This window comes from Perognathus longimembris, chromosome 28 (assembly GCF_023159225.1).
Source record: "Perognathus longimembris pacificus isolate PPM17 chromosome 28, ASM2315922v1, whole genome shotgun sequence".
In the NCBI taxonomy this organism is placed as follows: Eukaryota; Metazoa; Chordata; class Mammalia; order Rodentia; family Heteromyidae; genus Perognathus; species Perognathus longimembris.
In genome coordinates, this window is record NC_063188.1 from 77,457,262 (window position 1) to 77,596,560 (window position 139,299).

Sequence of the window (139,299 nt, forward strand, 5' to 3'; positions counted from 1 at the left end):
ATACATTTATTTACAAACATAGAGATGTATGAACTGTCACTAGTAATAAAAAAAACTTACCTTATCAATATTAACAACTATGGAAATTGTAGACAGGAAACTAGATAGATGATTGATTATAGATACATAGTGTTGGATAGGAGCCAGAACCTACAGATGGACTCAGACTATCTCCAATATTTTCTTTTTATTTATTTTTATTTATTTATATATTTTTTGCCAGTCCTGGGGCTTGGACTTGGGGCCTGAGCACTGTCCCTGGCTTCTTTTTGCTCAAGGCTGGTGTTGTAGGAAGTAGAGCTGACTCCATCTTGATTAGGAAACATGGTAACAATTGTTAAAATGAAGTTAAATATTAGGTCAATCTGACTGCAAAATTCTGCTTCTGTAAATGACTTACTTGTTTGTTGCTTGCTCTATCCCCTGTGTCAAGCCCCTACATCTGTGCTATGCTTTTGCCTTTATAAACCCCAGATCAAGGACTGTTAGGGGTCACAGTTTCAGCTCCAGAGTCTGTGCTGCATCCCTGGCCGGTCAATTTGCTTTTTGCTTCCCCAATAAATCCATCTATTTGCTTGAGACTGTCTCAAGTGGTGGACTCTTGGAGGAATGTGGAATCTCCTCCCTCGAACCCAGTGACATTTCTGGTGCATTAGCCAGGAAGAGTCCTTAACCACCTTCCTTTTTGGGGGGAAGATGCCCGGGTGAAGAAAAGAAATCTCTGGAGGTGTGTCTGAGCTTAGTCGACCAATCTGTTTCTGTTTCTGTTTCTGTTTCTGTAGAGGAAAAGTGCACTGTCTGTGGTCCTGAGACAGAGAAGCTGGATGCAGCGGAGCTCTCTAAGGCTGGGGTGGTCAAGGGACACCTTGGCCCCCTTCTGAAGATCCTCATAGGGAAGGACACATATGAATTTTATCAAAAGAATAGGAATTTTGATTTTGTTCATCTTTCTGTGTATGGTCGTGTCTGTGTCTGTTCTCACTTCTGTTTTGCTTGCTATTGTTGTGACTGGATTTACTTTACAGGAAGGCATGGGACAAGTGGCATCCACTGAGGAACTTCTCTTCTGTCTGTGCCTGTTCTGGAGTCTTCTTTTGTTAGCTATTCTTTTTCTGACTCATCGACCCACCCGGGCCAATGTCCAGCAATTCCCAGACATTCTCTTCACCACTGAAGAGAAAGACCAGATTCTTTGGGAAGCCAAGAAGCTGGTCCCGGGACACAACGGCTGGTCATCAAGACCCCCTTGAGATAGAGGAAGCCCTCCTGTCATGGAATCCAGACTGGGACCCAAATTTGCCAGCAGGTAGGGAGCAGCTAAAGTTTTATCGCCAGACTCTTCTGGGGGGTCTCCAGGCCACTGGAAAGCACCCAATCAATTTGTCTAAGGTAGGGGAAGTTAAACAGACAATGGATGAGTCCCCAGCAGCCTTTCTAGAAAGGCTGTGTGTGTGTGTGTTGTTTTGCCAGTCCTGGGGCTTGAACTCGGGGTCTGAGCACTGTTCCTGGCTTCTTTTTGCTCAAGGTTAGCTCTGCCAACTTGAGCCACAGTGCCACTTCTGGCCTTTTCTTTATATGTGGTGCTGAGGAATCGAACCCAGGACTTCATGTATACGAGGCAAGCGCTCTTGCCACTAGGCCATATTCCCAGCCCCTAGAAAGGCTTCTTGATGCTTACTGTACTTATACTCCTATAGATCCACAGGCTGAAGAAATAGAAAAGCAATTAGTGTAGCATTTGTGGGGCAACTCTGGACATTAGAAAGAAAATTCAGAAAATTAAAGGGTTTGAAGGAAAGAATTTGTCAGAGTTAGTGGAGATCGCATCCCAAGTTTTTTACAACAGGGATTCTACAGAAGAGAGACAGGTTAGGAGATTGGCTAAGATTTTTGTTCTCTCTCAAGAATAACAGAGACGGAATGGGGGGCTTTGAGCCCCGTGAGAGGAGGCCAGAGGAGGAAAGAGGAAGTAGCAGAAAAGGAACATGGAAGTTAGAGAAGGATCACTGTGCCTACTGTAAGGAGAGAGGGCATTGGAAAGAAAAATGACCAAAGAAAAGGGAAGCCAAAGTACTGGCCTTGGATGATTGATGGGGTCAGGGCTCTCCCCTCCCAGAGCCCAGGATAACTCTAAAAGTGGAGGAAAAACCAATCAAATTCTTAGTGGGCACCAGAGCACAAATGTCAGTCTTTTTCTTTTCCTTTTTTTCTTTTTTTGCCAGTCGTGGGCCTTGGACTCAGGGCCTGAGCACTGTCCCTGGCTTCTTCCCGCTCAAGGCTAGTACTCTGCCACCTGAGCCACAGCGCCCCTTCTAGCCATTTTCCATATATGTGGTGCTGGGGAATCGAACCGAGAGCTTCATGTGTAGGAGGCAAGCACTCTTGCCACTAGGCCATATTCCCAGCCCCCAAATGTCAGTCTTAAAACCGGCCTTAGGACTGATGGCCAAAGAAAAAAACAGAAGTACAAGTGGCCACAGGATCTAAAACTTGTCAATGGACTACAAATCAGACAGTGGACTTGGGCAGAGGAACTGTGACCCATTCCGTTTTAGTAATACCCAAGTGACCATACCCCCTGTTGGGGAGAGACTTATTACACAAATTGGGAGCACAAATTCAGTTTGAGGCAGCACAGATTAAAGTTGACTTAGTCCCCCATGGGAGAACCAGACCCTAAAGCTATCACTGCTCATAGCCCAGGAATATGTTCTGCACCAGACCAATGAAAACAGTCGCCCTCTCAAATTCCTCCAGGAGCTCCAGGAGAGATTTCCCCAAGTGTGGGCAGAAACCAACCCCCCCCAGGCCTACCTGTCCACCAGAGTCCAGTGTTGGTCAAGCTGAGGGCTTCTGCTAAACCCGTGAGAGTGAGACAGTACCCCATGGCCTCAGAAGCAAGAGAGGGGATCAGGGTCCATATCAACCACCTCTGACAAGCGGGGATACTGGTCCTGTGCCAGTCTCCTTGGAATACACCACTTCTTCCTGTAAAGAAGGCAGAAACAGGTGACTATAGGCCGGGGCAAGACTTGAGAGAAGGCTGGGAATATGGCCTAGTGGCAAGAGAGCCTGCCTCGTATACATGAAGCCGTGGGTTCAATTCCCCAGTACCACATATATGGAAAACGGCCAGAAGTGGTGCTGTAGCTCAAGTGGCAGAGTGCTAGCCTTGAGCAAAAGGAAGCCAGGGACAGTGCTCAGGACCTGAGTCCAAGGCCCAGGACTGGCAAAAAAAAAAAAAAGAAGAAGAAGAAGAAGAAGAAGTCATTTCTTCTATGTACTTCTGGGCTGGGAATGTGGCCTAGTGGTAGAGTGCTTGCCTCGTATACATGAAGCCCTGGGTTGGATTCCCCAGCACCACATACACAGAAAAGGCCAGAGGTGGCGCTGTGGCTCAAGTGGCAGAGTGCTAGCCTTGAGCAAAAAGAAGCCAGGGACAGTGCTCAGGCCCTGAGTTCAAGGCCCAGGACTGGCAAAAAAAAAAAAAGACTTGAGAGAAGTAAACAAGAGGGTTGAAGACACCCAACTGTACCTAACCCAAATACTCTCCTCAGCATGCTTGACACCAAGAAACAGGTTTATACAGTCCTAGATCTGAAGGACACCTTCAGCATCCCGCTGGTGAAGGCCAGTCAGCCCTTATTTGCCTTCGAGTGGGCAGATTTGGAGGATGGTTATCAAGGACAATTGACCTGGACCTGGCTGCCTCAAGGGTTCAAGAGCTCCCCCACCATCTTTGACAAGGCACTGCACACTGACCTCCGTGAGTTACCAACTCTCCTTCCCTGAGGTTTCCTTGTTACAATATGTGGATTACAGGTAACAAACAGTACAAGAAATGTATCCAATGCCTAACGTATGAAACTGTAACCTCTCTGTACATCAGTTTGATAATAAAAATTTGGAAAAAAAAAAAAAACAATATGTGGATTACTTGTCGATAGCTGCAGAAACAGAGGAGACCTGCTTGCGGGCGACTAAAGGACTCCTCAAAGCACTACCGGTTCTCGGTGAAGAAGGCCCAGCTGTGCACCAAGAGAGCCACAGAACTTGGGTATGACCTCAAACGGGGACTCCGGGCCTTGTCGAGTTCCAGGAAGCAAGCAATCATGCAAATTCCCACTCCCAAGAGGCAAGTAAGGGAATTCTGTTCTTTTTTTTTTTTTTTTTTTTTTGCCAGTCCTGGAGCTTGGACTTTTTTTTGCTCAAGGCTAGCACTCTCCTACTTGAGCCACAGTGCCACTTCTGGCCTTTTCTATATATGTGGTGCTGAGGAATCGAACCCAGGGCTTCATGTATACGAGGCAAGCACTCTTGCCACTAGGCCATATTCCCAGCCCCATTCTGTCCATTTCAATGGCTTGCATGTCTAGGGGATGATATAAAGGTAAGGCATTGGCCAGTAGGGCCCAAAGTAGTAACCAAAAATAACTCTGGTCCCTCGGTTTTAAAGGGGGGCTGATGGGTGAAGATCATCCATCTTCTGTAACTTCTTCAGGCTGACTCAGGGGCGTTGACCTTACCTAGCCAGGAACCTATAACCTTAGTCTACTTTACCAAGGGACTGCACACATCAAACTGGACAGGACTCCTGCTCATCACACTTGGGAAGTCGCTTATTCAGGTTCGGGTCCAAGTGATCTGGCACATCCCAGTTGCCTGTGGCCAGATCACATAAGTCAGGCCACCAGGTTCTTAAGGGGGCTTCCTTAGTTGCTAAAATAAGGGGGTCACCCCACTTTGGAGTGAGCTGCCAAAATAATTGGAAAGGCTGGTGAGGGTTAGTGTCAACATTAGCCAGGGTAGCAAGGAAAGAAGGCAAAAAGAAAATTATAACAATATTCAGTCTAACTTTATTTTCTTGAGGCGAAGGCGAAGTGGCTGAGTCTGGTGCTTGGAGACCTCCCATGTTCCACCACGGTAGTCGTCGTCCAGGGCAAAGGGGTCAGCTGGCCTGGCGTGGAAGCAATGAACCCAAATGGCGATGCCATCTAGGGTCCCTTCCACTGTGGTTCTAAGGATTTGAGGTTATGCCTTCGAACGAACACCCAGTCCCCTGGTCTGAATAAATGGGGGGTAGGGACAGAAGCAGAATCATATAAAGCCTTAAGTTGGGGTCACATATTCTGGTGCATGAGCTGCAAATAATCGAGTTTACACAAAAATTCAGCATCATCCAAATCAGCAAGCAATTTAGTCTGAAGGCTAGGGATAATGGGCGGGGGGGTACCCGTACATTATTTCAAAAGGAGTAAAGCCAAGCTGATAGGGAGAATTTCTTACTCTAAGCAGAGCAAAAGGAAGGAGTGACACCCAGTCTGCGCTAGTCTCTAAGGCCAATTTAGTTAGGGTCTCTTTTAGAGTCCAATTCATTCTCTCTACCTGTCCTGAACTCTGGGGTCTATAAGCACAATGCAATTTCCAATCCGTCCCCAGTGCAGCGGCTATTCCCTGACTTACTTTTGAGACAAAGGCCGGTCCACTGTCCGACCCAATGGTGGATGGGAAGCCATACCTGGGTAGGATTTCTTCCAGGATCTTCTTAGCCACCACATTCGCAGTCTCATGCTTTGTTGGACTCTGGATTTGGGGGTTTGCTGAAGTAGCATGGCCCTTATCTGAGATTACCAAATGGCAAGGAGAAAATATTAGATGGACTGAAAAGAGGGACGGGCATTCCAGACCCTTAAAAAACAACTAGTCTCAGTCCTGGCCCTGGCCATTCAGGATATCCACAAGCCTTTTCACTTGTTTGTGGAAAAGGCTGGGGTAGGAAAAGCTGTGCTACCTCAGAAGCTAGGATCCTGGTATCGGCCAGTGGCTTACTCATCTAAGAAATTAGACCCAGCTGCATCAGTTGAGGCCTGCTTGCCTCAGGGTAATTGCAGCAACAGCTCAGCTAGTCAAAGACTCTAACAAGCAAACATTGTGGCAGGACCTAGTGGTAACTACCTCCTATGCAGTGGAGAACTCATTGCGAAGCCCCCACAGACCGGTGGATGTCCAACACCAGGCTAACATAGTACCAGGCTCTGTTGCTCAACCAGCCTAAAGTGACTTTCCGAGCTTCCACAGCCCTCAACCCTGCCACCCTGCTGCCAGACACTGATCAGACAGTGCTGCACGACTGTTCGGAGGTTGTGGCCCATGTCCACAGCATTCAACAAGACCTCACGGACGTCGTGCTACCTGATGCGGAAAAGACCATGTTCACCGACGGGAGCAGCTATGCGATGGACGGAGTGAGGCTAGCGGGAGCAGCGGTCGTGGAAGGGGACCAAGTCATCTGGGCTGAGCCCTTACCAGTGAGCACCTCAGCGCAAAAAGCTGAGCTCATTGCCCTAGCCTAAGCTTTGACCCTGGGAAAGGACAAGAAGGTCAATATCTATACGGACAGCAGGTATGCATTTGCCACTGTACACGAGGCCATTTACAAGGAACGCAGGCTGCTGACAGCAGAAGGAAAAACGGTCAAAAACAAAGAACAGATATTAGGCTTACTTCAGGCCATATGGCTGCTAAAAGCAGTCGCTATAATGCACTGCCGGGGGAATCAGAAGGGAAACTAGGAGGAAGTGAAAGGGAACTAGAGAGCCCACGAGGCTGCACGGGAAGTGGCCACAAGAGATAGGGGCCCGATAGCACTGGCCCTCCCCCCAACACCAGACCCTCCCCCCCAGGAGCTCCAGTATTCTCCTGAGGAGCAAAAGGCTCTCCAGTCTCTTCACGACATAAGTAAAAAGGGAAGCTGGAAGCGGACTCACAATCAAAAAAATTATTCTTCCCCATGTGTTAGGATGGACTCTTATTAAGCAAATACATGAGGAAACTCATCTAAAAAAGAGCAGGCTAGCAGAATTGATCCACCGGTTCTACTATATACCTATATATGGACAAAATGCTAGAAGATATTCCCAGCCGATGTGTGCCATGCCAGAGGACCAATGCAGCTGGCAGAATAGCCATCAAGGGAAAGAGGTAAAGGGGAATGGTGCCAGGAGCCTATTGGGAGGTAGATTTTTACTGAGGTAAAAATAGGCAAGTATGGATATAAATATCTACTAGTTTTTGTAGATACTTTTTCAGGATGGATGGAAGCTTTCCCAACCAAGTGGGAAATAGCACAGACAGTAGTGAAGAAGCTGCTAGAGGAGATAATTCCCAGGTTTGGATTCCCAGTAGCCATAGGGTCAGATAATAGCCCCTCTTAAATCTCTCAGGTAACCCAACTATTAGGTAAGACATTGGGGATTAACTGGAAATTACATTGTGCCTATCACCCCCAAAGTTCAGGTCAGGTAGACAGCATGAATAGGACTCCAAAAGAGACATTAACCAAATGAACCCTTGAGACTGGCAAAAACGGGATGGCCCTCCTATCATTTGCCCTTCTGCAGATATGCTTTACACTATACTTTAAATGCATCAAAACTTATGAGATATTATGCGGGAGGCCTCCTCCCTTATGCCCTAAGCTTGGTTCTTAAGCAATAGCTGAATTGTCTAACCAAAATTTGATACAGTCCTTGCAGGCCCTGCAGAAAGTCCAAAAGGAACTTTACTCCCAGATCAGGGCCACTGACAAGGAATTTCCCAAGGATGCCCCAGCCTTACACCCTTTTCTGCCAGGACAGGTGGTGTGGGTAAAGCGACATAAGACTGAGTCCTTGGAGCCCCACTGGAAAGGCCCCTCCACCACTCCTACTGATGTCAAGGTAAACGGCCTAAAGACCTGGATCCATGCCTGCCACATCAAAGCAGCTAACCTGACCAAGGACAAATGGAAGGCAGTGCAATCCGGCAACGACCCACTAAAATGGACATTTGTTTGTTTTTTTAATTTAATTTATTTATTAATTGAACACAAGTTTTTTGGACAGGGTATTGTGCAAAACGGGTACAGTTACATAGTAGGGGAGTGTACATTTCTTGTGATATCTTATGCCCTGTTTTTCTTTCCCATCTCTAGGTCAGGTTGACATATATACAATATACAATGTATCAAGAACATATACAGTAGCCACGTGGCCGCGCCCAAGAAAATTCGCCTAGGGCTTTAAATGCAATGTCGATATTAGACAATATGTCGACAGTAGTCTTATATGAACATACATACATAGATTTTGAGCTATTGTATTCCACAGAGAGGTCAATTTTTGACCTTTATGTGTTGAGTAATTGTGTGGTTTTAGTTACATACTGTTGGGTCGCTGCCCCAATCCTGTGGGAAATACTATTTGACAAGCAGTTTTTGGTTTCCCAGACTTGGTCTCTACTGTCTCTCCGTCTCCCTTTCTTAACAGTCATATATCAGGGAGATCATGCCCCTTTGTTTTCTGTGTTCTAGGCTTGTCTCGCTCAACATTATTTATTCGAGTACTGACCATTTCCCTGTGAATAACAATATTTCACCATTTCTAATTGCTATGTAGTATTCCATTGTGTATAGGTACCATATTTTTTGGATCCATTCGTCTGTGGAGGGGCATCTGGGTTGTTTCCATATTTTGGCTATTGTGAATTGTGCCGTGATAAACATGGAAGTACAAATGTCTTTTTGATATCTTGGGGTTTGCTGTTTAGGATAGATGCCTAGGAGTGGTATGGCTGGGTCATAGGGTAGGTGTATATTGAGCTTTTTGAGAAATCTCCATACTGTTCTCCAAAGTGGTTGTACTAATTTGCACTCCCACCAACAATGGAGAAGGGTTCCTCTTTCCCCACACCCCCCCAGCATTTGTTGTTGCCTGAGTTCAGAGTATAGGCCATTCTAAGTGGGGTGAGGTGGTATCTCAGGGTTGTATTTATTTGCATTTCCTTTACTACCAGGGATGTTGAACATTTCCTCATATGTTTCTTTGCCATTTTTATTTCTTCTCTTGTGAAGTCTCTCTTTAGCTCCTTTGCCCATTTCCTAATTGGTTTATTGGGCTTGGAGGGGCTTAGTTTTTTGAGTTCTCTGTAGATGACCGATATTAGGCCTTTGTTGCTATGCTGATAAATATCCTTTCCCATATCGTTGGCTGTCTTTCTGTTTTGGTGGCTATGTCCTTAGCTGTGCAGAAACTTTTTAATTTGTAGTAGTCCCATTTGTCAAGTCTTTCCAGCCTCCTGAGTAGCTAGGATTATAGGCATGATTCATCAGTTCCAGACCTTTAAAAATACTTAAATTTTTCTGGAGATGTATCTCATTGCCTAACATACATGCACAAGGTCCAAAAGTCAACTCTCAGCACTTCAAATTATTAAGAGGTGTTTGTCTTTGCCTTTGAAATACCAGAACCTGGTTCTCACAATTTCACTGTTGCAACATATTTTTAAATTTTGTCTATTTTAATAGAGAACATGTTCTTGCAGAATGTTAACTATTAATATAATCAAGGTTAACCACTGTTTTATATATATATGTAATATATATATATAATCTGTTTAAATGTAACTGCTTTTAAAGAGAGCAAGGAAAGTGGAGAGAAGACAGAAAAAAGGGAAGATAAGATAGATGAAGGGAAGAGAAATGAAGTGGAGGAGAGAGGAGGAGAGAAAAAGGAAAAGAGCCGAGAATGAGAGAAGTAGCCGGCCTCTGAGTGGTGCCGCCACCTCTCTGCAATCCGCCTCACTCTCAAGGCCTGTCCGCCTACCCTCCTGCCTGCCCGCCGCCTGGAGCATCCTCCAACATGGCCACCTCGGCAAGTTCCCATTTGAACAAAGGCATCAAGCAGACTTACATGGCCCTGCTTCAGGGCAAAAAAGTCTAAGCCATGTGTATCTGGATTGGTGGTACTGGAGAAGGGCTGTGAACCCTGGACTGTGAGCCCAAGTGTGTAGAAGAGTTACCTGAATGGAACTTTGATGGTTCTAGTACTAACCAGTCTGAAGGCTCCAACAGTGACATGTATCTTCTCCCTACTGCCATGTTTCGGGACCCCTTTCGCAAGGACCCTAACAAGCTGGTGTTGTGTGAAGTATTCAAGTATAATTGGAAGCCTGCAGAGATCAACTTGAGACACACCTGTAAACAGATAATGGACATAGTGGGCAACCAGCACCCCTGGTTCGGGATGGAGCAGGAATACACTCTCATGGGCACGGATGGACAACCCTTTGGTTGGCCTTCCAATATCTTCCCTGGGCCCCAAGGTCCTTATTACTGTGGTATGGGAGCAGACAAAGCCTGTGGCAGGGATATTGTGAAGGCACATTACTGGGCCTGCTTGTATGCTGGAATCAAGATTACGGGGGCAAATGCAGAGGTCATGCCTGCCCAGTGGGAATTCCAGATTGGTCCCTGTGAGGGAATCCACATGGGAGATCATCTCTGGGTGGCCCGTTTCATCTTGCATCTTGTATGTGAAGACTTTGGTGTGATAGCAACCTTTGACCCGAAGCCCATTCCTGGGAACTGGAATGGTGCAGGCTGCTATACCAACTTTAGCACCAAGGCCATGCGGGAGGAGAATGGTTTGAGGTTCATTGAGGAAGCCATTGACAGACTGAGCAAGCAACACCAGTACCATATTCGCGCCTATGATCCCAAGGGTTGGGGGGGCTGTACAAAGCCCATCGTCTAACTGGCTTCCATGAAACCTCCAATATGAACGATTTTTCTGCTGGTGTAGCGAACTGCAGGGCCAGCATCCGCATTCCCTGGACTGGAGAAGAAGGGTTACTTTGAAGATCGTCGCCCTCCTGCCAATTGTGATCCTTACAGTGACAGAAGCCATCGTCCATACATGTCCTCTCAACGAAACTGGCAATGAGCCCTTCCAGTACAAAAACTAAAAGGACCTACCTAGACTTGCAGCCATCTAGCCCCTCCCAGCCCTTCATCCTCCTCCAATGCTCCTCCTCTTAGTTTCCTAATCATCCCCCCTGTAACTCAAGGGTGGAAGATCTAGGTCTTTTTGTTCCTCATGCTCAATTAATATTGCTTTCTTTGGTCAAGGTAGAGGGGTCACGTTCTTAATCTCTTTATACCCATCCCCCCTCCCATTTTTTCCTGTCACTGGAAATTTCTAATGTGGTAGTGGGGGAAGGGGGAGGGGGTAGCCACTGCTCCCAGCTCATCAGGTATGCTTGTCTAGTAGGCATAGGGAATGTATTAGGAGGGCAGACAGGGGAGGACTTTCTTCAGGGTAGAAGACAGGAGAGACCTAACTGGTCAGGTTAGGATTTCCCCTTCTTGGTAGAAAACTATTTCTCAAGATATAACCAACTTTGTATCACAAAGGGGAGCTAGGCAAGGAGGGGGGCTGGGAAGGAGGGGCAATGCCTTCTGTTGCTGTGGTAAGTCCCCTGCCACAGGGCCCCATGCCCTCCCATGAACACAACACTCAAGACTAGAAACTGGAGGACATCTCTACCTTGAAGGATGTCCTCAATTGCATGGCCCTCCATTTATAACACAAAGCAGAGTAGTATTTTTATATTTAAATGTAAAAACAAAAAAATGTTATATATGGGTGGGTGGACCTGTGTGGTTTTTGTTTTTTTCTGAAGGAGAAAAATCATCCTGGTTACCGGGCGCCAAATTGGAGACAAATAGTTGGGTTTTCAAGTGATGATCTCCTTTGCAGTAGGGCTAACGGATGCCGATCTGGAGGAGCTTCTTTTGTGGGGCTCTCAGTCCTCCATTAGCACCAACAGTTTCCTGTCTTCCCTTCTGCAGAAGGTGATAAATACATGCACATTATTCACCATCAGAGTCCAGTGGCAGGGTTTAAATGGCATACATGGACTTGTCCACACGTGGGTTTAGAAGTATGAGTGGCTGGTCAACTTGAACACTGACAAGGGGTGGGGGCTGCGGGTTATTTTCTGGTAGGACTAGCATGTCACTAAAGCAGGCCTTTTGGTATATTAAAAGATTTTCTAAAGCAAAACAAGTAGATTTTAATCACATTTGTAGGCTTTCTAAGTCTAATTTTTTTTTATTGAGCACAAATTTTTTGACAAGGTGTTGTGCAAAAAGGGTACAGTTACATAGTAGGGCAGTGTGTACATTTCTTGTGATATCTTACGTCTAAGTCTAATTTTTGAGAACTGCCTCCTTCCTCTCTGCTCTTCCCAGGACTCAGGGACAGGACCGGAGTGAAAACACTTGTAATTTTTTTGTATCCTGGTGTCTTTTCTCCCAGTGCAAAATATTCCTTTAAGATTCTTTTTTTTTTTTTTTTTTGGCCAGTCCTGGGCCTTGGATTCAGGGCCTGAGCACTGTCCCTGGCTTCTTTTTGCTCAAGGCTACCACTCTACCACCTGAGCCACAGGTCCCCTTCTGGCCATTTTCCATATATGTGGTGTTGGGGAATTGAACCTAGGACCTAATGTATAGGAGGCGAGCACCCTTGCCACTAGGCCATATCCCCAGCCCATTCCTTTAAGATTCTTAAGGTTTGTTTTTTCTTTTACAATAAACACACTCGATTTCCATCTCTACCAAAAAAAAAAAAGAAAAAAAGAAACAAAAAGAAAAGAAGGATCTAGGTGTGGTGACACCAACTTAGCACCAAGTTGTTTTAGGCAGAAGGACTGACAAGTTCAAGTCCAGTAGAGGCCAGTCCATGCTTTGTTCCAGACCATCCTGTCTAAATAGCAAGAACTTGCCTCATGAAGAGAGATGGTGAAGGGGGGGGGTGTTCTGGTATGGAGCTGTAGCTCAGTGGTAGAATGTTTGCCTAGCATGTGAGACCCTGAGTTAATGACTGGCATACAACCTAAAAGTCACTGTTCTGTAGTAGATCATGAGGATCTACTTTGTTTCCTGTCCTGGGGCTTGAACTCAGGGCCTGGGCTTTGTACCTGAGCCTCTTTGTGCTCAAGGCTAGCACTCTACCACTTGAGCCCCAGCTCCACTTCTGGTTTTTTATTGGAGATAAGAGTCTCATGGACTTTTCCTCCCTTGTGGCTTGTCACAACCCACCATATTACCCAGCCATTACCTGGAGCAAGGCAATAATGAAGACTGGACTGTGGAATTGAGGTTTAGGGTACCAGGGGACCTGTAGCCTTGTGCCAGCTTCAGATCCCAAGGTTCCATTTACCAAGGTTTTATTGGCTTTGTACAGGGTAATATGTGCAGAAAGCAAGGTATAAAATCATGATGTGACAATATTTTGTGTGCAAATGGTAAATGACTTATCTTGGGAACTGTAAGGTTCTTCAGAAAGGAAACCTCCACAAGGTTCTGGCATGGTGGGGAGAGCAAACTTCCAGCCTGCACAAGATAGAGCTACATGAAGAGGGAAAGGAAGGAAAGGAAAAGGAGAAAAAGAAGAGAGAACAGGTGTTGGGCCAGATTATATAGGGCAAGGCAGGAGGCGGGACCACAGCAGATGGGGAAGTGACCTCAGAGCTTGGGGAACCACTCCCTGTCTGAGGGAGGTGTGACCAGGGCAGTTCAGGAAATGATCTCAGCAGATGAGGAAGTGGCCTCAGAGTCCAGGGTCCTTTGCTACTCACAGTCAGGTGATTACTGGTTTCGGGCAGGTGTAGAGGATGGGAGCGGAGCTGTTCTCACGAACAGTCCTACCCTATGGGAACTATATCTAAATAGTAAACAGCTTACAATTTTCATAAACGTTAGTTTACCCCCAGGCTCCCAAGCAGTTTCAGGTCGAATTCGCCCATACCTAGGATAGAAAACTGAATTCCTGTTAGGCCAGGACAGATTGACCTTTCCAAGGAAACTCTGTGTTCTGAGACTATATTGGGAGAAAGCCTTCCAGAAACTCCCAAACCTTTTGGGTCTCACAGCTCAGCTTTTCAGGCACTCCACACAGATTGGCTTCAGGCCACAATCCTCACATCTTAGCCTCCTGAATAGCCAGGATTACAGGTGTGAGCCACTGGCACCTGAGTAGGATTTAGTTTATTAATATTTCATTCCACCTATTTGTTTTGTTTGCCAATCCTGGGGCTTGAACTCAGGGCCTGAGCACTGTCCCTGTCTTCTTTTTGCTCTAGGCTAGCACTCTACCACTTGAGCCACAGCACCACTTGTGGCCTTTTCTATATATGTGGTGCTAAGGAATCGAACCCAGGGCTTCATACAAGGCAAGCACTCTACCACTAGGCCATATTCCCAGCCCCCTCATTCCACCTATTCCTTGAAGGTTGGCATCAATAGGCATCATTTAAGTATTATTGTATACAACTAGTGTTTTGTTTTGTTTTTTTGTCAATGCTGGGGTTTAAAGTCAGCACTTTGAGCACTCTTCTCTGAGCTACATCCCCATCCCCGTTCTAATTGTTTATTAGAATTAGAATTATTGTGTGTTATTCATCTGTGGAGCCACAGTGCTATTTCCATCTTTTTCTGTTAAGGTGGTACTGAGGAATTGAACCCAGGGCTTCATGCATGCTAGGCAAGCACTCTACCACTATGCCACATTCCTAGCTTACATTTTTAGTTACATTCCCTAGGTAGAGAACAAGAAAGTGCACAAAGTAGGCACTCAATAAACACTTGTCGGGCTGGGGATATAGCCTAGTGGCAAGCGTGCCTGCCTCGGATACACGAGGCCCTAGGTTCGATTCCCCAGCACCACATATACAGAAAACGGCCAGAAGCGGCGCTGTGGCTCAAGTGGCAGAGTGCTAGCCTTGAGCGGGAAGAAGCCAGGGACAGTGCTCAGGCCCTGAGTCCAAGCCCCAGGACTGGCCAAAAATAAATAAATAAATAAATAAATAAACACTTGTCAAACACAAGAAGAAATGACTGTGGAAAAAGTGAACTGGCCTTCTGCCTATGTTCTAGAAGAACTACATTTCCCAGAATGCTTGTCGCATTTCATTTACGCAATTTTAATGCGCGATCAAAGTTTCCCACGGCCCCGCGTACGCCTGCTCCTGAGAATGCTACAATTCTTTATGGGAAGTGTAGTTCTTGTCATCGGCTGGCCCCTAGCGAAATGAGCTCAAACTACATTTCCCAGCAAGAAGCGCGCCAGCCTGGGAACCAGCGCAAGATGGCGGACCCTGAGGAGGCTGTCTTGCGGCCCTCTGGAATTTCAACTGCTACAGTTTCATTTGGTTTCACTCGTACATCTTCGCGGAGACAGTTCGCGGACTATGGAGCGAGTGCGGAGACCGACCCAGAGGAGAAGGAGTTCCTGAACACAGTACAAGGGAGAGAGTTTAAGAGGTGAAGCACCGGGTCTTTCACCCCTTGGAAATAGGGACGGTGAGCGCTAGTGGGAAGGCAGAATCTGTGTAATTTTTGTCCTGGTGACAGTGACGTGAAAAGCCTGAAACACAGCACGAGGAAATTTATGGAGGCGATAAGGAGGGAGTTTGTATAAGAGGTGGCAAAATTGGGTCTGGTGGCTTAAGAAGAGAGGATATGATACCTTCCTGAGGGGGAGAGTCTTTAGAATTCAGGAACGCTGAGACTATGTGTATTTTGAGGAGGAACGTGGAGAGGATGACAGGATTCCTGCTGTCACAACTGAAATGGCAGGTCTTTGATGAGAACAGGAAGGATGGAGAGGGAAATTCGGGATGAAGGGGGCTGTTGTCAGTTTAATTAGGGAAGGAGAATCCAGTGAGCCCTCTGGAGCTCCTTCCAGAAGAGAATCATCCATCTAGCAGGTTGAGCCTGGAGCTGGAGAGAGTTTGGGCTGATGATGGTGATCGGTGGATTATTGTGGATGAGGGCCTACGAATGATTCCTGGAAGATACTGACATTTAAGAGTTGGGGCAGCAGGGAATGGCTGCCTCACACCTGTAATCCTAGATATTCAGAAGGCTGAGATGTAAGATTTCAGTTCGAAGCTAACCCAGTCAGGAATGTCCTGGGCACTCTCATCTCAAGTTAACCACCAAAAAAGCTGGCAATGGAGCTGTGGCTCCACACAGTGCCCAGGCCCTGAGTTGAAGCCCCAGGACTGGCAAAAAAAAATGGGCAGACCATCCAGACCCATGGCTGGCTCAAGTGATAGAACACTCTCTGGAAAGCCTGAGATACTAAGTTCTGTCATTTGTATTGAAGGGGAGGAGGGGTGCAGAAAGAGAAAGAAAAAATTAGGAAGGAAGTGGGAAATAGTCGAAGGAATGAATCCTCAGACATATTAACAGGAGAGCCAGACAGCAGAAAGTAGGATGTAGTGGATGGGGCTGTTCCTTTCTGTTAGCTCTTCTGTTTTCTGTGAGTGAAGGAGTACAACTCCAACCCACTGACTCATTTACTCTCCCAATCTTACTCCTCTGTGCCCATATCAGTATGAAGCCTCCAGAAACCCCCCAAAAATTAGTCATTCCAGTGATCCAGAATGTCTTGCGAAGACAACCACTGTCCCAAACCCCTCCACTGCCCACTGATTCTAAGGCCTTGATGGATAGTGAGCTGTCCCAGGCTGTGAAGGAGCTGATTGAGGGTGAGTGGCTACTCCCTTGACCCTGCCCCAGTAAAGAAAGAAAGGGAGGAAAGTGGAAGAATAGACTATCACCTCATTACATCTTCTTTTTCTTCCTAAGAATCCAAGAAGTCTCTGGAGGAGAGAGAGAATGCAGGTGTTGATCCCACACTTGCCATCCCTATGATCCAGAAAGGATGTGTCCCCAGTGGGGAAGAGACAGACAACGACGAACCCCAAGCTAAGACAGTGAGCTCTTACTCTTCTCCTGCCTCAGCCTTTCTATCCTGTCTTCCCACTTTTCTCCTTTCACATAGTAGGGAAATTATCTTTTTGTAACCCAGAGGCCTGCTGCCTATTTTTTCCTCCTATCCTTTTCCAGAAGCATATCAGTATGTGAAAATGGTACGTGAATTCTGGATAAGATGGAGAGTAAAGGGAAAGAGAAATGTACAGGCCATAAGGAAACACGTTCCCTGGAGTGGCTTTTGAGAACCAAAGGCACCACTGTGGCTACAATGGAATGAGTGAGGGGGCTGCACCAAGCAGGACCTTGTAGACCACATGGAGGGCTTTGGCTTTTATTGTGCATGAAATGGGAGCCATGGGCAGGGCCTGAGCAGAGAAGGATTGTAATTTCTGATTTGACACAGGATTCCTCTGGCTGATGGGAGCCAACAGACTAAGTGGAGGGGACCGGTAGTCCAGGCTACAGATAAAGATCAAAGTGATAGGATTAAGACCTAGAAGGAAAGGTTGGGTTTGGGGGGCGGGCAGAGTTAAGTACTCCTAATGGTAGCAAGAGCCCAAGCATTCACACTGGTAGGAAATCAGCATTGTAGCATTGTCCCTGTGAGACAACTTGTGTTATATCTGGCACAACTGTAAAGGATTGACAAAATGATTGTAGAAGGTAACCACACATTTCCATGTGTCCATGGAAATGACCATTATCTACCTTTTAAAAGGCATGGAACCAACTTCTCACCTCTTCATTAATTTGGTGCAATATACTTCTTCAGATCCTAGTCATCCTATAAGCCTTAGACCATTCTTTCTTTCTACTAAACTATCATTAACCTTCAGATATGCTCTGGTTTCTTCCTTCTTCCCCACCCCAGCTTTTTGTGCCATTCCGGGGACTTGAACTCAAGGCCTAGGTGCTGTCCTTGAGCTTCTTTTGCTCAAGGCTAGCACTCTACCACTTGAGCACAGCTCCACTTGTGGTTTTTGGTAGTTTATTGGAAATAAGAATTTTACAGACTTTCTTGCCTAGATTGGCTTCAAACTGTGATCCTTAGATCTCAGCTTCTTGAGTAGCTAGGATTACCAGCGTGAGCCACCCACCAGTGCCTGGCATTGCCTTTTCATTTTTAGTATCAGGGATAGAACCCAGAGCTTCCCATAAGCTAGGCAAGCCCTCCCTCTTTATCCAGTTCCAGATTTGGCTTCATTTCTCTAATTTTCTCTTCTACAAGCCCCCTCCCACAACCTTTCTTGTCTCAGTGAATGGATACAGGTGTATCCATCTTTCCTCTCAGCTTTAAAGACTTATTGCCATGTGGAAATAACCAAGAAGTCCATGAAGGCATGGTCTAAGGTGACAAAGGAGTCTTTATTAGCCAGCTGGTGACTGCCTTATCCTGGGCTACAGCGTCTCAGAACTAAGAGCAGCTGTGACCTCCAATGGGGCAGGGTTTATAAAGGCAAAAACCACACACAGAGGGCTGGGAATGTGGCCTAGTGGAAAGAGTGCTTGCCTCCTATACATGAAGCCCTGGGTTTGAGTCCTCAGCACCACATATATACAAAATGGACAGAAGTGGCGCTGTGGCTCAAGTGGCAGAGTGGTAGCCTTGAGCAAAAAAGAAGCCAGAGACAGTGCTCAGGCCCTGAGTGCAAGTCCCAGGACTGGCAAAAAAAAAAAAAAAAAAAAAAACCACACACGGCAGTTTCACAAACAGGCTGATTTACAGAAGCTACATCAAAGATCATTAGGGGGCAATGGGTACTCGCTGGTGGACATTAAAATCATTAGGGTCCTGGGTAAGTCAACAGTTGTGATCAGGAACACATGGACACCATTCTATCGTTGCAGCTGGAGGCTAGAGATAGGTACAGTTTTGGGACTGGGGGTGGGGGTTAACATGAGATGGAAAACTGGGTTCTCACACGTGCTTGACTCTCTTCTTTTTTTTTTTTTTTTTTGGCCAGTCCTGGGGCTTGGACTCAGGGCCTGAGCACTGTCCCTGGCTTCTTTTTGCTCAAGGCTAGCACTCTGCCACTTGAGCCACAGCGCCACTTCTGGCCATTTTCTGTATATGTGGTGCTGGGGAATTGAACCCAGGGCCTCATGTATACGAGGCAAGCACTCTTGCCACTAGGCCATATCCCCAGCCCTTGACTCTCTTCTTTTTTTTTTTTGTAAGTGACATTGTTATTATTATTATCATCATCATTATTAACTGGGTTGGGACAAATGTGAGGGCTTCTCTTTCTCTTCCTCTCCCTCCCTCTTCCTCTTTCTCTGTCTCTTTCTAAGGCTGGTACTCATTCTTGACACACAGGGCTTCGATTGAGTGTTGGGGTTTTCTTGCTCATGGCTAGGAGTCTACCACTGAGCCACATCTCCAGTCCAGCATTTTGCTAATTGGGTGGAGCTTTGACTCTCTTCTTTATCTCATACCCCATATACAATCTGTCAGTTCAATCCTATTCTCCCTTTTTTTTTTTGCCAATCCTGGGGCTTGAACCCAGGGGCTGGGCACTGTCCCTGGCTTCCTTTTGCTCAAGGCTAGCACTCTACCACTTGAACCACAGCACTGCTTCCAGCTTTTTCTGTTTATGTGGTGCTGAGGAATCGAACCCAGGGCTTCATGCATGCTAGGCAAGCATTCTACTGCTAAGCCACATTCCTAGACCCCAGCCATCTTTATTTTTTCCTCATGTAGCAATCACTTCCTGGTGTATCATGTTTTCTTAATTTGTTTTTCAATACCTTGATAACTAGAAAGCAGAAGTTATATTGTTCACTACTTTATTCTCAGCATCTATAACAATGCTTCCCACTGCATAGATGCTTTGTAAATATTTATTAAAAAACTAAATATGTAGGAGCAAAGTGAGGGATTTTAAGAACTTGTCTATGAGCTGATTGGCCAAAGACCAGAAGCATAGACTGTGGGTAACAACAACAAGTGCCCTGCAAACACAGAGCCCAACCTAAGCAACTGACCTCCTTCTCCTGCTTAAACCCATAGGTGCCAAAGGAGGCTGACTACGAGGCAGTCCCTGTGGAGGCCTATGGGCTGGCCATGCTGCGAGGCATGGGCTGGAAACCTGGCAAGGGCATTGGCTGCAAGTTTAATCTGTGAGTTCTGGGACAGGGTGAGATGATGGATACATGGACAGGGACAAGATCCCCATGCTTCCTGCCAACCCATAAGCCATTTGGGTGGCCAAATATAACCTTAGTGTTGAGTATTCGACAGTCTGTTTCTCCTACTTGGCATGACTTTTCATGTGATTTTCTCTGCAAAAAAATAGTATATGTGGTTATAAGAGCTTAACTTAAGACCCTACTATAGATGCTGTGTAATAGACAGCATGTTAACTAGGTTGAATCAAATGAAATTGTTATCTTGGGAGTTGGGGATATTGCTTAGGAGAAGAGAATATGCTTAACATGTGATCTCTAGCACCCTGAAAAGAACAAAAAGGAAGTGTCAATTTTATGGATAAAAACCTTTCTAATAAGAGACTGGGAAGAGCTAGGCACTGGTGGTTTACACCTATAATCCTAGCTAATCCAGAGGCTGAGATCTGAGGATTATCGTTTGAAGCCTACCCAGGCAGGAAAGTCCATGAGACCCTTATCTCCAGTTAAGCACCAAAAAAGTCAGAAGTGGTGTTATGCCAAGTCACGAAACGACCACCAAGAAGACCACCGAGACTCAGACATTCCGAAATGCAAAAGCAAGGCTTTATTCAGGCGGGCTGCAACTCGGGCCTCGTCCTACCCACCGACACAGCGGAGGTTAGGAGGAAGCCTCGAGCTGCGATTACACAGAGCTTATAAAGGCAAAAGACAAAGTTAAAGCAATCAGGTGTTCAAGCAAGCAAGATTACGGGTACAAATCTTATTGGCTCAGGGCTCGAGGCATTCTAGGGGTGGTTAGAGTTAAGCATTCCCAGGCAGTTAGAGTTCTTGACTGGCTGGGCCCTAATAAGCTTGCCTGGGTTTGCTCATAACGGGGGCTGCCTGAAAATGGGGTACTTTAACTCTTCATTTCCCCCTTCAGTGGAGCTGCAGCTCAACTGGTAGAGCACTAGTCTTGAGCAAGATAGCTCCAGGACAGTGTTCAGGCCCTGTGTTCAAGCCCCAGGAATGGCAAAAAAGAGAAAATGTAAATGGGGTACATTTGCCTGGATTGGGGGAGCCTCAGTGCCAGGGTACTGAAGGCTTACATCCTCCACATGTCTGTGTTCCTCTCTACAGAGTCGTGAAACCCAAGATCAACTCAGTGAGGCCCAAGGGGTTAGGGCTAGGCGCCAACCTCACTGAGGCCCAGTGCCTGGCCTCCATTGGCTCCCATAATTCATCAAGGCCAGGTGGGGATCAGCAGAAGGATAAGGACAGTGAGCCTCAAGGACTGGTGATTGGGGGAGCTGTACTGGTCTTGTCTGGCCCTCATCGTGGCTTCTATGGGAAGGTAAGAAACCAAAATATCCTTGGAGCCCTAGACAGGTGGCAGGAAAGATTGATTTGAGGGTCAAAAGTGGGGCGAATTGTGTTTTGGGTAGAAAGGCTATAAGTCAAGCCAAGAGTGCTAACACACTTCTAATCTCATACAAAGGACAGAGAGGCAAGGAGGATCACAAGGTTAAGGCTAACCAGGGCTACATAATGACATAGTATCTAAAGACTCAAAGTGTCAGGTGTGGAGGCTGGAAAATTGGCTTAGTGGCAGAGCACTTGCCTAGCATACATGAGGCCCTGGGTTTGATTCTTCAGTACTATACAAACAAAACAATAATAATAAAATTATATTTAAAAAAATGCAAGGCCCATGGCTTCACTGAGGAGAAGCCTGCAGAATCTGAAGTGCAGAAATTCAATTAAGATGGCAGCTTTTACTCTTGAGGAAAGGGAAGCGGCATTTTTTGGTCATTTTTGCTTTTATTGGCTTATGTCAATTATACAGGGGAGATTTTTGTTGTTGTTTTTGTTGTTGTTGGTTCTGGGGCTTGAACTCAGGGCCTGGGTGCTGTCCCTGAGCTCTTCAGCTCAGGGCTAGTGCTCCGCCACTTGAGCCACAGCGCCACTTCTGGTTTTCTGGTGGTTAATTGGAGATAAGAATCTTATGGACTTTTCCTGCCTAGGCTGACTTTGAATAGCAGTCCTCAGATCTCAGCCTCCTGAGTAGCAAGGATTATAGGCGTGAGCCACTGAAAGCTGGGAGGAGACTTTTTTATTGTTAAATCTCCAGATGTTTGCACTGCACACCAATCAATTTCTCCCCCCCCCTCCTTTTTTTGCCAGTCCTGGGGCTTGAACTCAGGCTCTGAGCACTGTCCCTGGCTTCTTTTTGCTCAAGGATAGCACTCTACCACTTGAACCACAGCACCACTTCTGGCCTTTTCTGTTTATGTGGTACTTTGGAATCAAACCCAGGCTTCGTGCATACAAGGTAACTCTACCGCTAAGCCATCCCAGCAAATTTCTCCCCTTTTTATCATACTACCTGTATCCTTACCTTTAAAAACATCCTCACCAGGCACCAGTGGTTCACGCCTGTAATCCCAGCTATTCAAGGAGGCTGAGATCTGAGGGTTGTGGTTCAAAATCAGCCCAGCAAGAAAGTCCCTGAGACTATTTATCTCCAATTAACCACCAGAAAACCAGAAGTGGCGCTGTGGCTCAACTGGCAGAGCACTAGCCTTGAGCTGAAGAGCCCAGGAAGGAACAGCACCTAGGCCCAGAGTTCAAGTCCCATGACCAACAAAAAAATAATTTAAAAAATTTTAATAACATAAATAGAATTATTTTCCTATTTTCAAAGTGAAAGCAGCATTTCTAAACTGTGATAGCCTTTATCTGATATTCCATTAAAGAAGTTAATTTTGGCCTGGTGCCAGCGCCTAATGCCTTTCATCCTAACTACTCAAGAAGCAGAAATCAAGGACTGCAGTTGGAATCCCTAGCAGGAAAGACCATGAGACTTATTTTTAATCAACTCCCAAAAAATAAAAAAAGGTAGGGCAGGGGCTGGGAATATGGCCTAGTGATAAAGTGCTCACCTCATATACATGAAGCCCTGGGTTCGATTCCTCAGCACCACATATAGAGAAAAAGCTGAAGTGGCGCCATGGCTCAAGTGGTAGAGTGCTAGCCTTGAGCAAAAAGAAAAGCCAGGGACAGTGCTGAGGCCCTGAGTTCAAGCCCCAGGACTGGCAAAAAAACAAAACCAAAACCAAAGAAAGGGAGGGGAGGGGGGAAGTGCAGGATAGAGTAACATTGTCCAAAAAATGAAATGAAGCCAAGCGCTGGTGGCTCATGCCTGTAATCCTAGCAACTCAGGAGGCTGAGATCTGGGAGTTGAGGTTCGAAGCCCAGGCAGGATAGTCCCTGAGATTCTTATCTCCAAGTAACCACCAGAAAACCAGAGTGGCTCAAAGTGGTAGAGCACTAGCCCTCGACTAAAAATCCCAAACTCTGAGTTCAAGGCCCAGAACCAGCAATAAATAAATGAATGAATAAATAAATAAATAAGCATACTTGTCAAAGTAGTGAAAATAGGAAGATCAGATCTAGGTCCTGAATTCAAACCAACACACACACACACACACACACGCACGCACTGTGTGAAAATTATTAACATTTCATAAGCTCAACAAAATCTGTGAGTTATAGACTTTCAGGCATGCTCAGCCCCCAGCCTCAACCAGGTTGACCTAGTACCAGTTTCTGGCCTTTGTGAGCCTTAGTTCCCAGCCAGGAAGAAGAGAATACCATAGGCTACCAGGTGCATGAAGATTCAATGCCTAAAAGATGTCTAAACCTCATGGCCTGCTTGAGAGAGTTAGGTAGGAATCCCACCTAGTCCCAGACTCACACTTTAATACAGGAGACACAGGAAGCAGGCCTGGACCTAGCCCTTGTAGGGTCACAGCCTAGTAGGAGAGACAGGGTCCAGCTTGTTGGAGGGAAGGGGTGGACAGCTTGGTCTAGCCCTTGCCTGACTCCCACCTCCCACCCTCCGCCACTCTAGGTGGAAGGCATTGATCCTGACAATGTGCGGGCCATGATTCGTCTGGCAGAGAACAGCCACATAGTAACTGTTAGTGAGTACTGCCTGCGGCCTGTCTCCCAGTATGAATTTGACAGCAACACCTTGCACAATGGTGAGTGAGCCCTTACATATGTGGGGACTTGGAGAAACATTGTGGGGAGGGTACTATCTCCTAAGCTGGGTTTTTAACCTGCAACCTGGTGTGTGACTTTCAGTCAGAGGTCAGTAGAGGAGAAGTAATAGGAGCCATTTATTCCTCTTTGTTTGACTGTACTGGGATGGAACACAAAGTCTCATGAATGCTAAGTGGGTGCTGTAGTACTCAGCTGTACTTGAAGCCCAGTTTACTCAGATTTATGGAGGTTTTGTTTGTTTGTTTTTTCTAGGCCTGGCAGTTGAACTCAGGGCCTGAGCACTGTCCCTGGCTTCTTTTTGCTCAAGGCTAGCACTCTACTACTTGAGCCACAGCACCACTTCTGGCTTTTTCTGTTTATGTGGTGCTGAGGAATTGAACCCAGGGTTTCATGCATGCTAGGCAAGCACTCTACCACTAAGCCAAATTTCCAGCCCTGATTTATGTATTTTTTAATCTGGGGTTTAAAGGCACTGTCTCAAGCTTGCCAGGCAGGCTCTCTACCACTTGAGCCATCTTCTCAGCCCCCAGTTTACTCAGTTAGATTGAAAAAATGTTGGATATAGCTGGGTGTAGGTGGCTCATGCCTATAATCAATCGTAACTACTCAGGAGGCTGAGATTTAGGAATGAAGGTTCAGAGTCACCTTGTGTAGACAGTGGAGGTGTGGCTAAAGTGGTAGAGCACCAGCTGTAAGTGAAAAAGCTGAGAGTACAAGGTCCTGAGTTTAAGCCCCAGTGCTGGCACGACAAAAACAAGGTTGATCTAGCATCCTGAGTGTTTGACCTCCCTCTACTATGGAAGAAACACTTCTAGAAACCCCTTCCTGCTTTCATTTCAGGAGGTCCTTGTCTATTTGGGGTGATGGCCTTCTCTTTTGATAAAGAGTGAGCTCCTTCAGGGCTAGGGCATGACAGAGGAAGAGGCAAGCAGAGCACTCTGATGAAGCAAGCAAAGTATGATGGAAGGGGCAGCTTGGCAGATGGTTTCAGATAGCTTTGCTGTCCCAGGCTCTGTTGTGTGGCTGCCTCTGGTGAGTGCTCAATGCTTTCTGGGTGGATGAGAGAAACTTCTTAAAAGAGGCAGAAAGGAAGCCGGGTGTTGGTGGCTCAGACCTGTAATCCTAGCTACTCAGGCAGCTGAGATCTGAGGATCGTGGTTCAAAGCCAGCTCAGGCAGGAAAGTCCATAAACTTCTTTTCTTTTTTGTGGGTCCTGGGCCTTAGACTAGGTGTGGATGCTGTCCCTGAGCTCTTCAGCTCTGGGCCTGGATGCTGTTCCTGAGCTCTTCAGCTCAAGGCTAGTGCTCTACCACTTGAGCCACAGTGCCACTTCCAGTTTTCTGGTTAATTGGAGGGAGATGATAAGAGTCTCATGGACTTTTCTGCCTGGGTGGCTTTGAACCACAATCCTCAGATCTCAGCCTCCTGAGTAGCTAGGATTATAGGCCTGAGCCATGACGCCCACCATGAAACTTATGTCCAATTAACCACCAGAAAACCAGAAGTAGAGCTGTGGCTCAAAGTCTTAGAGTGCTAGCCTTGAGTATAAAAGCTCAGGGACAGGGCGCAGGCCCTGAGTTCAAGCCCTATGACTGACAGAAGGAAAGAAGGAAGGAAGGAAAGAAAGAAAGAAACAAAGAAAGAAAGAAAGAAAAAGAAAGAGAGAGAGAAAGAAAAACAAAGAAGCAGAAATGGTGAAAAGGAAAGAAAGAGGTATTCTTGGCAAGGGCAGCCTGGAGAACAGGGGCACTTTGGCAGGAGGAAGATGGCCCTAGGCTAAGGTATGGCTTTGGGAAAATGGCATTGGAACACTAAGGTGCTTGTCTGACTCTCCTTCCACCCACTTAAACAGGCAAAGGGAGAAAAAATGCGCAGCAGCATAATGAAACCTCATCAGTGAAGGCTGCCCAGAACAAAGACCCCTGGGTCCACCATAAGGATTCAGAGAAGAAGCGGAAAAAACCTGCAGACAGGTGACCTTGAGTTAGAGGAGAAAGATGGTGTGGGGGAAGACTCAAGTAAGGGCAAGGCGGGGGCATAGAAGGAACTGAAAATGGCAACATGGTGAGTTTCACAGCCTAGACAAAGATACGGTGGCTGGAACATGCATGTAGAAAAGAGCTAAACACGCCAGGTTCTGGTGGCTCACACCTGTAATCCTAGCTACTCACAAGGCTAAGATCTGAGGATTGTGGTTTGAAGCCAGCCTGGGCAGGAAAGTCTGTGAGATTCATATCTCCAATAAAAAAATCCTATTCAGAAAAAGCCCGAAGTAGAGCTGTGGATCAAGTGGTAGAGCACTAGCCTTGAGCACAAAGGCTTGGGGACAGTGCCTAGGCCCTGAGTTCAAGCCCTAGGACTACAGGAAAAAAAAGAGCTAAACATAAGGCTGGCCCATCTCCACAGACAGGACGGACCTGCAACCAAGAATGAGAAAATGGCTTCCAGACGTCCCCACTGGTTGCACAGGGATCTGCGGGTGCGGTTTGTGGATAAGCTGTACATGGGTGGCCAGTATTACAATACCAAGGTACACACCCCAGAACCAAGTCCCCCTCCTCACTCAAGAACTGGTCCTCTTAACTCTACCATATCACATCCTCCTTACTTACTGGTCTCCCTAGATGATTATTGAAGATGTCCTAAATCCAGATACCTGTGTGTGTCGGACAGATAACGGTCAAATCCTGGAAGGTGAGTGGGTGCCCTGGCAGCTTAGGGAGTTCCCATTGCGAAGACTGATCAAGAAGGCCAAGAGAGGGCTGGGGATATAGCCTAGTGGCAAGAGTGCCTGCCTCGGATACACGAGGCCCTAGGTTTGATTCCCCAGCACCACATATACAGAAAACGGCCAGAGCGGCGCTGTGGCTCAAGTGGCAGAGTGCTAGCCTTGAGCGGGAAGAAGCCAGGGACAGTGCTCAGGCCCTGAGTCCAAGGCCCAGGACTGGCCAAAAAAAAAAAAAAAAAAAAAGAAGGCCAAGAGCCAGGCCCAGCTAAGAGGTTGGGCAGAGCCACAATCTTTGCAACACCCAGAATCCTCTTGAAGAACATTCAATACTTTCTTGAGAGAGATTACTGAGCCCTGTCTTCCATCCTCTTCTGTGGCATGTAAATAAATAACATTCCCTCGAGACTGATTCCTTTACAAGGCTGTAGTGAGCTCCCAGTGCAGAGCAAGGCCAAGAACATGCCCACAGTAACTGTTGTCTGTCATCACCTCCCTGTGTAAATATTTCCCTCTACTACAGGCATTTGACTTCCCTAGGTTTCCTCAGCTAAGAGATGGCTATAGAGGGATTCCATCTGTCAGCAGAGGGGACAGTGGCTCTAGTGAATATGGCAGAGGCCTTGCTGGCAGGTTCTGGCAGGGCTGTCCCCTGCTACAGGCCTCATCTCCCTTTTTCTCATCTTCAGGCTTGAAGGAAAACATGCTAGAGACCTTGGTGCCCAAGGAAGGAGACCCTGTGATGGTGGTGCTAGGAACACAGGCAGGAAAGGTGAGTTCTAGACCTGGAAAATAGGGACGGGGAGGGCATTTAAGGGATGTCCGTGCTGTGAGATGGTGGGTCACACCTGTAATCCTAGCTACTCAGGAGGCTTGAGATCTGAGGATCATGGCTTAAAGCCAGCACAGGAAGGAAAGTTCCTAAGACTCTTTATCTCCAGTAAAAAGCTAGAAGTAGAACTGTGGCTCTAGTGGTAGAGCACCAGCTTTGAGGGAAAAAAAACTAAAGGACCACACCCAGGCCCTGTATTCAAGCCCCAGTATCAGTGCAAAATAAAAGAGGGAGGGGGAATGTCCCAAGGGCCAGGCTAGCCTTGCTAACTCTACCCCACTCCTCCTCCAGTTAGGACAACTGCTGAGCAGAGACCGAGCACGGAGCCGGGCTTTGGTGCAACTGCCAAGCGAAAATGAGGCAGTGGAGCTTCACTATGATGCCATCTGCCAGTACATGGGCCCCAGTCACTTGGATGAAGACTGATGAATGGGCCAATCCCATGGCCCGGGCTCCTTCCACTGTTGGAACAGTTACCTTTGTGAACCTGGGGAAATAACTGTTCCCTCTTCCCTGCAGTGCAAGGATAGGGATTGGATGGACCAAATGGGACAAACCTAGTGCTTAGCAGAATTAAAGGTATAATAAAAAGTACTTAAAAGACTTAGTAGAAGGTTGGAATCACATGTAGTACACCAAGCTGTAAGTTAAGTGAGAACTAAGCTTATTGGGATGGAAGTATTTCCTTGTCAGCCTCACCTCCCTCCACGTGGAGCAGCCAAGTGAAATGACCCATTCAATCATGAACTCACTCTTGGAACAGAGATGCTGTTAACATCTGTGCCCTGCACAGATATGAGGGATTCTGGAATGACACCTCTGGAACAACTTGGATCTTATCCTTTCTTGAAATCCTACCAACCCAATCTTGGTAACTGTCCCCCTGCCAAGAAAAACTCAAAGCTGCCCAGGGAACAGCAATGGATCTTCCCCTTAGCCTTGTAACACACCATGACCTCATCTAGTCATGCCCTTTATTCCTACACAACGGAACACCAAAATCAGCTTCAGTACCCTCTTCAGATTGGTGCCCATCTGGTGAACATTCTGTGCACCCCCCTCCACCCCAGAGGAGGTCTGATCCCTCGTTTCCAGGATAGGACCTGGCTCATTCCGAGAAGTGTGGGCAATGTAAGGAGATTGCCTAATATGCCCTTTGCTGTGCTTATACAGAGCCATATTTCTTTTTTTTTTCTTTTTTTTTTTGCCAGTCCTGGGGCTTGTACTCAGGACGTGGGCACTGTCCCTGAGCTTCTTTTGCTCGAGGCTAGCACTCTACCACTTGAGCCGTAGCACTTCTTCTGGCTTTTTCTGCTTATGTGGTGCTGAGGAATGGAACCCAGGACTATGTGCATGCTAGGCAACTACTCTACTGCTAAGCCATATTCCCAACCCACAAAGCCATGTTTCTAAAGACCCTCTGATGGCACAGTTTGTTTTTGGTGTGCGGCCAGCTAAGCTGGCCAAGGCCATGGTTGCTTCTGCCACAGTGGTCACATCTGCAAGCCAATGAATTCCCCCAGCGGCCACTCACAAGTTGGAAACTATGACAAGTACAGTCTGTCTGGCTTCTTCCAGTTCATAGCCATGTGTGTAAAAAGCACTCCCTCTTCTGCCGAGTCTCCAGACAAACCTAGAGTGCTGCCTCTGTTGTTTTGTTTTGTTTTTAAACAACTGTCCAGGTGTTGGCAGTCACCAGTGGCTCACACCTCTCTCTAATCCTAGCTACTCAACAGCCTGAGATCTAAGGATCACAGTTCAAAGTCAGCCTGGGGAGGAAAGCCCATGAGCCTCTTATCTCTAACAACTATAAAAGATGGAAGTGGAGCTGTGGCTCAAGTGGTAGAGCACCAGCTTTGAGAACAAAAGCTCAGGGACAGTGCCCAGTCCCTGAGTTCAAGCCCCGAGGAGCAGTGGGCATGCGTGTGCACATACACACTGTCCAGATGTGGTATCTCAAAATTCATCCAACAGTGCAAGATGCTATTGGCTCATGCCTATAATCTACTCAGGAGGCTGACTGAGATCTGAGGGTCAAGGTTTAAAACCATCCCCAGCAAACATCCTCAAGAGTATTATCCTCAAGGACTCGGAAAATGGCTTAGTGGTAGAGTGTTTGCCTAGCATACATGAAGCCCTGGGTTTGATTCCTCAGTACCATATAAACAGAAAAGCCAGAAGTAGCACTGTGGCTCAAGTGTCAGAATTCTAGACTTGGCCAAAAACATTATATTGCCATACCATCCTCCCCTTATTTTCCTGCCACTTTTTCCTCCGTACCCAAGTGATGCCTCTTAGAGACAAGATGACCTAAGGAGGTTTCATTTTCCAACCCTCAATCCCAATGCTTCTTTTAAAAACAAGACATTTTAGCCAGGATACTTGGGGTGTAACTGTAATCGCAGCACTTCAAGAGGCAGAAGCTGGAGGACCACAAATTAGAGGTCCACTAGGGCTTCATACTGATACCTTGTCTCAAAAAAAGAAGAACGGAATGGAGAGAGAGGTGTAGAGGGAAGGGGAGAGGAGAAAAGCAAAGAGGGAAGGAAGGAAGGAAGGAAGGAAGGAAGGAAGGAAAAAAAAGCTGCATGCTGGTGGCTCACACCTGTAATCCTAGCTACTCTGGAGACTGAGGATCGTGGTTTAAACCTAGCCCAGGCAGGAAAGTCTATGAGACTCTTTTTTTTTTTTTTTGGCCAGTCCTGGGCCTTGGACTCAGGGCCTGAGCACTGTCCCTGGCTTCCTTTTGCTCAAGGCTAGCACTCTGCCACTTGAGCCACAGCGCCACTTCTGGCCGTTTTCTGTATATGTGGTGCTGGGGAATCGAACCCAGGGCCTCATGTATATGAGGCAAGCTCTCTTGCCACTAGGCCATATCCCCAGCCCCAGTCTATGAGACTCTTAACTGTCAAAAAGCTGTAAGTGGAGCCTTAAGCACAAAAGCTCCGGGATAGTGCCCATTCTCCGAATTCGAGCCCCAGGACTAACATCAAAAAAGAAAGAAAAAGAGAGGAAAGGAAGGAATGGAGAAACAGGAAGGAAGGAAGGAAGGAAAGAAATAGAAAAAAAGGAAAGTGAACATTTGGGGAGACCTTTTACCATCCAGAAATGACACTCAGGAACATAAGTCATAACTCCTGTTTGGTATGGGGCTATCTCTCCCAGTATCAAGCCCTAGCCCATTCAATGTCAAGCATCATCATCATGGAGACAACCCAAATCTTCCTACCAGAAATCCCTGAACACACCCCCAGGGCACGTAGGAACAGGATCCATCTCTGTGGTTTTTACTTCCTTATCCCCACAACCCAGCACATAATCCAGTACAAGATCTTACATGCATTCAGTAGATAATTGCAGAGTGCACATTATCTTTGGTGTGAATTATTGCCCTCATCAAGAAAGGGGGAAGCCAGTCAGAGTGTTCAGGGGCTATGCCCCTACCACACAGGAATCAGACCCCAGATGCTCATCCCACTATGGGCAAATGAGTGCTTTAGGAATCTCCAGTCCTGAGGGGGATGGCTGAGGACTGAGTGAAGGACCCTCCAGCTTCTCAGCTGTGTGCCCTTTGTGACACTCAGAGGGCCTCAATTCCCTCATCCACAAAGCACAGATAATAATAGTAGTTAAAATTGTTGTGATGCTAAATGAGATCATTCCTGTAGAGTGATTAGGACAGGGTCTGACAAGTTATTAATTACTGTTTTCTCTGAAACAGCTGAGTACTATGGATTAAAAGAACCATTATCCCTTTGGTCCAGCATTCCCACCACTCCCCACTCCATCAATACTTTCAAGTTCCATCAGTCACTTTTTTTTTTCAAATTTTTATTATCAAACTGATGCACAGAGAGGTTACAGTTTCATACGTTAAGCACTGGATACATTTCTTGTACTGTTTGTTACCTTGTCCCTCATACCCCCCTCTCTCCTCCCCCTTTCCCTTCCCCCCCCCCCAGGTGTTCAGTTCACTTACACCAAACAGTTTTGCAAGTATTGCTTTTGTAGTTTTTGTCTTTTTTTACCCTGTGTCTCTCAATTTTGGTATTCCCTTTCAATTTCCTGCATCCAATACCAGTATACACGGTTTCCAATATACTCAGATAAGATTACAGAGATAGTGTAGGTACAACCATAGGAAGGTGATACAATAACATCATCAATAATAGAAGCTACATATACACATGGGACGTTGAAAGTAGTTACAACTGTGATATAACAATTGTTTCCATAACATGGAGTTCATTTCACTTAGCATCATCTTATGTGTTCATAAGGGTATAGCTATTGGGCCTTGTGATGCTCTGCTATGACTTGCCTAAACCTGTACTAATTATTCCCAATAAGGGAGACCATAGAGTCCATGTTTCTTTGGGTCTGGCTCACTTCACTTAGTATAACTTTTTCCAAGTCCTTCCATTTCCTTACAAATGGGACAATGTCATTCTTTCTGATAGAGGCATAAAATTCCATTGTGTATATGTACCACATTTTCCTGATCCATTCGTCTACTGAGGGGCATCTAGGTTGGTTCCAGATTCTCGCTATGACAAATTGTGCTGCGATGAACATTGTTGTGCTGGTGGCATTATTGTGATTTTGTTTGTGGTCTTTTGGATAGATACCCAAAAGTGGGGCTGCTGGGTCATAGGGGAGTTCTATATTTAGCCTTCTGAGGAATCTCCATACTACTTTCCAGAGTGGCTGAACCAGTTTACATTCCCACCAACAATGAAGTAGGGTTCCCTTTTGGCCATATCCCCTCCAACAATTGTTATTGTTAGTTTTCTTGATATATGACATTCTTACTGGGGTGAGATGGAATCTCAATGTTGTTTTGATTTGTATTTCTTTTATGGCCAGTGATGTAGAGCATTTTTTCATATGTCTCTTGGCCATTCTCATTTCCTCATCAGAGAAGTCTTTTAGCCCACTTGATGAGGGGGCTATTGGTTCTTTGTGGTTTTGTTTTAGAAGAAGGTAATTTTTTTAGTTCTGCCTAAATTTTAGATATGAGGCCTTTGTCTGTTGAATGTCCGGTAAAGATCTTCTCCCAGTCTGTGGGCTTTCTGTTTATCTTGCGAGCTATGTCCTTTGCCGTGCAGAAGCTCTGCAGTTTGATCCATCACTCACTTTTCATGTGTCCCAATCTTAGAAGCTGACAGCCCTCAGCATTTGTGCTCACCCAAATGTCAGACCCAAGTGCAGGGTGCTAGCAGTGTCCAAATGTGTGTGTGTATGTGTGTGCTGGGGAGAAGGAGATGGAAAAATAGACAGATAAACAGACAGACAGACAAAAGAACTGGGATGAGGAGGGGAACGGAGAGCCCTGGGGTGAACCACAATGGTCATGAGGAGGGATGCACAGTGGATCTATTGGTCCCGATTGATCCATTAAGGAAGAGTGGCCATCTGGCAACATACTATTCTGTTTGTTGGGGGGCTCTCACACTCAGGTCAGCCCTCCATCCTCTCTCCTCATCACACTAGCTCACCCTGCACCCTCTGTTCCACTGTTTTTTGGTGCTGGTCCTGGAGCTTGAACTCAGGGCCTTGGTGCTGTCCCTGAGCTTTTGTGCTCAAGACTAGCACTCTAGGGGGGAGGGGGGAATGAGGGAGGAGGTAACAAACAGTACAAGAAATGTACCCAAGGCCTAACATATGAAACTGTAATCTCTGTATATCACTTTGACAATAAATAAGAAAAAAATAAAAAAAAATACTAGCAGTCTACCACTTGTACCACAGCTCCATTTGCTGCATTTTCTTATACTTATTAGAGATAAGAGTCTCACAAACTTTCCTACCTGGGCTGGCTTCAAACGGTGATCCTCAGACCACAGCCTTCTGATTTGCTAGGATTGCAGGCATGAGTCACCAACTTCATGCTATTCCTCAATTATGAACCTGCTCTCAAAGCACTGGGCATGCAATTGGTTCAGAAGCTGGTCTTCAAGGGCTCTGATGGGTAGATGGATGAATTCTTGTCTTTGTTATTTTACAAAAGTTGCACAGTCTTCAGAATAATATAGCCTCCTTTCTAGTGTACTGGGATCCCACTGGTCACCATTCCAGGGCAGCAGTGGCAGCAGTGTTTTGCCCCTGCTGTAAGGGACTTTGGGAATTTGGGGTGAAGGGTTCTAATATCACATCAGAGTGTAGTCGGTTCACCAATAACAGATAATGCTTGCTGGCTGGACACTGGTGGCTCATATCTGTAATCCTAGCTACACAGGAGGCTGAGATCTAAGGATATAGGTTTGAAACCAGCCCTGGCAAAAAAGCCCATGAGACTTTTATCTCCAATTAGTCACCAAAAAGCCAGAAGTGGAGCTGTGACCCAAGTGTTAAAAGTGTTAGCACCAAGGTCTTGAGTTCAAGCTCCAACAAGATGGGCATGTGAGCATTCATGCGTGCACGTCACACACACACACACACACACACACACACACACACACACACACACACACACTTATAAAAAGCCAGCACCATGGGCTGAGAATGTGGCTTAGTGATAGAGTGCTTACCTAGCATGCATGAAGCCCTGGGCTCAATTCCTCAGTACCACATACACAGAAAGAGCCAGAAGTGGCGCTGTGGCTCAAGTGTAGAATGCTAGCCTTGAGCACAAATAGGCTCAGGGATGGCTCCCAGGCCTCGAGTTCAAGCCCCACAACTGCCAAAAGAAAAGCCAGCACCTACAGCTCATACCTATACTCCTAGTTACTCAGGAGGCTGAGATCTGAAGATTGCAGTCCAAAGTCAGCCAGGGCACGAAAGCTCCATGAGTTCTTCTCTCCAATTAACCCACAAAAAGCCAGAGGTGGAGCTATAGCGCAACTGGCATAGTGACAGCCTTGGGTGAAAAAGCTAAGGGACACCACTCAGGCCCTGAGTTCAAGCCCCAGGACTGGCAAAAAAAAAAGAAAGAAAATTTGCCTAGGAGCTGGGAATGTGGCTTAGTGGTAGAGTGCTTGCCTAGCATGCATGAAGCTCTGTGTTCAATTCCTCAGAACCACATACACAGAAAAAGCCAGAAGTGGCCCTGTGGCTCAAGTAGTAGAACACTAGCCTTGAGCAAAAGAAGCTCAGGGACAGTGCCCAGGCCCTGAGTTCAAGCCCCAGGACAAATAAATGAACGAGTGAATGAATGAATGAATAAATAAATAAAAGCTCATATGCAGCTGGATGCTGGTGGCTCATGCATGTAACCCTGTCCACTCAGAACTCACTCAGGATCTGAGGATCTCAGTTCAAAGCCAGCCTTGGCATGAAAGTTCATGAGACTCTTGATCTCCAAATAATCACCAAAAAAAGTGGTAGAGCACTAGCTTTGAGCAAAATGAAACTTAGGAACCATGCTTAGGCCCTGAGTTCAAGTTCCAGGACTGGGGTACACACACACACACATACACACACGAAGGGGGAGAGAGAGAGAGAGAGAGAGAGAGAGAGAGAGAGAGAGAGAGAGAGAGAGAGAGAGAGAGAGAGAAACATACACAGGACAGACATTGTAAGCTTGCTTTTACAAGTGAGATAAATAAGCTAGGTGCGTAAAAGGCCTACCCCTGTAATTCTAGAAACTCAAGAGGCTGAGAGCTGAAAATTATGGTTTGAAGCCAGGCAGTCCAGAAAAGTCTGAAAGAGTGCCACTTCCAGCTTTTTCTCTATATGTGGTCCTGAGGAATCAAACCAGGGTGGGACTTCATGCATGTGAGGCAAGAACTCTACCACTAAATCACATTTCCAGCCCCAGGACTGGCCAAAACAAAGTTTAAATTCCAAATGCAACAGTGGTACTCAATAGACACTATGTTGAAAATGAACTATTCAACTTGTGGGTGGGGACGAGAGGGAAAAACTGAGAGTGAGGGAAGGGGTAACAGTGTCCAAAAAGAAATGTAATCCTTATCTGACTTATGTAACTGTAACCCCTCTGTAACTCACCTTTATAGTAACAATAAAAAAATCAAAAAGTTTTAAGAAGTTTAAATTCTCTGTGTCTCATCCTTATTATACTCACTGGGAATGATGGTGAATGCCTTTAATCCCAGCACTAAGGAGGATGAGGCAATACTTTTTTTCACTGTTTGTTTTGTGCCAGTTCTGGGACTGGAACTCAGGACCTGAGCATTGTCTCTGAGGTTTTTGTTTTCTTTTTTGCTTAATAGTGCTCTGCCTCTTGAGCCACAGCTCCACTTCTAATACTTTTTTTCAATACCTGGTATTGAACTTATAGTAAGCCTGGGGCTTACTACCCAAGTGATTTGTCACTCGATCTACACTCCCAATTCATTATTTAGGATGTGTCATTAAGATTAATGAGCAAGGGCTGGAAATATGGCTCAGTAGTAAAGTACTTGCCTAGCATGCATCAAGCCCTGGGTTTGATTCCTCAGTAGCACATGCAGAAAAAGCCGGAAGTGGCTTAAGTGGTAGAGTGCTAGCCTTGAGCAAAAGGAAGTCAGGGATAGTGCTCAGGCCCTGAGTTCAAGCCCCAGGACTGGCAAAAAAAAGTTGGCATATAGAGAGAGAAAGGCTAAAAAAAAATCAGAAACAAAGAAAGAAGCAGGGCTGGGGATATAGCCTAGTGGCAAGAGTGCCTGCCTCGGATACACGAGGCCCTAGGTTCGATTCCCCAGCACCACATATACAGAAAACGGCCAGAAGCGGCGCTGTGGCTCAAGTGGCAGAGTGCTAGCCTTGAGCGGGAAGAAGCCAGGGACAGTGCTCAGGCCCTGAGTCCAAGGCCCAGGACTGGCCAAAAAAAAAAAAAAAAAAAAGAAAGAAAGAAAGAAGCAAATACTAAAGCCAGGTGCAGTGACAACAGAAATCCTAACTACACGAAAAGTGAGATCAGGAGGACCAAAGTTCCAGGCCAGTCTGATCAAAAACTTTCTAAGACCCTCATTTCTTTTTTTTCCAGTTCTGGGGTATGAACTCAGGGCCTAGGCACTGTTCCTGAGCTTCTTTTGCTCAAGACTAGCACTGTACCACTTGAGCCACAGCACCCCTTCAGGCTTTTTCTATATATGTGGTGCTGAGGAATCGAACCCAGGGCTTCATGTATGCAAGGCAAACACTCTACCACTACGTCACATTCCTAGTCCCATAAGCCAACTTCAGGGCTCATTGTAACAATGAAGAGTTGTCCAATTATAGATTCACAAATAAGACCAATTAAGATCTTTTTTTTTTTTTTAGTACCAGTACTGGGACTTGAATTCAGAGCTTCCTACTCTTGCTTAGGTTTTGTTGTTTTTCCAGTTTTTCTGTTTATGTGGTACCAAGGAATCATACCCAAGGCTTCATAGATGCTGGGCAAGCACTCTACCACTGAGCCACATTCCCAGCCTAACCCCCCCCCCATTTCAAACAATTAAAAATGGGTGTGGTAGCACATGTCTGTCATCCTGGCTTTGACAGAAATGTAAATAGGAGGAACACAGTCCAAGCCAGCCTGAGCAAAATTGATATTCTATTTGAAAAATAACTAAAGCAGCCAGGTCCCAGTGGTTCACACCTGTAATCTTAGCTACTCAGGAGGCTGAGATCTGAGGATCAAGTTTTGAAGCCAGCCTGGAGAAGGAAACCCAAAGCCTCCATCTCCAATTAAGTGACAAAAAGATGGAGTGGAGGTATGGCTCAAGTGGTTGAGTAGAAAACTGTGTGTATGCCTTCCCTGGAGCTTGAACTCAGGGCCTGGGTATGTCCCTGAGCATTTTTGCTGAAGGCTAGCACTCTGCTCTGGTACATGAGCTACAGCTCCACTTTCACCTTTTTTGGTCATGAAATGTAGACAGTCTCACAGACCTTCCCGCCCAGGCTGAGTTTGAATCACAGTCTTCATATCTCAGTATCCTGAGTGGCAAGGATTTGCAGACATGAGCTACCAATGCCCTGATGGTCATAATTTTTTTTTAGATAGAGCCTTGACTATGTAGGCAAGGCTGTCAAAAGCTTGCAAACTCTCTGCATAAGCCTTTCCAGTAGTGGGATTACTGTTATGCTTCGCTGCTTGAGAGACAGAAGCATGAAAAATAATGGGTTGTTTAGTATCAAGTTCCTTTGTGTGTGCATATATGTGAGAGTACACTTGAACTAGCTTTTTTTTTTTTTTTTTTTTTTTTTTTTTTTGCCAGTCCTGGGTCTTGGACTCAGGGCCTGAGCACTGTCCCTGGCTTCATTTTGCTCAAGGACAGCACTCTGCCACTTGAGCCACAGCGCCACTTCTGGCCACTTTCTGTATATGTGGTGCTGGGGAATTGAACCCAGGGCCTCATGTATACGAGGCAAGCACTCTTGCCACTAGGCCATATCCCCAGCCCTTGAACTAGCTTTTTGTTCAAGGCTAGTGCTCTACCACTTGAGCTACAACTCTAGTTCCAGCATTTTGGTGGTTAACTGGAGATAAGAGTAACTGGAGGTAAGAGAGTCACAAATTTTCCTACCCAGACTGGCTTCAAACATTCCTCAGATCTCAGCCTCTTGAGTAACTGCAATTACAAGCATGAGCCACAGGAACCCAGCTAATATCAAGTTCCTTTACATTACTGTTTTTATGTTGGGGGGGTGAGTTTAGGGCCTGGCACTGTCCCTTAGCTTTTTCACTCAAGGCTAGCACTCTACCACCTTGAGCTACAGTGCCACTTCCAGTTTCTGGTGGTTAATTGGAGATAAGATTCTCAGAGATTTTCCTGCCAGGCTGGCTTTAGAACCGAGATCCTCAGATCTCAGCATCCAGAGTAGCTAGCATTACAGGCGTGAGCCACTAGCACCAGGCTTAAATTACTTTTTGATGTTAGATTAAGGAAAACTGAAAGTAAGCTTTTTATCTAACCTTTCACGAAATCAGAATTATAGATCACAGCCAAATATTCCAAACAGGCTAGTTTCAATGGAATTTCCTCTATATTAATCCTTATGGGACTAGAATAACCTAATGACTAGAAGTGTATTTTAGAAGTAGTGTGTTTGCCTAAGGTTTGATGCTACTGAGTTCCATACCTAGCACTATAATAAAGTAACAGCAGCCACAACAAAAAAACACCTTTCATTACTGTTGAAGTTACTTTGTTTCTGCTGGCCTTGGGGCTTGAACTCCGGGCCTGGGCACTACCCCTAAGCTTCTTTTGCTCAAGACTAGCACTCTACCACTTGAGCCACAGTGCCACTTCTGCCTTTTTCTGTTTATGTGGTACTGAGGAATTAAACACAGGGCTTCATGCATGCTAGGCAAGCACTCTGCCACTAAGCCACATTCCCAAGCCCAAGACTCTTTTGTTTTGTTTTGTTTTTTGGCAGTCTTGGGGCTTGAACTCAGGGCCTAATCACTGTCCCTAGCTTCTTTTTGCTCAGGGCTAGCATTCTACCACTTGAGCCACGGTGCCACTTCCAGATTTTTCTATATATGTGGTGCTGAGGAATCAAACCCAGGGCTTCATGTATATGAGGCGAGCACTTTTACCACTAGGCCATATTCCCAGCCCCTCCAAGACTCTTATCTCCAATTAACTACCAGAGTACCAGAGGTGGAGCTGTGGCTCAATGTGCTAGAGCTTTAGCCTTGACCAAAAGAGCTCTGGGGCAGTGCCCAGGCCTTGAGTTCAAAGGCCATGACAGACAAAAAAAAAAAAAAAAAAAGAATTTCACTGACTTTCCTGCCCAAGCTGGCTTCAAACCAGCCTTGCACTCTTACTCATCTTTTTCACTCAGGACTGGCACTCTACCTCTTCTCACTCTGAATTCGCAGAAATGCAACTGAGTAGTAATAAAGATGGAGCTGCATGGTAAAAATGCTTGCCTTTCATGTGCAAAGCCTAGGTTTGATTCCCAGCACCTTAGCAACAACAAAGCTACTCCTGAAAACACCCATAATTCAAGCACAGATTAATGCTTTTATGAGGACAGACCTCACGACCCAATTATCTCCCTAAATACCCTCCTCCATATACCATAAGCCCATGAATTTGGGAATTCAGTTTGCAATCGATGAACTTAGGGGACATATTCAAGCCACAGACATACCCAAGCATTTCCAATATTTGGAAACTGGATACAAGTGGAAAAGTAGCCATATGTAGAAAGAAACAATGGCTTGTGCTGGGAGATGAAAGGGGAGAGCAGAGACATGATTTCTAGTTTGCCAACATAATTATTATCTGGTTAACAGAAATCTCCAAGACAGGGGAGTGACATAAGCCAACCTGAACTGAGTTAAATACATTCTTGGATATGGGGAAGTAGAGACTAGAAAAATAGAAGATTGGCTTTCCTGAGGAGTCAAATAACAACACAGGACTTGAACAATGTAGATGACCATCAATAGGGAATGGCTAGCCAGGTGCTGGTGGCTGGTGCCTGAAATCTTAGCTACTCATGAGGCTGAGATATGAGGATGCCACTTCAAAGCCAGTGGGGCCAGAAAAGTCTGTGAGACTCTTATTTCCCAATTAACCAGCAAAAAGCCAGAAATAGAACTGTGGCTCAAGTGGAAGAGTGTTAGCCTGGAGGGGAAAATCAGCTAAGGGATAGTACCCAGGCTATAAGTTCAAGCCCCAGTACTGGTATGCCCTTGCCTGCACGCGCGGGTGCACACACACACACATAAGGGATGGCTGATCAATGACACATTTGTATCATGGAATGTCATGAGCCAGTTAAAAAGGATAATCTAAAACACATGTCTTCAGTGTGTGTGTGTGTGTGTGTGTGTGTGTGTGTGTGTGTGTGTGTGTGTGTTCCAGTCTTGGGCTGGAACAGGGACTGGAGGTGTTGTCTCAACTTGTTTTTCCTCAAGGCTAAAGCTCTACCACTTGAGCCACAGCTCCACTTCATAAGTTTTGGTGGTTAGAGATAATAGTTCTATGGACCTTACTGACCAGACTGTTTTTGAGCCTCAATCTTCAGATTTCAGCCTCTAGAGTAGCTAGCTAGGATTATAGGCAAGAGCCACTGGAGCTTGGATAAACACATATCTTTATATGTTAATACAGTATTTTAAAAAAGAGAGAGAGAACAAAGAATGAGTAAATTGTATCTGGATAAGTTTAAGTGTTTCTCCATGTCTTACAATTATATGTGAATCTACACCTAACTTAAAAATTTTAAGTTTAAGCCAGGTGCTGGTGGCTCACACCAGTAATCCTAGCTACTCAGGAGGCTGAGAACTGAGGGTGATAGTTCAAAGCTATCCCATGACACTCTTATCTCCAATTAACCACCAGAAAACCTGAAGTGGATCTGTGGATGAAAGTGGTAGAGTGCTAACCTTGAGCAAAAGAGCTCAGGGAGAGTGCCAAGGCCCAGAGTTCAAGCCCCATGACTGACAAAAAAAAATTCTGTAAGGTCCACTCCTGGGAGGACTATGTGCAGATGCCCCCTCCTGCCTAAAGTCTCCATCCAGTACCTGCATTACCAAGGTAACTGGCATACCTGGAGCCAGCCACCTCCCCACACCTGGCCACACCTCCCCATCCCTGCCCTAGATAAGGCCTGGGTGGGCAGTGGGTTGGCCCTTATCTCCGACCACTCATCCTCTTGGGCACAGGCCAGCACTTTGGGTAACAAACTTTTCTCCCTGAATACCGCGTGGTGTTCTCCTTCATCGGCTACCTACTTTAATAAACCTTACAATTTCCAGTAAAATTTGTAATTCAGGACTTTGTTTCCACAGTAAGCTTTTCAATCTTTTTCCATTAAAAAAAAAAGAGTTTTGTTTTGTAAATAAAAGAGCTGAGGGTGGTGTAGGGAGAATGAAAGCAAAAGTCCCAGCGACTTCTCCCAAACTGACAGAATTGAACTTGCAAGGTATCTTATGTCCGCCCTTGCCCCCAGGCGTCCTCAGCCCTCAGGCTAAATCGAACTCCTTAGGTCCATAAACCGCAGGGGCCACCGCAGGCCAACTTCAAAGATCTCTTCTTACCCTCCAGCCCTCCAGGGGTTAAAGAATTGAGTGCTGGGCCCATTTCCGCCAGGGAAAGGAAGGCACTCTCCCTTCACTCGCCCTCCCCTCCCTGCGCCCTAGGCAATCTGGGTCTTCAGAGGATCCGACTTCTGCAGCCCGAGCTTCTGAAGCTCCCCCCAAGCTCCCCGATCCCTCGGGAGAAAACCCCGCTTGTTACCGGGATGCTCAAAGATCCCCAACCCTCCAAGAAGCCGCTCGACAGGATTTTTTGTCCTGGATGAGTCACTTCCGCTCACAGACTCCCTCCTCCGGAAGCAGGGCCTGATGTAAACACCAGAGCCGGGCTTCAAGGCCCGGGAGGTCAGAAAACCGGGCCGCAGGCGGCACCAACCGCGGAGATCGGGTTGGGGGGGGGATTCGTGGAACAAAAGAACAAAGGCAAGAAGCAACTAGAGCATGATCCCAGGGGTTGGTCGGCGTCGTGGGGAGAGGGTGTTTTGTGGAGGGGGGGGGTCGGTATATGAAGGTTCTCAGACAGATGTGTTAAAGGGACACAAGATTAGTCTTGGAAGAGAAGGAGGCATCCCAGGTAGGGTTTTGGGGTGGTGCGGGTATTTGGGATACAGGTGTGTGAACTGAGTCTTGGGCGGTGGGGCTGTCTTGGAGTCAGAGTGACAGAAGTTCTTACAGAGGGAAGGGGGGAAGGTTTGGGCTCTGAGGATGGGCATTGGACCTAGGCACCTGTCTTGGGATGCTATTAGAAGGGAGGATGTGACTCCTTGGGGAGTGGGAACTCTCCTAGTACAAGGTTTGTGGTTCAGACTTTTCTAGCCAGAGTATAGGGTGGGGTAGCCTGAGAAGGGGTCCTGGGAGGGGAGCTGCACCTTGAGGCCAAGTGGAGGGGTGGGGTTTGGAATCTAGAAGAGATAATGTAGGGGAGTGGTATACATTTTGGTGAGTCTGGCCTGAGGGAAGAGATGCGCTCTTAAGATTAAAAATGAGAGTTCCTGGTAGTTTGAGTATTTAGTTCCTAAGGGGGCTTCACAGAAGAAGGCTCAGGGAAGGCCTGCGTAGAGGCAAAGCATGGAGGGGTAAGGATGAAAGGACTCAGGTAGATGCGTGGCTTGGCTGGAGTACCATAAGAAGGGCATGAGAAGGGGACACCTGTGAGTAGCAGGCCACACAGCAGTCTCAGGAAGGGGGTGTGTGTCTGGACCTCCTTCCTCCCTATTTGCTGGAAAGTGAAGTTGGGGACTGGGTTGAAGGTTTGAAAATGAGAAGCAGTAGGGAGTTATTCTAGGCTACGTCAGGCTTTAGAACCAAGACTGACTGGGAGTAGGGAAGGGAGACAGACTCCCCCATGATGTCCAGGCCAACTAGTTAGGGCTGGTATCTAATCAAAAGCTGGTGCGTGGAGGGGGAGTTCCAGGTCATTGTTGGTCTGGATCTGGGGTGGGTTGAGAGAAAATGTGAGGTTCCTATCTAGCCATTTGGTTTGTGGTATTGGTAACTTAGAGCAGAGACCTTAGGATACCTCCACGAGTGTTTTTGTCTTTCTAGTCCGCCAAAGAACTTAGCCAAGTCGGAAAGAGACAGCAACTTGTGGACAGAAGTTTCTACTGCTTGGAAATTCATTTCAACTATATCCTGTTCGTTGATGCGACAGCAATTCTGGACCATGTCTCAGCAGCCACTTCGAGGAGTAACTAGCCTACGTTTTAACCAAGACCAAAGTAAGAGGCCTGCACTGGTATTCTTGTGGAAGGGGGGGAAGGGAGAGGGGTCAGAGGTGACCCCATGGGCCTAACTTCTTCCTTCAGCATTGTCTAAAGAAGTCAGATTCCTTTTATCTCCAGGCTGTTTTTGCTGCGCCATGGAGACAGGTGTGCGCATCTACAATGTGGAGCCACTGATGGAGAAAGGGCATCTGGGTAAGGTGGGAGTGGGAACAGGTGTTGGCGGAAGGGCTGGGCAAGGGTAAGCACTTCCACTGACACACTGATCCCTGTCTAGACCATGAACAGGTGGGCAGCATTGGCCTGGTAGAGATGCTGCACCGCTCCAACCTGCTGGCCCTGGTAGGCGGTGGTAGCAGCCCCAAGTTCTCCGAGATCTCAGGTAAGTGCACTCAGCCTGTCCTTGTTCCAGATGCCCTGAATTCCTGGCTTCCCACAAACACCCAGAGGCACTGACAGATGAGGGTGTCACCACCACAGAGTCTCATAGTGAGGCCTGCAGTTGGGAAGTCACAGGTCTTATAGCTGTGGCATCGTGGTGTTATTGGGGCTGGGCACCTCCAGGGGCTCCTACCAGCAGTAATCCTAGCTACTCAGAAAGCCAAGATCTGGGGATCACAATTCAAAGTGAAGCCAACTCAGGAAGAAAAATCTGAAACTACTGACAATTAACCACAAAAAGCAAATAAGGCAAGAGTCTGTGGCTCATGCCTGTAATCCTAGCTACTCTAGAGGCTGAGATCTGAGGATCTCAGGTCAAAGCCAGCCCAGCCCTCCTGGCCAGGAAAGTCATGAGACTCTTATCTCCAATTAAACAGCAGAAAACTGGGAGTGGCACTGTGACTCAAATGATAGTGTGGTATCCTTGAGCCAAGAGCTCAGGAGCAGAGCCCAGGCCCAGAGTTCAAACCCCATGACTGATTTAAAAGAAAGGCAAGAAGTGGAGCTGTGGCTCAAGTGGTAGAGCACTAGAGCACTATCCTTGAGCAAAAAACAGATTAAGGACAGTGCCAAGGTCCTGAGTTTAAGCCCTGGGACCAGCGTGCGCGCGTGTGCACACACACACAGAGAAAATACCAAGAAACAGTTAATGGAGGTGTAGCTTAGTGGTATAGCACTTGCCTGGTATACACAAGGCCTTGACTTGGGTTCCTATAATCACAAAAACAAAGCAAGAACACTTATTGAGTACCTTTTGTATGTCATGTCCTTAATTATGGAGCACTTACTGTGCAGCTGATACTTAATCTAGGTGAGTCACAGAGCCCTAGAATTCCTCACAGAAATCTCCTGGGGGTATAATTGGGACTCTGGAAGCAGAAATAACTACTGAGGGGAATGTTCCAGGCCTGGGAATGAATCTCCATTTGTTTATGGACTAGTTCCCTATCCAGACATTGTCAGCCCCTTCAACCCTTGATTTCCTCATCTCCAAATGGTAGCAGTTCTAAATTCCATTCTCTCAGAGATTGAGTCTTTGTGTATTCCTTCTGGGTAAGGCTCACATTGTTTAGAGAAATGCCAAACAAGTGGGTTGAAGCCCCATGGGGAGTAAAGGTGAGTCCTGAGTCACCAGGACTGCCCCTCACCTTAAACCTTGGCCAACCTACCCATCTGCCCGGCAGTGCTGATCTGGGATGATGCCCGGGAGGGCAAGGACTCCAAGGACAAGCTGGTGCTGGAGTTCACCTTCACCAAGCCAGTGCTGGCTGTACGCATGCGCCATGACAAGTGAGCTGAAGGAAAACTGGGGTGGGGGGGAAAGAGTCCTAACAGCAAGCGAGAGTCCTACCTGGGCAGCTCCCCTCTCTCTTCATGGCCATCCTGTGTCATGTGACACCTGCAGGATCGTGATCGTGCTGAGGAACCGCATCTATGTGTACTCCTTCCCTGACAATCCCCGAAAGCTATTTGAGTTTGACACCCGAGACAACCCCAAAGGTGAGAGGACCATTGGTATGCATGTGTAATGGTGGAAGACTGGATATAGGACGGAGATGAATGAAAAGAATGGGTACATACTGTGGGAAAGAGGCAGGAAGAGAGACACCCTGCACAGAGATGCTCACATATGCTGAGAGATTCAGTCCATTCCATCCCTCAGTTAGTTCCTGTTCCCCACCCTTGGCCCTGCCCTGAGTGCCCCAGATGACAGCATCAAATATCTGTTGAGGATATAGGTGGGTATGTTGGGGAGCTGTCAGAACAGCTCATTAGAAGCTACAGCTGTTTCGAGGGGGTGTTAAAGTCTGGCCCTTATCTAGCTCCATTCTGAGAATCTGGCTGGCCCGCCATCCCCTTTACTTGTTCTCCACTTCATCCTCACATTCTAGGACTTTGCGACCTCTGCCCCAGCCTGGAGAAGCAACTGCTAGTGTTCCCAGGACACAAGTGTGGAAGTCTACAACTTGTGGTACGCCCTCGAGTGGGAGAGGGTGGCGAGGAAGGTGATGAGGTGGTCTCTCCCTGAGGACTCTTAGCCCTTCTTTTGCCACACCACCTCAAGCCCAAAGTGTTCTTTCCTACTTCAGGACCTGGCAAGCACAAAGCCTGGCACTTCTTCTGCACCATTTACCATCAATGCCCATCAGAGTGATGTGGCCTGTGTGTCCCTGAATCAGCCAGGCACCGTAGTAGCGTCAGCCTCGCAGAAAGGCACTCTCATTCGCCTTTTTGACACTCAGTCCAAGGAGAAACTGGTGGAGCTGCGCCGAGGCACAGACCCCGCCACTCTATACTGGTGAGCACAGGATCTATGTGGTGGGCTGGTGGCCTCCCAGCATGTCACGTGGGCATCGCTGTTGATCTGTCTTCCAGCATTAACTTCAGCCACGACTCCTCCTTCCTCTGCGCTTCCAGTGATAAGGGCACTGTTCATATCTTTGCTCTCAAGGATACCCGTCTCAACCGTCGCTCTGCGTGAGTACCCCCTTCCCCATCCTGTGGCATCCCCAACCCTCTGCTCATGTACCATACTTTGGCTTACTCTGCTGCCTGTAGGCTGGCTCGTGTGGGCAAGGTGGGCCCTATGATTGGGCAGTACGTGGACTCTCAGTGGAGCCTGGCGAGCTTTACTGTGCCTGCTGAGTCAGCTTGCATCTGCGCCTTTGGTCGCAATACTTCCAAGAATGTCAACTCTGTAATTGGTGAGTGAGTAGGAATAGCCTCTTGGTTAGGGGGAAGTGGATGGATAAAAGTCTGGAGGTTAGAACTATTAGAATATGGGGGCTGCTAGGTGCTGGTGGCTCACTCCTATATTCAGGAGGCTGAGATCTGAGGATCACAGTTTGAAGCCAGCCCAGGCAGGAAAGTCCTTTGAGACTCTTATCTCCAACTAACCAGCAAAAAGCTGGAATTGGAGCTGTGATTCAAATGATAGAAGCACTAACTTTGAGTGGAAAAGCTAAAGGACAGTGCCCAACCAAGCCCTGAGTTCAAGCCCCAATACTGTTGCACACACAAAGAATTTGAGGGCTATCAGAAGCTAGGGGTAGACCTACCCTATGACCCAGCCATACCACTCCTAGGCATCTATCCTAAACAGCAAAACCCAAGATATCAAAAAGACATTTGTACTTCCATGTTTATCGCGGCACAATTCACAATAGCCAAAATATGGAAACAACCCAGATGCCCCTCCACAGACAAGTGGATCCAAAAAATATGGTACTTATACACAATGGAATACTACATAGCGATTAGGAATGGTGAAATATTGTTATTCGCAGGGAAATGGTCAGAACTCGAACAAATAATGTTGAGCGAGACAAGCCTAGAACACAGAAAACAAAGGGGCATGATCTCCCTGATATATGACTGTTAACAAAGGGAGACGGAGAGACAGTAGAGACCAAGTCTGGGAAACCAAAAACTGCTTGTCAAATAGTATTCCCCACAGGATTGGGGCAGCGACCCAACAGTATGTAACTAAAACCAAACAATTACTCAACATATAAAGGTCAAAAATTGACCTCTCAGGGGAATACAATAGCTCAAAAGCTATGTATGTACGTTCATATAAGACTACTGTCGACATATGGTCTAATATCGACATTACATTTAAAGCCCTAGGCGAACTTTCTTGGGTGTGGCCACGTGGTTACTGTATATGTTCTTGATACATTGTATATTGTATATATGTCTACCTGACCTAGAGAAGAGATAGAAAAACAGGACGTAAGACAAGAAATGTACACACTGCCCTACTATGTAACTACCCTTTTTGCACAACACCTTGTCAAAAAATTTGTGTTCAATTAACAAACAAATTTAAAATAAAAAAGAAGCTAGGGGTAGCTGGAATATGTGGTTCAACTCCATCATTAGTAAAGGGTATGGCACTTGGATAAATGCCTGTGTAAAGTCCCTGGGCCATGGGGCACATGAGAAAATTACAATGTGACTATGGCTTTGGCAGCCCTTAACCTTTTACTATTCTTTTCCCCTCCCCCAGCCATCTGCGTAGATGGGACCTTCCACAAATATGTCTTCACTCCTGATGGAAACTGCAACAGAGAGGCATTTGATGTGTATCTTGACATCTGTGATGATGATGACTTTTAAGGACCCTGGGGGCTGTGCTAGGAACCTGCAATAGCACACTTCAGAGCCTGAGCTTGGGGGCTGAGGGAGTCCTGTGAAAGCCACCAGCCAGCAAGCATGAATGAAGCCTGGGCCCACTCTCCACTCAAGCAGAGCTATGTCTAAATAAATAGCTCACTTCCCCAGAGCACTTCTTTAGAACTGTTACCAAAGGGCCAGACTAGGAACCTGGGTTATAGGAGATTCCCTGGAGCTCCCAACCTCAAGAAGATTGCCAGGGACCTAAAGAAAATATCCCTAATCCAACCCGGGGATTTAAAAACTTACTAGAAAGATATTTCTGATGTGATGAAATGAATAAAAGGCCCTTAACAGGCATTTACGGCTTGACATCAAGGGTGGGGCACGGGGTTTCCCAGGGAGGTGTGGCGTTCAGGGATCCTAACGGGAAATACAATCCAGCTTGGGTCCTGAGGATCGCGGCTGCCTTAATCGCTGCCTGTTTAGCTACTATGTACTTGGATCTAGGACAACAACCTATACAGTACAGTACAGTACAGTACAGTACAGCGAAAAGTGAGCTCAATAGTGTCTCTTGCCGCCTGGTGAGGCTTGATTTCCCGGCAGACCTTGTTTGTAGCAAATTAGAAGGGATACCATTGGCTCTCTTGGTTATGTGGGCTGGGGCGCCTGCGCAGTACACGTGTCTTGTTCGTCACGCCCAGCTTCCATTTCCCTGTATGCTTCGCGGTGCCGCGAGGTGTGATGGGTAGTGTAGTCCCGACTGCCCTTCGGGCTGGTCCAGCAACCGGCAGGATGTCGGAGGTACGGCTGCCACCGCTGCGAGCCTTAGACGACTTTGTTCTGGGGTCAGCGCGTCTGGCGGCTCCGGATCCACGCGACCCTCAGCGATGGTGCCACCGTGTCATCAACAATCTCCTCTACTACCAAACCAACTACCTTCTCTGCTTTGGCATCGGCCTCGCTCTGGCTGGGTGAGGGAGGGAGGTAGCGGTTGGTTGGTTGGCTGGGTACGCCAGCAGGGCATGGAGGGTGGTCACGGGTCCAGGAGTTGGAACCTGAGAAAAATGCTAGGCCAAGAAGGGCGAATTTAGTAGGAAAAGAATGTCTGAGGGACTTGAAAGAGACAGATCTTGATTTGTTGAAAGCTATGGTAGGAGGGGGGATGGGGAGGGAGAGGAGGGGATTGAGGGATGGGTAGGTTGGAGGAAAGTGACACTAAAGGATAAGTGAGCTAGGAGGTGAATCTGAATGTAATGAAGTCCTGATAGTACCTAGGAGGTGAAGTGATGTTAGGGTCAGATTAAAGCAGCTATAGAGAATTTACGACAGTGACAAGGATGCAGATGTACGGTGAAGGATTTTGGAAGATGGGCTTGTGGAGAATCTCATGTTAGAGGGAAGCTGAGCCATGACTGAACACGCCTGGGGTAGGTTTCTTTAGGGGAAATTTGGGCCCAGAGAAAGAACGTGGGTTGAGAAGCCCAAGACCAGAGATAGATGAAGAATCTGGAGGAGGCACCCTGGGCAGGGCCGAAGAGTGAGATGGAAGCCTGGTGCCCAAGGCACACACCTGTAATTCTACCTCCTCAGGAGACTGAGATCTGAGTGAGGGTCACAATTCAAAGAAAGCCTGGGCAGGAAAGTGTGAGACTTATCTCCAGTTAACCACCAAAAAGCCAGTAGTAGAGCTGCAGCTCAAGTGGTAGAGCACCAGTCTGGTTTTTTTGTTGTTGTTGTGTTTTTTGGTTTTTTTCCTTGGCCAGTCCTGGGGCTTGAACTCAGGGCATAAGCACTGTCACTAGCTTTTTTTTTTTTTTGCTCAAGGCTGGCACTCTACCATTTGAGCCACAGCGCCACTTCTGGCCTTTTCTATATATGTGGTGCTGAGGACTCAAACCCCAGGCTTCATATATGGGAGGCAAGCACTCTTAAGTTCAAGCCTTAGGACCAGCATACACACACCAAGGAGGAAAAAAGGATGGAAAGCTTAGAGGGAGAGGTTAGAAACTATGCAACGGGGGGCCACGGGGGCAGGGATATACCTGGACCTAAGGAGTAAGAAATATGTGTTAACTAAAGGCCTAGGTGAAGGATCTGCAGGAGTTTGGCCCGAGTGGAGGACATAGAGGTAAGGAGAAAATACTAGAGGAACCCGGCTAATGTAGAATAGGGAGGGGGAAAAAAAAGAAGCCAGGCACTGGTGGATCATGCCTGTAATTCTTGCTACTCAGGAGGCTCAGAGCTGATAAGCATATATCCAAGCTAGCCTGGGCTGGCTGAGTTGTGAGATTCTTACCTCCAATAAACTCAGGGAATGAGAATGTGGCTTAGTGGTAGAGTGCTTGCCTAGCATGCAAGAAGTCCTGGGTTCGATTCCTCAGTACCACATACACAGAAAAAGCCATAAGTGGAACAGTGTTTCAAGTGGTAGAGTGCTAGTCTTGAGCAAAAGAACCTCAGGGACAGTGCCCAGGCCCTGACTTCAAGCCCCAGGACTGGCAAAAAAAAAAAAGATTAAAAAATGGAGGTATTGGGAGCCTGGGATGTTAGAGTAGGATGGTTGGGCCTGGGATGGGGACCTTAGGAAGATGGAATTATAGGACTGGCATGGAGGAAATGAGAGTCCACATAAATCACTGGAGGATGGGCTTGTCTTTGGAAGGGTGGTTGGGAATTTGCCAGGCTGAAGGATCCAGAGATGGAGATCCAAAACTCTTGGGGCAGAGCTGGGAATATGGCCTAGTGGTAAAGTGCGCACCTCGTGTACATGAAACCCTGGGTTTGATTCCTCAGCACCACATATATAGAAAATGCCAGAAGTGGTACTGTGGCTCAAGTGGCAGAGTGCTAGCCTTGAGCAAAAAGAAGCCAGGGACAGTGCTCAGACCCTGAGTTCAAGCCCCAGGACTGGCAAAAAAAAAAAACAAAAAAACAAAAAAAAACCTCTTGGGGCCCAGGATCTGCTGGATGGTGAGCTAGCTTAGTTCCTTTGTTTCCACAGGTACTTGCGTCCTCTGTACACACTCCTGAGTGTGTTGATAGTCCTTGTGTCTCTGGGCGTGCTGGTGTGGGCTGCTGAGACCCACATCGCTGTGCGCCGCTGTCGTCGCAGCCACCCTGCTGGCTGCCTGGCTGCTGTACTTGCCGTAGGCCTCCTGGTTCTGTGGGCTGTAGGAGGCGCTTGCACCTTCCTGCTCAGCATCGCCGGGCCAGTGCTTCGTGAGTCTCTACTTACTTAGTAGTTGGATAAATGGCCAGCGCAAAGTTAAGAAGCTAGGCTCACCCTACACTAGTGTCTGAGCTGAGAGGGAGGTTGGGAACCCAGGAACACAAAGAAGCCTCCCTTAAAAGTGCCTTTGGCTTCACTCCCTCTTTCTGGGGACACTTCTATTATTACCCACTTTTTGGATCTCCTAGTGTTATATGCCTTTAAACTGGCCTTGGTTATTGGTCATCTTTTTTGGCCGTGTCCCATTTGCACAGCAAATTACTGGGCCACACTCTCAGGATCCTAGTATCCTGGTCACTCACCACTTGACCTGTCTGTGCACCAATTCCTTTATGTGAGCCCCAATTAGCAAGGTGAGGCTCCATTCCACTGATCCTACTTCTCTTGATATTGCCCACAGTGATCCTGGTGCATGCCTCTCTGCGCCTGCGCAACCTTAAAAACAAGATTGAGAACAAGATCGAAAGCATTGGTCTCAAGCGGACACCAATGGGATTGCTACTTGAGGCATTGGGACAAGAACAGGAAGCTGGATCCTAGGTGCCTGGCATCTGGATTCGGAAGCTGAGCATCTCACACCCCTAACCCATACCCAAGACCCCAGGGCCCTTTCCCATTCTTTAAAATAGGAGCCTAGAGCCCCTTGTTAGTTGGAAAATAGGACATCCCAGTCCAAAACGAGGATGTCCCTCATACCCAAACCCCTATTACCTAGGGACCAAAGTCTTCCCCAGCCCTGAATTTGCAACCCAGAGCCACCTATATCCAACTCTCAAATTAGTTTGAGTTCAGAGTATCCATGGCAAATCACAAATGGTGGAAACAGCGATACTCTCTTAACTAACTCTGGGGCTCAGTCGTCTTCCATGCTCAACCCCAAAGCTGAGGCCCAGGAAGGGCATTCTCAAATCTTAAACCTGGACTAAGGCTTCTCTGGACCCTACCCCAGTTTAGAACCCAGTAGACATAACATAATCTTAAACCCAAGTCCTAAGTGTCCTCAGCTGGGTGGACTGAGGTGTCCTGACCTTGCTGAACCCTTGGTCCCAGGTGACCCCTAAACCTCATCAGTCCTAGAAGCCTTTTTCTAGCTCTGCTTAGAGATTTTGCTTTTTCTTCCTGTGTTCCACAATGTCCAGGACCAAGGGCCAGGGATAGCCCCAGCTGGGAATGGGGCACATTTATCAGTGTTGCTGCAACAATAAAGCGTTGCATTTCTTCAGCCAGTTTGGCCTCTATGGTGAACTCATTGAACCTTTCAAACAATAGTGGCCTGCTTTTCAAGTCTGCTAGATTTTACATGACTGGGTTTCTGCCAACTATATAGGCCATTAATCAAGCCTGTTGCCTCTGGGTCAACATTAAAACACAGGGAGAGGGCTGGGATGTGGCTCAGTGGCAAAGTGCTTGCCTAGCAAGTGCAACATCCTGGGATCGATCCTCAGTACCAAAAAAGAAAACACACACAAAAAATACAATTAAAAAAAACAAGGCTGGGAATGTGGTTTAGCTGTAGAGTTCTTGCCTCGCATGCATGAAGCCCTGGGTTCCATTCCTCAGCACCACATAAACAGAAAAAGCCGGAAGTGGTGCTGTGGCTCAAGTGGTAGAGTGTTAACCTTGAGCAAAAGAAGCCAGGGACAGTGCTCAGGCCCTGAGTTCAAGCCCCAAGACTGGCAAAAAAAAAAAAAAGAGGGAGAGCCGGGCACTGGTGGCTTACACCTGTAATCCTAGCTACTCAGGAGGCTGAGATATGAGGATCCCGGTTCAAAGCCAGCCTGAGTAGGAAAGTCCCTGAGACTCATCTCCAATTAACCACCAGAAATCCAGAAGTGGCACTGTGGCTCAAGTGGTAGTGGCTAGCCTGAAGCTGAAGTGCTCAGGGACAGTGCCCAGGCCCAGAGTTCAAGCCCCACAACCGGCAAAACAAAAAAAGAAAAACGGAGAGAGCTGGAGGTATAGCTCACTGGTAAATCACTTGCCTAGCATGCTACAGGTCCTGAGTTCAATCTCTGGAACTAATGAATATGTAATTTTTAAACACAAAATAAAGAGGGCACAATATATACATTCATCAGTTGAATTACTTAAAAAAAAAAAAGAATTGTGCTGGCAGTAGGACTTGAATTCATGGCTTGAGCACCATCCCTTGGCTTTTTTCCCCTAAAGTCTAATGCTCTATCACTTGTGCCACAGCTCTGTTAATGGCTTTTTGTGGTTTTCCTGAGAAGGCTGGCTTCAAACCTTCATCCTCAGATTTTAGTTTTTCAAGTAGTTAGGGTTACAGGCATGAGCCACCAGAGCCTGACTAATGAAATGACAGTACTGGAGTTTGAACCCAGGCTTCATGCTTGCTAGGCAGGTGCTTTACCACTTGAGCCACACCTCTAGCCCCAAATCATTGGGAGTTCTTGTTTGAAGTGAGCTAGGAATCTGAGTGCAGGCAGACAAAGAAATCACAAAAGAAAGTCAAAACAGATGACACATCTGGACTGGGGGTGAAAGCCTTTATCATGAGGATCTCCAGTTTGAGGCAGCCTGAGCTACACAGTGAGATCCTATCTCAACAAAGAAAAAAAAGAACATGACACTATCACAATCAATTTCCAGTGTTACTTTCTTCCTACAAAAATGTATTCTTTAGATTTAACTAGAGGTATGGGTACCCAAAGAAAATCAGATAAAAGAAGCAACACAAGGGTTCAGTTTACACATTTATTATATAAATCCCCTTCCAGTGTGGGTAGTATCTTGGGCCCAGATCCATTGGTACAAAAAGAAAAGTTAACACACCAGGTAAAGGGGGTAGGGGAAACCCCCCTCCCAGCTCCAGAAAGTCACAGACAGGTATCATAGAAAACACAGCTTGTGTGGAATTGTTTAAAAAGTAGTAAATGGAAGGAAAGCCAAGGAAGATGTGACATGGCCTGTGGCCCATGGCCATATGTCATTTGAGGATTTTACTGGCATCTACCAGTTGCCAGGTTCAACCACCACAGTATCCCAGGATGCCACATATTCAATGGCTCTATCCCTCTGCCAACCTACTGTGGCGGGGGGAGGGAGGGTTCTCCTGATTGCAGGTGATCAGCACAGAAGCTATGGCTACAGACAGGAACAGGGGCTCCTTCAGGCACTCCCCATCCAGATTCTATCATTCTACATATGGGCAGAGAGCCCACCTGCCCAAGAACTGCCCTGGTAGGGGATAGCAGGGAGCTCTATTCACACCAGAGTCTCTTGGACACCCTAAACAGGGCCCTGAGACCCTATATGGTCCCTTTTGTGGAAGAGGGATTCCTGAAAGGAACCGATGGGGCATGGGGACAGAAATGAACCCAACCATAACAAACTCACAGTTTCCCTTTTTATAAAACGCCTAGTGTTGGGTGAAGACAGTGAATACTAAATCACAACTGTAAACAGAAATGGAAGAAGGGGCTTAGAGTCCCCATATCATCTCCCCTCTTCAAAGCTAGCTGAGGCCCCTCTAGTCCCCAGAACAGCATAAAGGGAGAGAAATAGGTTTATCAGACACCTTCCTAGTCCCATGGGGAGCCAGGAGCCTTGGAAGATCAGGTGGATGATCCCCAGGACTGAGAGCAACCACATCCTAGGGTTCAGCGAGGTCGGCTATGTGCTCTCCAGCCTGAAGTCCTGCCCAGGCCAACAAGGAGCGTATCAGGAGGGGGTCAGACCAATGTCCCTGGGGTCTGGGGGTCAGAACTGGAAGACTGCTCCCCCTCTAGCGTCAGGTCACTTAAACGAGCGCTCAACTCCGAGGGGTACAGGAAGTCCGTGTAGTATCTTTAGAAGGGACAGCAGGTCCGGAGGACAGGTGAGGAAGACGGAGGAGAGAGTAGAAAAGACAGACAAGACACAGAAAGAGAAAGGAAGAGGCTCGTTAAAAGAGGCGGAGGTAGGCACAGCACAGCATAGTACCTTCAGGCTCTCAAGCAAGGGACGTGGAGAAAAGAAGAGGAAAAAGCAAGGGGCACCTATGTCCCCTCCTCCCAGCACCCTGGCTGCAAGGCTCATTACCATGCACTGCTTAAAATATTCAAAATCCTTCTATAGCTTAAGAAAGAACTGCTACCAGTACCCAAGATTCCCCTCCAATGGGATCCCCAGGAATCATTCGGGTCATACCCGGTACACTGCCCCTGCACCAAGAATGCAGCGAGTTTCCTTGTGGTCCTAGTCATCAACAGGACTAGCTACTCCCTAACCTAGATATCTTTGCTATCTGCCTCAAGGAACCCCTACTCCATCAGTAAAAAGCACCCCCATACCTGCCGGAGACAGGGGGCGCTGTGAAACTCCGCGAGTGAGGGAGCGGTGCCTGGCTGGGGGCCCCGTACAGCGCCTGGCCCACCTCATAGCAGCGGGCATGAAGAAAAGGTGGGTGTGGCAGGCCCACATGTGGAAGCACAGGCCGACGCTGAGGCCCCACTGCCAGTCCCGAGTTCCGGATGTACCAGTCCCGCAGCCCCTCCAGGGCCAGGTTCTTGTGGCCGCTGCGCTCGCCAGCCGGGGGGATCCGGGTGGCTGGGGGCATCCACAGCAGAGGGTTTGGATGCACTTCTGGGCCCTCGGCAGCTTCCGGGGGTAGGCCACAGGGCTTGGTACGGGTGACACGGGTGTGGGGGTCCTTGCTGCGGAGGAGGGGGCTGCTGCCATCAGGTGCATACATGGGTTGTGGGCCGGGGAGCATGGCCAGGAGCCCATCTCGGCGGGAGAGGGGTCCTGGGACCTCAGCTGCAGTTAGCAGCTCCCCCCAGCCTGCCCCGCTGCCACCGCGGGGCAGGCCCCGGTCCAAGGAATAGTCCAAGAGGAAGTCCCCACATACAGGTGGGAGCCGGGGGACCCCGCGAGAGGCAGGGGCAGCTGAGCTAGGCCTGGCAGCCCGGGGAGGGTCTGGGGGGCCAGCTGTGCGGGAGGAGAAGGCAGGGGTTGGTTGGGGGCGCTCATACAGCACCTCACTGCTCTTGCAGACCGGTGGGCCGGCAGTAGGGGGAGCCAGAGGGGCAGGCGGGGAGCCAGCTCCCCCGGCTGTTGCCCGGTCCACCAGCAAGGCCTCAGAGCTGTTACTGCGACGGGTGCGAGCGGCGAAGACAGAGGCGCGATCGGAGGCAGGATCCGCCCGGGGAAAGCCCATCTGGGAGTCTTGACTGCCAGACCACTGACGAGAATGGAGACCTTCGGGTCTGAGGCACAGAAGGTAGGTGGGTAACAGACACAGGGTTAGAATATCAGGCAGATGGTAGGAGTGCCCTCACTCCATCTCTTTCTGAGCCCCTGCTTGCAACATCTCTAAACTGGGCCCGGGATTAGATGTGTGCATGATTACATGTGTTGGATGGTGGTGTGTAATAGGCAGCTGAGATTTGATCCTAGCTTGGAAAGCCCTGGGTGTTGGAAATATGGAGAAATGGGGCTGCTGGCTCAGAGAGACATGTAGATATATGTGGGCCTATGAGGAAAGAAGGAAATGCACCAGGCCCCTCAGCTCCTGCTCAGACCCTTTTAGGGCTTCGCCCCCCCTCCCCAGTGCTCAGGCCTGGAATCCAATACCCGCCTCCATACTGTTCCATTCTGAATATGAACCTCCCCCAATTATCCTACCACTCACCATTCGCAAAATGAAGCCCCTCGCCCAAAGGTCAGAATTTTGGTTTTATTGACAGCCTGGGACAATTAGGCATTTAATAAGTATTTAAGAAACAATATATAGTAGATAAAAGTGCAGACTCTAGAGCAGGGGTGGGGAACCTTTTTTTTTTTTTTAACCAAGAGCCCTTGGGTATTTATAGCATCATTCACTGGCCTTACAAAATGATCAGTACAGGAAGATGATTGGAGCAGGCAGCAAGAAGCATACATGTCTCTCCTGTCAGTACTAAATGATTTTGTAGGCCTTCTACAGTCCACTAGCCACATTCCCTACCTCTCATCTTGAGTCAAAATTGTCTTGGTTATAATACCAAGACTCCAATCTACTCACAAGTTAATCTTTCTGTGCCTCAGTTTCCTCATCTATAAAGTGAAATTGACTACACCACCCCCTAAGAGGACTCTTGTGATGGTTAAATTAGTGAATATTATGAAAAACACCAATTACTAGAAGACTGTAGGCACTCAGTACACTTTACCCAAAACTTCTATCTGTATCTTTCAAGGGCAGACATTAGGCTGTTTCACAAATGAAGGGTCAAAGGTTCAGAGGAGGGAAATACACGTCTAAAAGACACAGAAAGCCCACACTCAAGCTTTGATGCTTCTATCCCAATTTCCACCCTCTTCTCCACCAAGGCAACTTCTATTCACCTTTCAAAGCCCAGCTGTTCATGTCCCACACCTTTCAGAAGATTTTCCTCAACACTTCCAGTTAGAACTAATGGTTCCCTCCTGATCCTCAGACCCACCCTCAGTGTCCCCTTACTTGCAGAGCTGGGGGCCAGTGCCCCGGGTGAGGACAGGGGTGGCAGGCACACTTCGCCCCTCAAAACTGGAGGCACTCCTGGGCAGCGAGCGCGTGGGGCTAGACAGAGATGGGCAGGCCCAGGTCGGGGCCCAGGTTAGAGATTACACCCACCAGCAGGCCCACCTGCCAGCCCAGGCTCAGGATCCCATTCCTGCTCCTGGGGAACAGGGGAAGGGACTCCCCTTTACCTGGTGGGGCTGGCCACGGAGTTGCGACGACTCTTTAGATCTCCATAAATATCTGATGGGGGTGGTTTCCATGGGGCTCGTCGCTCAGGACTCCCCCCAGATACTGCCCGCAGCTGGTCCCAGGCCTTCGGTGGTGAGGGGCGCTCAGACAGAGAGAAACAGCCACGGGGCTCCTCTGGGTGGAAGAGAAAGAGTGGGAGTAGAATTCAATGATGGGGCCCAGGATGGGGCAAAGCAAAGGGGTGGAGCTAGGAGAGCAGGGAAGGGACCAGTGCTGGGACACGATTAAATGGGCTTAGGAAAGATAAGGGCAAAAAGGAAGGGGAGGGGCTTGTATGTAAGTTCTAGAGTTAAGGGGACAAGGGTGGGGTGAAATTTAAAAAATAAGAGACATCCATAGAAAGATAGGGCATGGCTAAGAAGTAGAGGAGGGGCTGAATGCTACCAGATGTTCTGAGGGTCACAGAAGGGGGTTGGTGGCAATTTGGGATACAGGGTCCTCACCGTTATCATGGCTGGCCCCAGATTCTGAAAGGGAGCTGCTCTCTGAGTGCAGAACTACATCTTCTACAGGTGAGAAGGGAGAATCCATCCATCATTCCAAAGCCAAGGACCAGCCACCACCCCCTTGTATCAATGGATGGGCTCCTCTGCACAGCCTGCTTTCTGTTTCCTCACCCTCCACACTGCTCAAGAATCCACCTTTAAACTTGGCATCAATAGCTCATGCCTGTATCCTAGCTCCTCAGGAGGCTAAGATCTAAGGATCAAGGTTCAAAGGCAGCCAGGGAAGGAAAAGTCTGTGAGACTCCTATCTCCAATTAACCACTAAAAAGTCTGAAGTGGAGCTGAGATTCAAGTGATAGCATGCTAGCCTTGAGGAAAATAAAAGCTTAAGGAGAACACCCAGGCCCTGAATTCAAGCCCCAGGACCAGCGCGCGTGCGCGCACACACACACACACAGTCCCCTTTACCTGAATGCATGACCTTCACAGGCTTGAGTCTTCACCTTCCCGGTTCCTACTTACACTGATCAAGCCACCCTTGTCCTCGAGCTGCTTTGTCACAAGTCTTTTGGATGGGTCCCCTAAGGTCTGCCTTCTTCTAGGCTGGTTGCTCAACCATCCTACCTCTCCACCTCTATCAGCCAGGAGCCACCCCCTGGCCAGGGCATTTCCCCACTCACTGCTGCGGCTGTGCAGGGGTCTGGCTCACCTTGGCTGAGCTGAGCAAGTCGCGTACCCAGGCAGACTCCCTGAGCAGTGATGAGTGCTCCAGTGGACATTGGCAGTGGTTGAGGAGGGAGCACTGGGAGGCCAAGGCGAGCCCGGAGGTCTCCAAGCTGTTCCTCCAGTTCATGCAGCCTCCGGAGGGCATCTGCCTGTACCTGGCGTCGCCGTCGCCGCTGCTCAGCACTCAGTTCAGGGGCCAGGGCCAGGCGGCGTGCAGCGGCAGCGATCTGCTGCTGGACGGATACCTCACGTTCCAGAGCCTCAAGAGCCAGCTCCTGCACACCCCAAAAGAGGTAGAAAGGACCAAATGTATAGGACTTAGACAATGGAGGGGCATGCTCTGCCTAGGGGACAGGTCTAATTGCCTAGGGATGGAGTTTATTCATCCTCTGGAGCAGGGCTTTTAAAAAATTTTTTTGTGCTGGTTCTGGGGCTTGAACTCAGGCCCTAGGTGCTGTCCCTGGGTTTTTTTGCTCAAGGCTAGTACACTCGCCATAGCTCTATTTTCAGCTTTTTGGTGGTGAATTGGAGATGAGAGTCTCATGAACTTTTCTGCCTGTAATGGCTTGGAACTGAGATCCTCATTATCTCAGCCTCCTAAGTAGCTAGTATTACAGGTGGGAGCCACCAGCTCCTGGTAGCAACAGGGCCTTTTTTTTGTCAGTCATGGGGCTTGAACTCAGGGCCTGGGTGCTGTCCCTGAGCTCTTTTGCTCAAAGCTATTGTACTACCACTTTAAGCCACAATCTACTTCCAGTTTTCTGGTGGTTAATTGGAGATAAGAGTCTCACTGCTGAACACCGGTTGCTCACACCTGCCTGTAATCATAACTACTCTGGAGGCTGATATCTGAGGAGCATGATTCAAAGCCATTCAGGGCAGGAAAGTCTCTGAGACTCTTATCTCCAATTAAGCACCAGAAAAGCTAGTGGCTCAAGTGGTAGAGCATTACCCTTGAGCACAAAAGCTTTGGGACATGACCCAGGCCCTGAGTTCAAGCCTCTGGACTGCCAAAAAAAAAGATCTTAACAGACTTTCCTGCCTGGTCTGGCTTTGAACTGTGATCCTCAGATTGCATCCTCCTGAATAGCTAGGATTACAGACGAGAACCACCAGTACCTGGCTTCAGGGCCTTTCTTAATGAGGGCTGGGTCTGCTCATCTACCTGAAGGTAAGAAGCCCATTCTGACATTTAGGGACCAACATCATACTGGGACCCCACTTCCTCAAGCTCTTCCCTTTCTTATATTAGCTTTTCCCTTCCCTGGCTACAACTCCCATTATGCCTGTGCTTGTACCTATCACTTTCAGGCAACAACTGTCTCCAGACTCATCTGCTCACCTCAGCAGGGCACAAGGAGTGATGTGCCACGTTGGGATGCTGTGAAGGGTAACCACGTGCTGCAGGGGGCCGCCGACGTACCAACTGGGGTCGTTCACCAGGTTCCAGTGGACACTCAGCGGGAAGCTGGCCAGTCAGCTCCTGGAGAAGACGGGATGAAATTAGTACTGCTAATCCCAGAAGCTACAGATGTTTTCCAAGAACCTTGTCCCTACTCAGAACCACACACATTATTTCTCTTCCTTCTGTCAAGAACTCTAGCAGACAGGTAGGCAATAGCCCTCAATGACACCCCCTTCACCCTTTTTGTCGGTTGTGGGGCTTGAACTCAGGGCCTAGGCGCTGTCTCTGAGCTTTTTTGCTCAAGGCTAGCACTCTACCACTTGACTCACAGTGCCACTTCCAGGTTTCTGGTGGTTACTTGGATATAAGAGTCTCAAGGCCTTTTCTGCCTGGGCTGGCTTTGAACCCCAATCCTTAGATCTCAGCCTCCTGAGTAGCTAGGATTACAAGTGTTCTTGTAATTACAGTCTTCTTTTAGAATACATAAATTTTGTTTGTTTTTTGTTTTTCTTTTTAGACAAAGTCATGCTGTATAGACAGGATGGCCTTGAATTTGCCAGCCTCCTGCCTCAGCCTCCCAAGTGCTGGGATTATAGGCACACATCCCAGCATATGCTGAGTCCAGACGCTTTTTTGCCGGTCCTGGGAACCGAAGTCCGGGCCTGAGCACTGTCCCTGGCTTCTTTTCATCAAGGCTAGCACTCTACCACTTGAGCCACAGTGCCACTTCTGGCTTTTTCTGTTTATGTGGTACTGAAGAACCAATCCCAGGGCTTCATGCATGCTAGGCAAGCACTCTACCACTAAGCCACATTCCCAGCCCCTTCCATGAGACTCCAATTAACCAGTAACAAACCAGAAGTAGAGCTGTGGCTCAAGTGGTAGAGCACTAGACTTGAGCAAGTATCTTAGGGATACCCCCACACCCTGAGTTCAAGCTCCAGGACTGGCAGAAAATAAAGGCAACACACGTCTACACACAGTCTATATTTATACACTGCAAAACACATAATACCCTTCTGGCTCTGGGCTACATGGTCTGAGCCCCATTATTGTTTCAGGTAAACTTTGTGGACATCCACACTAAGAGAAGTAAATTAAAGCTGTTAATCACTCCATGTCGGTTCAGAGTGGGCTTGGTTACCAAATTTTGGAAACAGGTTTTTTTTAGAGTCTAGGGGATTTTATTTGTTTGTTTATTTTTTTTGCTAGTCCTGGGGCTTGAACTCAGGACTTGGGCACTGTCCCTGAGCTTCTTTTGCTGAAGACTAGCACTCTACCACTAAGCCACATTCCCATCGCTTTAGGGAATTTTAAATAGTCTACAAGGGATTGTGGGGCCTGCTTCACCTTATTACATTGATTCCAAGACCTCGAAGCCAAGGTTCAAGCAGACACAGAGGGACCAGACAATCTACAGCCCACAGGAATGACTCAGCAACCATCAGGACAGTCTGTAGCTTACCTAGGGACCCTCACCCCCTACCACCAGGCACCCCTTGAGCCAGGTCCTCACCGCTTCCTGGAGACACACTTTCCGGAGCTCCTGAAGTTTCAGGCTCAGTGCCTCTTGCAAGGCCCGCTGTCGATCAAGCAGTCCCCGCAGCCGCTCTGATTTCACCTGGGGGGCAGCTTCTCCAAACAGGGCAGCTGCATATAGAAGGTGCAAAGATCAGTGAGGAGATCAGGACAATCTGGAGTAGTTGTGGGGCCAGGGACCGATTCTTCCCAAATAGGGTGGTAGAATCTCAGAGCAGGGGAGGAGGCAACAAGAGGAGGAACCAGCCACAGACCTGGGGTATTGAAGGTAGGAGAGCTGATCAGCTGACCTTTGACTTCCATCCTGGTGCTGTCAGGATGCCGTGGCTGATGGCTGGACAAGGCCTAGCAGTAATGCACAGAAGACATTTAGGAGGCATGGCCCATGCCACTCCTGTCCCCATCCCAACTCAGCTTCCCAGGCTCTTACAGCCCACCCCCATCCTGGGCTCAACCCTGCTGCCTGGCCTTCCTTCTCAAATTCTGTGTTGATGCCTGGACCCACTTGACCCTGGTACCTTGGTTCCCTTCCCATTGAGTGGGAACACAGCAAGTGGGAAGCTGGGCGGACTTACAACGCCTCTTCAGAGGCCCATGGGCCACAGCCAGGAGTCTTGCCTGGGGAGAGAGAATTAGTGGTACAGATTCAACCAAGTATAACAGCAGGCACTTATTAATCACCTGGGTGCCTGGAACAGTTACCTGCTATGGCACAATGAATCTTCACAAGCCTCCTGGGATATAAGTTCTGTGATTATTATTACCCATACCCCACACCCCTTTTAAAGATGATGACAAGAAAGCACATAAAGTCAAACTTGCCTAGAGTCAGGGACATGACCAAGTCTTAAGCTCTTTCTCACTAAAGCTCCTCAAATCCCACCAGCTTCATCATGAACTCCCCAGTCCATTAGGCCTCAGGATCTTCTGAGGCTGTGGATGTCATTTGGAGTGCTGAATTCAGCCACTCACTACCCGAGCCTTTCTTCTTAGCCTTCTTCCACAAGTGACCCTTGTATAATATCTTCTCATAACTGCTGTTGGATACGAGATTGTGCCTTCCCCTGTCCCAGCACGAGAACAGGAAACATGCCTGTCCTGTTGTGTCAAAATCCCCTGCACCTTGAGCATTACTGCCCACACCAAGTGCCCTGGGATTGCTTGCTGGCTGACTGAAAAAGTGATCCAGTGGACAAACTCACAGGGAGCCAACCCCAAACCTATTGGCCTCGACTCACCCCAACCCCATCCTGGAGAATTTAGTTGACACCAGGGTCCCTCTAGCCCTTTTCGTCACCCCTCCTGGTCCTGAGACTAGCCTGAGGAAGCCACTCTGCTGGGATTTGTGATGGGCGAAGTCCACAGGCCCAGATAACATGCCACCTGCCTCCTTCTCTGCCCCAGCAGCCCTGGCTGACCATGGAGTCTGCCTTGGATAGTTGCCAACCCTCCTTCGTCCTCTCCTCTGGAGTTTGCTCCCTCCCTCCCACATCCTGCTGGGTCCCCAGCTGGGCAGCCTGGTGACATCACCTCCTGCCACCTGGCCTAATCTTCAGGGCAGGTGACTGGAAGGCCCAGAGAGTTCCCATTTTGATCTTCCTGGAGACCCACAGTTTTCCCTGACATGGCAGCCAGGTGTGGTGAAGTGCCAAGCAATCAAAGAGGCCTCAATTCAAGCCCCTTCCCCAACATCACATGGTGTGGCCCAGCAGCCTTTAAGGTACCCTGTTTCTCTAGTCCTCTTACCTGCTACACAGGATCTGTATCCCTCCCTAAAAGCAGCCATAACTTATCCTCAATATCCTTTGCCCTCAACATGGGGAAAAATCTCTAGAGCCTTGTTACAATCCAAGCTCAGTGTATACTTTGCAATGGCCCTCAGAAGTCAACACATCTAAGGCCCAAGATGCACTGCCCCTGGCATGGCAAGCTTTTCCTGAACAACCCCAGCTCAGCCTCCTCTGTCCCCCAGCTCCCAGGGCTCCTAGTTTCCCAGGGCCCATTTGAATGTGGGCAACTTTCATGGGGCTCTACTAAACCCTCCTCTACTTCACTCCTTCTGCCAAGCCCCATCCTACTTCCCACACCACAGGCTGCCTCAATCCTTTCTCTTTGAAAGCTCAGAACCTCCTTACAAGTCAAACCTAGGGTCCACACAGGAACCCCAACTCCACCCTGTCAGCCTGACCTGGGGACATAGCTAGAGCATGAGTCATGGGGTCACTGTGCAGACTAGACACAGGGTCAACGCCCCACACCCCCACACCTGGCTCCTAAACCTTTGCCTCTGCATAGCTGCCCTAGGGCTTAATTCTGTCCCAACCCCAGCCAGACAGAGTGAATAGAGAATTCCTGAAATCTCCTCCTAATATACCCCTGGCACCCTGGGACACCCCACAACCACTACGGTGACCTCAGGGATCTGTCCAGTCACCCTGTGCTGCCACTGGGATGTGCGGCAGCAAGAGGGTTGATTTGGGCCCCCCCACCCTGAGGCGAGCCCAGCAGGTTTTTCAGGTCTGCCTTTCTGACACCACAGCCGAGAAAGAAATTCCTGGCTGTAATGACTGTTTACAACCAAGACACCTCACCTGGGTGGCACCCCAACACTGTCAATGGGACCCCATTTCCGCATGCTGCCACCATAGAAGCAAATATACACTCCCAAAGCCTGGACTGTTTCCTAGTCTCCCCAGGAGCCCCAGGTTCCATCTCTCTAAGTGAAGAATTGGGGTAGAGGGCAGGCAGATGCCTGGAGAGAGTTGCTCAATAGCCCAATCTGATCTTTGTTGGAGGGGCTGTTGAGGGGGGGCATGTCTACTCTGGCAAGTGAGGAAAGGAAAAGAAGTCAGGGGTAGGAGGGAGAAGGGGGACCGATGTGTATCTTCTCCCCCATTCTTCCTCACCTATTTCTGGCAAAGAGTTGCTTTACACCAAGAAAGGAAATTGGACATTTTGGGCTTCACCCTTTTAGTCAGGCTCCTTCCACGCTGAACCCCACCCCCACCCCATGGTAGTGGACTTCTCCCACAGCCCTGGCTGTCTCCCAAATGGGAACTTCAATACACTCTACTTCAGCCCCCAGCCTCCAGCCCCCATGCCCCACACCCCTGGGCCCACTGCTCCAAGGTACTCACCAATACCGAAGAGTGCTATGGGATAGCCTCAGGTACCTCAAAAAATAGTTGCCTCGACCAGGCCCTGGCTCTGAGGGCAGTGGCAGCGAGCAGCAGTGCCGGATGCCTTGGCCGCCTCCCACTAGGTAATGGCCCAGCCTACCTGGCCAGGAACTGGGTTGGCCTATACCTTTTAACCCTTGCTTGTCTGCCACCAGGGCTAGAGACAACCTGGGGGGACTGCCTTCGGGCCAAATCTCTTTGGGGCATCCAGCATGACCAAGAAGCTACCTCAACCCAAATACCTAGTAAAGAACTGGAGTCATGCTCATAGCTGCTGCCTTTCCTCTGGCTTTTCATATTCAGAGGACCAGAGCCTGCCCACCCAAGCTAACACCTTGAGGAGGCTGGGGGATAAAAAGCCTTAAAGCACACAGAGGCCCCAAATGTGCATTCAGCAGAGAACATCGCATTCCCAAGGCCCCTATGGTACCCTACCCTTCCCTCCTAGGGGTAGGTATGAGAAGGTTTGGGGGCTAGGAATGTGGCTTAGTGGTACAGTGCTTGCCTAGCATGCACAAAGCCCTGGGTTCCATTCCTCAGTACCACATAAACAGAAAAAAACAGAAGTAACACTGTGGCTCGAGTGGTAGAATACTAGCCTTGAGCAAAAAAGATGTCAGGGACAGTGGCTAGGCACTGAGTTCAAGGCCCAGGACTGGCAAAAAAAAGACTCTCTGTATATCACCTTGACAATAAAATTAAATTTTAAAAAAAGAGTGAGAGAAGGTTTTGTGATCAGTCCCCAGCTAACACACTCATAATTCTAGGTACTCCAAAGACTGAGATCCAGAAAATCACAATTGGAAGCTAGGTCAGTCAGGAAAGTCTATGAGACTCTTATCTCCAGCAAAAAGCCAGAAGTGGAGTTGTGGCTCAAGTGGTAGTGCACTAGCCTTGAGCATGGGGAAAAAAGCTCAGAGGCAGTGCTCAGGCCCCAAGTTTAAGCCTTAGAACACACACACACACACACACACACACACACACACACACACACACACACACAAGCTAGGCTGGAGGTATGGCTCAAGGAATAGAGCACATACTAAGTAAGCCCAGTAAATGTGAGACCCTGAATTCAAACCTTGTTCCCACTAGGGGGTGGGGGATGGTCTTGAGCAATTCCCCCTATCACTCCAGTAATAGATTTCCTAGTTAGGAACAGAGAGAATTGACCTTTCTAAGGAGAGGCCAGGTCTCAGGACCCCACCACATTCTACAGCTCCAGAAGAAATAATCCTAGTAAACAGAACACAACTTATGCCCTAAAAACTTGAGGAATGGCACAGAGCCAGCCTCTTCAGAGGCACTTTACAGGTGAAGAGGCCTGATTGAGATCACAGCACCTCAAGAGTGAGTAAAAGCATAACTCAGGGACTGGATCCTGCGTGGAGACAGACAGAAGCTAGTTCTGAAAGGAGGAACAGAAAATGGGTTCCTATTTCTTCATATCCTTGCTTGGTCTTGCCCATTCCCTCCCCTTACCGTTTCAGGTCAAGGGTCAGGCTTCCGGCTGGGAATATGGCCTAGTGGTAGAGTGCTTGCCTAGCACACATGAAGTCCTGAGTTCAATTCCTCAGCACCACATAAACAGAAAAAGCCAGAAGTGGCACTATGGCTCAAGTGGTAGAGTGCTAGCCTTGAGCAAAAAGAAGCCAGGGACAGTGCTCAGGCCCTGAGTTCAAGCCCCAGGACTGGCAAAAATAAGTCAGGCTTCATGTTAGACAAGGACTTGAGGGTTCCAAGACCCTGTGATGTACTGGTGCCCCACAGCTGCACCTGAGCTCTGGCCTCTCCCTGCACACACCACACATCCTGTGCTCCATAGGAGACCATCTGCTCTGTGACCTAAAGCCTAACCCAAGCCTCAGCGGCAGCCCCTGCCATGCCAAGGACAGGCGGAGTTTGAAGAATGTTCCCTCCCAACTTGGCAGGTGAGCCAAGCCTCTAGAGAAGAGATCCCTCTGTCACAAGCTATTAAGGCCTCTGGCCATCCCTGCCCACCTTTCTTCCTGGGTGTGAGATTTCCGGTATGGGACACAAAGGACCCTTTCATTGCCTCTCCCATCCCCCCTCTTCCTTCTTCAGTGCCTGCACTGGTGGAATTGTGCAGGTGGACATCTAGCTGGATGTGGGTGGGGTATGTCCTCTTGGCCATGACCTCGCCCACCTCTTGTGGGCCACTAACAATGGTGGGAAGAGGGGAGTTAATCAAAATCAGGGCCAAGAGAGACAGAAGTGTCTGGCTGGCACTGCAGCTTGAGTTTCAAAGCCTAAGTTCCCTGTCTATAGATGGGCAAAAGGTGGTTTTCAGAGGCCAAAGGATTTTTTTTTTTTTTTGGCCAGTCCTGGGCCTTGGACTCAGGGCCTGAGCACTGCCCCTGGCTTCTTCTTGCTCAAGGCTAGCACTCTGCCACTTGAGCCACAGCGCCACTTCTGGCCATTTTCTGTATATGTGGTGCTGGGGAATCGAACCCAGGGCCTCATGTATACGAGGCAAGCACTCTTGCCACTAGGCCATATCCCCAGCCCCCCAAAGGAATTTTGGAAGATGTTTCAAAGTGCCAGGAAATGCACAGCACCAGTGATGGATGATAATAACAGTAAACTCAGAGGTGGGCTGGTGTGGGAGGAAGTAGGAGAAAGCAGGTTCTGGACCTCTTAGGCCAGGCAGACAACTGAGCCAGGTCACTCACATACATCATTGTCTTAGTCCATCATTTGTTTTCTTTGAGCCAGTTCTCAGACTTGAACTCAAGACCTAGGCAATGTCCCTGAACTTTTTTGCTCAAAGCCTGTCCTTTACCACTTGAGCCACACCTCCACTTCCCAGATTTCTGATGGGAAGTCATGGAGTTTTCTGCCCAAGCTGGCTTCTAACCATGATCCTTAGATCATAGCCTCCTGAGTAGCGAAGGTTACAGGCACGAGCCACCAGCATCCAGATAGTATGTGGTTTTTAATAGTAGATGATGGCCCAAGCTCTGAACATTACCCCAGCTGCGCTTTGGCTTTAGCCCATCCAATGCTAGTAAATGGTGGGTCTAGGGTTTAACCCAGCTGCTCACTTACTGGATATATGACTTCTTCAACAAGCCACTTGATTTCTCAGCCTCCATGTCCTCATCTGTTAGATGGCAGTATGTAGCTCACAGGGTTGCTGCCAGCAGTAGTTGAGTTAATCCTTGTAGTTTGGTTAGGGCAGTGACTGGCTAGGTATAAATGCTCAGTATATGTTAACTATTAGAAGTATTCCCCCCTACAAATAGAGATGGATACTTTGTGTTTACATAGAGCTGGTATATCTAAGTCTCACCTGATAAATTTGGAAAAGGTATGTGTGTTTTTTTTCCACTCAGATAACCTTGTCTGGACTATCACTATCCAAAAATCAAGAGCTAAATATATTTGGATGTATTTGAGATAGACAGAGCTGGAATCCCTCAGCCTCCAAACCTCCCTTCTTGCCAGACCAGCCATTTGAAACAGAGCTGTTTTCCCTCATTCTCTAACCTCTCCCTACTCATCATTAAAAATGCAGGAATGGGGTGGGCAGGAATGGGGCGGGCAGGCAGGGTGGCACAAGCCTGTAATCTCAGCACTTGGGAGAATGGACTTCTGGGCTTCATCGAAAGATACTCTCAAAAATATGCAGGAACCAAATATATTTAAATAAATTATCAGAATTCCGACTGACTGTCCAAACACAGGAACTGCATTTTTGCCCTACGTACTATGGATAGAACCTAGGCTTCTGTATATGGTAAGCAAGTGCTCCACCACTGAGGCATACCCCCAGCCCCCTGGACACATTAGAGTCATTATGTATCATCTTTCTTCTTCCTTCCTCCCCTCCTCTCTTTCTTTCTTTTCTTTTGGTCAAGGGGCTTGAACTCAGGGCCTGAGTATTGTCTCTGAGCTTTTTCACTTAAGGCTAGTGTTCTACCACTTTGAGCCACAGCTTCATTTCTGGTTTTCTGGTGGTTAATTGGAGATAAGGGTCTTAGACTTTCCTGCTTAGGCTGGCTTTGAACCATGATGCTCAGATATCGGCCTCCTGAGCAGCTAGGATCACAGGCCTGAGCCACCAGTGCCCGGCATGACCTCCCCTTTCTATGTAAGATGCATAAAGTACATTCAGATAACTCGATACGTTTCACTATCTAAATTTCCAGAATTTTCCCTCTCTCAGAACTCATGTACCAAATAGAATGAGACAGTGAGGAAAACTGAGTTTGAATTAATAAATTTTAATAAATGTCTTGGATAAATAAGATAGCTCTGGTATTCATCATTTGAACTCACTATTCTATGAGAAACATAGAAACAAAACATAATTGAATAATACATTACCCTCTCACTATCCAAATTCTCCCCATCCATTCTCAAAATAGGGGATTCCAAGCAAAAGAATCTCAGTTACTCTTTGTTTTTGTGTGCACGCTGGTCCTGGGCTTTGAACAAGTCCCTGAGATTTTTTGCTCAAGGCTAGCACTCTACTACTGGAGCCACAGTTCTACCTCTAGTTTTTTGGTGATTAATTGGAGATAAGAGTCTAACAGACTTTCCTACTGAGGTGGGGTTCAAATCCTTAGATCTCAGCCTCCTGAGTAGCTAGGATTACAGGCATGCGCTACCAGTGTCAAGCTCAGTTTACTATTGTTAGCAGATAAGCCTGATTCCTTTTTTTTGCCAGTCCTGGGGCTTGAACTCAGGGCCTGAGCACTGTCCCTGGCTTCCTTTTTTGCTCAAGGCTAGGACTCTACCACTTGAGCCACAGCACCACTTCCGGTTTTTTCTGTTTTATGTGGTGCTGAGGAATTGAACCCAGGCTTCATGCATACGAGGCAAGCACGCTACCACTAAGCCACATTCCCAGCCCCTCCTTTTTCTTTTCTTTTCTTTTCTTTTTTTGTCCAGTGCTGGGAATCAAACCCAGTGCCTCCCACATGCCAGCCAAGTGTTCAACCACTGAGCTCTACCTCTAGTCTTCAAGGCTCCAGGCTTAAAAAAAAACCCATTCTCACAGTCAGCACTGGTGGCTCAAGCTACTCAGGAGGCTGAGATCAGAGGATCACAGTTCAAAGCTAGCCCAGGCAGGGAAGTCCATGAGACTCTTATCTCCAATTAACCACCAGAAAACTGGAAGTGGAGCTGTGGCTTAAAGTGGCAGAGCTCAGGCAAAGCTCCTCAACAAAATATTAGTTAACAGGACCCAGAAACTGATCAAGAAAATTATACATATTATACATCACGATCAAGTAGGCTTCATCCCACTTACACAAGGCTGGTTCAACATCCGCAAATCAATAAACACATCAACAGAGCTAAAACCAAGAACCACATCATCATCTCAGCTGATGCCCAAAAAGCCTTTGACAAAATACAACACCCATACATGTTAAAAGCCCTGGAGAGAACAGGAATAGAGGGAACATTCTTTAAAACAATAAAGGCCATATACAACAGAAGAAAAAAAAAGAGCTCAGGGACAGCATCCAGGCCCTGAGTTCTAGCCCCAAAACAGATAAAGCAAAACAAAACTGGATCTTACTACATTGTCTAGGCTGGTTTACAACTCCTGGGCTCAAGCAATCCTCCTACCCCAGCCTCACAAGTAGCTGGACTAGCACCACTATAGCAGCTAAATGGTACTGATTTTAACACCCACTCTAATTGTCTATGTCCCTCCACCCCAAACACATATACAGAAGAGACCTGTTCCACAGATCAGGGATGGAATTAGCACCACAATGTTTATTGCTTACTGTAGTGAGAAGGGATAAGTACCTTCTCTAATCTCACTTTTACCAAGACCTGAAGCCCCTGACCTAGAAGACACTTTTTCAGGCCAAGACAGAAGGGATCATACACTTAGGATCAAGATGACCCTCTACGCCCACATATTTTCTCAACCTCCCTACTTCCTTGTCTCCTCCAGCTACCACGGGGCAGCCCCCAACAGAACAAAGCTTGAAACATGATCCTGACCTCTCAGGCTCCTAGAGAGTTGCTGAATAATTTAGGGTGTTCTTTCACACTTGGAGAGGGCAGGGGGCGTAGGAACATTTCCATGCCGACCTGAGGCAGTAAGAGAAATGCAAGCTCTAGGTGAGATCACAAAGGTGGAGATGGGGTGGGGGGAGGAAATCACACACAAAAACCTCAACAGCCACATGGAGCTCAATAAAGCTATTTGCTCCTTTTAAAAGAAGTATTGGGATCTACTTCAGAATCCCTGGGAAAAACAAAACCTTCAAGTTCAGGAGCCTATTCCTGGGCTCAGAAGGATGGTAAGTGGGTGTTAGGAAGATCTGAACAAGATAGAAGGTGGAAATAAGAAGTAAAAAGAGGGTCTGGCCGGGCGCCTGTGACTCATGTCTGTAATCCTAGCTAGTCAGGAGGTTAAGATCTGAGGATCGTGATTTGAAACCAGACTGGGCAAGAAAGCCTGTCAGACTCTTATCTCTAATAAGCTACCAAAAAAAAAAAGCCAGATGTGGAACTGTGGCTCAAGTGATAGAGCATAAGCCTTGAGCAAAAAAGCTCAGGAACAGTACCCAGGCTCTGAGTTCAAGCCTCAGGCAGGATGGGCACAAAAAATAACAATAAAAACAAAAAAGGTGTCTGAGCCAGTGCCAGTGGTCAGGCCTGTAATCCTAGCTACTCAGGAGGCTGAGATCTGAGGACCACAGTTTGGAGCCAGCCAGGACAGTAAAGTCCATAAGATTCTTATCTCCAATTAACCTCCAATATGCTGGAAATGGAGGTTTGGCTCAAGAGGCACAGTGCTAACCTTGACCAAAAAGAGCTCAGAGACAGTGCCTAGTCCCTGGGTTCAAATCCCAGAACCAGCACCAAAAGAAAAAGAAGCAGGACAGACACTGAGTGTTGGTTGCTCAAGCCTATAATCCTAAATACTCAGAATGCTGTGATCTCAGTTGGAAACCAGTAAGGGCAGAAAAGTCCATAAGATGCTTATTTTCAGTTAACCTCCAGAAAGCTGGAAGTGGAGGTGTGGCTCAAGTGGTAAAGTGCCAGCCTTGAGAGAAAAAGCCAAGGGACATAACCCAGGCCCTGAGTTCAAATCAACACACACCAAAAAGAAGAAGCAAGACAGAGGGATAGGGGCGTGGCTGTGATTGTCTGTCATGTGTTTAGCCTGGGTTCTATCCCTAGTACCACAAAAAAAAAAAAAAAGAAAAACAGGGAATGAAACAAGATGCTGGCCAGAGGATAGGATACAGAGAGGTTTAGATTAGAAGGAGACAAAACAGTAGGGCAGGCGTCAGTGTCAAAATTGAATAGTAGCCAGAACACATGACGTGGGAGAGGCCAAACCAATGGTCAAGGGATGGGATAGGGATAAGGGCAGGTTCAGGATAATGGTCAGGAGCAGGAAAAGACCAGTACAAAATGAGGATAAAAATGAAGTGGCCAAAAGAGGGGAAAACAAGAGAGAGTTATGGACAGGGACAGGCAGGTGACAAAAGGGGATATCTAAAGGTGGTGAGTTGGGGGGGGGGAGCCCAGAGAAGGACCAGGATGGTATAACAGGGTGCAGAGAAAGGAAGGAAGCAGAGGCTAGGAATCAGGATAGAACCGGATCAAATTGGTGTTAGGGAGACAGGACACTTGACTGGAAGAGGTTCAGAGACTAGATGTGCATGTGAGGGACAGGTCAACCATCAGGATGGAAGCATGGTCCAAAATGGGCTTTACAGATGGGATAGGGTCAGGCAAGGATTAGGCCAAAAGGTCCTGAGGACAAACCTAGGTTTAGGAGGACAAAACAGGGGTTGTCGATCAAACCAGGCCAGAATACAGTTAGGTCACGGGTTGGGACCTACGGTCTTGAGGCTAAGGCTGGCAGGGGTTCAGGGGTTTAAATGATGTACTCAAGTCACACAGGGACCAGAGGTGAGGGCAGAGAGTTAGGGGGCGCAGGGGCGCGCTCAGGTACATCCTTGTAGGCGTTGCCTGGCCTTCACCCCACCCTGTCCCCTACAATCTTCTCCTGAGAGGGCTTACTCACCGAGGTCCTTGCACCGAGGCGCAGGCAGGTTCGAGGTAGGCCAGCGAGGGATAGTGGGCGCGCCCCTCCTTGCTTCCCCGTTCGTTTCTGGGCGAGTGTCTAATCCGCTTCCGCGCCCTGCCCGTGGGCCGCGGTCTGCCGCCCGACCGTTAGCTGTGGGGGCCAGATGGAGGACCCCCGAAGGGCGGGAACCGATCGCCAGCCCCTCCACAGGCAGTGGATCCCCGTCGCCCACCTTTAACTAGGGTCGATCGGCTCCTGACAGCACCGCCACCTTCTCGGCTGAGCGCGAGCCTGGTGGGGTGGGGTGGGGGGACGCCTGGGGGGCGGGGCGCGAGACCACAGCAGCGGCGGAGACGAAGTGCGCAGGCGCCAGTTCGGGTCTTCGATTTTTCCTGCCCTGAGAGCGCCAGGAGCAAAGAAACTGGGAGCGCGTGCGCACATGCTTTTTTGAGAGCAGCAGATCCCTCCCCCCGCCAAGGCCACGCCCCATCAGCAAGCTGACTAGCACCCTTCACCCTCTCTGGAGTCCCAAGTAGTGCACTGGATTGCTCTTTATGAGCCACCATCACACCTCGAAACTCCCCCAACGATACCCTGTACCATCCTTCAAAGTCACCCAGATGACTCTCCATTATCCTGCAAATTGTAGAGGTATTGTGTTTTGATTTCAACTAGTTCCTCCAATCACCCTCGATGGACACACACTCGAGTTGCACCAACATACCACCATCTATTGACCTTCAATCGGAACCTAAAACACACTTTGTGGACCCCAAACTCTATTCCTAAATTACCCTCCCTGGGTGTTGAAATAGCATGCAAAAATTAGTCAAAAATCCCTTCCCAATGCACCCCAAGCCATACTCCATCAAACACCAAATCACCTGATTTATCTCTGAATTTCAGTCACCTAACCAATGTCTACCATTCCTCCAATTGTATTCCTATATTACCCACAATCCATCCTTCACAGACACCCAAGTTGTACAGGTAAATTACCCTTCCCTACCTCCAAGTTATTTCCTCAGAGCATCTGCAATCAGCCCTGGAACTAATAGTTCCAGGATGTTAATAACATCCCAAGAGTGCTTTTGTGTTTGTGTGTGTGCTAGAACTCAGGGCCTGGATGCTATCCCTTAGCTTTTTTGGTGAAGGCCGGTGCTCTACCACTTGAGCCACAGCTCCATTTCCATTTTTGGGGAGGGAGCTGGTTACAGATAAGAATATCATAGGCTTTCTTACTCATTATGTCTTTGAACCACAATCCTCAGATCTCGACCTCCTGAATACCTACTATTACAAGTGTGAGCCACCTGCCCCTGGCACAATTCTCATTGCTATTATTGAACCCAGAAAATGGTAGGAAAATTCTCTACCACTAAGTTACACACCAGCCCCAAACATCACTTCAAAATGCTACTCAGGAGGCTGAGATCTAAAAATTGGAATTCAGAGCCACCTCGGGCATACAAATCTAAAAGACTCTTATATTCAACTAACTAGCAAAAATCTTAAAGTAGAGCTGTGGTAGAGTGCCAGCCAGCAGTTAAAAAAGCTAAGCAAGAGCACCAGTACAGATACAATCAGTCAATAAATAACTTTCCAATATGCACGCAAATCAGTCCCCATTGACCCCAAACTACTCTCCATGTGCTCTCCTAACCAAACTCTACTAATCCCCAAGGTGCTATTCAAGAGTCCCCAAACATTTTGGGCCACTGGAATATAATTTGGAGCCTCTGCAACAAGATGGTTGGTGGTTATTTGCCAGTATAGCCCAAAACATGTCTCCCAACCCTCCAATGATTTTACCTGCACCCAAAATAATAATTCGGAAACCTAAATTACAAAACATTTAGCAATGATCTTTTTTTTTTGCCAGTCCTGGGGCTTGAACTCAGGGCCTGGGCACTGTCCCTGAGCTTCTTTTGCTCAAGGCTAGAGTTCTACACCTTGAGCCAAAGCACCACTTAGCACTTTTTCTGAGTATTTTATTGGAGATAAGAGTTTCATGGACTTTCCTGCCTGGGCTGGCTTCAAACCTGATCCTTAGATCTCAGCCTCCTGAGTATCTAGGATTACAGGCATAAGCCACTGGCACCTGGCCTTTTCTTTTTTTTTTTTCTTTTGGCCATATCAGAGTTTGAACTCAGGGCCTTGTGCTTGCTACTCAGATGCTCTACTCCTTGAGCCATACTTCTGGGCCTCCACTGATCTTTCCTTAAAACCTACAATTTATTGCTGGGTGCAGGTGGCTCTTGCCTGTAAGCCTAGTTATTCAGGAGGCTGAGATCTAAGGATCATGGTTCAAAGCCAGCCTGGGAAAGAAAGGTCATGAAACTCTCATCTCCAATTAATCACAGAAAAAGCTGGAAGTGATGCTGTAACTCAAAGTGGTGGAGTGCTAGGCTTGAGCAAAAGGAACCCAGGGACAGCACCCAGACCCTAAGCTCAAGCTCCAGGACTGGAAAAAAAATTACCCAATTGTGCACCAATCACTGCAACCAGTTTTAAAGCATTTACATAATTCCAGTTAGATCCCCTGTACCTAAATACAGTTAATCTCTATTCTCATTCCCAGGCAACCACAAATTTACTTTCTGTCTCTATAGATTTCCCTTGTCTCAGACATTTTGCATAAATACAATATTTGGATTTTTTTGTTAGGCTTCTCTCACTTAGCATAAAGTTTTTGAGTTTCATCTGTTGTAACATGTTCCATGTAGTCTGTTCCATTTGTTGCTGAGTAGTAGTCTATCCAATGACCTTTTAACCGTTCCCCAAATCACCCACTAATAGCTCCCCAACTACAACTCATCTAAGCTTCTTGAAATTCAGTCTTCAGAACAGGCTCCTAAACAACATACTAAACTACACCCATTAGCCCTCCATACCCCTAAACCACTATATTGATTCTCTATCACCACCAAACTACTCTCTATAGACTCACTTTTATACCAAACCAGTTTTTTACTTTTTTTCTTTCTTTCTTTCTTCCTTCATTTTCTCTTTTCTTTCCTTCTTTATTACTTCCATTCTTCCTTCTTTCCCTCCTTCCTTCCTTTCTTTCTTTATTTTTATTTTTTTTATTTTTTGGCCAGTCCTGGGCCTTGGACTCAGGGTCTGAGCACTGTCCCTGGCTTCTTTTTGCTCAAGGCTAGCACTCTGCCACTTGAGCCACAGCGCCACTTCTGGCCGTTTTCTGTATATGTGGTGCTGGGGAATCGAACCCAGGGCCTCATGTATACGAGGCAAGCTCTCTCGCCACTAGGCCATATCCCCAGCCCCTCCTTTCTTTCTTTGTTGTTTATTTGCTTGCTTGCTTTTTTTTTGTTGGTTCTGGGACTTGAACTCAGGGCCAAAGGTGCTGTCCCTGAGCTTCATTTTGCTCAAGGCTCATACTCTTCCACTTGAGCCAGAGCTACACTCCACTTCCAGCTTTTTTAGGGTGGTAGTTGATGGGAGATAAGAGTCTCCAGGACTTTCCTGCCTGGGCTGACTTCGATCTTCAGATCTCAGCCTCATGAGTAGCTCGCATTATAGCTCCAAACCACCTTCTAACAACTCCACTGCACCCTCAATCTGCCCATTATTGATTCTAAAGAAAGCAGGGCACATAGTTGCCATCTATAGTCCCATCTACTCAAGGGGTTGAAATACAGGAGGATCATTTAAGCTTAGAAGTTCTAGGCCACTCTCAACAAGATAATGAGAAACTCATCTCTTTTTGTTGGTGGTGGTGGTGGTATTGGTTGAGGGCTTGAACTCAGGGCCAGGGCACTGTCCCTGAGCGCTTTTGCTCAAGGTTAGCATTCTACCCCTTTGAGCCACTGCTCCACTTCCAGTTTTTGAGTGGTTAATTGGAGATAAGAGTCTCATGGGGACTTTTTTGCCTGGGCTGGTTTTGAACTGTGATCCTCAGATCTAAGCTTCCAGAGCAGCTAGCATTACAGGCATGAACCACCAACAGATGGCAAAATTCATCTCTTAAAAAGAAATAAAGGGGGCTGGGAATATGGGTTGGCAGTAGAGTGCTTGCCTTGCATGCATTAAGCTCTGGGTTCGATTCCTCAGCACCGCATAAACAGAAAAAGCAAGAAGTAGCGCTATGGGTCAAGTGGTAGAGTGTTAGCCTTGACAAAATAAGGCAGGGACAGTGCTCAGGCCCAGAGTCCAAGCCCCAGGACTGGCAAAAGAAAAAGGGAAAAAGAAAGAAAGAGAGGGGCTGGGAATATGGCCCAGTGGCAAGAGTGCTTGCCTCCTACACATGAAGCTCTCGGTTTGATTCCCCAGCACCACATATATGGAAAATGGCCAGAAGGGGCGCTGTGTGGCTCAGGTGGCAGAGTGCTAGCCTTGAGCGGGAAGAAGCCAGGGACAGTGCTCAGGCCCTGAGTCCAAGGCCCAGGACTGGCCAAAAAAAAAGAAAGAAAGAAAGAAAGAAAGAAACAGAGAGTGGTTCAAGTGGTAGAGCACTAGCCTTCAGCAAAAGAGCTCAGGGACAGCACCCAAGCCCAGAGTTCAATCCCCATGACCAACAAAAAAACAAAAAAAAAAATGAAAATGCTGGATGGTGGCTCACATCTGTAATCCAGAAGTCAGATTATGAGTAAAATGTATCTTGTTCAATGTCAACCTTTTCTTCATGGTCCCCTTGCACTGACTTTTCTGTGCCAGTCCTGGGGCTTGAACTCAGGGCCTAGGCTCTCTCTCTGAGCTTCTTTTGTTCAATCACTTTTACTTGAGCTGCAGTTCCACTTCTGGCTTTTTGGTGGCTAATTGGTGATTTGAAACAAAAACTCTCAGGTTTTCCTGCCCAGGCTGGATTCTTTTCTTTTCTTTTTTTTTTTTTTTTTTGCCAGTCCTGTGCCTTAAACTCAGGGCCTGAGCACTGTCCCTAGCTTGTTTCTTGCTCAAGGCTAGCACTCTACCACTTGAACCACAGCGCCACTTCTGGCCATTTTGTATATATGTGATACTGAGGAATCAAACCTAGGGCTTTATGTATAGGAGGCAAGCATTCTTGCCACTAGGCCATATTCCCAGCCCACCCAGACTGGCTTTTGACAGTGATCTTCAGATCTCAGACTCCTAAGTAGGTAGGATTACAGGTATGAGCAACTAGTGCCCAGCTTGCACTGATTGTTTTTTGAGATAGGATCTTGCTTCCAGCCCAGATGTGTGTCTGGATACTCCTACTTTGTGTGTGTGTGTGTGTGTGTGTGTGTGTGTGTAATAGGATTTTTCACTCGATGTTGGCACTTTGCATTTGAGCCATTACCTCCAGTTCTGATTTTTTGCTGGTGAACTGAAGATAACAGTCTCCTGGATTTGTCTGCCTGGACTGGCTTTGAACCATGATTCTCAAATCTTAGCCTCCTGAGTAACTAGGGTTATAAACATGAACACCTGGCTACAAGCCTACTATTTTTTTTATATCCCATCATAGGTAGAATGACAGACAGGTACTTACCACCATGCCTAGCTTCTTTCCACTGAGACGGAATTTTTTAGGCTTTTCTGCCCAAGTTGGCCTGGAGCTATCCTCCAGATTTCACCCTCCCACATAGCTAAAATGACGGTCATGTGCCATCATACCCAGACATTGGTTGAGAAGACATCTTGTGAACTTGTTTTATGCCCAGGCTGGACTCATACCACAATACTCCTGATTTCAGCCTCCCAAGTAGCTAGGATTGGGCTGGGATGTAGCTCAGTGGCAAAGCGCTTGCCTAGCAAGTGCAACGTCCTGGGTTCGATCCCCAGTACCAAAAAAGAAAAGACAAAAAAATACAGTTAAAAAAAACCCAAGTAGCTAGGATTTCTAGCTGGCTTTAAATCTCCTGAAAGTACCTATTCAACAAAACCCAACCCAAAACCTAAATTACTTCCCAAGAATTGCAAGCTTTGCCCCTGAATTTCCACTTGATATTCCAAAACTTGGCTTCTAAGTTCTAATTACCTCTCCTCAGTACTAAAATAGCAATGACACCCCTAAATGACAATCCCAAACAATTGCTTAATAACCATTATGCAGCCAGGCTCCAGTAGCTCACATTTGTAATCCTAGCTACTCGGAAAGCTGAGATCTGAGGATCACCATTCAAAGCCAGATCAGGCAGGAAAGTCTGTTAGAGTTTTATCTCCAATTAACCACCAAAAGGTCAGAAGTGGAGCTGTGGCTAAGAAGGTAGAGCACTAGAGTTGAGCAGAAGAGTTCAGGGATAGTGCCTAGGCCCTGAGTTCAAGCTTCAAGACTGGCATACAAACAAACAAAAAATTACATGCATAAGCTTGTCTTTTCTATTTTTCTTTTCCTTTCTTTTCTTTTGCGCCAATACTGGGAATTGAAATCAGAGCAAGAGTGCTCTCCTTTAACATTTTTGCTCAAGACTGGTTCTCTACCACTTGAGTCACATCTCCAGTTCCAAGACTGGTTCTCTACCACTTGAGTCACATCTCCAGTTCCGTGTGTGTGTGTGTGTGTGTGTGTGTGTGTGTGTGTGTGTGTGTGTGTGTTCCAGTCCTAGGGCTTCACCTAGGTCTTCAACTAAGGGTCTGGGCACTGTCCATGACCTTTTTGTTCATGCTGGTTCTCTACCACTTGATCCACAGCTCTACTTCCTGGTTTTGTTTTGTTATTTTGGTTGGTAGTAGGCTTGAACTCTGGGCCTGGTTGCTGTCCCTAAGTTCTTTTGCTGAAAGCTAGCACTCTACCACTGGAGCCACAGCATCACTTCCAGATTCCTGGTGGTTACTTGGAGGTAAGAGTCTCACAAACTTTCCTGTCCAGGCTGGCTTTGAACTGTGATCCTCAGATCTCAGCCTCCTGAGTAGCTAGGAGTACAGGCATGAGCCATCAGTGCCCGGAAATTTGCTGCTTTTCTTTGTTGGTCAGGGGACATGAACTCAGGGCCTAGGAACTGTCCCTGAGCTTTTTCACTCAATGCTAGTGCTCTAGCACTTTCAGCCATAGCTCCACTTTGGTTTTCAGGTGGTTGCTTGGAGATGAGTCTCACAGAGGTCTGGGAATGTGGTTAGTGGTGCTTGGCTAGCATGCATGAAGTCCTGGGTTTGATTCCTCAGTACCACATAAACAGAAAAAGCAGGAAGTAGCACTGTGGCTCAAGTGGTAAAGTGCTAGTCTTGAGTAAAAGAAGCTCAGAGACAGTGCCCAGGCCCTGAGTTCAAGCCTCAGGACTGGCAAAAAAAAAAAGGTCTCATAGACTTGTCTTCCCCAGGCTGGCTTTAAATAATGATCCTCAGATCTCGGCCTCCTAGATAGCTAGGATAACAGATAATGAGCCATCAGTGCCTGGCTTTTATTTTTGCCAGTCCTGGGGCTTGAACTCAGGGTATGGGTAATGTCCCTGAGCTTCTTTTGCTCAAGACTAGCACTCTATAACTTAAGCCAAAGTGCCACTTCCAGCTTTTTTCTGTTTATGTGGTAAATGAAGAATCAAACCCAGGGCTTTATGCATCCTAGGCAAACACTCTACCACTAAGCCACATTCAAGTCCCACTCTTTTTTGAGAAAGAGGAAAGCTAGATTGGAACATCCGATGTAGCCTGAGATGATCTCAAACTCAGGTTCGTCCTGCCTCATCCTTTAGAATGCTGAACTTAAAGGTGTGCATCAATGGGCCTGCCCTCCAACCTTTCATAAATTATGTGTAACTACACTCAAAAAACAGTTTCAGGGCTGGGAATATGGCCTAGTGGCAAGAGTGCTTACCTCCTACACATGAAGCTCTCGGTTCGATTCCCTAGCACCACATATATGGAAAACGGCCAGAAGGGACGCTGTGGCTCAGGTGGCAGAGTGCTAGCCTTGAGCGGAAAGAAGCCAGGGATGGTGATCAGGCTCTGAGTCAAAGGCCCAGGACTGGCCAAAAAAAAAAAACAGTTTCATTTTTCTCAACTATACCATCTAAATCATACTTTAAAAATCCTAACTAGACCCTAAACTGCCCTCCTATAATCCCAATGTTACTTGTAAGCATTTTCCATTTATCTTCTTGGTCTCCCAACTATACCTACATACAAATCACTCTCCAGTGACTCCGTGTGTGTGTGTGTGTGTGTGTGTGTGTGTGTGTGTGTGTGTGTGTGTGTGTGTACTGGTATTGGGGCTTGAATTGAGGGCTTCATATTCTTGCATAGCTTTTGTGCTCAAGGCTGATACTATTATTACTTGAGTTACATTTCCAGGCCACTTGTGGCTATTTGCTAGTTAATTGGAAACAAGACTCTCTTGGTTTTGTCTGCTCAGACTGAATTCAAACTGTGATCCTCAGATCTCAGCCTCCCACATAGTTCAGATCACAAGCATGAGCACTGGTCCCTGGCTCCACATCCTTTTGATAGCTACACTGCACCCAAATTCCCTCAATAACTCCCCCAAAGCATACCTATGTCTTTCCAATATCTTCTAACTCTACCATGAGACATCTGTATTACTTTCCTGTGTCTATTGTAGTTAATCACTATAAACTTGGTGGCTTAAAACAACAGAAATAAGCTGGGTGCTGGTGGCTCACACCTGTAATCCTAGCTACTCAGGTGGCTGAGATCTGAGGAGTGTGTTTCAAAGCCAGCCCAGGCAGGAAAAGTCCATGAGAATCTTATCTCCAATAAACTACTCAGAAAAATCTGGAAGTGGTGCTGTGGATAAAGTAGTAGAGTGCTAGCCTTGAGTAAAAAGAAGCTCAGGGGCAGTGCCAAGGCAGTGTTCAAGCCCGAGTACCAGCAAATAAATAAATAAATAAAACACCCAGAAATATAGAAATATATTCTTCTGGGCCAGGAATGTGGCTTAGTGGTAGAGGGCTATCCTAGCATGTGTGAAGACCTAGGTTCAATTCCTCAGTACCATAGAAACAGAAAAGGCCAGAAGCAGTGCTGTGTCTCTGGAAGTGGTGCTGTGGATAAAGTAGTAGAGTGCTTGCCTTGAGCAAAAGCAGCTCAGGGACAGTGCTCAGGCCCTGAGTTCAAGCCCCAGGACTGGCAAACAAATAAACAACAAAATATATTCTTCTACAGTTTTAGGGGCCAGAAGTTCAAAATCAGTTTCACTGGGCCAACATAAATGTGTCACCAGAACCCTCCTTGTAGAGGCTGTAGAGAGAAAATCTGGTTTTTAATTCTTCCAGCTTTTTGTGGCTGGTGACATTCCTTGGCTTATGGCCACATTGCCACATTCTTAGTCCCTGAGGTCACATAACCTCCTCCTCCTTTTCTGCCCCCAAGCCTGAAGGTATGATAGAGCATTCAAACACCAGTACTGTGCGTGAGAGTGTGCGCACGCGCGCGCGCGCACACACACACAATCTGTTTCTGTTTATCTTCTATAAGAACACATGATTACAATTAAGATTGGTGTAATTCAGAAAAATCTCTATATCTAAAAGTCCTTAATTTAGAATCCATGTATGGTGGCATATGTTCTTAAAGTCTCAGCTACATATGAGGCAGGAAAATTGTTTGAGCACAGTAGTCAGAGGCCAGCCTGGCAAGAACATAACAAGACCCCATAGGATATGGATGTATCTGGTAGGGCTTTGTTCATCCCACCATATCATTCTATTATAGTTAATAGCTCTACTCTGTGAATCCTATTACAACCTCATCCTTTACTACTGACCACCTTCCTATTACTCTCCAAATATACCCCTAATCATATTCTAATCTCTCAACTGTATTCTCAGTTTGCTCTATACCAGTTTACACCCATACTCAAATTGTCCTCTAAACTAGGTGCCAGTAACTCAAACCTGTAATCCTAGCTACTCAGGAGCCTGAGATCTGAGGATCACAGTCCAAAGCCAGTCTGAGCAGCAAAGTCTGTGAGACTCTTTTTTTTTTTTTTTTTTTTGGCCAGTCCTGGGCCTTGAACTCAGGGCCTGAGCACTGTCCCTGGCTTCCTTTTGCTCAAGGCTAGCACTCTGCCACTTGAGCCACAGCGCCACTTCTGGCCGTTTTCTGTATATGTGGTGCTGGGGAATTGAACCCAGGGCCTCATGTATACGAGGCAAGCTCTCTTGCCACTAGGCCATATCCCCAGCCTGTGAGACTCTTATCTACAATTAATCACCAGAAAATTGGAAGAGGTGCTATGGCTCAAGTGGTAGAGCACTGACCTTGAGCTGAAGAGCTTAGGGCCAGTGCCCAGGCCCAGAGTTCAAACCCCACAACTGACAAAAAAAAAAGCTGAGATCTAGGCTGGAAATGTGGCTTAGTGGTAGAGTGCTTGTCTAGCATGCATGAAGCCCTGGGTTCGTTTCCTCAGTACCACATAAATAGGAAAGGCCGGAACTGGCACTGTGGCTCAAGTGGTAGAGTACTAGTCTTGATCAAAAGAAGCTCCTGGACAGTGCCCAGGCCCTGAGTTCAAGCCCTAGGACTAAGGAAAAAAATGAAGGTGAGATCTGAGGATCATGGTTCCAAGCTAGCCTTGGCAGAAAAGTCTGTGAAACTCTTATCTCCAATTAACCAGCAAAAAGCCAGAAGTGGTGCTGCGGCTCAAGTGGTAGAGTGCTAACCTTGAGCAAAAGAAGCTCAGGGACAATGCCCAGGCCTTGAGTTCAAGCCCCAGGACTAGCCAATAAAAAAAATAAGAGTCTCACAGACTTTCCTGCCTGAGCTGCTTAGAAGCATGATCCTCAGATCTCAGCTTCCTGAGTGCTAGGATTATAGGCATCAGCCACCAGTGCCCACCATGAAACTCTTATCCCCAATTAACCACCAGAAAACCAGAAGTGGAGCTGGGGCTCAAAGTGGTAGAACACTAGCCTTGAGAACAAAAGCTCAGGGACAGCATCAGGCCCTGAGTTCATGCCTCATGACCAACAACAAAAAGTCCTCTAGCCACCTTGTTTCCCTCCTCATATGATTATTCAATTTGCATGCATATGTCCTGTCATAGACCCCCCCCAACCCTATCCCTAGCCACCCTTGATCACTACTTATATCTATCCCTAAACACTCTGACTTGTACCATCAGGACATCATCAGGGACCCTCTGTACTCCTCTTCACTATGCCTCCAAGTGATCTCCCACAAAAAGCCTAGATGCATCAGAGATGGCGAGGGGAGAAAAGGATATTGACCAAGTTGTGAGTGAGAGATTACGAGAGCTGAAAGAGGGAGTAGGTGTATTGTGCAAGGTATGCCTTGGGAAAGCACTTGTCACGGAGATATTTGAGAAGTGGGAATGAAGCTGGTATTTTCTGGGTGTGTGACAAAATAATTAATGCATGGGTCTAATGCTGCAAATATTTGTTCCCAGTCTGTCGCAAGTCTTTTCACATTGTTTGCTCTTTTCATCAGACTGTAGTTTTGTTTATTGTTGTTCAAAAAGATTTTTTTGAATGCCAGTACTAGGGTTAGAACTCAGATCCAGGGTACTCGCCTTTAACTTTTTTACTTAAGGTTGGCAAACAACCACTTGAACCATACCTCTACGTCTGGCTTTTTTTTTTTTTTTTTTTTTTTTTTTTAGTTAACCGGACATAAGAGTCACAGATTTGTCTGCCCAGGCTGGCTTTGAATCTCAGTTCTCAGATCTCAACCTACTTACTGAGTAGGTAGGATTACAGGTGTGAACCACCAATGGCCAGCTTGTTTTAACCTTTTTTGCCAGTCCTGGGCCTTGAGCTCAGGGCCTAGGCACTGTCCCTGAGCTTCTTTTGCTCAAGGCTAACACTCTACCACTTGAGCCACAGTGCCACTTCTGGCTTTTTCTGTTCTTGTGGTACTGAGGAATTGAACCCAGGGCTTCATGCATGCTAGGCAAGCAGTCTACCACTAAGCCACATTCACAGTCCTCCTTTCTTTCTTTCTTTTTAAAAAAAAATTATTTATTTTTGCCAGTCCAAGGGCTTGAACTCAGGGACTGGGCACTGTCCCTGAGCTTCTTTTGCTCAAGGCTAACACTCTACCACTTGAGCCACAGTGCCACTTCTGGCTTTTTCTGTTCTTGTGGTACTGAGGAATTGAACCCAGGGCTTCATGCATGCTAGGCAAGCAGTCTACCACTAAGCCACATTCACAGTCCTCCTTTCTTTCTTTCTTTTTTAAAAAAAATTCGGGGCTGGGGATATAGCCTAGTGGCAAGAGTGCTTGCCTCGTATACACGAGGCCCTAGGTTCGATTCCCCAGCACCACATATACAGAAAACGGCCAGAAGCGGCGCTGTGGCTCAAGTGGCAGAGTGCTAGCCTTGAGCGGGAAGAAGCCAGGGACAGTGCTCAGGCCCTGAGTCCAAGGCCCAGGACTGGCCAAAAAAAAAAAAAATTATTTATTTTTGCCAGTCCAAGGGCTTGAACTCAGGGACTGGGCACTGTCCCTGAGCTTCTTTTGCTTGAGGCAAGCACTCTACCACTAAGCCATGTTCCCAGACCTCTTTTTTTTTTAATTTTATTTTATTGTTAAGGTGATGGATGTACATTGGGGTTACAGTTACATATGTAAGGTCGTGAGTACATTTCTTGTCTAACCTATTACCCTTCCTTCCTTCCTTCCTTCCTTCCTTCCTTCCTTCCTTCCATCTTCTTTTCTTCTTTGTTTGTTTCTTTCTCTTTCTTGTCAGTTGTGGGGATTGAACTCAGGGCCTAGACACTATCCTTGAGGTCTTTTGCCCGAGGGTAGCCTACTACCACTTGGAGCCACAACTCCCCTTCCATTTTTAGTGATTAACTTGAGATAAACGTATCAGGGACTTTCCTGTCCAGGCAGCTTTGAACCTCAGTCCTCAAATCTCAGACTCCTGTGTGGCTAGGATTACAGGTGTGAGCTACCAGTGCCCAACTTCATGGACTTTTCTTTCTGTGGTGTCTTTGAGCCAGTATCCTAGGATTTCAGCCTCCTGAGTAGCTAAATTGCAAGCATAGCCATCAGTGCCCAAATTTAAGTCTTTTCTTTTCTCTTTCTACCCAAAGCCTTAAACATATTCCTCCAAATAATTATATCCTAGTCTTTTTATAGTTTGATAGATTTATTTCACATATTTAGGTCTTTAATCAATATGGAGTTAATTTTTCTTTTTTCTTCTTTTTTCTCTGGTCCTGGGGCTTGAACTAAGGGTTTGGGTGCTGTCCCTGAGCGTTATTGCTCAAGGCTAGCACTCTACCACTTGAGTAGCTAGGATTACAGGCATGAGCCACCAGCTCCTGGCTGGAATTAATTTTTCTAAGTGTTTAAATTAAAATTAAGATCTTCAGGGCTGGGAATGTGGCCTACTGGTAGAGTGGTTGCCTGGCATGCACCAAGCCGTGGGTTCGATTCCTCAGTACCACATAAACAGAAATGGCCAGAAGTGGCACTGTGGCTCATATGAGTGCTAGCCTTGAGGAAAAGAAGCTCAGGAACAGTGCTCAGGTCCTGAGTTCAAGCCCCAGGACTGGAAAAAAATAAGATCTTCAAGGTGAATATGGTTGTACACTCCTATGATCCCAGAACTTGAAAGGCTGAGAAAGAAAGTTCACAGGCTAAATACAAGTCTAGTCTAGGCTGTATAATGAGACTCTGTCTCAAAAAAAAAAAAACACACAAAACTCAAAATCCAGCTGGGTGTTGGTGGCACATGCCTATATCTTAGCTACTCTGGAGGCTGAGATCTAAGGATCACAGTTCAAAGCCACTTCAAGTGAGAAAGTCTGTGAGACTCTTATCTCCATTAAACCACAAGAAAACCAGAAGTAGATCTGCATCTCAAAGTGGTAGAGCACAAAAGCTAGGGACAGGACGCAGGCCATGAGTTAATGTCCCACAACTGACTGACAGGGAAAAAAATTAAAATCTAGTTGCTCAGAATATGGCTTAGTGGTAGAGTGCTTGCCTTGCATGCATGAAGCCCTGGGTTAAATTCCTCAGCACCACATACACAGAAAAAGCCAAAAGTAACACTGTGGCTCAAGAAGTAGAGTGCTAGCCTTGAGCAAAAAGAAGCCAGGGGGGGCTGGGGATATAGCCTAGTGGCAAGAGTGCCTGCCTCGGATACACGAGGCCCTAGGTTCGATTCCCCAGCACCACATATACAGAAAACGGCCAGAAGTGGCGCTGTGGCTCAAGTGGCAGAGTGCTAGCCTTGAGCGGGAAGAAGCCAGGGACAGTGCTCAGGCCCTGAGTCCAAGGCCCAGGACTGGCCAAAAAAAAAAAAAAAAAAAAAAAAAAAAAAGAAGCCAGGGACAGTGTTCAGGCCCTGAGTCCAAGCCCCAGGACTGGCAAAAAAATTAAAATCTAAAAACTTAAAATTAAAATCTTAGGGGCTGAGAATGTGGCTTAGTTGTAGAGTCCTTACATGAAGTGCTGGGTTCGATTCCTCAGTTCTACATAAACAAAAAAGGCCAGAAGTCGTGCTGTGGCTCAAGTGGTAGAGTGCTAGCCTTGAGCAAAAAAAAGCTCATGGACAGTGCCCAGGCCCTGAGTTCAAGCCCCAGAATGTGCAAAAAAAATTAAAATCTTAAATTTTAAAAACTAAATTCTGCCAGGCTCCAGTCAATCGCTCATACCTGTGATCCTAGCTAATCAGGGGGCTGAGATCTGAGTGAGAAAGATGGTTTGAAACCAGACAGGGCAAGAAAGTCTATGAGACTCCTGTCTCTAATTATTCACCAAAACAGCCAGAAGTCAGCCTGGACAGGAAAATCTGTTAGATTCTCATATCCAATTAGCATAGCCAAAAAGCCAGAAGTACAGCTGTGGCTCAAGTAGAAAAGCGTAAGCCTGGAGCACAAAAGGACAAGGTCAGTGCCCAGGCTAGACTTCAAGCCCCAGGACCAACACACACACACACACACACACACACACACACACATACACGGGGGAAACTGAGGCATGAGGATTTCCAGCTTGAGCTACATAGCAAATTTCAGTCTAGACACTATCTCAAAGTAAGAAAAAAAAAACTAATCCCTACTCTAAAATACAAACATGTCTCTCTAAACCATATTTGTGAAGTTTGTCTCATTCCAAGTTACTCAAAGCATCATTTACAATTCCTAGAAATACCCAAATAAAAAAAAATTTTTTTTTGCCAGTCCTGGGCCTTGGACTCAGGGCCTGAGCACTGTCCCTGGCTTCTCTTTGCTCAAGGCTAGCACTCTGCCACTTGATCCACAGCGCCACTTCTGGCCATTTTCTGTATATGTGGTGCTGGGGACTTGAACCCAGGGCTTCATGTATACTAGGCAAGCACTCTTGCCACTAGGCCATATCCCCAGCCTCCAAAATATTTTTGTATTAGGGATTGAACCTAGATCTTCTCACATACTAATTATTATACTTATTCTGTTTTCTACCATTGATCTAGCTTTCTTTTCCTTCTTCCACGCCTCATCTTTTTTATATGGGGATCAAAATCAAGTACTTACTGGGTGCTGCAGTTTACATCTGTAATCTCAGCTACTTGGGAGGATTCCAAGGATCCAGAGTATTCCACTATGAGGCATTCTGTTTCTCATATCTGTCAGTTAATTTGGCAAACATGCACATCATTTTATAGAATGAGGGACCTTCTAAATAATAAAGATTCTTACAGTTCTTTCCCAAATTAATCTTTCAAAAATCAGTGCAGGGCTGGGAGGGAATATGGCCTAGTGGTAAAGTGCTTGCCTTGTCTACATGAAGCCCTGGGTTTGATTCCTCAGCACCACATATATAGAAAACAGCCAGAAGTGGCACTGTGGCTCAAGTGGTAAAGTGCTAGCCTTGAGCAAAAAGAAGCCAGGGACAGTGCTCAGGCCCTGAGTTCAAGACCCAGGACTGGCAATATATATATATATATATATATATATATATATATATATATATATATATATATATGGGGGGGGGCTGGGAATGTGGCTTAGTGGTAGAGTGCTTGCCTAGCATACATGAAGCCCAGGGTTTGATTCCTCAGCACCACATAAACAGAAAAAGCCAGAAGTGGCACTGTGGCTCAAGTGGTAGAATGCTAGCTTTGAGAAAAAGAAGCTCAAGGTCAGTTCTTAGGCCCTGAGTTCAAGCCCCAGGACTGATAAAACAAAAAATGAGTGCCAATGTCAGAAAGTGTGTGGGGCAAGGCGCTGGTGGCTCACAGCTGTAATCTTAGCTACTCAGCAGGCTGAGATCTGAGGGTGTGAGTTCGAAGCCAGCTGGGGCAGAGAAGTCTGTGAGAATCTTATTTCCAATAAACTACTCATAACAAGCAGGAAGTGGTGCTGTGACTCAAGCACAAAGAGGCTCAGCGTCAGCACCCAGGCCTGAGTTCAAGCCCTAGGATGGGCAAACCAAAAGAAGAAAAAAGAAAAAAAAAAGTGTCGGGCACAAGTGGCTCACACCAGTATCCTAAATCTCAGGAGGCTGAGATCTGAGGACTGCACTTTGAAAGCAGCCTGGGGATGACAAATACATGAGATGATCTCCAATGAACCAGCAAAAAGCCAGAAGTAGAGCTGTGGCTTATGTGGTAGAGCACCAATCTTAAATGAAAAATGCTGAGCAAAAGCACAAGATTCTAGCCCTAGGACGGGTACAAAAAGAAACTAAAAGAAAGAAAGTGCATTCCCAGCCAAGTTTCTGGTTGTCTAATTGATGCTGGGCTCTAGGGATTTGGGAAGAAGGGAAAGTTACAGTGCTGTGTGCTTTGCACGCATTGCAAGGTATTGATGGGCCCCTCACTGTGCAAGCCAGTTTATTTGTATCTGACTTAGAGGTGGCCCAGTAAATGTTGAATCAGTGAACAATGAGTGGATCAAGTCATTTTAGAGTTTACTGTATGACAGTCTACAAGCACTTTTCACAGTTTATCACTAATCCTCATTACACCTGCGTCAGACAGGTAATTATGAGCCCATTTGACAGGCTAGGAAAGTAGAGGTTCAGCCAGGAGAGGTACCTTGCTCTATTCGATCCCAGTTCATTGTGATTCCAAAAGTTACTCACCAAAGAATCAATCAGATTCAATTTCCCTCCGTCCACTCATTCTCCATCTGTCAAAGATTCATCAATCACCTATTTATCGCACAGTTCAATGACCATAGCACAACTATTTTAGGTGCCATAGAACTGGGTGGGCTCTCAGGATAACCAGCTGAACGGCTAGACTGCGCGAACGGAAAGGGCGGGTTTTGCCGGGCAAGGCTTTGGCTGCGAAGGTACAGCTAGCTAGCTAGCTACAGGCTGGAGCGCGGTCTTGGACACCGGTATTTCTGATATGAGCCGACAGGGGGCGCTGTTCCGCAACCAAACGCTTGCCCTGAAGACCCGCTGCGCGCGGACTGGTCCTCAGTGCGCAAGCGCAAAGTTCCGGAGCGACTAAATATTATCTTGCTGAGGGAAAACGTGAGGAGAGGGGGTGTGGCTCAGGGAGAGACGCAAACATGGAGGCGTGACTGAACCAAATTATTCTTTGCTTATTCGTCTCTACCGCTGAGGGTAAGGTCTAGGTGGCCACTTCTTTGAATAAAAGAGGGCCGAATCTAGCGTTCACTATACTTTGAGGGCGTGGTTGAGGGAGGGCCCTCAAATTTCTCGTCAGCAATAGGTCGTCCCTCAAGAGGCGTGGCCCGATGAGGTGTCCGTCCCCGGTGTGGTCACTTCCTGTGGAGTTTCCCCAACCCGGCGAGGAGGGGGAAGAGGACGGGGGGAGGAGGGCGGTCGTCCGGGGTTAGGTTTGGGGGTGTAGGTCCGTTCTGGGCGGGGGATGACTCACAGCCCAGCCCATCTCCCCGACGCCGCCCGCCCGCGCCGAGCTAGCTCCATGGCTTAGCGGAGGAGGAGGCGGCGGCTAATGGGGGGAGGGGGACTCTTATTTTGTTAGGGGGACCGGGCCGAGGCCCGACCGGCCTGGCAGGGCTCGCCCGGGACCGGGCGTCATGTCTCATGCAGCCGAACCAGCTCGAGACGGCGTAGAGGCCAGCGCGGAGTGCCCTCGAGCCGTATTCGTGCTGTTGGAGGAGCGCAGGCCGGCAGACTCACCCCAGCTGCTCAGGTGCGGGGCGCCTGGGGCCGGGAGTAGCAAAACTAGGGTTTCCGGGGGCCTCATCTGAGGGAACGAGGGCCCCGGATTGGGAATGGAGTTCCTTGGCCTAGACTTGGAGAATATAGGGGCGCCTTTCTTCTGTGTGTTTGGGGGGGCACCTAAGGAGTCATGTTGTGGCCTGCTTGGGCTGAGGCTAAAAGGAGTCATGGGAGTGCTTCGAGGGGGCCAGGGTCAGATTTGGAGGCCATTGGATAGGTCTAGAGAGGTAGATTCTGAAGTATCCCAAAAACTGTTCTGAGGCAGCCAAACTTGAGGGTCCTTGAGTACAAGGGGAGTGAATTTGAGAGGACTCTCAGGTATGACTGCTTTTAAGGAAATCGTGGAATCATTCTCCCTCAGTGTGGGGGCAAAAAGCTTCCTGGGAGACAACAGAGGTGCTTTTTCTGGGAGCTTAGTGATTGACTCCCAGTGACGGGTTCCTGTTTGGTGATAACCTGAATCTGGAGCAATTTGGAGCTATCTCATGCCATAAGTGTGTGTGAATGAGCCCGAGAAACAACACTCAACAAGACTTAAGTAAAAGACTCCTTTCACTGCTGCCTGCCCGCGCAGGGGCCCATCCCTGGAATAGTGGAAAAGCTTGCCTTTCCTCTAGGAGTGGGGGGTTAAGAAGGGAGACCGCGGGGTAGACCTTAGGGGGATGGAAGTACTGTTATCGTTTTATCCCTGGGGGAAGGCCTCAGACCTTATTTGGGAGCCTTAGAGGAGGGTCTTGTTCTTGCCACTCACCCTAGCCTCCCGGTAAGCCCTGCCCACTCCCTACCCATACCCCCCCCCCCCTCTTCCTTTTATTTCGCCCTCCGGTTTTTGTCTCTCAGTTCCCGGGTGTAATCTTGAATCTGTCTCCAGAGCTGGAGTGAGTACCGATTGCACCATCCCCGGTCTGGGTGGGTCCTCTTGACTGTTTGGCCTCTTAACCCTTCACTACCATCCACTAGTGTGGACCTCTACTCCTCCCTGTCCACACCTCAGCCAACTCTTCAACTTCTGTGCAATGGGTGGATGAGCATGGGAGGGGGTTTATAGCCTCTCTTCTGCTCAGGATTGTGCTGAGCTCAGCCAAAGCGTCCTTGGAGCTTCCTCTTCCCAACTTCCTGGGTGGTTTTAGTACCCCATCTGAGGGTGAGGAGAGGAAGGGAGACAGATTCTTGGGAAACGGGTGGTGGTGGAAACTTTAGCCAAGTGAAGCCACCCACAATTTTAGGATCCAAAAATAAGGATGCATTTTTTTTTTTGCGGTGCTGGGGATGGAACCCAGGACTCCTAGCATGCTAGGCAAGTGGCTCTACCACTGAGCTACATGACACACACACACCCCCAGCAAGGATTCGCACTGAAGCACGTGCTTTTAAGTGTTGCTTAAACACTAGGGTCCTTTGTACCCAGCGTGCAGGGCTGAGTACGAGCCTTTCTGTATATTGATTTACCATCTAATTCCCTGTAACAAGTCATCATGGTAGTGGGCACAATTCAAATTATGTAGTGGGTTTTTTGTTTTCTGCAGTGGGGGGTATTGAACTCAGGGCCTCATGGATGCTACCCAAGTATTCCACCCCGGGACTGCATCTCTAGCTTCTGCTTTTGTTTGCTTTCTTGTTTCGTGTTGTTGTCTATTCTTTTCATTTTCGTTTTTGGCCTGAAACCTGGACTCAAACTCAGTATCTGATTCTTTAGCTCATTGGCTAGTGCTCTAACAGAACCCTGCCTCCAACCCTGGCTCTTTAAACAATAATTTTATTACTATTAATGTGTTGTACAGAGGGGCTGCCATTGCATAAATCAGGTAATGAGTACTTTTTTTTTTTTTTTTTTGGACAATGTCACCCTTTTACTTTCCTCCAGTTTCCCCCTCCCATCCCTGCCCACAAGTTAACACAGGTCATTTTCCATAGTGTATACCGAATCTGTTTGGGGTTTTTTGAGACAAGGTTTCTGACCTTAAACTCTCTGTGTAGCTCTGGCCACTTCAAAGTTGAGTATCAACCCCTCCCCCTCCCCAATACTGGGGGATATGTGGCTTCTTAGTTCTTGTGCCAATAGCTGTTGGTACTGGGGACTTGTGTGTTTTGATCTAAACAAAAACTAGGGGGAGGGCTGAGCAGGTTTCGCCTACTAAGGAAAGAATACTTGTAGAAAGCAGGCATCCTCTCAAATTCTCTCTCTTGCAAGAACAGACTGTTGGAGTCCGGAGACTGGAGCGCGTTTGTATTTCTGTTATTCTCTTTGAGGGGGATGGGGAAAACTTATTTTTCAAGTGGTAGCTCTTTTTGTAAAGTGAACCAACCTTAGTTCTCTTTGTGATGCGCTCAGTTTGGGTTACAATGGGCTGTTTGCCTGAGGGCTGCCCCTACTAGCCCTGTGTGTTTACACACAGGGGTTCACATTCAGCTGTCAGAAAAACAGTAGGGGGTATGGGGGGGCTGGGAGAACTCTGAATACAAAGTGGGAGAATCCTGCAGAAGTCTTCTGTTCTCTCCTCAAACCCAGGTTGTTGCATGTGATTAGAGTGAGGGGTTGGGATCCCAGAGCTCTTATTGTCTGGATTGTGGGTAACTGAATAGAGTGAAGAAAGGGGGAAGGGTGGGGGACAGATGTGGGAAGTCCTGGAGATGGCACCCAGCAGGGTAGCCACGTATGGATGAGAGATTCCCTCACACAAACACACCCTTCTCTGATGTAGAGAAGCATTAGGCCTCTCTACAGTAATTGACCACTACTCCTTCCTCCCTTCCCCCCTCAGCCTGAACTCTTTGCTTCCGGAATCGGGGATTGTTGCTGACATTGAATTAGAAAACATCCTTGATCCAGACAGCTTCTACGAACTCAAAAGCCAGCCCTTACCCCTCCGATCCAGGTAAGACTCAACAGATTTCCCCTCCTGCTCCTAATTCCCACATTGATGGGCAAAGTGCCTGCCCATCCCCTGCACTCTGCAAACTGAAGTTGCTGGATGATAGCACGAGGGGCCAGAAAGAGTGCGTCACACAGGAAAGCTGGTGAAGCCAGTATGTCTCCCACCAGACCTGCCTGTAAGACCTGCCTTGACTTCCCCCATTTCACTTGCACACCTATTCATATATTCCAGGCAAGCCTGGAATGTGTAGGGACTGGGTGTAGCTTATGTGAATCCCTCCCTTTGGGCGGAGCTGTGCTCTCAGTCCCTACCCCCAACACCTCCCCACACTACAATCCTTGCTGCCTCTCAGCTTTGGAGAAACCCCTGCCTGGTCTCTTGTTTCAGCCCCCATGGCTTGGAAGTCTAAAGGTGCTGAGTCATCGGCCCGGGAGGGGACATGGAAGAGGGGCAGGAAGAGAGGATTGTGAAATCTGAGATTTTCTTGCTACTGGCACCAGAGGCCTCAGCCTGAAGGAAGGGTGTCCTGGGGCTCCCCTGGAACCTGATGCCTAGCTCTTAGCTCAGACAGCATCACCAGTCCCAAAATTGGGCTTAGGAGCTCTCTGAAACCACAGTCCACTCCCACTTCTGCTTACCTTTAAAGATGCTTTGTGCTTGGCAGGTGCAGGTGGTTCACGCCTGTAATCCTAGCTACTCAGGAGGGTGAGATCTGAGGATTGTGGTTTAAAGCCAGCCTGGGGGGCTAGGGATATGGCCTAGTGGCAAGAGTGCCTGCCTCGTATACATGAAGCCCTGGGTTCGATTCCCCAGCACCACATATATAGAAAACGGCCAGAAGTGGCGCTGTGGCTCAAGTGGCAAGAGTGCTAGCCTTGAGCAAAAAAGAAGCCAGGGACAGTGCTCAGGCCCTGAGTCCAAGGCCCAGGACTGGCAAAAAAAAAAAAAGGCTAGCCTGGGCGGGAAATTTTTTTTTTCTTTTGGCCAGTCCTAGGCTGTGAACTCAGGACCTGAGCACTGTCCCTGGCTTCTTTTTTGCTCAAGGCTAGCATTCTGCCACTTGAGCCACAGCGCCACCTCTGGCCATTTTCTATATATGTGGTGCTGAGGAATCGAACCCAGGGCCTCGTGTATACAAGGCAAGCACTCTTGCCACTAGGCCATACTCCCAGCCCCTGGGCGGGAAAATTGATAAGATTCTTTTTTTTTTTGGCCAGTCCTGGGCCTTAGACTCAAGGCCTGAGCACCATCCCTAGCTTCTTCCCGCTCAAGGCCAGCACTTTGCCACCTGAGCCACAGCGTCCCTTCTGGCCGTTTTCCATATATGTGGTGCTGGGGAATCGAACCGAGAGCTTCATGTGTAGGAGGCAAGCACTTTTGCCACCGGGACATATTCCCAGCCCCTTGATAAGATTCTTATCTGCAATTAATTACCAAAAGAGGCGGAAGTAGAGTGGTGGCTCAAGTGGTAGAGTGCGAGCCTTGAGCAAAAGAAGCTCAGGGATAACTCCCAGGTGGTCAGTTCAAGCCCCAGAACCAGCGCGTGCACGCGCATGCACACACACACACACAGATTCCTTTTGCTAATTCCACTTAGTAATGAGCTAGCCCACTCTGAGGATTCTCCATTAGGACTTAGGGCTGTAAGTCTCTTTGCTAGACTATGGCCACTTAGTTCTGAAACTAGATCTGGTCCCAGAAATTCCCACAACAGTCTATGTGACCAGCAGAATGCCAGTAGCTCAAGCCTATAATCCTACCTCCCGGGGCTGGGAATATGGCCTAGTGGCAAGAGTGCTTGTCTGGTATACATGAAGCCCTAAGTTCATTTCCTCAGCACCACATATATAGAAAAGGCCAGAAGTAGCGCTGTGGCTCAAGTTGGCAGAATGCTAGCCTTATGCAAAAAGAAGCCAGGGACAGTGCTCAGGCCCTGAGTTCAAGCCCCAGGACTGGCAAAAAAAAATCCTAGCTCCTCAGGAGGCTGAGAACTGAAGATGCTGGTTCAAAGCCAGCCCAAGCAGGAAAATCTAGGGGCCACTCATCCCCAATTATCCAGCAAAAGCCAGAATGGAAATGTGGCTCAAGTGGTACAAGGCCATCATCGAGTGGTAAAAGCTAAGGAATAGTGCTCAGGCTCTGAATTTAAGCCCCAGTGTGGATACAAAACTTAAAAAACAGACTACAACTCCTGAATGTGGCAATCCCTCCCCTGCCACATTGTGAAGACAGGGAACAAGTGATTTCTGAGTCTCCTCCCACATACTGTGACCCTGTTAAGCTTAGGAAGAGAGCTCTAGCTTACCTCTGGCCCCATATTTCCCATTCCACAGCCTCCCAATATCACTGCAGGCCACACCAGCCACACCAGCCACCCCAGCTACACTCTCTGCATCGTCTTCTGCAGGGGGCTCCAGGACCCCTACCATGTCATCGTCTTCCTCGAGGGTCTTGCTGCGGCAGCAGCTCATGCGGGCACAGGCACAGGAGCAAGAGAGGCGTGAGCGTCGGGAACAAGCTGCAGCCGCTTCCTTCCCGACTCCTGCACCTGCTTCACCAGCCATCTCAGTGGTTGGTGTTACTGCTGGGGGCCACACTTTGGGCCGGCCACCCCCAGCTCAGGTGCCCAGGGAGGTACTCAAGGTAAGGCGAAGTCTGATGGCCTGTGGGCATCTTGGTAGCTTTTTCTTTTCTTTTTCTTGCTAGCTTTTGAACGAGGCCCTCGTGACTCCAGGTATACCTATGATAGTGTTCTAAGTGGTCTGTGCAACTCTCTCCCATGTGTTTGTTTTCTTAGGACTTGCTAGGGGCTCTAGGAGGCCCCAAAGGATGTCGTGCTGGACCTCGGAGGTTCATGTTAAGGTGTCTTGGGAAGCTGTGTGTATTCCTTTATAGATTTATTAGGTGGTCTCAGAGACTATGGAAGTCTGGCGAGTTGTGCATTAGTGGTTCAAGTCTTTAATCCTAGCTCCTCAGTAGTCTTGAGAGCTGAAGATCTAGGTTCAAAGCCAACCTAGGCAGGAAAGTCCATGAGACTCTTATCTCCAGTTAACCAGCAAAAAGCCAGAAGTGGAGCTGTGGCTTAAGTGGTAGTGTGCCAGCCTTGAGCAAAAAAGCCAAGGGTGAGTGTAAGGCCCTGGGTTCAGGTGCCAGTAGCAGCATTAAAAAGAAAAGACAAAGAGAGAAGAAAGAAGAGGTGACATCGTCCCAAAAGAAGTGGACTCGTTACCTGACTTACGTAAACTGTAACCCCTCTGTACATCACCTGCATAATAACAATTAAAAAGAGACACTCAGAGAGAGATAGCTGAGCTCTGGTATCTCATGCCTGTAATCCTTCCTACTCAGGAAGCTGATCTCTGAGGATCACAGTTCAAAGCCAGCCCAAACAGGAATGTCCCTGTGGCTCTCATCTCCAATTAACCATCAAAAACCTTGGAAGTAGAGCTGTGGCTCAGTAGGTGGAGCACTGACCTTGAGCAGGGATAGCATCCAAGCACTGAGTTCAAGCCCCAGGACCAGCAAAGAGAGAGACAGAGAGAGAGAAAGAGAGAAAAACTGTCATAGAGTTTTGGGCACTGTGACAAGGTGCCTCTAGAATCAGCTCCTGTCAGCTATAGGTGGATCTTAGGATTGAAGGATTTTTGAGAAAAGGAGTTTGAGTCACTCACTGAAGAAATTCGCCAGTATTTTTGAAGGATTCTCAGATTCTGGACCCAGTTTGTCCTACATGAGCCTACGACCAGATGAACCAAGGATCAGTTAAGCATCACAGACGATCAAGAGTCACCTTTGTGAGTCCTGTTCTACCTTCTCCCCTTCCCACATCGGCCCTATTATCTAACAGGTGCAGACCCACCTGGAAAACCCAACGCGCTACCACCTGCAACAGGCACGCCGGCAGCAGGTCAAACAGTACCTGTCCACCACACTTGGGCCCAAGCTGGCTTCCCAGGCCCTCACACCACCTCCGGGGCCTGCAAGTGCCCAGCCATTGCCTGCTCCTGAGGCTACTCATGCCACTGGCCCCACAGGCAGTGCTCCCAACAGCCCCATGGCGCTGCTCACCATTGGGTCCAGCTCAGAAAAGGAGGTAAGAGGCTATAGACAACCTTCCCATGTCTCCATTCTGTTGTTTTTTGTGCCTTTTCTTGGGTTAAACTCAAGGCCTGCATGCTTTGCCTGAACTTTTTTTACTCAAAACTGGCACTCTACCACTTAAGCCATATCTCCACTTCTGGCTTTTTTGGTGGATAATTGTAGATAAGAGTCTCATGGACTTTCCTGCTTGGGTTGGCTTCAAACCGCAGTCCTCAGATCTCAGCCTTCTGAGTAGTTAGAATTACAGACATGAGCCATTGGTGACTGACTCAATTTGTGTATATGCATGTGTGTGTGTGTGTGTGTGTGTGAAAGAGAAAGAGAGAGAGTGCATGTGTGGTACTGGGGATGAAACCCGGCACCTTACACATGCTAGAAAAGCTCTCTTACTCCTGTGCTATACCTTCAGCCTTTCCTTCTAACCCTGTGTTATATTTATTTCTTCCATTAGATTGATGATGTCATTGATGAGATCATCAGCCTGGAGTCCAGTTACAATGATGAGATGCTCAGCTATCTGCCTGGAGGCACTACAGGACTGCAGCTCCCCAGCACCGTAAGGCCCTGAGATGATGGGTTTCTCTGAAAATGAGGGCATCCTTCTGTCACCAAGACTATACCTGTGTTGGCTGTGTAACTATATGATACCCTTGCTGTGGATTGTACTAAGGTAGAGAAGGTGGCCTTTTGTTGAGAATGGGGTGTGCCACTGCCTGTGTCCATCTGTGTTGGACTCCACTGAGAAGTAACGTTTGTAGACTTTAATGTGAATGGCGTGAGGAGTTCATGAATATGTAAGGACACTTAAATCATTTGAATTTTGCTGTGAGAAGTGCCAAGAGGTGAGAATCATGTAGCATTCTGAATATCCCAGGGGATTTTTCTGGTCATGGAGATATACCCAGATCATGTAATAATTAGAATGTGCCAAAAGGCTCAAAGGTTGACTGGGCTGGGAATATGGTCTAGTGGTAGAGTGCTTGCCTCATATACATGAAGCCCTGGGTTTGATTCCTCAGCACAATATATATAGAAAAAGCCAGAAGTGGCACTGTGGCTCAAGTGGTAAAGTGCTAGCCTTGAGCAAAAAGAAGCCAGGGACAGTGCTTAGGACGGTGCTTAGGCCCCGAGTTCAAGCCCCGGGACTGGCAAAAGAATAAACAAAACAAGCTGACTGGGTTGCATACTGGTCGCTCACACTTGTAATCTTAGCTACTCAGGGAGTTGAGATCGGTGGATTCCAGTTCAAAGCCAGCCCAGGCAGAAAAGTCCATGAGAATCTTATTTCCATTTATTCAGCAAAAAGTCAGAAGTGGAGCTGTGGCTTAAGTGGTAGAGCACCAGGCTTGACAAGGCTAAATGAGAGAACCTGAGACTATGATTTCAAGCCCTAGTACCAGCAAAAATAAGGTTGAGCATGAATTAACAGGAATCTACCAAGGCTTTTAATGAACAGTAAGGATTGGGACTGCTTCCTTGTAGAAAGGGTATAAGATTTTGTACAGCAAGAGCATATCATTATAAAGTGGGTTTTTTTTGGTGCCAGTCCTGGAGCTTGAACTCAGGGCCTGAGCACTGTCCTTGAGCTTTTTGCTGAAGACTAGCACTCGACCACTTGAGCCACAGCTCCACTTCTAGCCTTTTGCTGGTTATTTGGAAATAAGAGTGTCATGGACTTTCCTACCCAAGCTAGGTTTGAACTGCAATCCTCAGACCCTCAGCCTCCTAAGTAGCTAGGATTACAGGCATGAGCCACTAGCATCTGGCTAAGTTCTGTTTTTGTGTTTGCTAGTCCTGGTGCTTGAATTCAGGACAGTGTCCCTGAGCTTCTTTTGCTCAAGGCTAATAATGCTCTACCACTTGAGCCACAGTTTCACTTCCATCTTTTTTGGTAGATTATTGGAGATAAGAATCTTATGGACTTTTCCTCTGTGGGCTGCCTTTGAACCATGATCTTCATGTCTCAGACCCCTGAGTAGCTAGGATTACAGGCATGAGCCACCAGTGCCTGACTCATAAAGAAATTCTGAATTTAAAGAATGTCATTAACTTGGCTGTGAATGTGGCTTAGTGGTAGAGTGCTTGCCTAGCATTGCATGAAGCCCTGGGTTCAATTCCTCACTACTACATAAACAGAAAAGGCCAGAAGTGGCGCTGTGGTTCATGTGGTAGAGCGCTATCCTTGAACACAGAGAGAGGCTCAGGGACAGAGCCCAGGCCCTGAGTTCAAGCCACAGAACCAGCAAAAAAAACAATAGTTGTGTCCTAGTCAGGCGTTGGTGGCTTACACCTGCAATCCTAACTGCTCAGGAGGCTGAAATCTGAGGATCTCGGTTTGATGCCAGTATGGGAAAGAAAGTCTGTGGCATTTTTTTTCTTTTTGCCAGTCCTGGGCCTTGGACTCAGGGCCTGAGCACTGTCCTTGGCTTCTTTTTGCTCAAGGCTAGCACTCTATATATGTGGTGCTGGGGAGTTGAACCCAAGGCTTCATGTATACAAGGCAAGCACTCTTGCCACTAGGCCATATTCCCAGCCCTGTGATATTCTTATCTCCAATTAACCGCCAGAAAATCAGAGTGCACTGTGGCTCAAAGCAGTAGGGGTCTAGCTTTGAGCAAAATGAGCTCAGGGACAAGGCCAGGGCCCTGAGTTCAAGCCCCACAACTGACAATAGTTATATCCATCTGGAGCAGGTGGCGTTCATGGCTGTAATCCTAGCTATACAGGAGGCTGAGATCTGAGGATTTCAGTTCAAACCCAGCCTGGACAGCCTGAGACTTATCTTCAATTAACCGCAGAAAAACAGAAGTGGTGCTGTGGCTTAAAGTGGGAGCACTAGCTTAGAGCAGAAAACCTCAGGGATAGCACCTAGGCCCTGAGTTCAAGCTCAGCAACCAACAACAACAAAGAAGTATCAGGCTGGGAATGTTTCTTAGTGGTAGAGTGCTTGCCTATTATGCATAAGCCCTGGGTTCAATTCCTCAGTACCATATAAACAGAAAAAAGCCAGAAGTGGCACTAGTGCCTTGAGCAAAAGAAGCTCATGGAGAATGCCCAGGCCCTGAATTCAAGCCCCAGGACTGGAAAAAAAGTATCTGTTTGAGGCTAGGTATGTAGCAAGCAACTGCTTGTACAGTGTTTGTGCAAGGCTTTGGATTCTGTCATCATCTCACCACCACCACCACCACCCCCCCGCCAAAAAAAAACAACACCAAAAAACTGATGCCAGCTTATCAAAACTTTTCATTTATTTAGACATAGCTAGAGATTAAAATCTTTTTGTTTTGTTTTGTTTTTGCCAGTCCTGGGGCTCAGACTCAGGACCTGAGCACTGACCCTAGATTCTTTTGTGCTCAAGGCTAGCACTCTACCTCTTGAGCCACAGCGCTACTTCTAGCTTTTCCTGTGTATGTGGTGCTGAGGAATCGAACCTAGGGCTTCATGTATACAAGGCAAGCACTCTTGCCACTAGGCCATATTCCCAGCCTGAGATTAAGATCTTATATATATTATGTAGATCCAAAAGATTAAGGGGTGTTTCAAGACTTAATATTCTACCAAGAAGTGTATATTGGTACACATATATTATTGTATTATAATAGAAAATATCCAGGACAGTGTGGAAAGGAAAATAAAAACTAGGGTAACATTTTTTTTTAAGTTCTAGTTGTTGGTAAGAACTTTTGGGAGATCAGAATGTGCTGGAAGACAGTAGAGTCTGGACCTTGGTACGTGGCCAACGAGAGACCATGATACATAAGGTAGTACAACTTGATCGCAGCGGAAGCGTACAGATTAGGTTAGAACTCTTCAGAAGGGCAGATTTTGGATAAAATGTTGCCATGACAATTTACCAAGGTCTGAGAAGATTGGGTTGGAGTGTTCCAAGAAATTGGATCGGAATGTTGTGCTGGGAGGAGCTAATGGCCTGGAATGTCACATCAGAGCCGACAGAGACCTGAGGATGCTTTTCCAGCACTGCTTCTCAGAGCTAGCCCTGGGATTCGGAATAAGGACTTCAGAGGCCGTGGAAGGGCTTGAGGGCTAGGTGGGGGTGATAGGCATGTCACGTACACATCAATCTTCACAAAGCAAACAAGGTCCGCTTTGCTCTGTGACTTCCGTTGAGTTACCGTGTGAAATCGACTCGAAGAAGGAGAGCACCGAGGGATCATCTAGTCCTTGGGTTAGAGGCCCTCATCTTTGTGTGTTTAGAGGATCAGAAGCCTGGTTGTGAGAAGAGTAGACTGGGGCCTGTTCTCAACTACTGTTTCTGTGTCTTTACTACCTCTAGCTGCCTGTGTCGGGAAATCTTCTGGATGTCTACAACAGTCAGAGTGTAGCTACACCAGCCATAACTGTCAGCAACTCCTGCCCAGCTGAGCTTCCCAACATCAAGCGGGAGATCTCTGGTAAGTGCTCAGTGAGGGAGGAGGGGAAGTACTTTATACCCTGTGTCTCACTCTGAGTTCCATGCCTACCAGGTCTGATTCTAGGAAGGTATTTGGGCATTACAGAAAAGAGCTGGGACTGGGGCACGACTCAGTGCTAGAACAACTGCTTAGCATGTACAAGACCCTGGAATCCCTTCCCAGCACCATAAAATAGAAAAAGAAAACAATTTGCTGGGCATGACCTTAGGTTCATACCTGTAAACCTAGCTACTCAGAAGACTGAGGTCTGAGAATCATGGGTATGAAGCCAACCCAGAAAAGAAAAGTCCTTGAGACACACACACACACACACACACACACACACACACACACACACACACACACACACACACAGAAATGGGCTGTATTCCTCTTTTTTCCATTATGGCTGATGGTCTTACTTCTTACTTCCTTTCTTCTCGGATTTAACAATTAGCCTGTGTCAGCATGGCTTTGTAAAAAAAAAAAAAAAAAAGATACACTTTTTTTTGGCCAGTCCTGGGGGCTGAACTCTATGGCTGTCCCTGAGCTTTTGCTCAAGGCTGTTGCTCTGCCACTTGAGCTACAGCACCACCTCTGGCTTTCTCTGAGTAGTTTATTGGAGATAAAAGAGTCTCAGAGACTTTCCTGCCAAGGCTGGCTTCAAACCAGAATCCTCAGATCTTAGCCCCCTGAGTAGCTACAATTGCAGGTATGAACCATTGGCACCCAGCTTACATTCCAAAAAAAAGTCTGGGCATGGTTGTGGTGCACACCTGTAATCCCAGCATTTTGTCTGGGACATAGGGATTGCAAGTTCAAGGCCAGCCTGAACTATGTACTGAGACTTTGTTTCAAAAACAGTTACTTTAGGGGCTGGGAATATGGCCTAGTGGTAGAGTGCTTGCCTCGCATACATGAAGTTCTCGGTTCAATTTCTCAGTACCACATATATAGAAAAAGCCAGAAATGGTGCTGTGGCTCAAGTGGCAGGGTGCTAGCCTTGAGCAAAAAGAAGCCAGGGACAGTACCCAGGCCCTGAGTTCAAGCCCCAGGACTGGCAAAAAAAAAGTTACTTTAAAGCAAGGTGCTGGCTCTGGGGGCTCATACTGGTAATCTAAGCTTCTCAGAAGACTGAGATCTGAGGATTGCAATTTGAAACCAGCCCAGATAGATAAATCTGAGAGACTCATGTCCAATTACCCAGCAAAAAGTCAGAAGTGAAGGTATGACCCAAGTATTAAGAGTGTTAGCCTTGATCAGAAAAAGCCAAATAAGAGTGTGAGGCCCTGATTTCAAGCCCTAGTACCAGAACACACACACACACACACGCGCGCGCACGCATCCAGTCCAGGCTCTATGGTACACCACCAGCCTCTGCCTCTGCATTCACACAGGCTCCCTCCTTCTTGTATCCAGAGGTCCTAACCACCCCTACTCTTTTCCAGAAACGGAGGCAAAGGCTCTTTTGAAGGAACGGCAGAAGAAAGACAATCACAACTTAAGTAAGTCTGAGAGCATGTGCACTTGCCCTGTACTCCACAGCACTGCTTTGCTCCTTGCTTTGAGTCTTTACTTTGTCTGTGGGGAATCCCCTCCCTACAATAGCCTCCTACCACCCCAGTTTCTGTCTCCCTTCCTTCATTGATGATTCTTTACTACTCTTTCTTTCTCTCCCCTTGCCTCCAAAGTTGAGCGTCGGAGGCGATTCAACATTAACGATAGGATCAAGGAGCTGGGCACTCTCATCCCCAAGTCCAATGACCCGTGAGTCTGGGCTGGGGACCCATGTCTGGTGGGAGGTGGGGCAGGCTCTCTATACCAGAGAAGTTATTCCTTGGTAGTCCCACAGATACTCTTGCCTAGGCAGGAGTTCTTTGGTCTCTATTTAGCTGGAGCAGGGTTCTAGACCCTGTGTCCCTACCTCAAATTTAAGTGCATGAGGTTATGGATATCTGCATAGTTTTCTATTTGTTTAGTACTTCCTTTATTTATTCAAGATTTATTTCTTGAAATCAGGCACCAGTGGCTTCTGCCAATCATCCTAGCTACTCAGGAGACTGAGATCTGAGGATTGTGGCTCAGAGCCAGCTGTGGCAGCCAAAATCTGAGAGACTCTTACCTCCAATTAACCAGCCAAAAGCTGCAACTGGAGAGGTAGAGAGGTTCTAAGTTCAAACCCCAGCGTTTGTACAAAGAAAAAAAAATGATGTATTTATTGAGTCTTGGCTTTGTGCCTAGTACTTTGGGAGGCTCTGAGGATACCAGAGGGAACAAAAAAGACAAAGATCTTTGTCCTCTTGGAATGGACGTTTTGGTGGAGGCAGACAGGCAATTAATGTGATAAGTAAAATCAGGGCTGGGTGTGGATAGATCATTCTTGCAATCCTGGCTACTTAGGAAGTTGAGATTTGGAGTTTATCAGTTCAAGGACAGCCCTGAAAGAAATTTCCAAAATAAACAACCAGAAGCCCACTGGAGGAGTAGCTCAAGAGAGTGGCAGCCAGAGAGAGCAAGCTGAGGAAGTAGGCCAAGTTCATACTCTAGTACTACAAGGAAAAAAGTAAAATCTATGAGATCCTTGGGGAATCCTCTCTCTGGAGTTGGAGTTGGGGGTGCATCTCCCTGGAAGAGCCCTTGCCTGGCATGTGAAAGGCACTGGGTTCCATTCCTAGCACTGCAAAATAGACCAAGAGTAAAAGAGCCTAAGCTGCATGGGTGTCTGGAGGAAAAGTATTCTGTGTACAGGGCGCAGCTGGAATAGGGGCTCTGAGATGAGAATGCTTTTCTATGTTCTAGAAGCACTGACAGGCCATTGTGGCTGTAGTGAGATGAATCAGAGGGACAAATAAATATACCAGAGGATTCAGAAGGGGTCAGGGTATGATAGCCACTACTGAAAGGTTCCAGGCAGAGGGTTTTTTTTTTCCCATGTAAGCATCCTATACCCTTAATGTCCCCCTCCCATCTTCTGGATTACCTGGCACACACCCCACCCCCGCTGCTCTGAAACTCCATATGCAGCACTTCCCATCTCTCTTCCCTTGAGCCCCACAGGGAAATGCGCTGGAACAAAGGCACCATCCTGAAGGCCTCTGTAGATTACATTCGGAAGCTGCAGAAGGAGCAACAGCGCTCTAAAGACCTGGAGAGCCGGCAGAGATCCCTGGAGCAGGCCAACCGTAGCCTGCAGCTCCGGATTCAGGTCTGGAAGGAGATAATGCCAGGGCTGATGGGCTGGTTTTCTGCAGGTGCAGGCAAAGGAAGAATAGGCCAGAAGAGATTCCTTTCTTGTCATACTTAAAGAGATCCCCAATTTTCCCCAACTCCCATGATTATTATGATGATAAGAATAATATCGGGCTGGGGATATAGCCTAGTGGCAAGAGTGCCTGCCTCGGATACACAAGGCCCTAGGTTCGATTCCCCAGCACCACATATACAGAAAATGGCCAGAAGTGGCGCTGTGGCTCAAGTGGCAGAGTGCTAGCCTTGAGCGGGAAGAAGCCAGGGACAGTGCTCAGGCCCTGAGTCCAAGGCCCAGGACCGGCCAAAAAAAAAAAAAAAAAAAAGAATAATATCATTTAAGGGCTGGGAATGTGGCTTAGTGGTAGAGTGCTTGCCTAGCATGCACAAAGCTCTGGGTTTGGTCCCTCAGCACCACGTAAAGAGAAAAGGCCCCAGGACTGGCAAAAAAGAATATCATTAAGCCTGGTGCTGGTGGCTCACCCCTGTACTCTTAGCTATTCTGGCGGCTGAGATCTAAGGATCACAGTTCAAAGCCAGCCGGGGCAGGAAAGTCTGTGACACTCTGTCTCCAATTAACCACCAGAAAACCTGAAGTGAAGTTGTGACTCAAAGTGGTAGAGTGCTAACCTTGAGCAAAAGAGCTCAAGGAGGGACTGGGAATATGGCCTAGTGGTAAAGTGCTTGTCTCATATACATGAAGCCTTGGGTTCGATTCCTCAGCACCACATATATAGAAAAAGTTGGAAGTGGTGCTGTGGCTCAAGTGGCAGAGTACTAACCTTGAGCAAAAAGAAGCCAGGGACAGTGCTCAGGCCCTGAGTTCAAGCCCCAGGTCTGGCAAAAAAAGAAAAACCAAACAAAAGAGCTCAGGGACAGGCCTTGAATTCACGCCCATTGACAAAAAAAAAAAAAATACTAGTGAATGATAACTAATGTACCTGTTTGTCTTGTGCCACAAACTGTGATACTAGCTTTGTAGCCATTAACACCTTGGATCCTCACAGCAGCCATATGAAAGGGAGTGTTAACAGTCTACAGACTGTAATGTTCACAACTAGCAAGTGGCTTAGGCTGAATCAGAACCCAGACACCCTTCCCTTTTAACAGTATATTCTTCAACCTCTGAGAGACTTTGAATCCCGTCTAATTCTGTACTCATCCTCTATTCTTTTGGCAGGAGCTAGAACTGCAGGCCCAGATCCATGGTCTGCCAGTACCTCCCACCCCAGGGCTGCTATCCCTGGCCACCACTTCGGCTTCTGACAGCCTCAAGCCAGAGCAGCTGGACATTGAAGAGGAGGGCAGACCAAGTGCAGCCACATTTCATGTTGGAGCAGGACCTGCCCAGAGTGCTCTCCATCAGCAGCCCCCAGCACCGCCTTCTGATTCCCTTCTAGACCTGCACTTTCCCAGTGACCACTTGGGAGATCTGGGGGACCCCTTCCACCTGGGGCTGGAGGACATTCTGATGGAGGAGGAGGAGGGGGTGGTGGGAGGACTCTCTGGGGTTGCTCTGTCCCCACTGCGGGCTACCTCTGATCCCCTGCTCTCTTCTGTATCCCCGGCTGTCTCCAAGGCTAGCAGCCGCCGCAGCAGCTTTAGCATGGAGGAAGAGTCCTGATTAGGCCTCACCTCTCCCCTGGAACCCCACTATACCCCAACACCCCCCCCTAGGCACTGAGGACAAGCCAGGATGAGGTCCTGCCTCCCCCCACCACTTTCCCATGAGATTGCCCTGCCCAGGAATTCTGGGGGAAGAGGTGATGTGATTGATCAGGCCCCAACCCTATAATAAACAAGAAGGAGACATCAGATGAGAACCTGTCCCTATAACCCTCAGGACTCTCCTAATAAGTTGTACTAAGAAAAAGAAGATGTCAGGATGCTGCTCCATCCCTTCTGTGCAAATTGCCAGTCTAGCCTATCCTGGCACTGGAAGAAGAGTTAAAAATAAACTGATGGAGGTCCCACCCCTGGGGGTTTAAGCCCTGCTCCTTTCCTCTATGAACCTTGCCTGGGCAAAGAAGTGAGAGTGTGATCCTACCCTTTCTCCCTGAAAACTCAGTTCTGGCCTTCTCAGAATGGAGGCCAAGCCAGGCCCCATCCCTTCTCTGTAGGAGAGCCCAGCACAGGCTTTTTGGGTGTGGAGGAATCAGTAAGGATCTGGCCACCCACGTGGAGATTATCCCTTCCCTTGCCCCTTAGCAACATGCCATGCAAGCATTCCACACTTCAGGGAGGAGTGGCACTTAAGCTCCCTGCCTTAACCTGGGACCAAACTGACCTGACCTAGGAGGGCTCGGAGTTGATCTTGCTCTTGGGAAAGTGGGCAGCTTTTGAAATCTTCTGCATTAACTTTCCAGACCTAGATCTCAGTTGAGGCTTAAGACTCACCCTTTGAAAAGTTTCTGCTTTCTTCCTTCAGTGGCAGCGTGGGAGGTAATGGAGTTTAAGTGGGGTTTTATCCTAGGTGCCACAAACCAATTGATAGAAACTGGCCTTGCTGGGGAATTCCTCAGCCCAAGAAAACGTAGGTTCTCTTCTACAAGGCGGGAGCTTGGAAGAAGGATTGCAAAAGCATATTGTACTTTATCATTTGTTTATGTGATTTTTTTATTGACCACCCCAACCTCTAGCCCCTACCCAGTTCTCCATTTGGAGGAATCACCCTGGTTCAGAGTTATTAAGAGACACTCCCCACCCATCCCGGCCTCTCCCACCACTTACACCCAAGGAGGGTGTACTGAGGGGTCTGTAGGTTTGTGAATAAGATAATAAATGCTAGGCGTGTTTGATGCGCTTTTAACTTTGGCAAGGAGTCTCCTGTCCTTATTTTTGACTGTGCAGTGAATGGGACCCATGCCAGCCAAGCAGAATAAAAATTACTGGAAGAAACAGATTTCTGAGAGATAAGGGTTTGGAAGAAAACCACCAGCAGGCACAAGCAATCAGACCTTTTAAGGGGCTGGGAGCCATCAGTGAAGCTGCTGTCATTAATTGCTTCACCTGATTTATGTCCCTGAGGAATGTTCATTTGGAGCACTGCTGTGTGTTCCCATTTCCTGTTTAGAGAAGCTGAGGAACACAATTTAAGTACCTGTTCTGAAGACAGGCAAACTGGAAATAGCTGAAGCACTAAATGGTAAAATTAGTCTGGGAAGTTCACCTTTTTGGCTGTGCTGGTTGTAGAACCTAGGGCCTCAGGCTTGCATGCTAGGCGAGAGCTCGACCACTGAGCTACATTCCCCAGCTCTGAATGCAATTTTTTCTGGTACCAGGGTTTGAGCTAGATGCCTCGTCATTATTTGGCTGGATTATATAACTGGCACGCTACCACTTGAGCCATGCCTCCAGGCTGGATTTTTTACATGTGCCAATACTGGCGCTTGAACTCAGGACCTGGGTACCAGCTTTGAGAAAAAAGCCAAGTGAGAGAAAAGCTCTTAAGTTCAAGCCCCACTCCCAATATACACATACAAAGCAGGGTAGACACCAGTGGCTGACACTTGCAATCCTAGCTACTCAGGAAGCTGAGACTGGAGGAACTGGGTTTAAAGCCAGCCAAGGTAGTAAAATCCGTGAGATTCTTGCCTCCAATGAATCCCCCTAAGCCAGAAATGGAGTATGGCTCAAGTAGTTAAGCACTGGCCTTGAGTGAAAAAGCTAAAGCACAGTGCCCAGGTCCTTGAGCCATACCTCATCTGGCGATCTTAGTAGGACAGTTCGAAGCCAACCCAGGCAGCAAAGTCCAGAAACTTTTTTTTTTTTTTTTTTTTTGCCAGTCCTGGTGCTTGGAATCAGGGCCCGAGCACTGTCCCTGGCTTCTCTTTGCTCAAGGCTAGCACTCTACCACTCGAGCCACAGCGCCACTTCTGGCTTTTTCTATATATATGTGGTGCTGTGGAATCCAACCCAGGGCTTCATGTATGTGAGGCAAGGACTCTACCTCTAGGCCATATTCCCAGCCCTGGCTTTGAGTCCTAAACCTCCAGATCTCATCCTCCTGAGTAGCTAAGATTACAGGTGTGAGGCATTGGTGCCAGGCTAACTTTTTTTTTGTAGGTTTGTTTTTTATTTTAAATGTATTTGTTTATTAATTGAACACAAATTTTTTGACAAGGTGTTGTGCAAAAAGGGTACAGTTACATAGTAGGGCAGTATATACATTTCTTGTGATATCTTACACCCTGTTTTTCTTTCCCTTCTCTAGGTCAGGTAGACATATATACAATATAGAATGTATCAAGAACATATACAGTAGCCACGTGGTCACACCCAAGAAAGTTCGCCTAGGGCTTTAAATGTAATGTCGATATTAGACCATATGTCGACAGTAGTCTTATATGAACATACATACCTAGCTTTTGAGCTATTGTATTCCCCTGAGAGGTCAATTTTTGACCTTTATATGTTGAGTAATTGTTTGGTTTTAGTTACATACTGTTGGGTCGCTGCCCCAATCCTGTGGGGAATACTATTTGACAAGCAGTTTTTGGTTTCCCAGACTTGGTCTCTACTGTCTCTCCGTCTCCCTTTGTTAACAGTCATATATCAGGGAGATCATGCCCCTTTGTTTTCTGTGTTCTAGGCTTGTCTCGCTCAACATTATTTGTTCCAGTTCTGACCATTTCCCTGCGAATAACAATATTTCACCATTCCTAATCGCTATGTAGTATTCCATTGTGTATAAGTACCATATTTTTTGGATCCATTCGTCTGTGGAGGGGCATCTGGGTTGTTTCCATATTTTGGCTATTGTGAATTGTGCCGCAATAAACATGGAGGTACAAATGTCTTTTTGATATCTTGGGTTTTGCTGTTTAGGATAGATGCCTAGGAGTGGTATGGCTGGGTCATAGGGTAGGTCTATATTGAGCTTTTTGAGAAACCTCCATACTGTTCTCCAAAGTGGTTGTACTAATTTGCACTCCCACTAACAATGGAGAAGGGTTCCTCTTTCCCCGCACCCCCTCCAGCATTTGTTGTTGCCTGAGTTCAGAGTATGGGCCATTCTAAGTGGGGTGAGGTGGTATCTCAGGGTTGTTTTTATTTGCATTTCCTTTACTACCAGGGATGTTGAGCATTTCCTCATGTGTTTCTTTGCCATTTTTATATCTTCTCTTGTGAAGTCTCTCTTTAGCTCCTTTCCAGGCTAACTTTTGAAACTGTTAAAGAAGCAAATTAAGCCGGGTGCTGGTGGCTTATTCCTATAATCCTTCCTACTCAGGAGGATGAGATCTGAGGACCAGGGTTCAAAGCCAGCCCAGGCAGGAAAGTCTGTGAAACTTACTCTAATTAATCATGGAAACAGCTGAAAGTGGCACTGTGGCTCAAGTGGTAGAGTGCTAGCCTTGTGCAAAAGGATCTCAGGGACAGCCCACAGGCCCAGAGTTCAAGCCCCAAGACCTGAAACAAACAAGAAAAGGATATGAGGCCTCCTGGCAGACATGTTTTCAAGATAGTGGAAAGAGCAGAAATGAAAAACAAAGTGCAAAGAATTGTGTTTCATGCCAGTAAACCCAGCACTAGGGAGGTTGAGGCACTAGTTTAAGGAAAACCTTAAGAGTAAAATAATGACAAAACAATGACGAGGGCTGGGAATGTGGCTTAGTGGTTGGGCGCTTGCCTAGCATGCATGAGGCCCTGGGTTCCATTCCTCAGTACCACATGAACAGCAAAAGCCAGAAGGTACTGTGGCTAGCTTTGAGCACAGAGGCTCAGGGACAGAGCCCAGGCTCTGAGTTCAAGCCCCAGGACTGACAAAAAACAATGAGGAAACCTCCATGGCTAAGAAGATAGAGCTTACTTGTAGAGTACTTGCCTAGTGTGTTCAAGGTCTTGAGTTTTGATTCCCAGCAAACAACATATTTGATTCCCCCAAAATATAACATAATAGAGGAACAGGAAAGCAATTCAATTTTGGAACAGACATATAGATACTTTGGGAGAATTTAGGTGGTAAAGAACAGATACAAGTAACTTACTGAATGCTGGGGAAAATATTTCTTGGAATTTCTCACCCAGACTCTGACCACAGGACAAGCATCAGGTCTAATCATTGCATCTTTCTTGCTGACTAGACTGTAACCCTCAGGTCACCAAGTCTGACCTCTGGGAGATAAGACAGAGCTTAGTCACTGCAGTTTCCCCACTGGAATGTGACCTCTGAGAATTGAAACCAATCCTGATTCTCCACTATGAGGCTGTAATCCCCATACTTGGGAGGCTGATGCAAGAGGATCCCAAGTTCAAGACCAGAATGGGTCACATAGCAAGACTCCGCCCTAAAACAAAAAGATCACTATATACATCGTTCTAAGCCTTAGCAAAATGGTAAGCTACGTAGGCACTGTTGATACAAAAAGAAAACTGGAACATTTAGATCAGGTCCTGTATGGTTTTGAATGCCAATGAATCCAAGCTAGGAGAGAGTGAGGAAGGGGTGACATTGTCCAACAAAAAATGTGCTCGTGCCGGTGCTGGTGGCTCATGGCTGTAATCCTAGCTACTCAGAAGGCTGAGATCTGAGGATCACTGTTCAAAGCCAGCCCTGGCAGGAAAGTCCATGAGATTTATCTCCAATTAACCACCAGAAAACCAGAAGTAGTGCTGTGGCACAAGTGGTAGAGCTCTAGCCTTGAGCTGAAGAGCTCAGGGACAGTGCCCAGGCCCACAGTTCAAGCCCCACCACCACCAACAAAAGCATACTCATTACCTGACTTATGTAACTATAACCTCTATGTATATCACCTTTATAATAATAAAATTTTAACTATGAGTTCAAGGACACAGAGAGAGGAGTAAAACACAAAGATTTATTGAAGAAGAAGGTAAACTGAGCCAGGCACTGGTAGCTCCATGGCTATAATCCTAGCTACTCAAGAAGCTGAGATCTGAAGATCAAAGTTCAAAGTCAGTCCAGAGAAGGAAAAGTCCAGGAGACTCTTTACTCCAATTAACCACCAGAAAACCAAAAGTGGGGCTTTGGCTCAAAAGTGGTAAAGTACTATCCTTGAGCAAAGGAGCTCAGAAAATTGTGCCCAGGCCCTGAGTTCAAGCCCCATGACCAACAACAAAAAAAAAAGAAGAAAATATTCTAAGATGGAAGAAAGGAATTGGGGAATGGGATAGACAGGGTGAGTCTGACCAAGATGTAACATATGCATGTACATCACAATCACACTATCCTCTTGTACAACTAGTATATGCTAATATAAAATGTAAAATAAAAATCGGGGCTTTTTTGATGATTCATGGTGACTGGCTCATTTATTCTAGATTATTTTGTCGGGGGTGGGGAGAGTGTTTTGGGGGTTTATGCCTGTAATCCTGGATACTCAGAAGGCTGAGATCTGAGAATCATGGTTCAAATTCAACCTGGACTAGAAAATCTGTGAGCTTTTTATCTTCAATTAACCAACAAAAAACCTGATATGGAGCTGTGGTTCAAGTGATAGAATGTTAGCTTTGAGCAAAAAAGCTCAGGGAGAGCACCCAGGCCCTGAGTTCAAGTCGTAGGACCAGCACAAAAATAAAATAGTAGTTTGAATATTTTTTTTTTTTGCCAGTCCTGGGGCTTGGACTCAGGGCCTGAGCACTGTCCCTGGCTTCTTTGTGCTCAAGGCTAGCACTCTGCCACTTGAGCCACAATGCCACTTCTGGCTGTTTTCTGTATATGTGGTGCTTGGGAATTGAACCCAGGGCCTCATGTATATGAGGCAAACACTCTTGCCACTAGGCCATATCCCCAGCCCCAGTAGTTTGAATATTTTAAAAGTAAAATCCAAATGCAATATGGAATATAAATTACAGAGTTATGGTGAGAGCACACCTATAATTCTGGCCCATGAGGAGGCAAGGGCAGATGTCTCATGAATTGAATAATAACCTATGTTTCAGAGTAAGTTTGAGTTTACACTGAGATACTTAGCAAGATCCTATCTTTAAAATCAATATAGGGACTGGGAATGGGCTTAGTGGTACAGTGCTTGCCTAACATGCATGAAGCCCTAGGTATGACTCCTCAATAACACATACACAGAAAAAGCCAGAAGTGGACCCATGACACAAGTGGTAGATTGCTAACCTTGAGCAAAAGAAGCTCAGGGACAGTGCTCAGGCCCTGAGTTGAAGCCCCAGGACTGGCAAAATAAATAAATAAAATATATGTTTATTTCAGATAAATTCGTTACTTTCTGCTGTTTCTACACACACACACACACACACACACACACACACACACACACACACACACAATTTTTCTTCCCTTCCTTTTTAGGTCCAAGGCCAGGAATCGAGCTCTGTACTTGATGTTTTGGCTCATTGGCTAACACTCTACCAACTGAGCTATGCCTCCATATATATAATTTTTAAGTAGTTATACAAAGGTTTTAATTCCACAAAACAGATTATGAGTACAATGAATCTTGATCGGTGTGACTCTTGATTTTCTTTCTTGGGCAAATAGTGAGAATTGAACTCAGGGCTTGGAACCTGTACTTTATATTTTTCATTCTAAGTTGGTGCTACACCAATTGAGCTACATTTCCACTTTTGTCTTTTTGCAGGCTTATCAGAGAAAAGACTTTTGTGGCTTTTTCTGCTGAGGCTGGTTTTGAACTCTGATCCTCAGATCTCAGCCTCCTGAGAGGTTATGATTACAGATATGAGCCACTGACACTTGACTGTTGGGGTCTTCTTATTAAACTGATTTATGAATTTTTCTAAGTGCATTCATATCCAAACTTGGAAGTAGCTTGGAGGAATGTTTTGACAATACAAGTCACAATGTTGTCCTAGAAAATAAGTTTCTTTAAACTGAAGTTTATCAAACATGATTTCAGGGGCTGAGGCAGTAACCTGTGGTACGGTGCTTACTAATCATATGCAAGACCCAGGATTTTATCCCTGGAATCACAAGGAAACAAAAAACAGGCACTGTGACTCATGCCTGCAATTGTAGTTACTCAGTAGGCTGATATCTGAGGATTGCAGTTTGAACTCAGCCTGGACATGAAAGTCCATCAGACTCATTTCCAATTAAGCACCAAAAAAAGCCAGAAGTGAGCTATGGCTCAAAAGTGGTAGAGTGCAAGTTTTGAGCACAATAACTCAGGAATAGTATCAAGGCACTGAGTTCAAGCCCCAGAACTCGTACACATAAAAATTGTTTCAGCTGGGCATTCTGGCCTGTAGTACCTGTGGGAACCTGTAAGTGCGGAACCAGGAGGTCTGCCAAAGAGAATTGGAATGCCATTCTCTGACTCTCAGAAGGTTGACAGCTGTCTGAGAAAGATCTCTTGTCCTTAGCATTACAAAGGCCACAGATTCCACCCTAGGTGTAAACTATGGAGCTGCAGAACTTGGAGCCTGGCAGGAGCCTAACCAAATGGTGTTTGTTTACTGCTCACCTTCACCTTCTGTTTTCAGGAAGTCACCAATGCTAGGATTGTTTCCCCATTCTGGTGTGGGTAACTTCAAAGACTGCTACCTTGTTTTCTGCACATATTCCCCTATTTGATGTTAAATAAAAGCCCTGTTCACGTAACCCTCGGATCTGTTGCTGACCCAGCAGGCTCCTGGTACCCCCAAACTGGGTCCACAGTCTGGTCTCCATTGCTTTGCTCCCAGCCGCTCTTGGAGGTTTGCAACAGTACCAGCCCCTGGATGAAACAAGAGAGTCAACAATTCAAGGCCACCTCGAACTACACAGTGAGATCTTGTTCAGAAAAATAAAACAACACTTGTTTCCAATAGTCACTTTCTCAAGAGATATTTAAAACAGTGGCAATTTTCTCAACAGATAATGATAGGCAAAAATATACATTTCTGAAAATATTTCATGGATGAGTCTGCTCCACAAAACAACAAAAGTAAAATGATAATAAATTTGATTTGCATATATATATAAAATATTTAGATTTAAAATAATCTGTTTAAGCCAGGTGCCAGGGGCTCATGCCAGTAATCCTAGCTACCCAGGAGGCTGAGATCTGAGGCTCTAGGTTCAAAGCCAGACCACGAAAGAAAGTTCATGAGACTCTTATCTTCAATTAACCAGCAAAAACCTGGATGTGGAAGTCTGGCTTAATGGCAGAGCACCAGCCTTGAACCAAAACACTAAGGTACAGCACCCAGGCCCTGAGTCCCTGAGTTCAAGCCATAGGATTGGCATAAGAAACAAGAAAGAAAAGAAAACCATGTGATCTGTGTATGTGCAAGTGTGTATGTGTGTGTATAATTTTTATAGTTATTATAAAGGTGATGTACAGAGAGGTTAAAATTATATAAGACAGGTAAAGAGTACATTTTTCAGGTTGGGAATGTGGCTTAGTAGTAGAGTGCTTGCCTGACATGCATGAAGCCCTGGGTTTGATTCTTCAATACCATACAAACAGAAAAGGCCAGAAGTGGCACTTGGCTCAAGTGGTAGAGTGCTAGCCTTGAGCAAAAAGAAGCCAGGGACAGTGCTCAGGCCCTGAGTTCAAGCCCTAGGACTGGCAAAAAAAACAAAAGTACATTTTTCTTTTTTTGGACGTCACCCCCACCCCCCTTCTCTGGCACTAAATATAGCTTTTTTTTCTGTTTTTTTTTTTTTTTTTTCTGATTGCAAGACAGGAACTTGAACTTGGCACCTGATACTTTTGCTCATTGGCTAGCACTCTAACAAGAGGGCTATGGCTCCAACCCAAACTCCCAGATTTTTGCTGATTAACTGGAAAGAAGAGTCTCTTGGACTTTCCTGCCCAGGCTGGCTTTAAACTGAATTACTCACTTCTCAGCCTCCTGAGTAGCTAAGATGACAAGCATGAGTCACTGGTGCCCAGCTTGTTTTCCTTTTCTTTTTGCCAGTCCTGGGGCTTGGCCTGAGCACCATCCCTGGCTTCTTTTTTGCTCAAGACTAGCACTCTACCTCTTGAGCCACAGTGCCACTTCCGGCTTTTATTGTATGTGTTGCTGAGTAATTGAACCCAGCCAGGGCTTAATGTATGCTAGGCAAGCACTCTACCACTAGGCCACATTCCCAGTCCTGTTTTCTTTTTCTTTCCTTCACTTTCCTTTCCCTTTCTTGGTCTTATTTGTTTAGTTCTAGTGATCAAATTCAATGCCTTACATATACTAGACGAACTGTACCTGAGCCATGAACAGTTTTCCTTCTGCTCCAGTTCTAATATGGCTCAGAACATCACGAGGCCCAAGTATACACTGTATACAGAAGCAAAACATTCAAATAAAGACACAGTTAAAAGTTAAAACATAGGGGCTGGGATATGGCCTAGTGGCAAGAGTGCTTGCCTCGTATACATGAGGCCCTGGGTTCGATTCCTCAGCACCACACATACAGAAAATGGCCAGAAGGGGCGCTGTGGCTCAAGTGGCAGAGTGCTAGCCTTGAGCAAAAAGAAGCCAGGGACAGTGCTCAGGCCCTGAGTTCACGGCCTAGGACTGGCCAAAAAAAAAAAGTTAAAACCTAGGACTATGTTCTGAGGCTCAGGATTCTTATGACAGCTACTCTGGAGTTCTATAGAAGGAGGATAGAGGTATGAGACCAACCTGGGAGGAAAAGTTATGGACATCCTATCTCAACCAATAAAAGCTTGGCATATATATCTCCAGCCTGCCCTTTTGCTGGTTATTTTGAAGTTAGAGTCTCACCAACATTTTTGTTTGGATTGACTTTGAACCCCAGTTCTCAGTATCCCAGCCTCCTGAATTATGATTACAAGGTTTGGATCATTGGCACTTGGCCCAATAAAAACACTGTTACGAATATATTTTGGGGGCTGGGAATATGGCCTAGTGGTAAAGTGCTCGCCTCGTATACATGAAGCCCTGGGTTGGATTCCTCAGCACCACATATATAGAAAAAGCCAGAAGTGGCACTGTGGCTCAAGTGGTAGAGTGCTAGCCTTGAGCAAAAAGAAGCCAGGGACAGTGCTCAGGCCCTGAGTGCAAGACCCAGGACTGACAAAAAAATTAAAATATAAATAAATAAATAAATTAAATAACTATAGGGGCTTGGAATGTGGCTTAGTGGTAGAGTGCTGCCTAGCATGCATGAAGCCCTTGGTTCAATTCCTCAGCACCACATACACAGAAAAAGCCAGAAGTGGCACTGAGGCTCAAGTGGTAGAGTGCTAGCCTTGAGCAAAAGTAGCTCAGAGACAGTGCCCAGGTCCTGAGGTCAAGCTCTAGGACTGGCAAAGAAAAGAAAAGAACTATAGCAAAAAAGGCTACAGATGGGCTGGGGATATAGCCTAGTGGCAAGAGAGCTTGCCTGGTATACATGAGGCCCTGGGTTCGATTCCCCAGCACCACATATACAGAAAACGGCCAGAAGTGGTGCTGTGGCTCAAGTGGCAGAGTGCTAGCCTTGAGCAAAAGGAAGCCAGGGACAGTGCTCAGGACTGGCAAAAAAAAAAAAAAGGCTACAGATGTAGCTCTAACAATAGAGCACTCGCCTAGCAAGCATAAGGTCTGAGTTTAGTAGTGTGCAGGGGGCTCACATTTGTTGTCCTACCTACTCAGGAGGCTGAGATCAGAGAGCCATGGTTTGAAGCCAGCCTGGGCAGGAAGTGTGAGACTCTTGTCTCCAATTGACCACCAAAAAGCTGCAGTAGAGATGTGGCTCAAGAAGTAGAGTGTACCAACAAGGTGCCAGTGGCTCAACACCTATAATCCTAGCTACTCAGGAGGCTGAGATCTGATGATCACATTTCAAATCTGTTCTGGGAAGGAAAGTCTGTGAGACTTTTTGTGTGTGCCAGTTCCAGGGCTTGAACTCAGGATCTTAGCGCTGTCCCTGAGTTGTATCCCCTCAAGCTGCCACTATACTACTTGAACCACAGTTCTACATTTGGCTTTTTCTGAGTAGTTTATTAGAGACAAGAGTCTCACAAACTTACCTGCCTGGACTGGCTTCGAACCACGATCCTCAGATCTCAGCCTCCTCCTGAGTAGTTAAAATTATAGGCATGAGCCACCAGAGCCGGCTGTGAGACTCTTATTTCCACTAAACTACCAAAAAAGCAGAAGTGAAGCTGAGGCTGAAGTGGTAGAGTGCTAGCCTTGAGCAAAAGAAGTTCAGGGACAGCACCAAAAAGGAAAAAAAGAAACAAAAACCTGGCTAGGCGCCTATAATCCTAGCAACTCAGGAAGATGAGGACTTAAGACCTAGGTTCAAAGGCAGGTCAGGCAAGAAAGTTCATGAGACTCTTATCTCCAATAAGCTATCAAACAAGCCAGAAATAGAGCAGTGGCTCAAATGTTAGAGCACTAGCCTTGAGTACAAAAGCTTGTGAACAGTGCTTAGGCCTTGAGTTCAATCCTTAGGACTGGCATGAAAGAGAGAGGTGGGGAGGGAGGGAAGGAAGGAAGGAAGGAAAGAAGGAAGGAAGGAAGGAAGGAAGGAAGGAAGGAAAGCTGAAATACTTGGGCTAATAACATAGCTCAGTGGTAACCTACTTAGGGAGAAAAAAGCTGAAATGGTTATATTGACACACACAAAATACAATAAGAGTGTGGGTATGACCAGATAGAGGGAAATTTTTATAGAGATGTTTCATAATTATAAAAAGGTGAATTTATCAGGAAGACAGAACATCAGAGACATTTCATCACAGGATTTCAAAATACTAAACAAAAATCCTAATAGATGGGGGGAGAGGGAAAAGGGGAGGGGGGAGGGGGGAATGAGGAAGGAGGTAACAAACAGCACAAGAAATGTACCCAAGGCCTAACGTGTGAAACTGTAACCTCTCTGTACATCACTTAGGCAATAAATTTTAAAAAAGAAAAAAAATCCTAATAGAAATAAAAGGGGAACTAGGCAAATCGAGTGGAGGTTTTAATACCCTTCTATCAATGGTGGACAGTACAAAGCCATAAGAAATATTCCACTACTAACCTAAATAGAATAGTGGGGACTGGACTTCCCCTCTGCCTGACAGAATAAAATTCAGACAAATACATGAAACAAATTATCTCAAAACCTCAGAAAACGAAGGAATGAACCCTGAGAATTGAGAAACCAACATCAACCTTATGATTGCCCATTTTCTGGCCTGGGAGACAGAAACCAACTCAGGATAAACCTTGAAAAGAAAATGTTATGTGGGCTATGTTAAATACCAGACAAATATTGTATAATTCCACTCATAGCAGGATGCTGGAGGCTTACACCTGTAATCCTAGCTACCCAAAAGGATGAGATCTGAGGATCAAAGTTTGAAGCTAAGCTAGCTCTGGGAGACTCTAATCTCCAACTAACCAGCAAAGAGTCATGTGGAATTGTGGCTCAAGTGGTAGAGCACCCGCTTAGGTGAAAAAGCCAAGCAAGCACTCAAGGACCTAAGTTCAAGGCTTAGGGTGTGCGTGCGCACGCACACACACACACACACACACAAATTCCACTCATATTTAGTATCTAGAATAGGCACATTCATACAGACAGAAAGTAGAATAGAGGTTACCAGAAGCTGGGGGTGGGTGAGGACTTATTGCTTCATGGAGACAGAATTTCTATTTGGGATGATGAAAACGTTCTGGAAAAAAATAGTTGGGTGGTTTCTCAACATTTCAAATGTACTTATTGCCCTGAATTGTGTACCTAAAAATGAAATGAATGGACAATCTTATTATATACATTATACCACCATTTTAAAGAGGATAAACGGGGCTATTAAGAAAAAAAGTATGCCAGTAATTCTGACAGTAAATTTGTTGATATAAAATGTCTGTGCACACTGGGAAAAATTAGTAATTTAAATAACCATTTCTAGAAAAACTGAGTGCGAGGGAAGAAGTGATATTGTCCAAAAACAAATATACTCTTTACCGGATTTATGTAAGTGTAACCTCTCTGTATATCACTCATAATAACAACAAAGAAACATAATAAATATATAAAATTGCCTTTTATATATTTAAAAAACTTACTTTTGTGCTGGTGCTGGGGCTTAAACTCAGGACTTAAAAAGTGCAAGTGGGCTGGGGATATAGCCTAGTGGCAAGAGTGCCTGCCTCGGATACACGAGGCTCTAGGTTCGATTCCCCAGCACCACATATACAGAAAACGGCCAGAAGCGGCGCTGTGGCTCAAGTGGCAGAGTGCTAGCCTTGAGCGGGAAGAAGCCAGGGACAGTGCTCAGGCCCTGAGTCCAAGGCCCAGGACTGGCCAAAAAAAAAAAAGTGCAAGTGGTAGGGGCTGGGAATATGGCCTAGTGGGAAGAGTGCTTGTCTCGTATACATGAAGTCCTAGGTTCAATTCCTAAGTACCACATATATAGAAAAGGCCATGGGCTGGGAATATGGCCTGGTGGCAAGAGTGTTTGCCTCCTATACATGGAGCCCTGGGTTCGATTCCCCAGGACCACATATATAGAAAATGGCCAGAGGTGGCGCTGTGGCTCAAGGGGTAGAGTGCTAGCCTTGAGCAAAAAGAAGCCAGGGACAGTGCTTATTCCCCGAGTTCAAGGCCAAGGACTGGCAAAAAAAAAAAAAAAAAGATGCATGGTGCTGGTGGCTCATGCCTGTAATCTTAACTACTCAGGCGGCTGAAATATGAGGATCAAGGTTCAATGCCAGCCCAAGTGTCTGTTAGACACTTATCTCTGGTTAACCAGAAAAAAGCTGGAAATAGAGGTGTGGCACAATTAGTGAGTGGAAAAAGCCAAGTGAGTGCACAAGGCCCTGGGGTCAAGTCCCATCCAAAGGTGAAAAACTATGTGATTTTAAAAATATATTTAAATACATTTGCCAAAACTCATAGGTCATGCTAGGTGCTGGTAATCCTAGCTACTAAGGAGTCTGAGATCTGTGGATCACATTTTGAAGCCAGTCATGGCAAGGAAAGTCTGTGAGACTCTTAATCTTCAATTAAGCAGCAAAAAAATCTGGAAGTAAAGCCAGGCACTGGTGTTTCATGCCAATAATTCCAGCTACTCACTATGCTGAGCTCTGAGGATCACAGTTCAAAGCCAGTCAGGGAGGGGGAAGTCTGTGAGACTTATTCCCAATTAACCACTACAAAAGCTAGAAGTAGAGCTGTGGCTCAATTGGTAGAGAGCTAGCCTTGAGCAAAAAAGCTTAAGAGCATTGCCTAGGCCCTGAGTTAAAGCCCCAGGACCAGCACACATAAAAGCTAGAAATGGAACTGTGGCTCAAGTGTTAGAGTACTAACCGTGAGTAAAATAACTAAGGGGGCCACCACTGGTGGCTCATGCCTATAATCCTAGCTACTGAGAAAGCTGAGATCTGAGGGTTGCAGTTCAAAACTAGCCAGGGCAGAAAATTCCATCAGACTGGTATCTCCAATAAACTACTCAGAAAAAAACTACAAGTGGCACAGTGGCTCAAGTGGTAGAGCTCTAGCTTTTTTTTTTTTTTTTGCCAGTTATGGGGCTTGTACTCAGGGCCTGTGCACTGTCCCTGGCTTCTTTTTGCTCAAGGCTAGCACTCTACCTCTTGAGACACAGCACCACTTCTGGCTTTTTCTATATATGTGGTGCTGAGGAATGGAACCCAGGGCCTGGTGCGTGCTAGGCAAGCACTCTACCACTAAGCCACACTCCCAGCCCAGAGCTCTAGCTTTGAGTACAAAGAGGTTCAGGGACAATGCCCAGGCCCTGAGTTCAAGCCCCAAGACTGGCAAGAAAAAAAAAAGCTAGGGGACAGAGCCCAGGCCCCTTGTATAGGCACATACACACACACACACACACACACACACACACACACACACACACACACACACACTATAGGTTTTTCAACACAAAAAATTACATCCTAATATTTGCAACTTGAAAAAAAAAGCCAACCAGGAGGTGAAGGGTACCGTATATGATGGAGATTGTGACAACATAATCTAACTGTATTACAAAACGTATGACATAACCTCAGTGAATGGGGTGAAGGAGGAAGAGGCACAATCTCAAGTTACTGTAGAAAATGGTGTGGTGGGTTATATAAAAAGCATTTAAAGATGATAGAAATTAACTGTATCTCTCTTTTTTCTTTTGTGAGCGTCCTGGGGCTTGAATTCAGGGCCTCACACTCTTAGCTTTTTTTGTTCAAGGCTGGTACTTTTTGCCTCCACTTCTAGCTTTTGGCTGTTTATCTGGACATGAGTCTCTGATTTGTCTACCCAAGCTGGCTTTTAACCTCCATGCCTCCTGAGTAGCTAGTATTACTAGCATGAGCCACCAGTAACTGCAACTGGTTTCTGCCTCTTTTTTTTTTCTGTCTCAGTATTGTTTGAACTCAGGGTGTTTGGCTGGCTCTACCAGAATTGTTCCCTCTTGATTGGGGTAGTGGTTACAAGGTTGTATATATTTGTTCAAACACAATGAATTGTATGAGTTCATTTATAAAGGGATATGAATGTGACACAAAGGGGGAGCAGGAGGGGGGAATGAGGGAAGAGGTAAGAAGTTGTATAAGAAATGTACTCACTGCCTTACACATGAAACTCTGTACTTCACTTTGACAATAAAAAAGTCACAATAAAGTTAAGTTACAAAAAATGATTAAGAATGTTTTCTGACTGTGAGCAAATAATTTAATTACAATGCAAACCACACCATGATACTTGGTTTGTTCCTCCTTCCTCTCCCCATCCTTTCTTTTTCTTTTCTTTTTTATTTTTTTGCTACTCCTGGGGTTTGAACTCAGGGCCTGAGCACTGTCCCTGGCTTCTTTTTGCTCAAGGCTAGCACTCTACAACTTGAGCCACAGTGCCATTTCCAGCTTTTTTGTGTATGTGGTACTGAGGAATTGAACCCAGGGCTTCATGCGTGCTAGGCAAGCACTCTACCTCTAAGCCACATTCCCAGCCCCTTTTGTTGTGTTTTTTTTTTTTGATGGAACATAAAAATGTTTTAAAATTTTTATTATTTTACAAGACTATAATGAAATGGGTTGGATTCTTTTTTTTAAATCAACTACACATGTAATGAGACAGTAGCAGCTCTCCACACAGGCTCATTGATCAAATCGAAAGTTTTTTTTGTTTTTTTTTTTTTTGGCCAGTCCTAGGCTGTGAACTCAGGGCCTGAGCACTGTTCCTGGCTTCTTTTTGCTCAAGGCTAGCACTCTGCCACTTGAGCCACAGCGCCCCTTCTGGCCATTTTCTGTATATGTGGTGCTGAGGAATCGAACCCAGGGCCTCATGTATATGAGGCAAGCACTCTGGCCACTAGGCCATATCCCCAGCCCCCTCGAAAGTATTTTTTAAAATGCAAAAGCAATTTGTTTTGTTTTTAATGGAGTTGGGGAGGGGAGGAAATTCGCTTCCATTCTTTCAACTCAAGTATTTTCAATTTATTCGCTGCTGGCTCCTTTACAGGAGCGTCATGATACTCAGCGTCATGGGAACAAAACATTGAAAAATCTTTCTTTAAAAAAGGGCAGAAACAAGGGCTATAAAGAGGCAGGATCCCCCCCAGGGGTCACCCGGAGGAGGGCGGGAACGAGACAGGAAAGCTTCCGCTTTCTTTTCCTCAGTAATTAAGTCAACCCGTCTCTTTAAAGGAGTGCTCGGCAAGGTGATTTTCTGTCGGCAAACACTTCCGTAATGACGCGTTCACTCGGGAGACAGGGATTCCGAACTGTCACGTAACAATGTCTCTTCTATAACAGCTAAAAAGTCAGACCAGATAACTTACAGTCTCGTAAAACATTGAGTTACCAACTCACCTAACAAGTTGCTTTATTTCCTTTTCTCTAGTTCCAAAATGCTGGACTTTTGAATAAGATTCTTACACCTCCATTCCCACCCCCCCTCCATCAGTGGTATGGTCCAAATCGGAGTCTGCCAGTGGGCACGGACTGCGACTGCGCAGGAAGACAGTCGGGGGGTGGGGGGGGAGGAACATGGCGCAAGCTCTGTCTGAGGAGGAGTTTCAGCGGATGCAGGTGCTTGCTGTGGGGAAGACCACCGGGCTATGCGACCGGGGGAAGGGGAGGGGGAGGTTGTGGCAGCGGCTCAGAGTAATTGGTTTGGATGGACTTGAATCTAAGAGGTTGGTCCGGGGAAGGGAAACTGAGGTCTGAGCAGTAGCGAGTCTATTGGGTTCTGAGGTACTATTTGGGCTTGAGGGTTCCTGTCAGCCGTGTGGGCGGGAGGGAGGGCGAGCGTTCTGGAGTTCGCAATACCTTCGTCCTCGGGGTATGAGAACTTTGGGCCTTTGCGTGGACCTTACCATCGTTGGGTGATGATGTTAAGCTTTGAGGGAAAATTTTGAGAGGGAGAAACCATTTTGTTTGGAGAGGAAGGAAGGGAGCCTTGGGCCGTTTTGCGTCATGGTGGGGGCAGCCTTTTTGAAGGCAATACCATTAGCCAGCGCGAGGTGGAAAGTTTGTGGGAGATACCACTGTGCCAGGAGATTGGGGAAAGACCCAGGATATGGTGCTCCTATGGGAGGTGAAGATCCAGAGGGGGCAGTACCATTGGATGATTAGGGGATGATTTTACACAGGGGGGATGGGAGTGGGGGTGGGGGTGGAAGAAAGCCCTGAATGTGTAATAAAATTAATCATTATTCAGGGCAGGACAACAGGAGGTGAAAGAGTGATACCTTGAACTGCATGGAGGGGAGATAATTGGGCTTTGGGGAGATAACCTGACTGGGAACTGACCACTTTATCTTTAGGGGTTACTAAGACAGGGTAAGAATATTGCACTGAGTAGGTCCTTCTTGATAATTCCTTACTGGGGAAGAATTCTACTTAGAGTTCTGTGAGTGGAGGGAAGGAATTCTTGAGTGCATGAAGATAGTTCTGTTGGGCTTTGAATGAAGGAAAGAGTGCTAGCAAAAGACCTGAGAGACAGCTCCCAGGTCCTGAGTTCAAGCCCCAATGGTGCCAAAAAACCACCAAAAAACAAATTCTGTGTTTGCCAAACCCTCCTTGGTGCTTTGGAAGGGAAAGTTTCTGCTGGGGTAAGGGATAGTGAATTTGTGTGGGCAGAATGAGCTTCAGAGCTTTTCAGGGCTGATGGAAGGGATGGAATGTGCTGTTTGGAATAGCCTGTACTTTAATCTTCAAAAGTAACGAATATGTTGTTTGTGTTTTTTTTTTGGCCAGTCCTGGGCCTTGGACTCAGGGCCTGAGCACTGTCCTTGGTCTCTTCTTGCTCAAGGCTAGCACTCTGCCACTTGAGCCACAGCGCCCCCTCTGGCCGTTTTCCGTATATGTGGTGCTGGGGAATCGAACTGAGAGCTTCATGTGTAGGAGGCAAGCACTCTTGCCACTAGGCCATACTCCCAGCCCTGTTTGTGTTTTTTTTTTTTTTTTTTTTGCCAGTATGGGGCTTGAACTCAGGGCCTGGGTGCTGTCCCTGTGCTCTCTTGCTCAAGGCTAGCACTCTACCACTTTGAGCCACAGCTCCACTTCCAGTTTTCTGTTGGTTAATTGGGGATAAGAGTCTCACAGACTTTCCTGCCCAGGCTGTTTTTGAACTGCCGTCCTTAGTTCTCAGCCACCTGAGTTGCTCAGATTGTAGGCATGAGACACCAGCACCTGGATGGAACATGTTTTGAGAACATTAGTAGTGAGCCAGGCACAGGTGGCTCATACCTGTAATCCTAGCTACTCAGGAGCCTGAGATCTGAGGATTGAGGTTCAAAGCAGCCTAGGTAGGAAAGTCCATAAAGTTCTTGTTTCCTTTTAATCACCGAAAACACTTGAAAACCTGGAAGTGGAGTGGTGGCTTTTTCTCCTTAAGGGAAAAAGCCAGGGACAGTGTCTAGACCCTGAGTTCAAATTCTGGTATTGGCACAGAGACAGACACACAACCTTATTAGTGGCAAGATCTGGGAAAGCCTCTGACTGAAAGTTGGGGGTAGGAATACCAGACCTTCTTCCCTTGGAAAATAAGTTGGAAAGCAATCCCTTGCTCCTTGCCCTTAGGGGCCTCCAGGCCTCACCAGGACGATATTCAGTGCTGGAAAAATGTTAGCTAAGATGAAGTGAAGGAGGAGGAACTTGTATCCTGTGCATTTGTTGCATCATGGAACACATATGAATAGGAGCCTGTTTGTCTCAACGTTCTGTATGATGGCCCAAGTGCAGAAATGGATTGATGAGGGAGATGCAGGGTTGAAGGCTAGTTGAGACTATAGAGTGGAGCTGGGGAAGTTTGAACAGGAATGTAAGGACCTGATACCTTATTTAGGATGTAGCATGCACAGATTTTGTTTTGTTGGTTGTGGGGCACGAACTCAGGGCCTGGGCACTGATCCAGAGCTTTTAGCTCAAGTCTTGAACTCTACTACTTTGAGCCACAACTCCACTTCTGTGATTACTTGGAGCCTTTCCTGTCTGGGCTGGCTTCAAACTGCAATCCTCAGACCTCAGCCTCATGAGTAGCTAGGTGCTGTGCTATACACAGATTTTAAGGAGTGGCTGAGGAGTCACCAGGAAGGAACCAGTTCAGTCCATAGGGCTGAAGAGACTTAGATACTTCATGGTTGAGGTAGGAGTGCGCTCCTGACATCTTTCCTACTCTCTGCTTCCCCTAAAGGCTCAGCTACTAGAACTCCGGACAAATAACTACCAGCTTTCAGATGAACTACGGAAGAATGGTGTTGGTGAGCCAAGAGGGTCTTATTAGATGAGGGTGGCTTTGGGGAACAGAGACTAAACTTGTCCTTTAGAAGCCTGGTAGGAAGACTCTTCAGCTCCTTTCTACTGCCTCAAGCTGAGATTCCCTGCTTTCCCCATACCAGAACTTACCAGTCTTCGACAGAAGGTGGCCTACCTGGATAAGGAGTTGAATAAAGCTCAAAAGGTACCTCCCTCTACCCAACTACTCACCCACCCCCTGCTTTCCTCTACTGAACTGACTCATTTAACCTAGCCAGTGAACACTTACAGTGAACCAGACCAAATGTTACATGCTGTTTTCATTTCATCATTTAACAAATTCTTAGTTTGCTTATTTTCTCCCATCCTGCCTAGTTACTTAACCTTTTTGAGATCGGATTTCACCATATATCCTGTCCTGGCTTGGAACTCACTATATGTAGCCTAGACTGACCTGGAGCTCATGAGCCTTGGGCCTTAGCCTCTTAAGTGTTGGGCATATAAATGTGCCCTGTTCTGCTTAATTTATTGATTACTTTTTTGGCTTGTTTTGTTTTTTGCCAGTCCTGGGGCTTGAACTCAGGGCCTGAGCACTGTCCCTGGCTTCTTTTTGCTCAAGGCTAGCACTCTACCACTTGGGCCACAGCGCCACTTCTGGCTTTTCTATATATGTGGTGCTGAGGAATCGAACCCAGGGCTTCATGCATGCTAGGCAAGCACTACATATTCCCAGCCCAATTTATTGATTAATTTTAATTTACTGTTTGTTTTGTTGTTGTTGATTGAAGGGCTTAAACTTGGCCTAAGCACTGTCCCTGAGCTCTTTTGCTCACGGCTAACACTTGGAGCTTCAGTTCTACTTTGGACTTTCTGATGGTGATAAGAGCCTCACTGGGACTTTTCTTCTGGGGTTGGCTTTGAACTGTGGTCCTCAGATCACAGCATCCTGAGTAGCTAGAATTATAGGTGTGAACCACCAGTGCCTGGCTTAAGTTACTCTTGTTTGGGTTTTTTTAACTGTTTTTTTTTTTTTTTGTCTTTTCTTTTTTGGTACTGGGGATTGAGCCCAAGACATTGCACTTGCTAGGCAAGCACTTTTCCACTGAGCTTCATCCCAGCCCTTAATTTATCCTTAATTCTTTCTGGTCACAACTACTTATTCATATGCTATTTCTTTTTTTTTGCCAGTCCTGGGACTTGAACTCAGCTGGGCACTGTCTCTGAGTTTCTTTTCCTCAAGGCTAGCACTCTACCATTTGAGTCACAATGCCACTTCTGGCTTTTTCTGTGTATGTGGTACTGAGGAATCGAACCCAGGGCTTCATGCATGCTAGGCAAGCACTCTACCACTAAGCCACATTCCCAGCCCTTACTATTTCTTTTGATGGTGCTGGGGATTGAATCTAGGGCCTTGTGCATTCTAGGCAAGTACTCTACTACTAAATTGCATCCTTATCCCTCATTCACTAGCTGATTTTCATTTTAGTTTTTTGCCAATCTTGGGGCTTGAACTCAGGGCCTGGGCTATCCTTGAACCGCTCTGTGCTCAAGGCTAGTGCTCTACCTTTTGAGCTATAGCGCCACTTCTGGCCTTTTCTGTTTATGTGGTACTGAGGAATCGAGCCCAGGCATTCATGCATGCTAAGCAAGCATTCTACCACTAAGCCACATTCCCAGCCACTTGTTTTTGCGGTTTTTTTCTTTTTTGTTTCTTTTTTTGTACCAGTCCTGGGGCTTGAACTCAGGGCCTGGGCACTGTCCCTGAGCTTCTTTTTTCTCACGGCTAGCATTATCACTTTGAGCCACAGCGCCACTTCTGGCTTTTTCTGTGTATGTGGCACTGAGGAATTGAACCCAGGTCTTTGTGCATACTAGGCAAACACTCTACCACTAAGCCACATTCGCAGCCCCCTTTTTTTTTAATTTTTTTTTTTTTTTTTTTTTTTTTTGGCCAGTCCTGGGCCTTGGACTCAGGGCCTGAGCACTGTCCCTGGCTTCTTCCCGCTCAAGGCTAGCACTCTGCCACTTGAGCCACAGCGCCGCTTCTGGCCGTTTTCTGTATATGTGGTGCTGGGGAATCGAACCTAGGGCCTCATGTATCCGAGGCAGGCACTCTTGCCACTAGGCTATATCCCCAGCCTCCCTTTTTTTTTTTGATACGAGGTTTGGTTATGTTTCTCTGGCTAGCACTGAACTCCTGTTCTCAAGCAATCCTCTGGCTTCAGCTTTCTGAATAACTGAGTCTAGAGGTGTGTGTACCATACCTAGTTTCATTCACTCATTAACTTTTAGGATTAAACAGAGGTCTGTCAGTAAATCTGTCTTGAATACTCCTCCTATTTTTCATTTGCATACCTGTTTCGTGCTCTTAACTCTCAACCCTGTTCTGTTCCTATTGGTGATATGAGATTGAATTTTTCTCTCAAGGCCTATAGAGATGAAGTAAAATATAACTGGTTTTGACCCCACAAGATAACGAAGGTCCTTTCTTTGTACCCTTCATTGCTCTGTCCCCATGTGTAGCACAATCTTCTACATAGGATATACTTAGCAAATATCTATTTGGTGAAGGAATCTAGAATGCAGAAAATCTAACAAAAACTGGACAGCTGCTCATATCTGTAATCCTAGACACTCAGGAGCCTGAGATCTGGAGGATCATTGTTTGAGATTAGGCTGGGCACAAAAAGTTCCATAGACTCTATCTCTAAAATAGCCAGCAAAAATCAGACCTGGAGACATGGCTCAAGTGGTAGACTGCCAACCTTGCAAGTATGAAGCCCGACTTCAAACTCCAATACTGCCCCCCACCAGGAAAGGAACAAATTTCAAAAGAAATAAAGAAACTGGGCAATGTCCTGGACTGCTGAGGCAGCAAGCAACAGTTTCCATGTTACATGGGGGTGAGAATTCATGTAGACATGTTTGGACAAATGTAGAAATGAAGCCACAGTGTGGCTCAAGAGGTAGAGCGCTAGCTTAGAGCAAAAAAGAAGAAAAGAAGCCAGGGACAGTGCTCAGGCTCTGAGTCCCAAGCCCCAGGACTGGCACTGAAAAAAAAAAGAAAGAAAAAAAGAAATGAAGCCATAATTTCCCAGCTTGATATAGCTTTTTTTTTTTTTTTTTTTTTTTTTTTGCCAGTCCTGGGCCTTGGACTCAGGGCCTGAGCACTGTCCCTGGCTTCCTTTTTGCTCAAGGCTAGCACTCTGCCACTTGAGCCACAGCGCCACTTCTGGCCGTTTCTGTATATGTGGTGCTGGGGAATCGAACCCAGGGCCTCATGTATACAAGGCAAGCTCTCTCGCCACTAGGCCATATCCCCAGACCTTGATATAGCTTTTAAAGGGTTAAATATGGAGATACATTCCCCCCCCTTACAAAAGAATAAACATAATAAAGGAAGATTTCTGTATGCTGTATCACTAAAGCAGGATTTCCATTTGTGCACACACTCAACCAGTCATTTCTGTGGAATCAAAATTGTCACACAAGTTCTGAGTTTGAAGATACTTCCATCCCATAACCTGTATCATCATCATCTTTCCTTCCCACTTGTCACAATAGCCTCCATACCCTACAGTCCATTGCTGTTCATTTTAGTTCTCTTCCTACCCTCCTTTTAGGCACTGCACAAGAGCAAGAAAGCTCAGGTAAGGGGCTCCATGGTGGGTAGATGGGTCTGTGAGACTGCCTTATGGGAATATTTCTATATAATCGCTTCTCTCTCTAGATGAGCCCTTGCACTGGTAACTTCCTCAATGCCATGTGTTTCTCTGTGTTTGGCTTGCATTCTGCATCTCTTTCATTGTTCACATCTCTGTCCTTCTGTTCTCTTCCATCTTTGTTTTGCTCCTCAACCTTCCCTGTGTCTTGGCCTGTTCCTATCTCTGTCATCATGATTTTTTTTCGGCTTTTTTAATGTATTCTTTGATTCCTTATTTCTTTCTGCCTCACTCTATCTTCCTGAGTTATTTACTTCCCTAAGTCCTCATCTCTCTGTTATATTCTTTTCCTATTGATTTTTCTCTATTCTTCTCTGGCTTCCTATTTTTTTCCTGTTTTTTCTTTCTCCGGATCCTGTTCTTCCTTATCTTTGCCCCTTTCCTCATCTTTCTACCTCGCTCTCCATCTCATCTTTCTCTTTCCAACCAATGCCTCCTTGTCTATTCTTCCCTCCCCATTTTCCTTCCTATTTCTCTGTGTCTCTCTTTCTCTCCCTCTTATTTTATTCCTCCTTATTTGTGTTTCTCTTCCTATTTCTCTACCCTGTTCTCTCTCTTCTGTGCCATTTTTTTCTCCCTTCCTTTCCTTTCCATGGATCCTTGTCCTCTCCGCCCCTGTTGGAGTCTTGTTCTATATCTTCCACTGCAGGAAGTCGAGGTACTCCTAAGTGAAAATGAGATGCTACAGGCAAAACTGCACAGCCAGGAAGAAGACTTCCGTTTGCAGAACAGCACTCTTATGGCTGAGTTCAGCAAGGTACTGATACTGGGAAGAGATAACTGGGGAACGGGAATGATGTCTCTGTATATATGGGGAGAAGCCACCTAGGCCTAAACCTGACATCAGCAGAGAGGTCTGGTCTTAAGGTACTGTCCGTGGTGCTGAAGCAGGTCCTGGTCTATTCTATTGCTGAGGCCCGTGGTTTGACAGATGGGGCCTTTATGGTATGGATTAGAAGACTTTGAACACTGAAGTCATTTGGTTTCTAGGCAAGGTACTCCTTTTTTCTTCCAGGTTCAAGTCTCCATGTGTATAATTTGAGGCTGGTGCTATAGAATTTCAGTGTTTTGTGGGGTTTTGGTAAAGTTCTTATTAAAGGATAGAAAGGTGTTTAAGGTGTTTCCCTTTACTTTTCTTTCCCTTTATCTGATGTGAGCCTAGGGTTCTACTTCTTCTGAATAATTCATCCTAGATTGGCTAATTTTTTCTCATTGGTCCTAGGGCTTGAACACATGTCCTGGATGCTGTCCTTGAGCTGTATTTTGTTCAAGGCTAGTGCTCTACCACTAGAGCTACACCTTCACTTTCAGCTATTTTTTTTTGGCCAGTCCTGGGCCTTGGACTCAGGGCCTGAGCACTGTCCCTGGCTTCCTTTTGCTCAAGGCTAGTACTGTGCCACTTGAGCCACAGTGCCACTTCTGGCCGTTTTCTCTATATGTGGTGCTGGGGAATCAAACCCAGGGCCTCATGGATACGAGGCAAGCTCTCTTGCCACTAGGCCATATCCCCAGCCCTCAGCTATTTTTTTAAAATTACTTATTTATTGTCAAAGTGATGTACAGAGGGGTTACAGTTTCATACGTAAAGCAGTGGGTACATTTCTTGTACAATTTGTTACCTCCTCCCTCATTCCCCCCCTTCCCCTCTCCCCTCATGAGTTGTTCAGTTGGTTTAACTTTCAGCTTTTTTAGTGATTAATTGGAGAGAAAATCTTGTGGACTTTCCCACCTGGGCTGGCTGGCTTGAAGCCTCCATCTTCAGATCTCAGCCTCCTGAAGAGCTACTTTAGAGGCATGAGCAACTGGTACCTGGCTGCTATGAGATATTTTTAGTATCCTTATTTAATAGATAAGGAAATCTGATCCCCAGGGCTGTTAAGTAATTTGTCTAATATCACTCAGCTAGTAAATGGAAGAATAGTAATTCATGTCCAAGTAATCTGGTTTCAGAATCTGTGTTTATGATTCTGTATGTTACATGCAAAGTCAGATTTAACTGTGATTAATAGGGCCAGGAATGTGGCTTAGTGGTAGAGTCCTTGCTTAGCATGCATGGAGCCCTGGGTTAAATTCCTCAGTACTACATAAACAGAAAAAGCCAGAAGTGGCAATGTGGCTCAAGTGATAGAGTGCTATCCCTGAGCACAGAGAGGCTCTGGGACAGAGCCCAGATCCTGAGTTCAAGCCCCAGAACTTGGGAAAAAAAGTAATGGCTGGGTGCCAGTGGCTCAGATTTGTAATCCTAGTTACTCAGGAGGCTGAGATTTGAGAATAGCTGTTCAAAGCCAACCCTGGTAGGAAAGTCCGTGAGACACTTATCTCCAATTAACCACCAGAAAACTGGAAGTGGCGCTGTAGCTCAAAGTAGCAGAGCACTATCCCTGAGTGAAAAAGCACAGGGACAGTGCTCAGTCCCTGAGTTCCAGCCCCACAACCAACCATAGAAAAAGTACTGGACTGTAAGTGAGGCTCAAGTGGTAGAGTGCCAGCCCAGCCATGAGCAAGAAAGCTGAACAAGTGTGAAGCCCTGAATTCAAGCCCTGGTACCAGCACCCCCCACCCCAACATACACACACAGAGGAAAGTAATTAACATAATGCATAATAATGGAATTTGTTTCTTGGGGAATACTATTTTAAAGTTTATATTTGAATGGAGCACTGAAAGGTATAATAAAGCTAGATATATTAAGAACTGAATGAAACAAATAACATTTTTTGTGTTGGTCCTGGGGCTTGAGTTATAGTGTCAATTTTGGTTTTCTGGTGGTTCATTGGAGATAAGAGTTTCAGGAATTTTCCTGCCTGGCCTGGCTTTGAACCTTAATTCTTAGATCTCTGCCTCCTGAGAAGCTAAGATTATCTCCCAGTGTCTGGCTTAGCATCCTTTTTGACATTGCTATTTAGTAGTTTTGTCATTTGAAGTTTCTAACATCACTGTGCCCCAGTGTCCTTACCTATAAAATTTGAGATCACTGAGGCCAGGACTTTGGCCTGGTGGTAGAGTGCTTGCCTAGCATGCATGAGGCCCTGGGTTCAATTCTTCAGCACCACATAAACAGAAAAAGCTGGAAGTGGCGCTGTGGCCCAAGTGGTAGAGTTGTAGCCTTGAGCAAAAAGAGCTCAAGGATAGTGCCCAGGCCCTGAGTTCAAGCCCCAGGACTGGCAAAAAATTAAGATCACCTATATTACAGGGTATATTACAGGGTTGTTATTGTTGTTGATCCTGGGGATTGACCTCTATACTTAGGCACTTTCCCTGAGCTCCTTTTGCTCAAGGCTAACATTCTACCACTTGAGCTGCAGTGCCACTACCAGCTTTTTCTGTATTTAATTGGAGATAAGAGTCTTACAGACTTTCCTGCGCAGGCTGGCTTTGAACCATGATCCTCAGATCTCAGACTCCAGCGTAGCTAGGATTACAAGCATGATCCACTAGCGTGGCTCTCCCTGAGCTTTTTTTTTCCAGTCATAGGGCTTGAACTCAGGGCCTGAGCACTGTCCCTGGCCTTCTTTTGCTCAAGACTAGCACTCTACTACTTGAGCCACAGCGCTGCTTCTATCCTTTTCTGTTTATTTAGTACTGGGAAATCAAAGCCAAGGCTTCATGCATGATAGGCAAGCACTCTACCACTAAGTCACATTCCAAGCCCTTCCTGAGCTCTTTTGATCAAGGCTAGTGCTCTACCACTTGATCCCCAGTTCCACTTCTAGCTTATTAGTAGTTAATTGGAGATGAATCTCACTGATTTTTTCCTAACCAGTCTAATTTTCAAACTGAATCCTCAGATCTCAGCCTCCCAATAAGCTAGGATTAGAGGTTTGAGCCACTGGCACACATCTCTACTTCTGGTTCTTTACTACTTAATTGGAGGTGAGGTAAGAGTATCATGGACTTTTCTATCCTGGCTGGCTTTGAACTGAGTTCTTTAGATGTCAAGCACCTGAGTAGCTAGGATTACTGGCATAAGCCACTGTTTCAGTAAATCTTGATCTGATTTGTGGTTTCTCTGCCATCCTTTCTTTTCCTCTACTCAGCTCTGCAGCCAGATGGAACAGCTGGAGCGGGAGAATCAGCAACTGAAGGAAGGGGCTGCTGGAGCAGTGGCTCATGGGTCACATGTGGATGGAGAGCTGCTGAGACTGCAAGCGGAGAACACAGCCTTGCAGAAGAACGTGGCAGGTACATGGAGGCTTTCCTGGGTTTATAGAACTTAGGGCTTGAGTAGAGCAAGGAAAGATGTTCTCTTCTCAAGGGAAAATGAAGAGTTATAGAGTGAGGCTGGGCCTTGCCATAAGCAAGTATCTGGTTTTGGAATTTAGAAGTTCTTTTACTTCTCTAAGCTGATGTTTACCACATAGTGCATAGTGGTATCTGAAAGATAGTTGTGGAAATTAGAGTTGATACTCTTCTTCATTTAGTTCAAAGACTGATACCTAGCATATGGTGGAAAAAAGATACTTTCTGGCCACTTGGAGAATGTGAATGCAAGAATTTTGGGGATATTCTGAACCCAGATTAAATCTGAAAGATGATAGCTTGGTAGACTATGAGAAGGTCATGATGTATAGAGTTTTGGGGAGCAGCTAGGACTTGTGTGGTAATGGGTTCTAGTTCTGTGATCAGAAAGGAGACCTTAAAATATGGGTGGGAATTAGGGGGTCACAGGAAGAATTCAAACTGAGAGCAAGTGGATCATGCCTATAATCCTACCTACTCAGTAGGCTGAGATCGGCTGTGAATCAAAGCCAGACATGCAACCATCTCTCCCAATGTGGAGAGTCAGAAAAGTTCTTGAGACTTTATTTCCAATTAATCAGTAAAAAACAAAGCCAAGATGAAGGCATGGCTCAAGTGGTTGAGTGCCAATCTTGAGCAAGCAAATTGATCAAGGCACTGAGTTCATGTCCTGGTATTGGAATGTGGTAGTATGGTAAACAGGATCTCAGAGGTTGAAAAAGCTTAAAAATGACTTGTTAGAATAGAAGATGAATAATGATGAATATGGTTGTTTATTTTCCTGTATGACAATAGAACAGTGGGCTGGGTGCTGGTAGCTCATGCATGAGCTGAGGCTGAGATCTGAAGATTACAGTACAAAGCCAGCCCAGGCAGGAAAGTCTATGAGACTCTTATCTCCAATTAATCATTAAAAAAGCCAGAAGTGGAGCTGTGGCTCTAGTGATAGAGCACTAGCCTTGAGCAAAAAAAGCTCAGGGATAGCACCCAGGCCCCAAGTTCAGGCCCCAGGATCAGCACTATAAAAAGGACAATAGAACAATGAAACCTATTGAAAATTGTTTTAAGAAGAGGAAGATGGGGTAAAATGATGGGGAAGGTTGATAAAGGGATATTGTTTACATGTGGGGAAATGTCACAATGACTACTCCCCTTGTGCAGCTAATGCATACTATTGAAAGATGATTTATTAGAAACACGGATGAGGCTTGTGTTCAGTTGGAGCAGGATCTCTATAACTTGACAGATGGAAGGGATGTTCTCTCTCTATTGGAGGCATGGTAAAGCTGGGAATGTGGCTTAATGGTAGAGTGCTTGTCTAGCATGCATGAAGTCCTGGGTTCGATTCCTCAATACCACATACACAGAAAAAGCTCAAAGTGGGCACTGTGCCTCATGTGGTAGAGTGCTAGCTTTGAGCAAAAATAGCTCAGGGACACTGGTGCCCAGGCCCTGAGTTCAAGCCCTAGGACTGGCAATAAAAAGAACACCTCATTTATCATACATCCTTTGTCTATCCACCAGCCCTGCAGGAGCGATATGGGAAAGAGGCTATGAAGTCCTCATCTGTGAGTGAGGGCCAGGGGGATCCCCCAATGGACCCAACCCCCACAGCTCCGGCCTCCCTGCCACTGGCAGAGGTGGAGTTGAAATGGGAAATGGAGAAAGAGGAGAAGAGATTGCTCTGGGAGCAGCTACAAGGCTTGGAGGTGAATCTAAGGGTGTTGGGGCTTGAGTGCCAGGAGGCAGGCAGATACTCTAGCTCTGCCTGTGTCCCATGAAGATATCTGTGACGTGACCATCTGGTGGGTTGAAAAGTGAGGGAGGTTGGGAGATCAGGGAAGGCCTCTACCTGCCCTATCCTTGCTGACAGCAACACCCTTATCTCTCCCTGTAGAGTTCAAAGCAAGCTGAAACATCAAGGCTTCAGGAGGAACTTGCTAAGGTGGGGCTGCCAGACTTTTTCCTACCAGAGAAGAAGGGGCACTGTGCTTTCTCAGTGGCTCAGTTTCATCATGTGTAAAGTGGAAAGACTAACACTCATGTCTCAGAGTTGCATGGGCTAATGTGGTCCCATTCGCTCTTTTGCATGGTGTGCCCCTGTCTATCGCCTTCCAGCTTCACACATTCATTCATCCATCCAACATTTTACATACTCGTGGCTCATAGAATCTGGGGACCCAATGAAGATCCTGTTTTTCTGGGCTTTCCAACTTAGACATTGTCTCTTGTGGCCTTTGGCCACTATATTGGGAACATAAATACTAGCCTTTGGAGCCTAAAGGATCTAGTTGGAGATAATGTTGCTGTTGACCAGCTAGGCAACCAAATGACTTAATCCTTCTGAAATGCAGTTTTCCTGTTTGAAAATCCAATAGTTCTCAATTCTCAGGGCTGTTTCTCAAAACAATTCTCAAATTCCACAGGATAAGTAAATGCTGGCTTTCAGAAAGGACTCAGTAAGATATGTCTGTAAATATTGTTTATTTTTTAAATTAATGTTCTCATATTAGTGAGAATTAATGTTGTTCTCATTGTTTTCATTTGTTTGCACTCCTTTCTCCTTCTCTAGCTTTCTGAGAAACTGAAAAAGAAACAAGAAAGGTATATATATTTTGTTCCCCCCACCAGGGTCTTTGGGAACCTAAAGGGGATTGATTAGTGAAAATGACCCACCTGTATCTCTTTCTATGCCCAGTTTTTGCCGTCTTCAGACAGAGAAGGAGACATTGTTTAATGACAGCAGGTAACTACCAGGATTGAGAGTACTGGTGGATAAACAGGAGCCATGCCCAGCAGAATTAACCAGACAACAGAGGTAAAGCTGTGAGAATGGGTCATGTCCTATGCCTCATGCACCCAGTCCTTGTCACCCCCAGGAACAAAATAGAGGAGTTACAACAACGAAAGGAAGCTGACCTCAAAGCCCAGTTGGCTCGTACCCAGAAGTTGCAGCAGGAACTAGAGGCTGCCAATCAGGTGAGGGTACTGGATCCCAAGGTCCCTAGAGCGGAGACCAGGGCTGGCAGTCTGGGGAGGTCTAAGGTCTGTGGATGCTGGTTGGGAGTCTGAGATTTCCTTTGTTGGAAATGTAAGGGCAGAGTGAGTATAGGTCCCTCAGGTGCTAGGAAAATGGAAGCCCCGAGAAACCTAGTGTTTGTTGCAGAAGTCTGCATGGATCAGGGATCTGGGAGCTGAGGACTTGGAAGATTGTGTTCTATAAGTTTATATAAATTTAAAATTCCTACTGGTAACTGGGATCAGGAATTATGTTGAATTAGCTCTGGAACTGTCCCGCTGCAAGATAGGTAATGTTGAAACCTTTAAGCACTGGGGTGTTAGTACATTTGAAACACATGAGGGCTAAAGACATGGGAGTTCAATAGATTCGAGACTTTTGGTGGTGAGGCTAGAGGCCAAGTACATTGGAGGGTCTCCAGGTGTAGGGGTTAGGGGTCTCTTTTGGGCCTGACATGTATAGGAAGGGGAATTGGTGAGATGAATGGCCCCTGAGAGCAGTGAACAAAAACTGGTCAGTCTGAGATCTTTAGGGATTAGAGCAAAAATCTTAAGTGGGTATGGGCTCCAAAAGGTCAAAGACTGCATGGTTCTAAAGTCTATGAGCTTTTCTGTACAAAGGATCTGATCTCCCTAGGTCTGAGGTACCTTGGTATGGAGGATATGATAGCTTGTGAGCTAGAGGCCCTAAAAACTGGGAATACAAGGGCTGTGACAAGTCTATGTAAAATTGAGACCCTTGCTGGGAGCTGGGAGCTCATGATTACAATCCTAGCTACTTAGGAAGCTGATATCTGAGGATCCTGATTCAAAGCCAGCCTGGACAGAAAAGTCTATGAGACTCTTATCTTCAATTAACCATCAAAAGACCAAGTGGGGCTATGGCTCATGTGGTAGAGCACCAGTCGAGTGAAAAAGCTAACAGACAGTGCTCCAGTCCTGAGTTCAAGCCCCAGTGTACACACACACACACACACACACACACACACACACACACACACACACCCCCACACACACACCCCCAGCAGCTGAGCCTGAAGAGCCCTAGAGACTGGGGACCAGTGTGATAGATGAGGAGGATCAGTCTGAGATTTCTCCAGAAACTAGGAACTAAGAGGTTGTTTGAGTTACATCTGTAGGGTCTGGAATTAGGAATTTATAAATATGAAAACTCTTGGAAGCATGGACTGGGATGGTTGAGTGTGTCTGAAACTTTTGATAGTTAGGATCTGGAGTCTGAAGCTGTAGTCCCTGGGTGCTGACC

At 46.8% G+C, this 139,299-nt stretch overlaps 6 protein-coding genes and 1 pseudogene across 21 annotated transcripts in view; 6 read left to right on the forward strand and 1 right to left on the reverse strand.

Annotated features, from left to right (window-relative positions):
• Nucleotides 1-9,577: 9,577 nt before the first annotated feature.
• Nucleotides 9,578-11,882, forward strand: LOC125343315 (annotated as a pseudogene).
• Nucleotides 11,883-14,939: 3,057 nt separating this feature from the next.
• Gpkow (G-patch domain and KOW motifs) lies at nt 14,940-27,943 on the forward strand. Of its 3 annotated transcripts, none has more exons than XM_048335640.1 (11): nt 14,942-15,142; nt 16,220-16,374; nt 16,475-16,602; nt 19,614-19,723; nt 20,852-21,065; nt 23,625-23,757; nt 25,632-25,752; nt 26,186-26,309; nt 26,404-26,473; nt 27,194-27,276; nt 27,628-27,943. In XM_048335640.1, exons 1-11 carry the CDS (start codon nt 14,967-14,969, stop codon nt 27,760-27,762), a joined length of 1,449 nt encoding a protein of 482 aa, XP_048191597.1. In that variant the 5' UTR covers nt 14,942-14,966; the 3' UTR covers nt 27,763-27,943. The 3 variants fall into 3 exon arrangements, with proteins under 3 accessions (XP_048191598.1, XP_048191597.1, XP_048191599.1); XM_048335642.1 differs by having other exon boundaries at nt 14,942-15,039; XM_048335641.1 differs by lacking the exons at nt 27,194-27,276; nt 27,628-27,943 and adding an exon at nt 26,751-27,167 and having other exon boundaries at nt 14,940-15,142; nt 26,404-26,537.
• A 13,455-nt stretch (nt 27,944-41,398) lies between these two features.
• On the forward strand, nt 41,399-47,901 carry Wdr45 (WD repeat domain 45). Of its 4 annotated transcripts, none has more exons than XM_048335652.1 (11): nt 41,399-41,737; nt 42,806-42,978; nt 43,102-43,176; nt 43,259-43,363; nt 44,607-44,712; nt 44,828-44,922; nt 45,315-45,394; nt 45,513-45,721; nt 45,799-45,900; nt 45,982-46,127; nt 47,435-47,901. In XM_048335652.1, the coding sequence occupies exons 2-11, from the start codon at nt 42,903-42,905 to the stop codon at nt 47,542-47,544; spliced, it is 1,104 nt and encodes a 367-aa protein (XP_048191609.1). In that variant the 5' UTR covers nt 41,399-41,737; nt 42,806-42,902; the 3' UTR covers nt 47,545-47,901. The 4 variants fall into 4 exon arrangements, with proteins under 4 accessions (XP_048191609.1, XP_048191608.1, XP_048191611.1 ...); XM_048335651.1 differs by having other exon boundaries at nt 41,399-41,702; nt 42,804-42,978; XM_048335654.1 differs by having other exon boundaries at nt 41,399-41,683.
• Nucleotides 47,902-48,171: 270 nt separating this feature from the next.
• Nucleotides 48,172-52,002, forward strand: Praf2 (PRA1 domain family member 2). The gene is made up of 3 exons (XM_048335666.1): nt 48,172-48,518; nt 50,549-50,766; nt 51,177-52,002. Exons 1-3 carry the CDS (start codon nt 48,289-48,291, stop codon nt 51,314-51,316), a joined length of 588 nt encoding a protein of 195 aa, XP_048191623.1. The 5' UTR covers nt 48,172-48,288; the 3' UTR covers nt 51,317-52,002.
• A 1,494-nt stretch (nt 52,003-53,496) lies between these two features.
• Ccdc120 (coiled-coil domain containing 120) lies at nt 53,497-88,298 on the reverse strand. 6 transcript variants are annotated; one of them, XM_048335621.1, is made up of 10 exons: nt 88,211-88,298; nt 62,144-62,243; nt 61,880-61,970; nt 61,603-61,736; nt 60,024-60,164; nt 58,665-58,956; nt 57,953-58,015; nt 57,449-57,623; nt 57,219-57,317; nt 53,497-55,983 (listed from the first exon to the last, which is right to left on the reverse strand). In XM_048335621.1, the coding sequence occupies exons 3-10, from the start codon at nt 61,926-61,928 to the stop codon at nt 55,047-55,049; spliced, it is 1,890 nt and encodes a 629-aa protein (XP_048191578.1). In that variant the 5' UTR covers nt 61,929-61,970; nt 62,144-62,243; nt 88,211-88,298; the 3' UTR covers nt 53,497-55,046. The 6 variants fall into 6 exon arrangements, with proteins under 6 accessions (XP_048191578.1, XP_048191580.1, XP_048191577.1 ...); XM_048335623.1 differs by lacking the exon at nt 88,211-88,298 and adding an exon at nt 72,837-73,229 and having other exon boundaries at nt 57,953-58,012; XM_048335620.1 differs by lacking the exon at nt 88,211-88,298 and adding an exon at nt 72,837-73,229.
• Nucleotides 88,299-90,489: 2,191 nt separating this feature from the next.
• On the forward strand, nt 90,490-108,292 carry Tfe3 (transcription factor binding to IGHM enhancer 3). 3 transcript variants are annotated; one of them, XM_048335631.1, is made up of 10 exons: nt 90,490-90,810; nt 93,602-93,715; nt 96,049-96,358; nt 97,563-97,808; nt 98,268-98,372; nt 102,111-102,228; nt 103,677-103,733; nt 103,920-103,995; nt 105,286-105,433; nt 106,655-108,292. In XM_048335631.1, exons 1-10 carry the CDS (start codon nt 90,695-90,697, stop codon nt 107,096-107,098), a joined length of 1,734 nt encoding a protein of 577 aa, XP_048191588.1. In that variant the 5' UTR covers nt 90,490-90,694; the 3' UTR covers nt 107,099-108,292. The 3 variants fall into 3 exon arrangements, with proteins under 3 accessions (XP_048191588.1, XP_048191589.1, XP_048191590.1); XM_048335632.1 differs by having other exon boundaries at nt 90,787-90,810; nt 96,123-96,358; XM_048335633.1 differs by lacking the exon at nt 90,490-90,810 and adding an exon at nt 91,697-91,717.
• Nucleotides 108,293-124,296: 16,004 nt separating this feature from the next.
• The window catches only part of Gripap1 (GRIP1 associated protein 1), a 31,028-nt gene continuing 16,025 nt past the window's right edge, over nt 124,297-139,299 (forward strand). For 2 of the 4 annotated variants that reach the window (XM_048335612.1, XM_048335613.1), the window contains exons 1-11: nt 124,297-124,386; nt 126,995-127,061; nt 127,200-127,261; nt 130,680-130,706; nt 131,428-131,535; nt 134,816-134,960; nt 136,542-136,726; nt 136,915-136,962; nt 137,590-137,621; nt 137,716-137,763; nt 137,897-137,996. In XM_048335612.1, the coding sequence (XP_048191569.1) occupies nt 124,345-124,386; nt 126,995-127,061; nt 127,200-127,261; nt 130,680-130,706; nt 131,428-131,535; nt 134,816-134,960; nt 136,542-136,726; nt 136,915-136,962; nt 137,590-137,621; nt 137,716-137,763; nt 137,897-137,996 (864 nt within the window). In that variant the 5' untranslated portion in view covers nt 124,297-124,344. Of the gene's footprint in view, nt 124,387-124,417; nt 124,494-126,994; nt 127,062-127,199; nt 127,262-130,679; nt 130,707-131,427; nt 131,536-134,815; nt 134,961-136,541; nt 136,727-136,914; nt 136,963-137,589; nt 137,622-137,715; nt 137,764-137,896; nt 137,997-139,299 lie in introns of those variants that run through there. The other 2 variants (XM_048335614.1, XM_048335615.1) reach the window with 2 other exon arrangements.

Excerpts from the sequence above, each read along its gene's own strand:
- Gpkow (XM_048335640.1), top strand. The coding sequence starts at position 14,967 with ATGGCGGACCCTGAGGAGGCTGTCTTGCGGCCCTCTGGAATTTCAACT. Across the intron at positions 21,066-23,624 it reads ATCGTGGCTTCTATGGGAAG|GTGGAAGGCATTGATCCTGA; the intron begins GTAAGAAACCAA and ends CCGCCACTCTAG. Across the intron at positions 26,310-26,403 it reads GCCAGTATTACAATACCAAG|ATGATTATTGAAGATGTCCT; the intron begins GTACACACCCCA and ends TGGTCTCCCTAG.
- Wdr45 (XM_048335652.1), top strand. The coding sequence starts at position 42,903 with ATGCGACAGCAATTCTGGACCATGTCTCAGCAGCCACTTCGAGGAGTA. Across the intron at positions 42,979-43,101 it reads ACGTTTTAACCAAGACCAAA|GCTGTTTTTGCTGCGCCATG; the intron begins GTAAGAGGCCTG and ends TTTTATCTCCAG. Across the intron at positions 46,128-47,434 it reads GAATGTCAACTCTGTAATTG|CCATCTGCGTAGATGGGACC; the intron begins GTGAGTGAGTAG and ends CCCCTCCCCCAG.
- Praf2 (XM_048335666.1), top strand. The coding sequence starts at position 48,289 with ATGGGTAGTGTAGTCCCGACTGCCCTTCGGGCTGGTCCAGCAACCGGC. Across the intron at positions 48,519-50,548 it reads ATCGGCCTCGCTCTGGCTGG|GTACTTGCGTCCTCTGTACA; the intron begins GTGAGGGAGGGA and ends TTGTTTCCACAG. Across the intron at positions 50,767-51,176 it reads CATCGCCGGGCCAGTGCTTC|TGATCCTGGTGCATGCCTCT; the intron begins GTGAGTCTCTAC and ends TATTGCCCACAG.
- Ccdc120 (XM_048335626.1), bottom strand. The coding sequence starts at position 61,928 with ATGGAAGTCAAAGGTCAGCTGATCAGCTCTCCTACCTTCAATACCCCA. Across the intron at positions 55,984-57,218 it reads ACTGGCCCCCAGCTCTGCAA|ACCCGAAGGTCTCCATTCTC; the intron begins GTAAGGGGACAC and ends TCTGTGCCTCAG. Across the intron at positions 54,584-55,068 it reads GCGCCCCCTGTCTCCGGCAG|ATACTACACGGACTTCCTGT; the intron begins GTATGGGGGTGC and ends TCCCTTCTAAAG.
- Tfe3 (XM_048335631.1), top strand. The coding sequence starts at position 90,695 with ATGTCTCATGCAGCCGAACCAGCTCGAGACGGCGTAGAGGCCAGCGCG. Across the intron at positions 90,811-93,601 it reads GACTCACCCCAGCTGCTCAG|CCTGAACTCTTTGCTTCCGG; the intron begins GTGCGGGGCGCC and ends TTCCCCCCTCAG. Across the intron at positions 96,359-97,562 it reads TGCCCAGGGAGGTACTCAAG|GTGCAGACCCACCTGGAAAA; the intron begins GTAAGGCGAAGT and ends ATTATCTAACAG.